This window comes from Vidua macroura, chromosome 5, assembly GCF_024509145.1.
Source record: "Vidua macroura isolate BioBank_ID:100142 chromosome 5, ASM2450914v1, whole genome shotgun sequence".
In the NCBI taxonomy this organism is placed as follows: Eukaryota; Metazoa; Chordata; class Aves; order Passeriformes; family Viduidae; genus Vidua; species Vidua macroura.
This window is the reverse complement of record NC_071575.1, coordinates 5,064,485-5,178,911: the sequence shown is the minus strand read 5'-3', so window position 1 is coordinate 5,178,911 and position 114,427 is coordinate 5,064,485. Positions and strand designations below refer to the sequence as shown.

The following is a 114,427-nucleotide window of genomic DNA, read 5'->3' as shown; positions in this document are numbered from 1 at the left end:
GGCAGCATGAACCCCTCCCAGCCCTGGGAGCCCCTGTTGTGAGCAGCTCACACACCAGAAGCACTCAGATCTCCACAGCTCTCCCACAGCGCATCCTGAAGAAGCCCCACCACTGCACCCAAGGGTGCACAGGAGAACTGGGAAAGCACTGCTGTCCAACCACACAGAGGTGCTCACTCCCTCTGCAGTTGCCAGCTCAGAGCCAGCTGCATGGGTTTTCATCCCCTCTTATGAGTAGAGGAGGAAAACTCTCTTTGAAAGGACCAGATTCCCTCAACCTGCCAGGCTCAGGGCAGCTGGAAACCAGGACTCAGCCTTTGCCCTGAAGGATGGCTGACCCCAACCTCAGATCTGTCCTGCACCTCCTCAAAGGTGTCCTCCTCCCCACCCTGCTGACCACCTGCCAGCTGGCAGTGCCCTCTTGCCTCTCCTTCTACCATTTCTTTTCTCAGAACAGCTGGCTTTTCCCATCATCTGGGTGTCCCCACCCTTTCCTCCGGCTCTGACATGCCTGCTGAAGAGCCAAGCCAGAGGAGCAGGCTGCCAACCTCAGCCCACGCCAGGGCCATGTTTCCTGGCAGCAGTGAGTCCTGGGCCCCTGAGCCCGTAAGATACAAGGCTTCAAGCCAAAATGAGTCAAACCTACCCCTAGCCCAGATTTTGGGAGGGGTCTGTCAGCATGACACCCTATGGGTGAATCCAAACTGTGCTTTACAAACATTAGAGGCTGCAGAGGCAGTTGCTGGGATAGTTGTTGGACACAGTGGAGCCTGCAGCCCTGGCTGTCCCGTCACTGAGTCACCTGCAGGAGAAACCACTGCTGCCCTCATTTGTCCAGACTAATTCCATCTTTTAACACTTTTGCTAACAAAATAGGAGAAATGCTGCTTGCCCCATGGGCACAATGCTGCTGCTTCTTTGGCTGAGAACATGCCTTGCTGACTGAACATGATGTTTCCAGGGGATTTTCCCCTAGGCATTGGCATAATTTATTTTTCATGTTTATGGCTAATTTCTGCTTGAGTAAACCTGTGACTTCTGACAACAGTTTCACTGTAACTAATCACAAGTGAACATAACCAAAGCAACAAGAGCTAATGAGGCTCCACAGAACCCTGACGGGCTCCAGCAGCCACAGCACCACTCCTATGCCAGGCTCCTGTGGAGGAGGAGGCTGCCAGGAGCCTTTATCTGTGAAAGTACAGGCAGGGTGAGACATCCCCTGTTTCACAGCATCCCTGGTATGGGAGAGGATGAGGCAAGGACAAATGGCTTAGGAGCACAGAGTCAGCCATAAAGGTGGTCAGGAGAGAGGACTGGCAGTGCTGGGGATCCGTAGTCTAACAGCCTCTCTGAGCTGCCCAGCAATGCTCGCTCTTGATCAGAGACCAAGGGGTTCACAGAACAGAGGCAAGCAGAGGACACATGGGTAGGTGCCTGTTTGCTCCTGCTTTCCCTCCCTGCTCCCTCAGGGCAGCCGAGCCTGGTGCTGTGGGACATGTGACAGCAAACACCTCCAATGCACAGGGCACAAGGACACAAAGGACAAGGCCAGATGGAGACACAGAGAGGCGCCTGTTGCTGCTGCCCAAGGTGTTGCAACTCTGGGCAGGTCAGATGGAGACAGGGGTAACAAAACCACTGGCAATTTCTTGAAAGTAACAGCTTCTCCAGCGTGCCTTTGTGCTCCCCCATGCATGCTTCCCCCCCCTCCTGCAGGCAGCTAACCACATTAGCACACAAGGGCTCAGCCAAACGCCCCGCTCTGTGGGGTATGCTCATTTGCACCCGCCTGTAGGACCCACTTAACATATTATTTGGGAATCTCTGCTTCACAGGATTATGTACCCCAGGAGTTAACATGTTCATTCTCTCCATTTATGCACCATGGCATCCAAGACATCCACTTTTCTTGTCACCAAAATGTGCAATACAACTCACAATACATCACTCTGCAATAGCCATGGAAAACTGCCTTGTAGTTACCACTAAAGGCAAAAGGGAAAGACCTCTCAAGCATGTGTTCAAACATCCCAGGATTTGGGATGCTCTCCATGACAGTAGATGCATCTTCATCCATGGGTCTGTCCCTGAGATCTGAAGTCTCTCCTCTGCCCCATGTGAGCATCTCCATCCATGGACAAAGAAAGCTGAGTTTTCTCCCCAGGCACCACTGACACAAAAAAGGAAAAGCAGAGCCTGGTTTTCATGGATGGATGGGTGGACATCCTTTCTAAGCACCAATGACCTGGGGCAGAACCTCAGGGACGTCTTTACTTTTAAGTTAATTTCTCATTTGAAAAAAAAAATATAAATAAACACCAAAAACCAAAACCAAAACCAAATCAAACAAAATAAAATAAAACCAAAACTCAAAACACACACACACACACACAAAAAAAAAAAAGGCAACAAAACCAATAAAACAAAAAAACCCAAATCAAAACCAACCAAACAAAACTGAAAAACCATGATCACAAAACAATCCGTGAAAAAAAGGCTCTTTTATGTCATGCCCATTATCTAGTAAGCAATGGGTTGAATTCTCAGGCTAATTGGTAGGTTTTGCATTCTGAAGGTGGGAAATACCCAATGACCACACATCTCTTATCTAAAGGGAGATCAGCATCTCCCCAGCTGGCAAAAGTATGGTGCAAATTCCACAGACTACAAAGCTGATCTTGGAGGCAATGAAAATCCCTTTCCCCATATTCTAAATCATAAACAAACAAAACAATCATAAACAATGCTGAAATCGCCATATTCCAAATTTCACAAAAAATTCCTTTTAAGCACGGGGTCTTAAAAGTGCTGTGAAAAAAATGCCATGTCTGGAAATTTCAAATAAATTAATTACAAATTTAGTCCATCAACATTTTCAATGAGCAAGATAGAATATACTTGATTCATATTTCAATCCAGGTGTCATCAAGTCTATCACTTTGCTTAAAGTCATGTCAGAAATAAGACACTAATTTAAGATCATTTAGCAAAACCTTTGGTTCTCTTGCTTATCTGACCTACCTAGCTCATCCACAGCTTTACAGCAATTAGGTCATGTGAGAACACAGGCTTGGGAGATTTCCTGGGTCATATATAACCAGATCAATAAACCACATGCCCAATTCACTGGACATCAGTCTATTTTGAAACAAAGCAAGTCACAAGCCTTTCAGCAAACTCACACTTTGCCTACATGCAACCAAGCAGACTTTTACATCAGCCAGATTTTAGAGATAGCTGCAAACAATTACTGCTTTCTATTATGGTTAAAATATCTTCCCAGTGGGACAAATCTCTTATAGATATTACTGGAAAATGAAGGTATAATTCTGTTTAAGGTTAACATCACATGAATAAAAATATCTGTTGCTAGAACTTCTGTATTGAACTCAGTCCTCTCATTTCTAGAAGTAATTTTTACCAGCCAGTTCTGTTTCCAAGTGGCAGGGCAGCTGGTTGGCTCCATCTTCCCTCACATTGTGGGTCTCTTCCAAAAGGGGCTTTCCCTGGATTTCTCAGTTCTTTACTACCCTTAGCACACGCATGAGCACCATGAAGTACAGTGGTAGCAGGGGAATCTGGAGCTCTGAGGCTTTGAGGTTGCCCATGAAAATAGTGGCAACCAGTTGAGCTCCCAACTTCCCGCTGACCTCCAGAGGCAGGGAGGAAGGCATGCAGAAACTTGAGATTTTGATGTGGGAGGTGCAGATCTACTAAAGGGGGCAACCCATGGTTGCGCATGCAGCCTAGTAAGAGGAACCCATCCACCTCACAGTCCACGTGGGAAATAGTCTGGGAAAGGGGAAGACAGGCTGGCAATGAGATGAAGTTTCCACAGCCACGCTGGAAGAGAGCCAGTGCAGCCCCGGGGGGCCTCAGCTCAGTGGGTGCTCCCTCCTGCAGGTTAAATCTGCACCACCACAGAGCCTCCCAGCAGCGAATCCCCTCAGCACCTGCTGCTCATCGCGGTTCCACAGCCTCCATCAGCAGAAGTCCGTGACTCCTTTCCACATAGACCTGTGTCCCATGTCAGGTTTCCAAGCTCCAAGAACACTAAACTAGGGGGAAACTAAGTCCAGGAAAACCAAACTCGGGAACTTGCCATTGCCTAAAGGACTAAACCCGTTCGTGCCACAGCTGGGAGCACCGTTCTGAGACCAGCGTTCCCTGTGGGAGGCAGATGTCCTCAGAGAAAGCCTCCACAGGGAACCTGGAAGGAAGGGTGAGGAGGATGGCGGGGTCACCGTGACCCCGGGGCCCAGCGTCCCTCAGCCGGGCGCCGCCGCCTCCGCCCGCCCGCGGGGCCCCATCCCGCACGAAGGCTGAGGGCCTGAGGCCACCTTGTGGTTAATGGCGCGGATTGCGCTAATTCGCTTTAATTCGCTTTAATTCGCGTCTTCCTCTGCCCGCGGCAGCAGAAGCCTTTGGCCGTAGCGTGGGGCCCACGGGTGTCCTTGCGTGCTTCAGGAAGCTGAGCGCCTCCGGCTGCTGGCTCAGCTCTGTCCACGCTCCAGCTTCCTCAGGGTTTCCTGGGAGCCATCCAGCTTCCCAGGGTTACATGTCCTCTGGCTGCCGTCCTCAGATGCTGGCGCTACAGTACTTAAAACACAAGCTCTTTGCGTTTTATTTCTTTTACCCAAACAGCCTGGAAACTAGGGGCCCTGTTTGTTGACATAACATGCAGATTCTGTTTCCACCACTCAGCCCTTCTTCCATTCACAGGAAAACCAAAATTACTGGCTCCAGAGCACCTGGAAAGTAGTCAGCACTGAAAAAGACACAGATCTGCAGAGGCAAGGGAGAGCTTCCCATGATCCCTCACTTGCAAGAAGAAAACACAGATCCACATGCTGCTCTCAGACCCCAGGAACAGCCTGGTGACTCAATCAGACAGATGACACTTCTGAGATCTGGCAGTGGCTCCGGCAGAAGGTGGCATTGCACTCTTCACTAGGGTACCCCCAGGCCTACCACTTAGAGGAGCCTCTGAACCCCTGCTCCCTGTTTTCCTTCCTACCCTAACCGAGCTTCCTCTCCTCTGGCCACCTTCCCATATCACTGTGCCAATGCAACAGAGATGCAGATCTGGATGCCCAGCACAGCTCAGCTGACACACATCACACCTAACATGCTATTGGCAAGGAATGCCAGTGGGACAAAATAGAGACAGAGCAGATCTAGTCAGGAAAAACATAGATTTAATGGAATGAATGGAGAAGCTCCTGAAGTCCACACTGGAGCCACAGCTCTGACTCTGACACTTTACTCCAGGTTCAGTCCTTCCTTTCTGCCCACCAGAAGCCTGGGGATTCTCAGGAACACTGGTGCTTGATGTGCCCCTTCAGAGCTCTCTCCAGGGAGAGAATTAAGGTGCATTGCTAACTTCACACAGACCATCTCCATGGCAGCCTCTTCATCAGCCCTTCAAATCTTCCAGAGAAGGGAGCTCGGTCCAGAAATCCCTCTCTTCTTGGTGAGTGAAGAATCCTTGCGTTATCCAACAGGTGGCAAAGGCTGTATAGAAACCATCCTGGGGGGAGGGAGGAAGAGCCACACTAGTCCTAGCAATGAGATTCAAGCTCTGTCAGCATCAGGAGGCCAGCTCTGGTAGAGGGAATGGGCTGTTCTGTGCCTGGCCTGGAAGGCAAGTCCTCAAGTGGGCAGGTGAGTTGGCGAAACCTCTGGAAGGCAAAGACAGGCACTAAGCACAGCTGCAAGGACAAAAAGTGACCTGGGCCCTCCCCTAGCAGGCATGGGTTTCATTCAGCCAGCCAGACTCAGCTGCAGATCTGCTCACTAAATGCCAGAGATGTCCAAAACAAGGACAGTCAGTACTTCAGAAACCAAGAGGATAAACTCATCTTCAACCACTTGTCCCAAGGCAAGCACTGAGCACATGAGGTATCTAACACAGGGATAATGGAGGAAAACTCTGTTCTCCATTTGCTCCAGGCCAGGGCTAGAAAACAGTCTGAAGGAAGGCTGGCGACCAAGTACCTCCAGGTCATGCGCTCCATCAGCACAGAGCCTGTGCACACAGGATTTGCTTTAACTGGGACAAGTTCATAAGGGGTTGTTCTCATACCACATCATGCTGTGCAGCCTTGCCTTGCCTCTGCAGCTGTTCCCACTCCTCCCTGTGTGCGCTGGACACAGGGGTCAGGGGCCCATTGCTGTCACAACCCATTCTGGAACACTTGCAGGAGGCAGGGAATGAGAGGGATCCTGGGGGTTCAGGACTGTTTGTGAAACCTCACCCTGAAATCATGAGCTGTGGCAGGGATAGGATGCTCATCTGGAGCAAGGCCTGGTTTTGTAGCTCCCTGCCTCTCCAGTGTATTACAGGGCAACCAGCAATGCATCACTCTGGAAGCAGGACAGACCCAAAGCACTAAGACTGATGGGAACTCCAAATTCCCAGTGATTCCCTCCATTCCAACTCTATGGCCTCAGCACAGACTGGTGAACTCAGCTGACTATAATTCTCAGGGGATCTGGAGCTTTCTCAGAGCAAGTCCTCAAGCCTCAATTAAGGGCAGCATGGAGATCATCTTTATCCTCTCCATCTAATGACCTTTTTCCTGGTGGTATTTGCAAAGAGACAGAAGAAATTAAAAAAGGGTACCAAGAGGCAGCAGCCAGCTTGGAGCAGCCCTCCAGCACTTCAGAACTTAAAAAAACAGGTCTGTTATAGCAATTAACTCATTTAATTGATTTATTCTGGGCTCCTTCCTAATCAACTTGCAACACACAAATGATTCCGCCACAGGGCTGGAGTTCAACAAAGAAGCACAGCCCATGCCCTGATCCCAGAGCACCAACCTCACCTCTCTGAGTGAGCCTTTGATGGTGGAGAGTTTGTAGACGATCCAGAGAGGGATGCACACCATGGAGGAGAGGGCCAGCAGCCATCCCAGAGTGTCTCCCCACCACGGGTACACATACTTCTTGTTGTAAGTCAACGGGGTGTATTTGATCAAAGAAAACAGGAAGGTTGCCTGGCAAAGTGAAAGAGACCAAGAAAAAAAAAAAGAGAAAGAAAATCAACACCATGAGCAAAGAGAGGTCTTTCTGGTAAGTACACATCTGCAGGGAGACTCATGGTAAAAAGGAGCACCTGAGGGCAGCAACAGAGGAGACATCTGTTAAACAGGGTTTGCTGGGACAGCCCTCACAGGCAACATTGGTCATGACATCAAGGAGCTTATCCCACCAGCAAACACCTCTGTCACAGCTGAGCTTCTCCCCATTGCTGAGCCCCACACCTGTCCCCCAAAGCTACAAGCACAAATAACAAAATAACAAAAGGCCCCCATAGTCCAGGCCACATAACCCCCTATATATATGCACATCCCTCTGTATATATGTAGGTGTCTGTATCTCAGAGGCACCCAGCTCTGCCCATCTTCCTCCCCACAGCTCTTCCTCCTGTGTGTCCTCACCATGCAAACCGCAGGGGTGATGAAAAGCCAGCAGTATTTGATGACAGGCCACGGCCGGTAGCCGATCATATCTTCAATGTTATCGTAGAAACGCTCGGCACCTGCAGAAGACGGCAAGGATGGCATCCCTCACTGCCACCAGGGAAGAAGGGCAGCAGGGTCTGCGTGTCCAGGGTCCTGCTTCACCACTCTTCAGGTGCAATAGCCTCAGCTTCTTCTTCACTGCTCCAGGAACCTCAGCATAGCCAACAGCTCAGGGAGCTCCTCAGGAGTGTGGCCAGCTTTGATCTTTGCCCTGGACTAACTTCCTATCCTCCCAGCACAGTTGAGTAGGTCAGCAGGACCAGCCCCTCAGCATCTCCAAGGCTAGCACCTCAGCCCAGGTTTTACCCATATCTGGTGACGGTCAAGACTGTGAGAGAGGGTTCTCAAAATGTTTGAGTCTCAAGCCCTCTGAACACAGGTTGAGAAAAGATTTTTCAGATAGCTCCAATTCCCCAAGGAGGGAACGTCTCAAAAGCAGGAGCGCATAGGAACATGCAGGGGATATCTGCCAAGCAGATCTCCCAGGGTGTTCCTGTGAGGAAGTCCCTGCCAGTTGAATCCAGGGGCACCAAAGCAAAGGTTTAGATTCTGCCTTGCACTACAAAGCAATTATCAAGTTAAGCTACTGACCAAAATTTTGAGAATGAACCAGACAAGACTATGAGAGGCCAGAGCTGTGGACCCCCCACTAGTTCATACTCACCATAGACCCAGGCAATGCAGAGAGTCTCAAAGATGGCCACAAAGAGCAGGCACATGCCACTGGCAGCATAGTAATCAAAGAGCTGGAAGACATACATCCCACCCTGGGAAGGCCCAAGTGGGCAAAACAAGGTGAGAGAGAGGGGAGGAGAATCAGGCAAAGAGCTAGAACAAGAGCAGAAAACAAACTCAGTATCTTCCCTAGAGCTGGAGGCATCTCCCTCTTTGGGAAAGAGTTTTAGCCTACAGAAAAGGCACATCCTTTGTGCCCAAGGCCTGACAGAGACATGCAGCCGCCCTGCTGCTCTCAGGAGTCCCTGCAACCTTTCATTTCAATGCAGGGCAGCACAGCAGATGGCAACTGACTTCCAGAGATTGCAGGGATGTTTTAGGAGAAGAGAAAACCTAGGCAACTCTTGTAGCTGGAAGTGAGGATGGAAACCCCCCCTTTAAGATATGCAATCCATCTGATTGACTTTAAAGTCACAATTTGGAGAAGGAAATAACTGCATGCAGCCTGGCTGTTTCACTGTCCAGGTCTGCAGGGCTGCCTACAAAACAAGCCTATGGGTAAGTCCAGGCACAATGTTGCATGTACAACATCAGAGACAGCTTTTCCAAAAGTTACGCCCAAATGAAAACAGAAAGTGCCAAGAGCATTCTGGCAGCATCAATCCACACATTCATATTGCTAGGCAGAGTTCAAAGTTTTAAACAAGAACAGTTTAGCTCCCAGGCAATTAATCACAAGGGTAATACAGAGGATACCAGTATAATAGATAAGGGGTGCCTTGAGGCCTGACAAGTTTCCTTATAGCAAGTGTTCCTGTAGCTCCATTCAGGAAGAAAGAGAAGGACAAGGGCACTCCCCTTCCCATGCAACAGGCTACAGCTGTAAAGGTTTGGTCTGTGTCAAGATAAATTTATAACCAAAACACAGGCTGTCCAGGGCTCCAGCTATCAGTCTTGGCAGAAGAAGTATCAGGACTGTGACTGGCACAAAGGGTAAGGGCTGGAAGGGAAAACACAAACGGTGTGCGAAGGGCAGGACAGCCTCCTGCAGGCACAGAGCAGCAGGATGGGACTCAGCAGCAAGCTCTCAGCCCCAGAACAAACCTCACCACCCACCAGGTCCCACTCTGTCCTGTCAAGTACCATGCAGGTGGCCTGAGCCCAAAATACCTCTGTGAGCATCACCAAGCCAACCAGATATGAGAGGATGGAGACCAGCAGGATGAGGGTCTCACGGCGGTTCTTCTTGCGGAAGATGGTGGGGTACATGTCCACAAGAGCTGTCACAAGACTCTCCACGCAGACGAACTGCAAAAAGCAGAGATCCCACCTCTGTCAGCCCATCCTGACCAGCTTCCCAGTCCCACTGGCTCCCCCTCAGCCAAGTTGAAGCCTGTCCTGAGGAGACAGTGGCTTTTGTCTGGTAGGGAATCACTCTGCTCCTGCAGCTTTACCTGGCTGTCCAGTCCCAGCAAGACAACCATCAGGAAGAAGAAGCACGCCCAGAGTGGGGAGAAGGGCAGCATGACCACAGCCCGAGGGTAGGCGATGAATGCTAGGCCAGGCCCTGCAGGGAGAAGGGCTTTCAGAGCAATGGCACTGCAGCGGCAGCAGCACAGCTGGTTCAGACCTGCCCGAGGCAGCCACCCAGCCAAGGCACAGCTTGTGACCATGCAGCCCCTCTCACTCCAGTAATATCCATACTGTGCACATAACTCCTGGAGCAGTGAAGAAGAAGCAGGAAGGGAGGTAAGGGGACACAGCAACCTCTGGCTGCTTCACTGTTGCAAGGGCTGGGAGCCAGGGGAAGCCTCTGAGCCCAGGGAGCACAGCACAAGCCTGGGGATATGCCATGCAGTCACCTCAGCACCCTCCCCACAAGAGATAGCAGCTGCCTAACCCCAGCTCTCACCCTTAGAGGCAGCTTTTATTAGGCTCAAACTGACTGCATCTCAGTACTTCATGAGTGTGCACTCATTTGCACTCATTTCTCCCTGCTTTTTGGAGGCAGAGAGCAAGGGATGGGAATCTGCAGCTGCAGGCATCCCCCAGTGGCTGGGGGCTCAAGTGGCAGCACCTCCACAGCCCCATCCCACCAGGGTCTTCACTCACCTGACTCAGCCACCTTGGCGATGGGCACACCCTGCTCCTCTGCCATGAAGCCCAGGATGGAGAAGATGGCAAAGCCAGCCACAAAGCTGGTGCCACTGTTGAGGAAGCACAGGGCCACACAGTCCCTGGGAGAAGGGGCAAAGCATCAGCCAGCTATGACCCACAATTCATGGCAGCCCCCCAGGAGAGCACCCGCTTTTCTCTCCCAGCCACTGTGTCTCTCCCAACACACCTGCAGCTTGACTCAGCACCAGGAGCTGCAGAAAGATGCCCCAGGCTGGACAACACAGCAGGACTCCCCCAAGGGAAGCCTTGTCCAAGGACAGCATAAAGATGCATTGCTCACCTAACCTCCTTGTTTGTGAGATAATCTTACCACACATCTACGTGCCAGGGTTTTTTTTCTGTTTTTTTCCCTCTCTCTCCCCTGGTCTCTCCTGTACCAGCATGTAACAGTTTATTTTTGTCTGAGAAGGGAACACTTTTTTTTCCTTAATAGATTTCTCAGACCAGTTACAATCTTCTGGCTTCTCAGCACAACTAGTTATCTCCTGGTCTTTGCATTATGAGAAAAAGATAATCACAGCCATCCAATTTATTTTCTCTGATCTATTCCCTTATGTCTCTGTTTCATCTCATTCTCATCCAGCAACACTTTAAACTGAACATCTCTTATCTATCCAATTCCTTTTTTACGCTTGAGTCTCCCTAGTCGTCTTGTGACTGCAACCCTGGGGACAACAATAACATTTGCAGCATCATTCTGGGATATTCTGAACCAAACTGAATGCACCCCTTCTGGCATTTCATGGCCTGCTCTGACTTTATTAATTGTTACTCTGCAAATCCAGTGTGATTTTTCTGTATCAGTCTTCAGTTGTATAGCATTTTTGGGTCTTTGTGCTCCTGCTTGCATGTTAACTAGGTCAGAGCCCCTGCATCATACAAATTCAAATCACTCCTTCCAAAGCACAGCTCTTTGCACTGTCAAGGACTGCACAGCACCCAGCACCACTGCTCTGCCTTTGCATTTGGTTTCTAAGGCTCAATGAATCTCCCAGCTGGAAAGGCCACACTCCACCAATCCCAGCACAATGGGAAGCCCAAGCCCCAACCTCATTTCCCCAGCTGCTATAAAGTGCCTGCTCTCCACTCAAATTATATTCTCAGTAATTTGATACAAATTCTCACATGTTTCAAATAGTTCCTCGTCCTTCCTGGTGTTTCTCCCTCTTTCCCCTGGATGTATCCATGACAGGTCAAACCCTCCTTGGAAAGGCATGGGCTGAAAGGTGTTCTTCCATTATCTGGAAGGTGGGAAGGGGTGTCATGGTAGAGAGTAAAATGAGGGGATGGCCAGATCAAAGAGATCTCTGCAGATTTACACCTGAAATGGAACCAGGAAGACCTGAAGAATTCCCTTGCTGTGACAAGAAACAATAAATGGTCAATACTGTTTGATGCCATCTTGGACCACTGCCATACAAACAATGGTTTCTACTGCCTACATCCTTTTCCAGGTCACCTGGAATAGGTGACATGGAAATAACAAAGTACCTGGCCTGGTATAACAAAATGGGGCACCATGCTGATGTCCCTCTCCCCTGCTAAATCCTGGTTCTGTCTTCTTATCCAAACTAAGCCTGTAGAGCACAGGACTGACTCATTAAAACTGGGTCCATTCTGGGAAAGGCTTTGTCAAAGTTTTGACACCAAAACTAAGACCAGTGCTCCTAGAAGAGCCAAACAGCATATAGGGTAAAAGCACAGCACCAAGTGCAGACAGAAATCTCTCCCCTTTCTACAGCAACTCTCAGCTGCAGTTACAGAAGGTCTTTACAACCCTTTTGCTAAGCAGCCCCTGTCATCATCTCCATGTTACATATTAGACTGGGGATGCAAAGGGCTAATGTCCAAGGACATGCTGAATGCCAGAAACATATCCATTATCTCTTCTTTTCCTACAGCTTTTTCTGTCAAAACTCAATGTGGGAGAAGGGACATGAAAAGAAACAAGCATCCTAGCCCTGTTGTTGGAGAGGCAGCCCTGCAGAAGAAATGAACTCTTAAAGTGAAGAAAGATGCCAAGCAAGCATCATGTAGCCAGTGGTGTCCCTGGACCTTTGATGGCAACAACCACAAGTTTGAATTTAAAAGCTGGGGGGAGAAGCCAGTGCCAGGAGCAACCCAATCAGCAGAGGAAGTGTGGGAAGAGAGGTGGCCTCTTCTCACACAAGCCTTTTAACCCTGGGGATGGATACACCTACACTCAATAAAATGAGTTTATTTTCACTGGACCACTTCAACTCAGCAGCCTGATTCTATCTGGCAACCTAGTCCATTTCTGCTCCTGCAGTCCAGCAAGCAATAAACAGAAGTCACATCTGCAGGCTCATATGTAACCATATGAGAGAGCACACAGGAACCCAGAGCACTGACAGCTGTGCCAGTCACTGGGTCCAAATGAACCACAGAAAGATAAATCACAAGGGGAAAGGACTTCAGTTGAGAGCCATTAGATTTCACAGTTCTGCTTTCCCTGTAGCTGCTTGTGCACCCATGTAATAATGGAGGCTGTAGTGTGGGCTGGGGTCACAAAGCTAGTGAAGAGGATACAACTTTTCAGAATGTGGAAGAGGGACAGACAGACAATTCCCTTGGGTATAAAGCACGGAGAACTGGATGTGGGGAGAAAACACCTGGAAAGAGTTTTCCTATGCCTTGAGTAGAAACAAAAATCATGACACTTCCAAAGGCCAGCAGCCTCCAGCAGATCTCTCGTGTTCAGGAAGGGGAAGGCTCGAGGCAGCAGTTACCTGTAGCAGTTGTTATGGTATTTGTTATAGCTGCCCAGAGCCGTCAGGCATCCCAGACAAATTGCATACGAAAAGAAGATTTGAGTGCCTGCATCCATCCAGACCTGCAAGGGAGATGCAAACACAGGTGAGAAGACAAGGCCAGCACAGACACTGCACAGATGGGAAGAGGCAGAGCCCGAAGGCTGCTGTAAGCACCACAAAGGCCAGGGATCAGAAGGCCAGCAGGACTCTGCATTGAAACAAACCTTTTCTAGAGGCAGGTTGTACAGTGCCAGGAATTACAGTGCTCAGTGAGGCACCCAGGGCGGCTAGGCGTGCCAAAGGGAAGGGATACATCAGGAGCCTCATCCACCCAAATCACATATAGCTCTTTATCACCACCACTTTCTTTCTTTGACAAATCTGCAGAACCCTGTGACACTCAAGAGCCTTCTAGCAAGAGGAGATCAGATGAACACTTTCCATGAGAGCTGAAGGAGCCCTCTGCCACCAGAGGAAGGGTACTTGATTTGGGTAAGCCTAGTCTCCAACTGGCCAGCGCAGGTACATACAGCTTGTAGTGGTGGCCCTTCCCTCCAAGACCTAATGTAAATACTCCAAAATTTAAATGAAATCGAACTGGGGAGGAATACTAGAAATAAACAGAGTTGATTGCATAAGACAGCTCCTAAAAGAACATACAAAAACACTGTTATTCCCATGAGGCCCTTTGCTCTCACTGTCAATAACACATCCCAGGGCTCTAAGGCTGACATTTGTCAATGCCAAATTTCATCTGAAAGGCTAGCTGTGTGCAGTCACCAATTCAGGCACTGTCACTGCCTTCTGCAGACAAGAGCAAAAGCAGGAACCAATGGTGGGGAATGAAGCAATGACAAAGATTATTAAATAAACCTCTGTTCTCTAAGATCTTTTTTTCCTAGGGGGTTTATAAAACAGATATAAGACAATCATTCAACAATGCTGAAGTGTAGCCACATTTTCAAGACTAAAGAAAAGCAGAAATAAAATATTGCTGGGACAACTTTATGAGAAAAGTCTCCATTTGACAACACTCTCCCCTCCCAGAGTGGCAGTGCCAGTAAGGACTCAAACGGCAGCCTTGCCCCAGAGCCCCTCTGAGAAGAAGAGGAGCCAGTGGAAAGCACCACCGTGCTTTCCACAGGTCTTGATGACTTCAACTCACACCTGTATCTGTCAGCCAAGACCTCATGTCCTGAGACAATGGGCAAGCTGGGCAGCACCTGCTCAACCACGCCCATTGCTGAGGCCACCCTTACCAATGCATGGTTCTGCCTTTCCTCTTTCGTACTGGCCAAAGTACAATCATGTGGGGACAGGTTTTGTTTTATATTTACTTCTTCTCCTTCCTGGACTGATGAGCCTTATGAAGGCATGTTACAATCCCATTAACTGACATTTTCCCAGAAGAAATTATGGATTTAGCTGAAGGCACAGATGCACAGAATAAATCCTCTCCCCACCCACTGCTGCAAACCCCAGCAGGGAACGGCAAAGTGCTGCTAGGGCTAGGTTTGGTGAAACTGCTCTCCCTGACTGTTCTGCGAGCCACTTGCCTAACATTCAACCCCACAACCTTGACTTAAGTCCATGGAAACCCTGGACTCTAGGTTTCAGATCAAACAGGGAGTGAGATCAAATCTCTGATTTGTAGAATGGGAAGGGACAGGTGATGAGATGGGCCTGGAACAACTAATTCGAGGCGCTGGGAAGTAAAAAAAGTAATTGATCTCAGTGTATTTTACTATTTTTGGAGATGAATGGGAAGATGAGTTTTGAGAGCAAGTTCAAAGACATTAGAAAAATATCAAAGTCCTTTTTAAAACCGATTCCTAAAGCATCAGTGTGCTTTAGGACACTAGAAAAGACATTAGAAAAATATCAAAGTCCTTTTTAAAACCGATTCCTAAAGCATCAGTGTGCTCTTGGGCAGTATGGGCACATCTTTCATTCTGCAGCTACATTTTAGGCACAGCAAGGCACTAAGGTGAGCTGGACCAGCAGACATCTTTGCATGAATAATTTAAACATCTTTGCACAGACTGGAATAAAATGCTTTGTTAGGTTTGCTTTTTATTTTGCTGTTCATTGATAGAGCTCTTGTTTTCCATCAAATTTGAGCTCAAAACACACACTCTCATGGGGTTTGTAGCTCTTGTAGCTCAATTTGTCAAGATAACAAGACTTTTGCCATTAAACTGCCTACCCCGTGCCTGTCATAACATTAGACTCAGTTGATGCTTTTCAACCAAATTTAACAGTTGTCAGAAACCTCAAGGATCTCAATTACCTATGAATTGCACAATAGTTATGGAATGGGAAAAAGACAGGAACTCAGAGTCCCCACTGAGCAGAAAGCTACAGGGAAGAAGAGTCAACCAGTGTTAAATATCACATACATCACACAAGCAAAGGAGAAATACCCCTCAGGCAGGAAAAGAACTGGTGCTTTACCAGCCATGGTGGAAGCCAAATATGAAGAGGCCAAGCTTCGTTAGCTCTGTGGTTTATGACATGGCTCATTTCTAAAATCCAGTGATAACCCTGACTTGCATAGCAGAGACCAGCATGGGGTCTGTGGGCTCCTCTCTTCACTGCCTGCTCTGCCCAGTCTCACACCTGTGGGGTGCACACCTGGCTGGGTGGGAGTCCAGCCCCAGAGGGATATCCTTAGGGAATTCAGGACCTGCCTTAGCATATGTTCCTGTTTGAAGCAAGGCAGCCTGTCATTGAAACCGTAAATAAAGCTAAGCTTGACTTGCAGAGCTTATGATCCTACTTAGCATGACTGTGAACACCAGCTCAGGCTGCCTACACATTATTTCACACATTAAAAGGTTACTGCAGCTCTTGGGCCAAAGACAAGAGACTTCTACGACTTCCCCAGTTTCCTTGCAATTCCCAAATTGCTTGGGGTCAAAGGACTGCCACAGGACTGATGCCATGTGTGCTCCTGACCCACTGGTGATGGGATCAAGCAGCAGCAGCAAGTCCCAGGACTGTGGGGTCACTGGGAGTGGAAAGGGTCCAGCCTCCTCCAGCAGCACCACTGCCCATCCAGCCCCACAGGGCTCATGGGGGCTACACAGACTTCAGCAAACAGCAACTCAAACCTTTTCTCCCGAACCTGCTGCCTGTGCTCATTTCTCTCCCTGTAGTGAGTCAGAGAAATGTTTTTTTCAGCTGTTCCCAGACCAGTCTGACTAAAAGGCCTCGCAGGGTCAGGCAGGGCTCTTTCCACTGCAGATAAAAGCATCCTGCTGTTCTCTAGCCACTGCTCCCAAAGAGACTGGTAAAGTTATCCTGTTCAGATTTTGGTGGCACATTGGCAGCATGGGTATTTTGATTTAATTATTGTCTGCATTTTTCTAAGCCATCCAGATTATTTAATTCATAGTTCAAATTCTTTGAACATGTTGCTTGGTCCAGTTTGCAATCGCCTCCTACTCTGTTTTTAGCCAAAACCTTTACACCTGAGCTGCAGTTATTCAAGATGGTTATGGCTATTCCTCTGTCCCTTAATTTTCTCAGCAATATTCACTTTATTACATGTACTTCAATTTAATAGCTCCCAGTACTGAAACACGTCCTTCCTTAGGAAGTTCTCAAAGCACTTACAAATAACAGCAAGACCACTTTCAAGCAAAACGTTATTGAACCCTAGTGGATGCCATACATCAAATATAGGTGGCATGCTGAGAAGCACTGAACTGTCCCCATCAGCAAGCAGAGAGAGCGCAGCACGGAGTGGGTACATGCTATGTGGAGGGCTACACTTGGTGTAATGCATAGCAGAGAGCAAAAACCAGCCAAGTCCTGAGCTACAGTTCAAGCAGCATTGCTTTTGCTCACAACATCACGGCTCACGAGTCAGCCTGTGGCGCTGGCACTACCCACCAGCACCCACTGCACCACACAAACACAACCCTGCCTTAGAAAGGGAGATGGTGACTCCTAAGGTTTTACTGCAAGACTCCCAGGGCACGATTTCCAGCACACTGACGTTCCCCTTCACTCAGGGCTGGCCCACAGGCCCCAGCCCAAAGATGCAGCCCATGTCCCACAGTGCTGCACCAGCACAGAGCTGAGGCCCTGCCACACAGCTCAGAGCAATGCTTCCCCCATCCCCATTCATCTCAGCAGAGAGGAGACAGGAACTGGGTCACTGGCATTTGTAAAGTGTTCTTGTTCCATTTGCCCAGCATCATGTTCCCAATCCCAGAGCCCCATCTGCTTCGAAATACTCCTCGGGAGTGAGGAACAGGGGCTTTGTTCCCTAATTAATCTCCCTCTGCCAGCACTCAATGCCCCCACAATAACCTGCCTGAGAACACTGATCTCACGTTACCCCTGCACTTCAGGACACCTGGGGGCCTGGAGGGACATTTTTTCACCCAGGAGGGCCCTCCCACCCAGTGGGGTTACTTTAAACACCACAAGAAAACAAACAGATTTGTGGTTCGTCCCAAGGAACGCAGCTGCCTGCCCCGGGGACGTGCAAAGGGGCGAGCAGTGCACGCCTGGGAAGCCGGGCTTTATGGTCCTCCCCGCCTGTCTGCGGGCAGACAGACAGACAGCTTCATTCCTTCCTGTTATGTCAGCGCTGAGATCAGCCTCAGCAGGGCTGCACGGCCGGGTTCCGTGGCAGCAGGGCTGGGAACAGGCATAGGACAAGGAGGCGGAGGAAACCATACAGCTGTGCTTCGCTCCACGGGGATGCGCTGCTCCGGCAGAGGAGCAGAGGAGATGATTCCAGGGCAGAGGAGATGATTCCAGCCCCGAGCCCCTCTGGCATGCTGTGGGAGCACCAAGCTCTCCCTGCCTGCTGCCCGGTGCCTGCCCTCTGTCCCCAGGGCGGAGTGGGAGCAGTGCCCGGGCTCGCAGCCCCTGTGCCAGGGCCTGGGGAGCGTGGTGGGGACAAGCAGAGCCCTGCAGTGCACGTGTCCGCACACGGGCACAGCGGGAGCCCCTCCGCACGGAAACAAACACCTGCCCGCGGAAGGGGAAAGCTGTGCAAACCCAGCACGCTGGGTCAAGACAAGGGCCTGCTGGGAAAGCAATAAATACGGAGAACAAATAATATTTAGGAGGCCTGCGGTCGCCCTCCTCTCTCACAGGGAAGCGGGAGCGTGTGCTGGCCATAGAGCAGCAGCAGGAAGGGCCTGAATTTGGGGCTCTGACCCCTTCCCAGCACGGCTTCAGGGGCCCATGGTTAACCCAGCAGGTCCTAGCCCTGCAAGATGCACATATCTCTCATCCTCCCTGTGGTGGCTGGAGGGGCTTATCCTCAGCTCAGCATTGACTGTGAGAGCTGCTCTGGTCCAAACCATGACCTCAGCATTCTCCCTCTGCAGCCACAGGCAGAGTGGGAAGACCCCCCCCCCCCAAAAAAAAAAAAAATCTGCGGGCATCTTCTCTTGCCTTCCCTTTCTGTCCTGTCTGTTGGGAAACAAGAGCCATGAGGGAAATCTGCAGGGCAAACACTCCGAAAACCAATCATGAGGGAAACAGGTGAAAGAAAATGAGAGGGATGTAGGGAAGGGTATTCAGAAGTAAAAGCTCAACTCTGCTGACTATTGGCACCTCCAGTGCTTCCCTGCCCCAAGAAATTGGGATACAGCCCCCAAATTCAGGGGCCTTCAGCACATCTGGGATGGGTGGAAAGCAACTTACCACAGAAGCTTCTTTCTTTATATAAAAACTGGATAAAGTACAAGCAAATACAGCATGGTGGGTGTTTTCTGGAAATTTCAAGAGGAAAAAGAGTGGGTGGCTTTGAGAAGCATTTGCAGCTTTTCCAGAGAGACACAAACTCTGAGCACAACAGCAGCCTCTGAGCACAACTTCTCCATTCACACTCAGCACTAAACCTAAGGAAATTTAGCTAAGACTTGATACCAGAGTGAAAGGAGACTGTTACATTTCTTCTCTTTAATGCAAACCCAAACACACAAGACAGTCCTTTCTGCATCAACCCCACCCGTCCTCTCTTTATATCTGTCTGTCTAAACAGTGGCTGGCAGTGATATGAAAGCTTCAATCAACAGAAAGCCTGACAGCACCTGAAAAAATCTTTTAATGACAAGTTTTACACACGTAAATCTTAGTTCTACTCTGAATTCCTCTCATTTCATCTTCTCACTGGTGGATCCCACTATGCATCCCTCTCCTTAATCATATTCATAAATTTTCAGCATTTCCTGCTGAATAAAAGACTTGATAAAACCAATAAACGCAAAGGGTAATGTGATCAAAAATACAAATGGAGGATGACCCCAAGACCCTCTGTTGGTTCATGCTGTGAAACACACAGGATGCATCTGGAGCTCAGCAATGCAGTCGAGTGAGAATAGACTTTGGGCCTAGTTATGACTGACATGCTAACATCATAATATTGAATAATCTACATATTAAAAAAATGAGCTATGAGCTCGGTTTTTAGATTTTTTTGGGTTTTTTTTTTGGGGGGGGGTTGTTTTTTTTTTGGGGGGGGGACATGCAGTTCAAAACAGATTATCTCTTTGGTGGTTTTGCTGTTATCTGCTTATATTTGAGCATAACTGGCCTTCCTTATTCAACGTCTTGGTTTGGCAGTTCTCTGTATGGTCTGATCTACCTATCAACTGCAATTCATTTACCATTTTAATTATAGGCATTTCACAGATTAAGGAGATGAAGATGCAGGAAGATTTAGGGCGCTGTAGACTTCACAGCCAGAGGAGACCATTACCAATCAGCTCGACTGAGCTCTCATGGACAGGATTTCCCAGTTCTGTCCAAGGTCACTTGGCAGGTGAAAAGCAATGATTTCCACACACCAGCCTGATATTCTGACATTTAATCACATCTCAGCTGTTGCTGCTCCCCGGTAGAATCAAATAAATAATTCATCCCCTCTTTTCACATAGATTTTCATATATTTTAGAGGAGCTTTGATTTTGTCCCCTTGTATATTGTTTGCCCTTTTTTAAGCCTCCCCTTGAGATTCCTTCTCATAAGGCTCAGATTGGAGAGGTCATTTTTTCATTTTTAATTTTTTTTTTAACTTCCAAAATCCCTTCCCAAGCACTAAAGGATGTTCCATTTTTCAAAGCAGTACAGAATTGCTGGTAAACAATTACAGCCCACTGTCCTTTGAGCACAAATTAATTATAATCAACTTGGTCCCCATGGACTGGCAGGACTCACACCATAGTCCCTGCACAGAGACAGGGGGGCACATATATGGGGCTTGGGGCACTAACCCTTACCTCTCTAGTAGGAAGACAAGAGAAGGCTCAAGCCCTGCTACACAGTTCAGTAGGATGGTTAAAACATTCTAGAGGAAGGCAACCATCACTGCCAAATCCTGCTTTTCTCTCTCAGAAGTAAAGCATTCATCAGGGAATGTGGAGTGGGGAGGGAGAAGCAAGTTTTCCTCCCCTTGTTCAGAGCCATCCTCTTACTTTGAAGGGTTACTCTGCCTTTCCACCAGCATTTTCTAGGCTGGAAGGAAGATCTGCTTCTAAAGCACAGGCTGCAATTGAAAAAGTTTGCCAGGACAGACCTAATGAGGACACAGCTAGAACCAACCATGTCATGCCTGAGGTGGCTTAGTTCAGTCCCCCGAGCAACACAGCCATGGTAACAACAGGACTTTTCGTAAGAGAAGGAACACCACTGAAAAATATTATTTCATTTCAGAAGCCTCTTGCACCTCATCAGTGCAAACAGAGACACAGTCACAGCAATCACAGACCTGTTCTCACACCCTTCCATGCTCTTCTGGACCTCCATGCCAATGGAGCAGTGTCCTACTCACCTCCTGCCATACAGCCATCAGTGCTTATGCTCCCATTCGCAAAAGTAATAACCGAGGCAGCACTGGTGCTAGACCAGAAAGAGTTAAAAGGGTTACCAAGGGTTTTGCTGGCCTAATTTCCAGGCAGGCACCCTTTAATCTCCTTTGGAAACACCTTCACACAAAGGCTGGTACAGTAGCTCAGCTGGAGCCGGGATTTAACATGGAAGAACTTGTCCCAGAGAGATTAAAAGCAGCAGTTGGGCACTGACCCTCCTGTCAAACAGGCAGGAATTTCTCACCAGGGATGGGAAGAAGAGAAAGGCAGCCAGGTCCCAGGGATTGCTGCTGCAGCATGCCATGGCTCCCACCATCCATGCACCTGGCACGCTTCCCAAGGTGGAGCAAATGTGCCAGGAGCAGGGCTCATCCCCACAAGCTGCCAGAACAGTGCAAAGTGGCACCCCATGCACCATCTGGCTCCACAGCAGAGGAGCCTCCCCAGAAAACAGGAGGGATAGCTTGCACCACTCATGAGAAAGGATTAAATCCCACTGCCCGTACCCCTGAGCAATTCAGACTCAACTCAGACAGGAAAATATGGGAACAGCACTGGAAGGCAAGAGAGCAGGGACTATCAGAAAAGACACCAATATGACAGCTCTGCCTTACGGCCACAGAGGGGTCAGAAAGTAGAAATTGGAAGAAAGAGAGTAGGAAAACAAAATGGAGAGAGTGAGGGCTGCCAGAGGAATCCATGCAAGCACAGCTTAGCTGTTCATTCCCCCCCCCCACCTTACCTGAGGGTCTCCAAGGCGACTGATGTCTGGATAAAGGTAAAAGAGGATTCCCTGGGATGCCCCAGGTAAGGACACTCCCCTGATCAGCAGAACAATCAGCATGACATATGGGAACGTGGCAGTGAAATATACCACCTGGAAGGAGCAAGAAGGGACAAGTGTGAGAGAGCAGCATGGGCCAGAGCACACAGTGCCAGCCAGTGTCAAGGCACTGACCCCTGGGCTGGGAGAGGTGGGCAGGGAACAGGTCAGGCTGCTTTGATGAGCACCTTGCTGTCTCCTGCAGTAGAAAGAAACGTGTTTTAAAATGCACTCAGGAAACTTATGACATATCATTGGACGTCTGGAGCCAGAGAAAATCTTTCTAGTCCTAGAACAATCCAGACCCTGAACCAGGCTGTCAGCAGGTTGGAGTCAGAGTGGGTCTTCTCAAGGCAGTGGTTTAATATCTACATGCATCAGGGAAGGAGCTGCCCCCAGTATCCATCTTCACATCCCTACTCCACATAGAGTCTGAGTGACACACAGTCTCTTCTCTATAGCGTTTAGTGGCGAGGGTGAAGGGGTGTGCAGGTAACACCTTGAAACATGACTGCCACTGAAGGACCACCAAGGACAATGCTGGGGACCCCCAGCTCAGAGCTGGAACTGGTAAAGGTGTTGTGCCCAGCCCTTCCCACTGCAGTGACTCGCAGCCGCTGCCTCTGAGTGACCTTGTCATGGGCATTTCGGGCAGAGCAGGGCTGCAAGTCTCAGAATTGCCACTAAGGATGCAGACCCAAACAGGACCTGGAACACGTGTCCTCTTGCTTTTTGTGTCACTAGCCCCGTGAGCATTGCAGACACTCTCAGGTGGGGTTAAAACCACTTTCCTCTAGCGAAGGAGCTACATCCCTTGGGGGAAAGCTGGAAACCAGTATCAGATAATCCTTTCAGGGACTTCACCTCTGGTAAATGTGACACTCAGTTTGGGGACTACCAGGGTACTTTCAGGACTGTTCAGGCTAACTGCTGTAGGGTGCCACAATGACACCACGTTGCAGTCTGTGTCCCACACAAACTGGTATTGAGAGCTCATGCAACCTCCTCAACAATTCAAGTAATGTGATTAATCCTTTTGCATTGGTTCCACACCTGAAAGAATTACTGGCCACCTTGAGAAGAGATTGTTCATTATCATGCTAGGCTAAAAAAATAAATGTTGCTTCTTCAGGTTTTCTCCTGTGTGGACGTGCTGAGCAAGGACTTGCATCAGCATGCTTCAACTGAACGCTACCCTATGGCTCTTTACTCAGCTCTGGCAGTTGTGCACTAGAGAGCTCATCTCTGGAGAAAGAACAAAATGTAATGATGTGAAGTAATCCATTTCTCACACCTGCCCATCCATCCAGAATAAGTTGCTTTAAAATCCTAAAGCCCACCATGTCTTAGTGGGAGTCAGGCTGTGACTCCTCTTTGGTGATTTCTGCGTTAGGGGACATCCTACTTAGAACAGGCATATGATTTCCCTGGACAGTATGACCACTTCTGCTCTGCCCCTGAGTAATATTTATGATCTGAGCAGTGATTCAAAACAAGATTTTGTTTCCTGGACCCACTCTGATAGACTCCATCTGAATAAAGCAATGTCCAAAGCACCTGATTCTGTGAGTCCTCCCCTAAGTCGGGACACACACCCTCCAGTCATTCAGTTTTGTATTGTAGGAAAGGATTTGAAAGATATCCCATCCCTGAAAAAACCCAATACTAGACTATCATCTCTGTCTATGCATTTCATGTGCCCTGCTCTATGTATCTCAGCAGTCTTGGATAACACTGACACAGAGATCAGTGAAAAATACCTCCTTGCTGAGGCTCTGGATTGCCTGAGATATCTGGAGCAGGTTCACCCGTGTCCCTCTGAATCTGCATCCTGAACACTGTAGAAACCAAGGACAGGATCCTTCAGCAAGTAAATTCCCCATAGTCTCAAATTTTCAAGGAGCCTGTGATTTAGAGCTGTACAGTGACAGTAAATCAAATCTGCAGCTCCTGCAAGTTTAACCACCATCATTGTATTTACCACACAAACAGCGTCTTCCTTCAGGAAATAATGGGATGCAAGTCTAAGCTTCCTCAGCCCATGAAAGCAAGATTTAAAACAAAAATCATAAAAACAACTCACTGTCTTTGAACCTTAGTGCACGTTCTTCCAGGATGCCAGGTTGCACATTGGCTTAATCTCTAAATAATATCAGTTTTAGGAGCTCAGGGTACAAACTGGTAGTTGTCTGGCATATGATTTGGATTCATATTTTGGTAACATCCTGTGTGCCTTACAGCCTGTGTGAATTAGTGTGTTAAGCTTCTCACTCCACAGTCACTCACACCTCCACTGAAACCAGAGGCCTGAATTTGGAGAATGTTTTGCTGGATTAATATTGCCAAACTTCTAACAATAGGAACATCTGGATCCAATGAGATATTACTTTGGCTCAGACCCAATATTTTTTATTTTTTGGGCACTGTTAGCACTTACATCACTAGAAACCTTGCCGGGATCAGTGTGATCGTTCTGTCACATGCTGGTCAACAACATGCAGGGTTTTATTTGAATCTGATCCACATGCCTCAGCAAAGTGGTTCCATCTGTGACAACCTCCTGCCTGTGGGATTGCTCCTGGGGTCAGGCAGTCCCTGTGCTGGAGGATGAGAACCACTGCTGATCTGAGTAGGGTGATTTCAGCTCAGGGTGTTGACCCTCCACAGGCAAATCCTCAGAATTAAGGAATATTTCTTTCCCAGTGGGGTTATATTCCTACAGCCATCATTTTAGTCAGATTATGAAATATGTGGATGATTGATAAACCTATGGACACTGTTGCTTCACTGAAAGGAGGTTTCTGTTTTCAAGATCTCACCATCACTAGTACTTTTTGCTAAAAATCACTTGCATTTGACCGAGAACTTGTATCTAAAATAGATGGAATTTGTTCTCAGGACTTCCCACACTACATTTGCTGTATCTTCATATCATATTTGCTGTTATTAGACTGCCTCTGTTTTCTTTTACCAGGCCACCACAGCAAGCAGATGCTCTTTTCTTCTCATTTTACTCCATGGAAACCAGAAGATATCATCCCTGCAAGCTGTTTGATTTCCCTGTCATGTTTCACAATCCCAGACCATTCTGGAAGCAAGAGAAACTGCTAACATCCATCCCATCAACTTGATAGAAATGGGTGCAGCTAAAGTTTACACCCCATCACACATGATGGCTTGTTCAAGACATGCAGAGAAGACACCATTTAGGAAATAACTAAACTTTTTTTCATTTCCATCTGTTCTTGCTGGCTCCAGACAAAGCTAGCTGGGAATGGGGTCAGGAGGCAGTAGCAGAAACTAAGTAATGGGGTCAGTGCAAATGAGAGTGGCACACTCTGTAACAGCATAGAATGGAGCTGGACAGCGACACCAGTTTTTTCCCAAAAACATTAAAAGAAATAACTCTGTGGTGACTGGTGTGGGGATAGAAAAAGGAGACCTTTACTGCTGGGGAACATAAGCAACTGTAGAAAGAGTTGGGACAAGCAAAAAGCATAAAAAACAACTTCTATGGTGCTGAGGCAGAGAGGGCTTTGGGGCCATCACAGTTACCTTTTTTAATATCTAATGATTTTGGAGATTTTCCAGCTGCATTTGCCAGCAGAGGCAAAAACTTGCTGCTTGCTCATGCTGTGCTGGGAAGGAAGGGAACATGCAACCATCCCAGACAGAGGAAGACTGTAGGGTCTCCTCAGCCTGGGGATGGAGAGGGACTAGATGGGGATATACACCTTGGAAGTTGATGCTCTGAGATGTCTCAGTGCTCCCACCCTTTCCTACCCAAAACCACAGAGCCTGGCTCACACTCCTGCTGCACACTGAGCCCTACAGGCTCCCACCAGCTTATGCAGACAGTGGTTCCCAGGGACCTCAAGGACCTCTCTGAATCTCTAAAAGGTGAGTAGAACCAGTGCTGTGACCAAGGGAAGAGGCTTGACCTGAACCAAGGACTCACCTTGCCCGTGGACTTGACCCCTTTCCAAATGCAGAAGTAACAGATGATCCAAGCCAGCAAGAGACACAGAGCCAGCTCCCAGCGGAGACCGCCCAGGTGCTGGATGCCATCAGAAATCTTTAGCACTCGCCTCCTGCATTGGGGGGAAGAAAAGAAACATGCAAGGGTCACTGATGCTGGCCACTAATATTCCCAACACCATGCTGGTTCTCACCTCCTCGGTGCCTGATGGCTTTGGGGAGAAAAGCTGTCTTACTAACAAGGTTCAGGTCTGTGCTGAAAGCCTCAGAGAAATTAAGCAGTGCTCTTCTCTGAAAAACAATGCCAGCCTGGCAGGTCACCCATGGACACACAAAGTTCACCTATTTTTCTGACATGCTGCAATCCTCAAAGTCAGGGGTACACTGCACTTACAATGCAGAATGCATCAGGACCATCCAAGAAGCAATGCTGTCCAACCCCTTCTCCATAGCACACTTCTCTCTTTTGAGGCAGCCACATAATTGACCTCAGAACACAGAGCACACAGCATCCCATTCCGTGACTAAGACCCAAGCACGACCACCATAATCCCCACTGCACAGTCAGAAGAGGCCACCTAGAGCATCCTCTTGCACCCAGTGTGGAGATAAAATCCTGGGCTATGTGGACCTTGGTACAAATGAGGTGACATTATAACAGCCTTTCCATGTCATGTGTATGTCAAGTCCTCCTCATCACTTACAAAAGTAAGGATTCATCCTCCTCTATCTCCTACACCACACAGTTGAACCTGAGTGAAACCCCAGGGTGCAGTCCCAGAAACCCAAGCCTGAGACAGGCAGAGAGGGACTTGCACAACAGTAGAGCCCAGCAACCAGCAGTGTCCACCCTGCTGCAAAAGACAGCAATTATCCCAAAATAAAGGTGCTGCAGAACCCTTGTCTAAGGCACATTGCCCCACAGCCCTCATTGCCCCACAGCCTTGCAGCAGATTGAGGGGGTGAGAGAAGAGTTGGAAAACTCACAGTGCTCTCTCAGATACGCATTGTCATGTTGCTCTTTGCCTGCTTCTAAGGATGTGGACTCTAACCAGTGCAAAGGGTGCCACTGGACTGGAACTAACTGGGTGCTATACTGCAGCCAGGAGAGATCTGTGGAGTGTGTGATCAGCCCACTGGCAGGTCAGAGCTCCTCAAAGAAATGCTGGCCTCCTACCTCCCTGCCCAGGGACAGCAGGAACAGATGCTGCAGACAGTGAAAACAGAAGGAACAAAAACAATGGACAGCGGAAATTTCCAATCCCATGCTGCTTATTCCCCAGTAACACAGGGATGGTCACAGCAGTGGTAGAAACAACAACTTTTCCAGCGTTCAGCCACAGGAAAAGCAGCCTAAGGCAGGCCACCTTCTAATCACCTGTGAGCAACAGGCAGAGGGAGAGCACAGGCTCAGGGAGCGCATAGGAGACAAAAAAAATTTAAAACTTTGGAGTTTAAAAGCAGTGTCCCGTGCTGAGCTGAGGAAGCCCTGGGGGTGCTGTGTGTGTGCTCCATCCACCCCCGAGGGTAGGCAGGGACAGAGCCCTCCATCCATCCAAACGCACAAGGGAAATGCACGGTGACAGCAGAGGGGTTACCTGCACAGTCATTCAGCCAGGGCTCAGTGCTTAACTGGGCCTGCTGAGGATCATCAGAGATCCTGAGCCAACAGACCTATGCCTCTGTGACAGACATAAAGCTACTCTGTACCCCGGGGTAACTAACACAAGGGGAGAAAGCAATGAACACAAGGGACCAGATTTCCGTGTGAACTTATCTGACTCTAGCGTTTCGTTTCGATTTTGGTGAGTTTCTCTCCTCAGCATAACTTGCCTATTAGTCGCCCTATACTGAAAACATCACGCCTTTTTCTAGTTTTGAGGTAAGACCAGTGCACATACAAAAGTCACTGCCCACCATGCCAGAGCCTCCTGGGAACACGCTGGTATCACACAGCAGCATGGATTCAAAGGAAGGAGGTCAGTGAGACCAAAAAGGCCAAAAGGTCCAGAGGGACAGGAACACAGCATCAGAGAAGGACAAAATCAGGTGGCTCTGAGGCATGCCAGCACAGCTCCAGAGCAACACCATGGGCACAGTGAAGTTAACCTTGACTGACAAGGCTGCCCCTGAGAGCCTTCACTCTCAGCTGCTCAGCTTTCCCCGTTGTGTCCTCTTCTGGCAAGGATGGGTTTATAGGATGTGCTACTGCAGTTTGTCCCTTGCCCAGGGAACTTATATCTGAGAGGGAAGGGGTGTACAGGCCGGTCCTTTACTTACTCCCAGAACTCGATGACTGGGGACGTGGCGTTTTCACTGGTCACGTTGAAGGTTGAGTTCGCCTTCTGAAGCTCCATGCAGTTCCCTGCGGGAAAGGCCCAGGGAAATGAGAACTGTAAGCAGCAGTGCCTGGAGTACCAGAGGATCTGAAAAATCCCTCCCTGTCCATCTACAGTGTTGAGACTCCCTGACATTCATTCTGGAACAAGTTATAGTCTCAAGGATGCACAAGAAGAAATGCCTTCCATGGAAAGGGTGGCAAGAAATCTAGGACACTTAAGATGACAGCATTTATTTTTCCCTTGCAGTGGGTACAGTCCTGATCAGCACTAGGTCTGTGGCTAACACACAGAACAAGATGACTGAAAGATGCCAAGAAGGAGAGCATCCATGTTTTCTGGAGCCCAGAGCAGGAGTCACCAGATAGGTCACCACTGCACAGCACTGGTGCTTCTCTAGCAAAGACTGAGATCAACTAAGCCTCTCCCACAAAAGTGCCAACAGCACTGCAGTGACCCAGCACCCCAAACCTGCATCCCACCCACACAGGAACAAGACACTCTCCTGAGCCTTAGCCCTGGGCAGTAGCAGGTTTCCCTCAGCTGGGATCTGCTGCAGAACAGGGAGAGGGCTCCACACCCACCTGTGTTCCACTCGTGGTCACAGCTGCCCCAGGGGAGGTCAATGGTGAATGAACTGAAGAGATAAAACAAGGCCCAGGCCAGGACAATGATGTAGTAGAAGTTCAGCAGTATGACGATGACCTGTGAGGCGTAGCCAATTCCTGCAGAAAGCGAGCCCCAAAGGCAGGTGACCCACATGCCAGGGGACAGAAACAGGATTTCCTTTGGGAGCTGCTCACCCAGTGTTTGCGCCTGCTGCTCTGCATTTTGAGTGCACTGGGGTAGCCAACAGAGCCACCATCCCCTCCCCAAATTCCACTGTGCCACATCAGTGGGCATCCAGTCAGGGGCCCCCAGGCAACTCTCTTCCTGCTGCCCTGCCACAGCCTTCCCTGGTGAAAGGGTGGCAATGGGAGGGATGCTGGGCAGGGGGTGGGCAGGTTATGGTTGGAACACCACCCAAAGGGGCAGAAACAATGGTGTGGCACCTGCTGAGTCACATCTCTTCTAACAAAATTCATTTTTAAATAATTTTCACTTTGCCCTTTTCGTTTTTATTTGGGAAGCTCTTTTATTAACACTGCACACCTTCTCTGGGAGGCGTTGGAGAAGCATCTAAAGGTTTTGGCACATAAGGAGGAGGCAACAGTGACTTTCAGAGAAATCAAAGAAAGTGGCTTGAGGCTGGATAACTGTGATGAAACTGTGCTAGAAACAGAGGATCTGACTACTGACAATTCATTAAGAGAGCTGATACCTTCACCAGTAAGGTTTTACACGATTTGCAAACTCACAGAGATGACAGAGCGTCAACTTAAAAAAAAAAGCAGCAGCATGCTTTAGGTTCCTCATAATCACCAGGAGCATTTTCCCCATTTACCTCTTAGAGGATAACCTTGATTGGGCACAAAGCTCCTTGCCAAAGCTGTGGCCATGAAGAAGGAAACTGGGATGCAATGTAACAGTGAGAACTGTTTGGTGAAGGTGATCCATTTTTCCAGCAGGATTTTGGAAAGGGGGCAGCCAGTGGCCCTCTCAGGCAGGTGGGCAGGGAATGGGTGGAGGTGCATAACAATCCAGGCTCTGCTCATCCCCTCAGGGTCCCAGGGTCTCCCCTCCTCACCATGCCCTCCCAGCTCCCTCCACTCACCTTCAAAGAGGGGGCAGATCCTGCGCCAGGCCGTCACCCCTCCCTGGCTCGTGTACTGCCCCAGCGCCGTCTCCAGGAAGAACACTGGGATCCCACAGGTGAAGAGGAAGATGAGGTAGGGGATGAAGAAGGCACCTGGCAGATTCAAGTGGCAGACAGAAAAATAAGCCCCATGAGGGGACTGAGGTCAGGCTGTCCCTAGCCAGTCACCAGGCAGGTTCCTCCTGAGTGGGACAGCCTTGGAGGGATGGTGGCTGTGGAGATTGGAAGATCACAGACAGGATGCAAGGGAAAAAAAAAAAAATCCTCACATTTCATCTTCTGGATTGATGTGATTATATGAATAATTCAATACGTACAAAGAATGGAGATGAAAGTTGTGAATAGCTGTATGGAAATACAGAAGAACACTCTGCTGTGAAGACATTCCAACTTTTAATCAGGTTTGTGGCTCCTTTCACATTGAATGTTGTGACTGAATAAGCTGACAAACCCATGCATGCCAATACCAAGGCTCTGAGGAGCACATGGAGACTGACGCTTTTGCCCAGTTTGTGGGGTTGCTCAATCATTTGCTTGGCAAAAAGCAGCAGACATGCAAAGGAAGAGCAAGTAATGCAGGAAAGTGTGCACCTCACAGCAGCAGCCAGGGCTGCCCTCCTGTTCCAGCCCTGTCACTGAACAGGCAGGAAGAGGTTAAATGCTTCAGGCTTTTGATTACCCCAGGCTAATGTTAATTGCAGTAATGGCCTTTACCCCACAGAGCACAGGAGACAGCCCCACAAGATGGTGCATGCACATCATGTGCCACTCACACATCATGTGCCACTGGAGCTGCTCAAGCTGTGCTGAAAGGCAGGGACACAGGTCAGGAAAGAGCTGGACACAAGCAGAGAACAGCATCTTGGCTGTGGTGGGCTCAGAGGGCATGCAGGGTCAGAGGTGGCAACCCAGCCAGGCACTAATTGTGGTTTCCCTGCACAGGCCTTTTCCTTGCCTGTGTGATGCTAACTGGTTTTGGGCTCAGCTCGGTGGGGGTGTATGGGAAACAACAATCCTGGTGCACGAGAGACCTCAAAACCCAGGAGATTTCATTAAGAAGCTTAGCTAGCATGCAGGGGCTGGGAAAGGGAAGGGGCACTTTGGGGACTGGCTGGGATTCCCACCCTGTGCTCATCTCAGCTGGGTACAGAGCCACAGCCCCCGCTTCTTGCAAAAAAAAAAAAAAAAAAAAAAAGCTTGAGCAAAATAGACAGGGAAGGCACCCTGGCAGCTCCCTGTGGACAAAGAGGAGCTGAAAGAGGTGCTGGCTTAATGGTTTGACTCCATGATCTTAGAGGCCTTTTCTAATCTCAGTGATTCTGTGATACCTGGCAGCCCTGCAGGAACAATGCACATCTGCCCATATACTGTAAACAAAAACTGGTGAAGGCAAATGGCAGGGGACATGGTTGTCCTAACACAGTCCCCTCAACTCCCAGCTTGCACAAAATCATATCATCATGAAAGTCAACCCTGTTTCCAAGAGAGATGGTTGTCCTATAAAAGTCTGTATTTAACTAAACTCCAGGAGAGGTCTCTGAGGCAGCAAGACAAGCTTTCCAGCCCAGCTTTCCCTTATTTGCAGCCTGCAGTCTGGCCTGTCCCCTAACCTGTGATTATTGCAAGTTTCAGGAAGGTTTCAGGAGGGTCCTGACATGTAGGCTGTGAAATAGCACAGAATTATGGTGGAGAGAAAGAAAAATTTGTAGAGACGTGTCTCTGCAATCTGCCCTAATCCCCTCACATCCCAGGTGGGGAGATTGGTGTGCTGAGGATTGAGCAGCTGGCCTCAGTGAGAGCTGACTTAGAGGATGAATCCTGGGCACTGTGTCATTAACACCATCAGTATTATTTAGCTAAAAATATATGACAAAGACACTTATGCTAGCTCTGTATAAACTTGTGTAGTTATCTGCAAGAAATGTATAATTTTAAGCAACTTTCCCAACTGCCGTGAACAGAGGCTTGTTTGTAGGGTGTTTTAGGGGAAAACTTCCCCAGCTGAAGCCTGAGCTCTGGCCAAACCCTCACCCCTGCTGGTCAGGCCATGTGCCATCAGATCCAGGTGTTTCTGTGCTAAAAATATTATCAAGTCACTTTGACTTACTGATTTGGGCCCATAAACGCTGAAACCACTTTCAGGATTAATTTGGAGACCTCAGCTACAGGTGGACACACTGCATAGGATTTTCCCAGTTGCTGGGAAGGGTTCTCCAGGTCCTTGCTATGGAACAGGGCTCCCCAGCGACTGTGGACTGTGGATGATGGTACAAATATTTAGGCAATTGCTGATGGATCTTTCTCAATCCCTATCCTTTCTCTCATCTAGTAATGATTAGGTGCATTACCTTGCTTCCTTTTGCTTGTTGCTAAAGCCGAGTGTGTAGTTTTATTGAATGCACCATTTTACTTCTGTGTTGCCTTTATATTCACAGGCAAATAAGGCCATTATTTCTATAGGTGTCTGTGTTCTTTAAATTGCCCCCACCAATTGGCAGAGCAGGGGACACGGGCAGAAATTACTCTATAACCATCCCCAGTGCCCTCCCCATGTCATTTTCAGCAGTGGGGGGCTTGGGACTGGCAGGTGTGGGGAGCTGGGGAGGGGTGCAGTGCCAGCAGCCACACCACCAGACAGGCTTCCCTGGTATTTCCCAATCAGCGGGGCCAGCCTGCCCAGGGAGGGCCTGGCCCTGCCACTGCAGGCGAAAGCAAGAGCAAACTAGCACACAAAGAACAATTTTTTACTTTTCTTTGTTGTTTTTCTCTACTGTGTAGGGCTTTGGTATCATGCATTGAGCATTAAATGTGTAAGGGACTCCTCTTCCTTTGTTATGTGAAAATATCCCTAAAGAAAGGAAGAGTGACTGGCTCTTCAAATAACTCAGATTTTGCAGATACTGTTTCTTGAAGAGGCTCATATTTAGGCAAAGCAAGAGCTGTGAGCATTTATCAGCACTGTCTGCATGCGGTTCAGAAGGGAAAGAGAATTATCCGGCAGGGCAGAACTACCTCACACTGATGGGAGTGCTGGCACAAGAGTTAATGGTTGTAGGCTGGCTGTGATTGATCTGGGGCTGGAAATTAAATAAAGGCCCTGCACCTTTATAGAAGAATGGGAGAAGCAAGTGCCTGGACCAGCATTTCTAAAGAAGTACAAGGCAAAACCTCTGGGAGCTTTTAAAATTCAACTTGAGGTGTTACAAGGGTTTTGATACAGCACTGTCTGCGGTAGGCTGGGTTCCATGAGGCAGGAGGGAGCCTTGTGTCCTGCACCACTTCATCACACTGCTCAGGAGAAATCTTACAGAAACTGTTTCCTCACCATGAAAGCGTCTCATGCACCATCCTTGCTCTAACTTCATGGAAAGGGGGCCGGAGATGAAAAATCTGCCTGGGACTCCAAATTCCTCACAGTCTCTAGTGCTTCACAGGACTTTGCTTCAGGCCCATTTCTCCAGGGAAAAAAAGGCTGAGAAATCCCTTTGAGTCTTGCCTCTGCTGCTCACACAGGAGCTCCCCTCTCCCCAGAGCACTCCCTGAGCTCTTCCCTGGCACTCAGGGCAAGGGGTGCCTGGACAGGATTCCAGGTTCTGCTCCCATCGATGGAATAGTACCCAAAGAAAGTTGCAGCAGTGGGACTAGACACAGCTCAATAAGCAGCCAAGAAGCATTTCCTACAGAAAAAGAACATGTGGAAAAATTCTCCTTTTTTCAACAGGGAAAGAGACTGCCTGATCACCTGGTGAAAAGAAACGAGCACTGAAGAAAGCACGGCGTGAAAGTAGCTAAACCGTGTTTAATCCTCTTTTATGCCACTGGGATGAAAGCAGTTTACTGAGGCCCATGAGACTACTGCAAACTCCAGCCAGGGGATTTCAGCCCCGGGTCCTCAGTGCTCGCTCCCTGCCAGCTCCCAGCCAAGCGCCGCTTCCCCTCTCCCCTGACCTTCCAATTGGAGGGCCCAATTAGCAACTAATCACCAGACAGGGAGAGCAGCTCCCTCTCTCTACACGTCTCTGAGCCAAAGTTGAGAAAAAACTTTGTGTTTTCATTTTTTAAAGTTTTGTCCTTTAAAAGGCAGCCACGAACTGTGGAAGCCCGCAGCAACCCTCCACCTGCACAGCGAGCCTTGTCTGCAGCCAAGGCGCAGAACAGCCTGGCCTAGGGGTGGATGGCTGAGCACAGCCTGAGCAGCACTGGAGTGCTCGCACCTCGGCGCCAGCAGCAGCACCCTCCTTCCCTGTCTCTGCATCAGCCACGTCCACCTGCACTCCCACAGCCCTTCTGTGGGGATCAGAGGCAGGGGTCCCCTCTCCCACACCTTACAGCTCCGGCAGATGCCAAGGGAGTACCATGTGCGGCAGGAGTGCTGTTGTACTTCTACCCCGAGGCAGGAGAAATCCCTTCACTCTGCCCTGTCCCTGCCACCTGCCTCCAGCACCCAGCCCTCCATGGACACACAGGAGCAAGACCTGTGTTCAAGAACTCCTGGGAGTCCCCTGAGCTCCTACTCACACAGCCTGCAAAGACACTGGGGGGGCCCTGTGGCCTTTCACACCACTCCCTGCTCTCCCCACCAGGACCCACCACCCGATTTGCACAGGATGCCTGGCGCTCCTCAAGGAAGCCATGCCTGAAGTGAGACACACTTCTCAGAAAGCTGAGTTCTCTCCCTGCTCTTCCAGCCTTCCCTCTGCATATAGCTACCCACCTCACCAGCAGGAACAGAGGGGAATTCCATTCATCTCAGAGAAACACAGCTACAGCTGTCAGAAACCCTGGGATATTGCCACTGTTATCCATGTCCCACTGGGTTCAAAACAAGCCCCTGGTCGGGGCCCAGATTGGCAGTACCATGTTGGCAGGTTGGTACCTTCTCTTCAGACGTATGACTTGGGCACAGCTGAGGAGCTGGGAGGGATGGTGGAGTGGTGCTGGTAACCAGGTGGCCCTGGCTGCACTTACCTCCACCGTTCTTGTAGCAGAGGTAGGGGAAGCGCCAGACATTTCCCAGGCCAATGATCTCCCCAGCCACAGACAAGACATACTCCAGCTTGTTGTTCCATTGACCACGCTCCAGTGTCTGGTCCTCCTCCTCTTCTTCCTCCTTCTCCTTTTCCATGCCAGGGTGTGTGGGCACCATTTCACCATTGCTGACAGCACCAGGGACTCTGTAATCCATCCCACCTTCAAAAAGAGTTTCCTTTATTACATTCAGCACAAGCCATGCAAAGATGCAGAAATTTGGAGCATGAGAGGCAAGAGAGGGGCAAGGACATGCACGCACACATCTCAAACTGTTCTTCCCTTTCTCCTCATGCAGGTTCCTGCTGGTGCTAAGAGTACACATGCATTTTCACTAATGAGTCCAAAACTAGTCCTTGAAAGCCACTATTAGTTTCATTATTTCAAATTGCCACATCTCAAAACAGTCCTGTCTCTGGCAGCCCATCCTCTAAGCCCAGTGGTACACAGAAGACCCAGCAGCTCAGGCTGGAGCTCCCACTGTGTCAGGTGTGGGAAACAGACTTAGGGCTGGAGAGGGATGACAGCAGGATCAAATACTTGACAAGATATTTTATAAGGGTTTCTCTTCTCTTCTGTTGCCTTGGCCTGGTTTTACAGACCATGTGATGGATACCACAAAGCACACAGAAGTCCTAGACACAGAAGAGAACAAACTGAAATGATAGGAAAGCAAGTTTATCCTTTTGATGGCAGCAACTGTTGCTGACAATCTTCATGGCTACATGAAAAGGTGATTTTTAGAATGGTGCTATCCTTCTAACAGCAGGATAAAGCGTGCAAAAGTCATTGGCATCTAGGATCTTGCCTTTCTCAAGGTCTGCCCTTCCAAACATCTGCCCATTTCCTGCAAAGCTTCCCACAGTACTGCTCTCAGATCCTTTGGCACCATCTCTAAATACATCTGTGCTAAGAGAAGATCAGCAGAGAGCAGGTGGGCACCACTTCACTGTCCCACCTTCCCCCAGGTACCTCCGAGAGGACACCACTTGGAAGGACCACGGAGGGTTGGAGCCTGTTCCTTCCAGGCAAGATGTCCCGCTGGCTGCCAAGTTCTACAGCAAAAAGGGTGAGGATTGTTGGTCTTACCAAACCCCGGTGTCAAAGCTGGGATTGCTGAGGACCTCGTGCCAAGGAGGGCACCTTCCCCCCACGCAGTGCCAGCCCCCAAGCCTACGCCGTGCCCTGCAGAGCGTGCTGCCCCAGCCCCAGCCTTACGCTGACAGTCATCCCTGCCCGCAACTCCCTCGCCAGGAGGGCAAGAAGAAGCACCGGCAGCAAATTACACTCTCCCCCGTCCGGGGAGAACTAAAAAAGGGCAAATCAGCGCTTTAAACCTCTCCCCTCCCCCTGCTTAGTCCCTCTATAAAACACCTGGGGACATGAAGAGGGCTAAGAAATACTGGCAAGCGCTTGACAGCGGCCGAAAGGAAGGGCTGGGAGGACCCCGCCACACTAGAAAATTATTAAACAGGCAGAAAATGCTCCATGACCTCCCACCCCCGGCAGCGTGAGGGGCACAGGGGGAGCAGGGCAGAAGCAAACGGGGGCAGAGGTGTTACCTTGCGGACGGCGCTGTCGGGGCGCGGGCGACGGGAGAGGCGAAGGCAGGACCGAAAGGTGCTGCCTATTTAAAGTGTGGAAAGAAAAAATTCAGCGGTGGTGTAATCCTAGACTTCGCCCAACCCACATTCCTTCCCCCACCCCCCAGGGCTGGACAAAAACCTACACATGACTGGTTTCATGGCCAGTGCGAGGGGGCTCGTTCCCCCCGCCTGTGAGGAGGGCTCACGCCGGGCTCTGTCCCGGGCCGGCACCGCTTGGCTCCCGCTCTGCACCGACTCTGTCCCTTCAGAAAGGAGAGAGCACCGCTCCCAGGTGCCTCCGCAGCGCTGCCTGAGGGAGTCGAAGCCCCGAGACCTGCTGGGAAAGAGGTAAGAGTCAAAATATGAATTCCCTCCCGCTGCTGCTTCTTAGCGGGGTCATGGGCATAGGGCAAGGTCCTGCATCGCGGCCTGACCCGAAATTTCCAGGACTGTGCTGCGGCCAGGAGCAGTGGCAGGCAGCAAAGCTGGAAATAAACTCAGCTAAACGCTCTGCTGCTTCTTACTAAGGGCCCAAACCAGCCCCATTCAGAAATCTGGCAGGTTGCAAACACTCTTCCCTCACACACAGGGGCTCTTTGCCACTGGTCTTTTCCAGAAGCAGCACTGCCCCATCCCAGGACACCACTCCGGAAGCTGCAATGGGAACAGACAATCAAGCGGTAGCTTAAAAGTTTCACAGCAAGGAGACAAGCAGCCCCAGTTATGCACACCCAGCACTGGGCTGTGAAATGAGCTGTTCTTGCTCCAGAAGGAGGTCTTGGGATTACAACAGGTAATGGTGACATTAAGCTCCATGTTTAGAGGCCATAAAAGAGGCAAACAGAACAGGATATTATTATTCATGGTGGATACGTTACACCTGTGATGGTCCAAGGATGTATGTGAGGCAAGGTTTTAAAATATTTTTATTACATCTGTTGATAAATATCTGAGGCAAGAGAGAACAGGGAAGAAAATAACACTTTTGGGGTCAGTGTCCTTGTACGAGGTGTGTGGAGAGGCAGCAAAATGTGTACAGGCAGTCTGAGAAGGTAGAAGGAGAACGACGAGAAAGAGTCAGCAAGCACTGTGGTTTCACCACATGAATCTGTGGTAAATCCACACAGCACCAGACCTCCTGCAGGAGAAACAGACATGGAAGAAATGGAAGAGAGGCGGGGAGAGGAAAGGAATTAATTCAACCACGGAGTGATCAAATATGCAACAACTCATTTCAGGAGCAGATGCCTTGATTGAAAAGAGGGTGATAACAAAGGTCCAGGAAAAAGGAAGACAGAGAAGATGAATATGTTATGCACTACATCTCATAATGTGACAACTAATGTCATTTGATGAAAAATTCGGATTTAAAATAAATGTAAATACTTTTTCCTCCCATTGAGCATAATTAATTAAACATGGTACCTGTGGCCATTACCACAGAATATTGTTTGGAAAGGAAACAGGCAAATCCACACAGAGCTGCTCCTCTTCTGCAGCAATTAAACACAGTGGTCCAAATAAAACATCTCCATTCCTCAGATCAGTGATTCTTGAAAACCAGGAAAGATGGTTTTCCCATAATTCCTCTTCCAGAAGAGAAATTATGCAACATGGTGAGAAACAGAAAACATCCCATTTTGTGCAGAAACCATCTCACAGTGAATAGTGCAGCTGTTAAATAGGATAAGAATGCAGGGATTAAAAACAACAGTAAAGATAAATAATATCTTGCCTTGTGCAACAGATTGGTGTATGGAGAGAAGAGATTGATTAAGGAACTATTTCTATAGATTTTCAAACTATATTTTCAATTTCCAGCTATTGCATTCATCATCACCACTGCATGAATATCCCTCAGTAAGCACAATTACTGCAGCACACAGATAGCAATAATCCTATCAACAAGATGACAAGTTAATTGGCAGGAGCTAATTATGATAGGAAAATGTGCAATCAATTACAGACTATTTGACTTGCGCTCCATGTGATAAGACTGCGCTGAACACAACAATAACCCGAAAATGAAAACAAATGTTCAGTGTAAACATAAGCAGTGAGGGGAGATATTAAATCAACAAGTGCAAAAGCAAGCTGGAAAATCCTGAGCAAAACATGTTTAAAGTAAAGCATTACTTTACACATATTCTGGAGTGAACTAAGAAAAAGTCCATATGGTTCTGGGAGATGTTATTTGAAAGACTGATTTTTTTAAATTTTTTTTATATAAAATAGAGAAAAATACAACAATGCCACGAATGATCAAAAAAAAAAATAAGATATACTTTCAATATATATTTTTTGAAATGGTAGAAGGGAAAGAAATTGAGAGGGACTTTAATCAACACATTAAAGGCAATGAAAAATTTAAAGGGAAAAATGCTAAGGATGAAATCTCAATGTCTAAGATTTTGAGCATAATTGTATCTAAGGCAAGGGGAAGAATAGGGACAGTCAGAAACAAAGCTTTACCAAACAGGTTTGCAAGAAACAAATAAGAGAAATGGAAAAATGGAAAAATGTGAATCTTTAAAAAAATATTAAAAAGGAACAAACCTAGGTAATATGCATGCTGTAGTAACAGGAAAACAATTTCATCCAGAGATCTACCAAGATAACACCATTTAAAATTATTTGGGTAGATACACACATATATGGATAAGGAGAACACTAGGTAAGAGCTTTTGAAGCAGTGTGTGCCACCTGGAGTCATGCAAGCTGAACCTCCCTGGGCAGCTGCAGAGCACCTTCCAGTGCCACAAGTGTTGGCCAGTGGCAGCACCTGTCCCACAAGCATCACTCTCATGCCAACCCCCAGGATGGCACAAGGTGGTTCTTTGTGGGTGGCCTCCCCTGAAAAGGGTGTGAAACGAGAGGCTGCCTATTCAGTAATCTCCCTCCGAGGGCTGATGATGGCACCAGCCAGAGCAGCTGCACTCCTCCCAGCCCCCGTCTCAGGCAAGCCTGGCTGTCACCCACCATTTATTGGGACAGAGCAATGCCTCCAGAGCAGGTCCTGCAGCAGCCTCCAGATCCAGGCAAGCTGCCAAGCACTGAGCAGCTGTACCAGCTGTGCAGTACAGCTTAGACACTTCTCCCCAACATCCATTTTGGAGAAGAGCAAGAGCTCTGGACCAGGGAGGTCACTGTCAGAGTGCCTTACACCTCAGCCAGGAAAAGAGCTGGAAAATCCTAAAGGCTATTGATTCATGCTGCATTTTGCTCCTCTCTTTCTCTTTACCTTAGAACATTTGCCAAGATTTCTGCCTTCAGCTTGATCCCAGTCTTCCACCAGCAGCTGTGGCTGTGCTAGCAGGGAAGTGCTTACAGCCCAAAGAAAGCAAATGTGGAACAAAAGCTTCTAGAGATAATATGGTCCTTTGACTTTGTCTGGAAGAGATGTGCATAAGAACTGGCCCCAGCCCACCCCAGGACTGCTGACACTTCGTGCTCTGGTAACAACTGAACCCACTCCCAGGACTGGTCTTGCTTCACATTTGTGTCCAGCTCTGCAGGGAATAAGTGTTGGATTTCTCTCCTCCAAAGCACCAAGCCACCTCCAGGCACCTGGAAAGGTAGTTCAAACCTAAAAAGAGGAGGGTTTCAAAAGGCACCTACTTAGAGGAGAAAATAGGAAAGGGAAATGTTTACAGGGAGACAAGCACAACCTCTTAGTGCTGTGCAAGTAGCAGCTACTTTGAAATGAATTATGGCCCAAACCACCAAAGTCTTTTTAGGAGAGTGGCCTGGGCACAACTGCTGCTGCTTCGCATTCCAAACATGAAAAACCATCAGCCATATCTGGCCTTTGCTGAGCACTGAGAGCAGCTGTGCCTCACACTTCCACCTCCCCCTCTGCTCCTCTGTCCTCAGGAGAAAATGCCTCCACGTGTGTTAAGGCAGTGCAATCTTGTGAGCCACCTTCCAGCTTCCAGGAACACAATTTGCCATTATATCATCTGGGAACCAAAGGCCAGAGCAAGTTTGATGCATTTCCTCCATCTGATAACCACCCTGCTTCTGGCCTGTTCAACCTGAAAATGTTGTTTAGCTTAAAGCAACCATGGCCGTGGTGAGCAAAATTGTCACAAATATGCACAGAAAGGGGATAATTAGAGGTTGACACTGGCTGGCACGTCACAGGAACCTGGAGACTGCTTAGCAAAGAAGCCAAAGTAAGCACAAAGGATTGACTCCTGCTCAAGCCACTAAACTCCGTCCCAGAAAGGCACACATATTTTGAAACTACAGTAGCAGAAGCAAAAGACCAGGGCCTGCAGTTCCTGCATGACAGAGGATCCTGCAGCAGGCTTTCAAACAACCTCATTCAGAGACAGCCTCCCTAGTGAATTACTGCTCCCAAATAGTAGCTTGAGGAAGCGGAATCCTGAGGCTGGAAGAGCCCTGTCCTCACTGGAAAGCTGCAGAGCGGCGGAGGCCTCGCTGCTGTGCCCGGGTTTGTGTGCGACATACTCTGTGTGGACACTGAGCTCTGGAGATAGACAGGTGACATTTCTGCATGAGCCAGGGCTCAGGGACTGCTCAGAGTGCTGGAGAACCTGCTCCTGAGGATATCACTGCCACAGCCCTGCTCCCCTGCAGGCAGGAGCCACGGGCAGGGCTTACACAGGGCTTGGTGTGTAGGTGACAGTGTGCTGAATTGTCCCTCTCTATGACCAGGGCAGAGCAGACAAGGAGATCAGCTGAGACGGAAAGAGCAGTGCCCCTAGACCTGCTTTGGTTGCCACAGGAATTCCCAGCAGCAGTAGAGCTGCAGATTCCTGTCACCACTCCCTGGGCTATGCCCAGTGCCTGCAGTTCCCCCCACAGACCAGGATGAAAGCAGCAGGTGCTCCTTGGGTGTGCACTTGGCTGTCAGGAGCACCAAACCCAGGTCTAAAGCAAGAAGACACAGTATTGCATGCACACTACAGGCAGATCTGCATCTTACCTCTGCTTTGACTTCTTAGTACTCTGTCCCTGTTAAACACTGGCCCTTTGCACACATGAGCAAGGAAAAGAGGCTTTTCTGCTCAGAATTAAAAAGTATCCTAATTTCTTTATATGCAAAATAAAAGCACTGCAAGGTTATGCCCTTATAAGCACATAAGTATAGATATCTATATATATATATTTATAAAATAATAAAACATAATGTAATATAAGCAAGAGCTGAGTAGCAAGCAAAGACTCCTGAGCCTGAAGACTTCAATTTTTTTAGCATCTCCTGCTACTTTCCCCTCAACTCCATCAGGTACCACCAGTTCTCAGACCTCTTTTCTATTCCCACTTTACCAGCAACCTGAACAACCCCTTGCAGAGTAACTGTGGGAATAGAGCCTGAACACATTTTAGGGAGAGGGTAGAAGTCACTGCTCTTCCAAAATCTAGTCATGGGCCTTCTTATGTGAAAATTGATAGTTGCACCAAGAAATTAAAACTTACCAGTTTGAAGTTGCAGCCAAGGAAACGAGTGGAGGACATTTTGATATAAAGAACCATATACCAAAGGAAATCATAATTCCAGCAGTGGTGTTTAAGTGGCCCAGAAGTGAGAGGCATAGGATGAGCAGATTGATTAGGTACAGGGGAAAATGAGGGATAGAAAGGGAGCTGTAGATGGGGACCACTTATGGTCTTTCCTTATGCTCTGCACATCCTGCTCCTTTGAGGTGAAGATACAAGTCTGAAAGCGCCTGCCTGCAGAAAGAATGACATCAAAGCCATTGACAGGGCAGGGATTTGCATGTCCCTGCATCCTTTCTGTCTGCAAGAGGCATGTTCTGGCAGGAAAAAGGAAAAGCTTTTCTCAGGGGTTAGACAGGGCTGTACTTAACTGATTCCTACAAGAAAGCCCATAATCTGTTTTTAAACAAGCAAGATTTGGGCAGTGATCTCAGAGCATCTATTCATATTTACTTGAATACCCTAAAAAGTAAAGAAAAAAAAAAAAAAGATACTTCATAATTCACAACTACTGTGTTGGTAACAACTCAGAACACAATGCTTCCAATCTGGGACTGTTTAATTTATTACTACTGGGCTGGTAACTACTCAGAACACAAAGTTTCCACTCAGGGAGGATTCTAATACTCATCTAGTCATTGGTTGACAGAGTGAAAGGCCTTCAGAAATTTCTCAAAAAACAAGTTTTCTATGCAAAAGCTGACAAAGTGAAAACTTGGGCATTCAAAAAATGATTAAAAAGAAATAAAATTTGGGTTCAGTTTTTCCAGCTTCCAAAAATCAGAATTACAGAAGATTTTTAGAAAATCCTTGCACTGCCAGGAGATGTTCTCTCTTAAAAACGTCATAGGCAGCCCTCATCTGAGCACAAGGAGTGAGTGAGAGCCACCAGCTCCTGGGCACCATTCAGCAGCAGCAGTTTGTCTCTTGTTTTGCTCCCCTGGTCACCAGCAGCCCAAGGCAGTGGAGGAGAAAGCAGAGGGACCTGTGCTGCCAGGCTTCTCTAAGCTGCCCTTGGCTGCCCTGCTAACAGAGAAAAGGGGCTGCACTCCCCAGCACTCATCCTCTGCACTGGCTCTGCACCTGGTGGGGCTCTGAGATGTAACATCAGCAAGACCTAGAGCCTTCACTCAGCTTCCCAGGTGGATGGAATTCTGCCTGAAGCAAGAATCACAGGCCTTCACACCATGGCTGATCCCCTGTCTGCAAGTCATTCCTGTTCTGGTAGTCAGTTGCAACATATGGCACCAAGTCTCTTTCTGGCTTACTCATTTTTCCTCAAAGAAAGGAAAAAAAAAAAAAAAAAAGTAATTTGTCAGTTTTGATAGCTTAAGGCAATCTTACTTTTCTATTGGTGAGTGCCAGAGATTAAAAAGTTCAGCTTCAAAATAGATGCAGCTGATGGCTGCAGAAAGCTAACCCTCCAGCCAAGAGGAGGAGTGGCAATGGAGCAGGGAAGCAGGGAACAGGTGCCCAGGCACGAGGGACAGAGGGTTTAGCAGAGGCACACGGATTTGGTCTGGCTGGGCTGACTCACTACACCCTCCACTAAAGGAGAAGGTGGCTTGAGAGCCCTTTGGAGGGAACAAAAGGGCAGCTGCTGCTGCTCATGAGCTTCACTCTTTGCCATTTTTGACTATCAAATCCCAAGCCACATCACCCTTCTGCCACGATGAATTCAAACAGTGATGCTCAGGGGGCTGACCAGATCAAGAGGTCACATGGAGAAATACACCCAAACACAAGGTATTTCCACCATGAACATAATTACTTCCCTTCAGCCAGAGAGGCTCCTCATAGCATCACAGCTCTTTTTGACAAGGACACTGCATTCCTGATCCCTGCAAGCTAATGCAGAGGGTCAGGCACTGCTTGCCAATCATCTGACAAGTACTGAGAATGTGGGTTCATTAAGTCTGTCACAGCCCAAATACAAAGCTTTCATGGTGATCTGGGAAGGAAAAAAAAAAATACATGGTGATGTGTTGAAATGGGAGAATTAATTGAAAACACGTGGAGTCAGTGGAACTTTTAGTTTTGGTGTTCACCATAACTGGGATCTAGAGGAAAAAGGAGACTGGTCTTTGATATTCTGATTTACCTTGAAAGGTTCCTACTACAAGGTTTGAACTGCATACCCCCCTAGGGCTAGAACAGAACTGTGGCTTCACACAAGCAAACCAGGAAATAGCTGTTTTATTGCTGCCCAAATCTGGTCCTGGTGATGCCAATGGACAGTCAGCAGTCACACAGCTTCTGTGGAGGGAGCCAGGCAGCCCTAAGAGGGTGGGAGATGAGACCTCCCCTGTTGCAAAGGAAAAGCACTTTGGGAGGAACAAAACAGAAGTCTGCAAAGGGAGTTTGTGCCAATTTCCTTTGGCCTGACTTCCCTGAGAACAGGGACTGCCCAAGGTGTAATGGAAAGACCCTGGGGGACAAAAGCAAAAAGCACAAGAAACAGTCATGTTTCTCTGAGATCACCAGAGCTGAGAAACAGGCATGGAACAGCTGCTGCTTAGGGCAAAGCAAAGTGAACTCCTTTTTGCAGAAATCTCAGGTGTTGCTTGTCCAGCAGCACTCTCTTCACATTCTGTAAACAGGAGTTACACAAAGCTCATGCCAACTTTCTGCTCCAAACAGGAATCTGACCCATCAGCTTCCTAGAATCACATTACTCAGCAAGAAAAAAAAAAAAAATCCTGTAAGTTATAAACACTTTTCCTGTGGCTGTGCACTCTTCCATTATTACTTTGTTCAGCTTTGTGTATTCTCTAACTGCCCTAAATCCCAGAGTCTGACGATTCCAAGACTATTTGTAGCAGAAGCCAGAGGAAACCAGTGCCATGGGAGGTGGTAAGGCCCAGAAAGTGAGAAACTGGGCTGTGTTCAAACCTTACCAGTAAGATACAAACCTGGTAATGGGTTAGACCTCCCCTTCTGGCAGCAGGTGAGAGCAGCACCATCACACTCTCATCTGGAGCTGGTCCTTCAGCATCAGGCAGGGTGCTGCCAATGATTCCACTTCTCCACCAGCTGTTCTCAGCAGCCCTTGTCTCTCCCAGAAATGTTTCTAGGCAAAGCTAAAGCATCTACCTCCTGCCTAAGAGACTATTGGGAAAGGAAATGATGGGATGTAGTGCCATCAATACACTGGCAACATCTAGATGAACTAGATTTCCAGCTGTATGAAGTGAAAGTTAAATCATTAGCTGACAGAAGTGAACAATGTGGTACTCATTCCACTTATCACTAAAACCTGAGCTGTTTCTCAAATTCATAGAATGGAGTTGTGTGGGCTGCACTGCTGTCACAGCACAGCAGCAACAGACACCTCCTTTCTGCTCGGGGGGTGAGCTGAGCACGGCTGCACCAACCTGCGAAAGGATGCAGCTCTTCCCTCTGCTGGCCTACCACCCACCCATTAAATGCAGATGCCAGGCTGGCCAGAGACACCAACCATCATCCCAGGACTTGTGTGCAGAGGTGGCTGCTCTCCTCAGATATAAACACCCACAGAACTCCCTCTGGCACTTGGCTTTAAATGTCTTTTTGGGGGGAGCGTGGGGGGTGGTACACAGACTACCAAAAACTGACCCCTGAAAAGCCACCAAATAAGACACAACACCCCACCTCAGATTAAAACTATTCACTGCAGCAGAGGTTTTGTTTCAAAGCCATTCAGAGCACAGCTCCTTACAAATATTTTTCAATAAATCCTTGCTATTTCATTTCCTTTACCTACAACTTAACACTCACTTGTGCCGAGCCATGCCATTACCCAAGGCTCAATGCTTTCCATGTCTTGGCTGTGCAGTTTCCAGCTGCCCCACACATTTATCACCCTCCCAAAGCCAGCTGGAATGCTGATAAGGGCTGGATTTGTTGCACCTCCCCACTGCCTTGGTGCTCCAAGCAGAGTTCCTGTTTGGTTCAGGCAGGCTGACCAAACACATTCTCACTGACCACAGCTGGAGAGGACGTGAAGGAGTTCCCTGCTTTTCCTTTTTATCTAACTGGAGTAAGCCTCAAATGTCACTTCTAGCAGACCACAGCACTCAACTTCTTACAGCAATTTTAACAGTTATTTCAGGAATGATATTAAGAAACTTCTTCCAGCCCTAGGAAAACATCTGAACCCTAGGAAAAATAGTGAGATCACTTTCTTGACAGACTGTGATGAACCCTCTGTGCATCATGCCCATTCAGCCTGTCACCTTTATGCTGTGTGGCTGTGTTCCAATCCCTTCAGATAACTCCCATAGTATCAACAATTAGGCTGCTGAAGACTCTTAAGTCTTCATTACCAATGGTCCAGGCTGCACAAGCATTCAGCTACAGATCTGTCAAAAGCATAAATCCTAAAGGCAATGGTACTGAAGGTCAGCAGTGACATTTATCTCTCTGGTAGCAAAGCTGCCAAATTCCAGGCCCTGTTTTTTACAAGAAAAACCTGAAAACACATCGTTTGTACAAGCTATACTACTCAAGCTCTGGCCATTTTCAGCTCCTCACAACAGCTCAGGTAATTTCTTTGACCTTTTGTGTCAGACACATGAAAAGAAGTAACAGCAGCAGTGGCAAGTAGCCTTTGTAGACTACAGCATTAAGACATGCACCTTTCTAGATACACGAGCTAGTATTTTTTGTGTACTGAGATTTTGTCCCCAAAGCATGAGAGAGTTTTTTCATTTTCCCACAGCTGTAGCAGACCTGTAAGAACATTTTTATCTTGGCTTTCTCTGCATATGCTTTTATAAAAATTCAAACCCCTAGGATCTGAAGACAACACCACAGCTGTAGCTTTGGGTTTTTCAACCACTAAACTACAGGTTTTTCCAAAAGTTAACATTTATTCATAAGTTCATACTATCAGCAATCCTTTGATAGGAATTACGCTCTTAAAAAACAAGCTTAAAACAATTAGATGTAAAGCTAATAATGGTCTTCAGTTTATGAACACCTTATCCAAAAGCAGACAAGACATCTGTGACCAAAAAAAAGTGTGGCAACCTCCTTCCAATAGTGGAATAGAGGCTCTCCATGTGGCTACATGAAAAACAGCTACTAAAAACGTGACTTTTGCATATGATTTGCACATTTCTTTCTGTTGTTTGCTCTTTCCTCTGCTTGTTACAAGCAGAATGACCACAGTTGCATTGTAGAGCTGTTTTGTTTCCATCTTGCTGTAACTAGTGCTTGTCAACACTCTGCACCACACCTTCTACACAGAGAAACAGGAACATGCAATGCAGGTTTACTCAGAGACCTCTTTTCCAGTTGATGGTAATTACATACAACGACTTCATCGCAACAGAGAATGCAGGAATGGTTACGAGGATATGCTCGGTGGCTAACAGGAGATGCTAACCATATTTCCCCTGTTGTGTCACAAATTCTAGGAGTCAAGAAAGAATACAAAACACTGGGATTCTTTAAGAAATCTTGTACTAGTCTACTTCTGGACCGATTAAACATCTGTGACAGATAGTTTATCCACTCCATATCGGGAAACATTTACGTAGTACCATCAGTTAAAGCTTGAAGGAAAAGTAACAACTGTTTAAATCAGTTTACCAAAACTAAGTGTACATTGAGAAGAAAAAAAAAAAAAAGTAATTGGAGGCAAAAAGAGGGTATGTCTATCTAAAGCATAGACTCCTTCATAAATAAGTAAACAAATAATACTCTTAAATTTGCTAGGGTGCCCATTCAGCCACATGCTTAACCACAGCTTGCTTTTGCTTTTAACATCACATTAAGTCTTTAAGGAGCAGGAATTAGAAGTCTGTGTCCAATTTGCACTCAAAGCTCCCAAGACTCTGGATCTTCTGTGCTCCATCTTATTTCTTTTCCTTTTGCACACTTCCCTCTTCCCAGGTAGCAGGCACACATAGGAGAAAACAATAAAGTTCTGTCTACCTGAGCTGAGTTGGGTTTTTTTTTGGATGGATAATTCTGCCAAATAAATAAACTTCCAAATATCAGAGAACAAGAGAAGGGACACAGAACAGTCAATACAGCACACCTTTGTTTTTGTCAATATTTCTTTAAATCCCAATCCAGCTCCTAGTAAGACTGGACACTACTTACAACACTCCTAGAACTGCAGAAGAATGGAAACAATAGGGAGCGAGTGGAAAGGGGGACAAGACAGCCCAGAGGCTGACTTCAGACATTCACATACACAAGGCCAGCATCCACTGGAGTCATTAAGGCCCAGATGCCCCACTAACAGGAACAAACCCAAATACAAAGGTAGCACATGAAATGTATTTACCTATTTAAACACAGGCAGCTGGTCAATCTAGAATGGGGAAGGTAACTGCTAATTCCTTGTACTACAAGGAAGGAATGGAGTAAAAAAACCCAAGCCCACGGGCAGGTTTTTGCTTTGTGAACCTCTGTCTGTGCTGCTGGTTAACAGTGGTAAGTATAAAAAAATCAAAGAAAAATAATCTATTTATAGAACAAGTCAGTAGTCTGAGACATTTAGAAAAAAGTAAAAACAAGTCCTTCTTTAAAAATGGATTTACTAAAACAACTGTCACCCAGGATGACCCCAAGCCCTCTGGTCCTCCGGCAAAGCCAGGGGCAGCTTCAAACAAGAACTGTTGCTGATTGTACACTGGTACACATCCAGCAAAGCCAGCAGGGAGGGGTTTGCACTGTGATCAGTATCTGCAGACTGCTTGCTGGTATCACAGGAGGCCACGCCTGTAGCCTGGTGATACTGGAAAGTTGTGAGTGAAACTTTTCACAGAAGCACGTGTCAGTGTAACCTCTGAGGTAAGTGGGCTGTCTTCTTTCCTTCCCATCCCTGGGTACAGATCTCAGAAGCTGTGCCCTGGGTGCTGTACCTCCTTGCCAGCTCCATCCTGCGCCACACAACTTTAACGTGCAGGAGTGCAGAACTCTAAGCAAAGCCTGGAACAGGAGAGAGCATCCCTGTGGAAAGGGAAGCACTCTGCTCTTCCCAAGCTCTGGTCTAGCTAGACATTATCAATGATGTCTGGCCCTCCTCAGGACGGGAAGATCAGTTGTTTCCCACTGAGGAAAAAAATTTGCCTAGTGGAGTAGAGTTGGGTTTTTTTTTTTTGGTAAACAGAACTTTTGCCGATTTTTGCGATTGTGAGCTCCTCTGCCCTTTAGCTACAAAAGAGAAATTAAAAGAAATTCATCCACTTGCTCCCACCCTTATAGTGTAGTGTTAGCTGCCTGGTTATGGAGGCAATTTCATTCTCCCAAGACATTGCTCTACACACTGGGTTGGCATGGAGAGGCAAAAGATAACTTCCAAAGCCACCTCCTTAGGGTAACCAGGTAGGTCTAAGAGCTCCAGCCTATGCCCACCAGCTCCAGGCCAGCTCCACTGCCAACATGTAACACCCTGAAGTGTCTAACGGCCTCGAGGTTGCTCAGTCCTTGAGAGCAACAGCCACACCCAAAGATGGAAACACTCAAGTCAGAAAACACTGGCTGGAGCTCCTCATCAGGCAGTGTCTGCATAGGTGAGTCGGTGCCTCTGTGCCTTGACGTTCCCGCTGCAGGAAGGAAGCCAGCTAGAATGAACGGACCAACTCTGCTGCACGGCTGTACATCCTTGGAAGAGAAGCTCAGGAGCTACATCAGCTTCAAAACCCTCTCGTTCTGAAGGGTTCCAGTGGTCCATTTCCCAACAAGTTCTGGGCATTGAGCAGTTGCTAACTCGTCTCCTTGAGATCTTCCATTGGTAGTTTGTAGCTCAGCAAGAAGGGAGGAGGTGAGGCGTGGGCAGGGCTGCTGGGTCCCTGCAGGGGTTTCTTTGCACAGTTTATACAGATGTAATCCTCATTCTCAGCCATCTCTGGGGAGACCCCAACACACACCTGATGGAACCACTCATCACAGCCCCCGTCACACTGTACCCAGTCCACCTGCAAGAGAACACATCAGCAACACACAGCCTGTTACAAGGAAGGACAGACAGGCACAGTTTCTATGAAGAAAATACCTCCTGTTAAACCTAACGGAGCTACCAGGAATATAAAAGCTCTGGGGCAAAAATTCATGCCCCTACAGAGCTTGTTTGAACAAGCTACTTCCAACAAACCTTGCCCCTCTTGCATCCTTACACTGCAACAATACAAGAACACACTACTACTCCTGAGGAAGATGATTCAGCTCTGCTAAGATGAAAGGAGATGTGCTAAAACACATTTTAAATGTTCAGGGATAGTTACTTCAGCACAGGTGAGAGTCTCCAAACACACCCTCTTAGACTGCATTATCAGACAGCAGCTTTTGTAAACATAAGTCCTAAGTGTCAGAACATTTAAGCTACAATACAAGCTTTGAGTTGAACCTGCTGTAGAACAATTCGGAAAAGACAAAAAATGAGTTAGAAAGTAGGAAGGAAAAAAAGATGAATTACTTGATTTCTGTAATTCTTTGAATAAAAGTACATGTTAATTGGAGTGAGTGGGCAGAAAATCAGATTTGCAGGGTAAGAAACATAGATTCTCCATTTTAATGGCATCCACTGGTACACCTATAAAAATTGTTACTTGTGTAGTTGTTTTCCACTTACAGGGGAATGTAAAACTGTACCAGAAAAACAACAGTAGTGGCAACCTATTTAAAATGAAGAAGCATTATCATCATACAGATTTTACTTTTGTTTGTAGCCAATTACTCCTGAACAAATTTTCCAAAGTGATTAGTAATGGACATCAACAGCTGCAGCTTCAGTCATTACATTCCTGTACCTGCCATTTTTTGACAAGTGTGGCATTCACCTGTTGAAAGTACAGAAAAAACATTTTGATAACATTTTTGATCATCAGTCTGTGTTAAAAGCTGACAATCATGACAGGCAGTACCACAGAGAGAGGCAGATCAAGTTTCTTTTGTAAAAATCCAATCAGGTCTAAAATAATTGATTATTTATCTCCAACAAGCAAAATGAACCACTGAAGTTTGTGGATCACTCAGCCTGCAACATCACTGTTCACAGAGTGTATGCAAGAAATACAGAAAATCTATTTCATTTAGGAACATAACACATCCCACTCCTGCTCAGGAAAAAAGTAAAGCTTAGGAACATTTCTTTCTGAATCAAAGAATTAATCCTTTGAATCAGCCAATGCATGTTGCACACAGTGAACAGAAAATTACACAGCTCAAAGAAGTTAAACTTCCCAACCAAACCAGAGTACCTTTTCCCAGATTCTACTTTTCCATCTTCTCTTTTGAAGTACCTAAGAGAATAAGGAAGTCCTACAGTTTAATCTGCTAAATCCACGTACCTACCCAAGTCCTACTCAGTCGTCTCTCATTTCTAACTACACCACTTTGGTTCCTCATGCTGCTCAACTTAAATATTACCTGGCACAGGGATTCTGACTTAGCACAGAATTGCCTGTGACAGAAATAAGGGGCAACTCACTTTGTCCTTGCAGGGCCTTTGGCAGTTCTGAGCAGCACACACAGCATTCTCATCATCCGACTCTTCTGCTCCTGACCAGTCGTACTTGGAAGGAATATCCAGAACCTTCTTCTCTCTTTTTTTCTCTGTGCTATCCTTTGCCAGTTCTACCTTTGCCACAACTGCCTTCTCTCGCTTCTTCTTCCGCTCCTCTTCCTTAGCCAGTTTCTTTGCCAGCTTGTTCAGCTCCTTTGTCTTATCCATAGTGAGTTTTAGCTTCTTCTTCTTGGGTTTTTCCAGTTTTTTCAGCTCTTTAGATTTTTGCTTCATATCTCCAAAGAACTGCTCTGCTCTCTCCAGTTTTCGTTTCCGCTTCCTCTCAGAAGAGTCCCTCCCTCTCATTTTCAGTGGTTTTTCATCCATGCTGTCATCCTTCATAGAAAAAGATACATATATTACTCAAATTTCCTGCAAACCCAAGGTCTGACAAACGTACTTACCTCTACCTTTACCCTGATATGGCATGAAGAAATCTAGTCAACAACATACTGTTACATATTCTAAACAAATAAAGCACTTAACTTCATTCTCATCATACTATAAAAAATTCGTTAAGTGTTATCAACTGTGTCAAAGTACAATCAGCCAAAAATACTCAGTGGAAAACATAAACTATCAGCAAGGGTAAGAAGGCAAAGTAAGCAATAATTACAACTCCCTTCTCACATTGTTTTTTAATAGAAGTTGAGAAGATTAATCATTTGTCAGGTGCTCTTGCTTATTTTTCATCCCAGGTCAGTCTTGCCTGTAATTATTTTCGAGAGAAAGCAACTGCTGTTTTGGAGATTAGGAAAGAGTAACTGGTGAATTCTTAAAATATATCATCAACTCAAGCAAGAAGAGAAAGCAACATCCATTATTTGAATGGCTTCCAAACTGGCAGACGTTGTAAATATCCTGGTGTCATCAAGAGCTCTTAAATAACAGATTCAGATCACAAGTGGGGCTTAAAACTGGCCAGCTCTGTCCCTGCAGGTAGCATTCATGGTGACAAGTCCCATTTATACCTGAAAGATTCACTTGTGTAGTCCTTTGCACAAACAGGACTGACTTGATTTCAGTCAATGCAGCTATATACTTTAACCTTAATTATTAATAGATTAAGAACATACTATAAACCAGTAAAGAGACTGTTTACTGTACATTACTTATTATAGCCACTCCACCCAAAACCAAATCCTCTCCAGATTATTTCACAGAAGTCTACTTATTTTGTATGTAAACAGACAGAATACATTCAATTCAAAATGAGCAGCTCTGGTCAAGCAAGTATTCATAAAGGTTAACCAGAAAATGTTGTAACTCACACACACTCTACACTCCTCACCCCACTCCCCTGGAAAAAAGCTGTGCTTAACTATTAATATAGCAGTCTGGCATATTATTTATAAATTGCTATTTGCTGGCATTCAAAATGCTCTTCAATCAACTCCCTGCCAAAACCATTACATTGAAAGAACATTAAGTCCATGTAGTACTCAGGCTGAATGAAAGGTGGTAAAGCAGCAGTACTTGGGAGGCAGGGGCAGTTTTATACTCTACACTTCGGAATGATGCAGTTTGGCAACACTTTAACTCACGGGATGCAGGAAATGAGACACCAATTAATATGTTCACCTAAGCCTCACTGTTAACAGCATGCAACCTTCCATCTTGTATTACTGTACACCACCAAAAAGCCAAGAAAGAACCATCATCTTATGTTCTTCCTGTACAGCTCAGTAACCCAACAAGCCATCATATAATCCATATGGTCAAAGTGACCCCTAACTGCAGCTGACAGATGGTAAAAAATTGGTTCCACTCTGGCTCTTCAACCCAGCAGCCTGAGTTGAAGCTTCAAAAGTGGCTTCTCTTCTAGCACATATTCCTTGACCTCTGCATCAATGTAGCAAAGTGATTTTGACTAGACCTCAGAATCGGCAGATAAACCTGCCTGATCCACTGGCAGCTGAACAAAGTAATCAGGACATCTTCACAGTACATCAATTAAAAAATGGCTATGTCTATGTTATTCTGAGGATGAATATGAATCTTATTGTCTGCATTATCAAAACATGTCTTCCCCAGTAACAAAGTTCAGTAACATACAAGTATCATGTTATATAAGCTAAATGTTTCATCTTCCTAGATGTTTCTTGTAATTCTTTTGAAATTAGTTCCATTTCCAGGCATAATCAAGAGGAGTGTTTCCTTCCTTAATCTGTTATCTTCTAAAATAACGTTTGCATATGGAACTACTTGAGAAAACTGTTCTAAATATGGTTAACTATGGAGGACAGTGCTATGGCATGAGTGATCAAGAACTGAATTTCTGGATCACTTATTCTGTTGCTTTCTGTAATCTACTACTCCGTCCAGGTGAAATATAAACATGACAAACAACTGAGCACTCAACTATTCAAGATCATATTTATATAAATGAACCAACAGAATGTGGTGGGATTTCTGTTCTACACCAGAGTATTTCTTCGAGTTCCCTACCTCCATGACATGAAGAAACCTGTCCTCAGAGGGCGGATGAGTGGCCTGTAAAATCCGCCAGATGTGCTGAGTTTCATCCAGAGATACCTCCAGTAGATCTCCTACCATCATCAGATCTTCCAGCTGAGCTTTTGCTCCAGGTGACAGCTCCAACACAGGGGGCTCCAAACTGCGAGGTACCAGCGGGCTCTTCCGAGGCTGCTTCCTTGGAGTGCTAGAACCTTTCAGACAGGAGCCAAGACACAGAATCCTTAAAGCTGGAAAAGACCTCTAAGATTATTGAGTCTGTGCCAAGCTCACCACTAAACCATGTCCCCAAGTGCCACATCCACATGTCTTTTGAACACTTCCAGGGACATGATTCCACCACTTCCCCAGGCAGCCCGAGCATCCTTTCAGTGAAGACATTTTTCCTAATATCCAATCTAAACCTCTGCAGGCAAAGCCACATAAAGATAAAAGGAAGAGCTCAAAACCAAAAGAAATTACATATTTTTTACAACATTTTAAGGTGAGAAACAGTAGCAACCAGAAGATATTGGCACAGGTATATATATCAAATATCAGGAAACTAATTACAATGTAACTCTGCTGTACGTTCCTCCAGACAACATATCCTTTTACACCTAGTATGGATAACAGAGCAGTTCCACTCCTCACCGACTGCTCATCCCAGTTATCTACTTAATTTTATCTCAATGGATACAAAAGCAAATACCTTGAGAGCAGCTTTTGGAAGCAGAGGAATAGGCATGTTCAGCACAGAACGAGGGAGCAGTCCACATGTGTGTCACCACCTCCTCTGATTTAATGGGGATTTCCTCATCACAAAACAAATTAGGCTCCAAGCTACTGGAAGATTTCACACTGGCATTGTCCTGAAAAAGACCCACAGAAAACATGCAACATCTGAATCCAGAAAATACCTACTTCAAAGTAAACTTTACTAAGACTGAGCAGTCCGCTGCTCCTAAAGCCCTTCTCTGAAGCACTCCATCAGAGATACCAAGATCAAAGGTAAAAATTATATCCCTATTTAAATGGTAGATGAATATAGGAACTCCAGAGATAGGTCAGTTTATTTACAGCTAGTGCATGAAAAACACTTGACAAGTTTCCTCACTCAGCACTGTAAGTATGGTCTTCAGAAGCCAACATGATGAGAAGAGGCTTTCTCCTAGCCTACTTAATTTATTATTTTGCTTGAAAAGTCTGACTGCAAGCTCATGAAGACTTTATCTTCCATAAAGTGGGGGCATGATGACTAAATTGCAGTGACTACAGAAAGATGATTTAAGATTTTAGAGGTATGGGAAAAAAAGGGCATTCCAGCACAGTGAGAAATATCAACATAATGGCAATCAAATGCTGCCCTGGTACTTTTGTGGCAGTGTTAAATCAGTTTAAATTAGGACCAAACACTGAAAGAGGGATGTTTTATTTCCATGAACAGAGTAATGATGGCACTGGCCTCTGCTTAGCTCAGTGTGTTGAATAAGACACTGAACAGCTCAAGGTATTGGGCAAGACACTGTCATTTCATGACATAAAAGAGGAGTTTAAGAATGGTAATCTCTCTCTCTGTGGCCTTCAGTTGTACATTTAAAAGAAAGTGATATACAAAGTAATGATTTCTGTACAGAACTACAAGCGGGAAGTTCAAATTTAAATTGCCCAGATGAAAAGGTAAAATAAATACACTCAGAAAGAGGAAGGTATTTCATTTCTCCCTACACAGTAAAGAGTTTATGTCTTGAACAATATCTTGTTATGGGTATCTTATTGTACTACATTAAAGGAAGTTCAGGGCTAACATGTAAATTGATTTTTAAAAAATCATCATTAGCGGCCACAGGCGATACCAGTGCAAAGAAATGAGAAAAAATACAAGACAAAAAATGAAAACAAATTACAGGTGATTTGACCAGTGAATGTGTCTGTTTGGAACAAACCTTACAAAAAATCTAGCTACTGCACTCCTAATGAAGATTTACTGGCAAGAACCATGTTTTAATTAAGAGGCATATAATATAATCAAACAGATCATATTTTCATATCTACTTATGTAACAACTGTTCATTTGAGAAGCCAGAGACTGTGGTTTTCAAAATACAGTCTTCCAGACCCTCAGGAATTCAGGATTATTTCTACAGGGTCCACAACAAGAGCAAATTCATACACAATGCATAATGATCTGTATCTTTCTTTAAACACACTGTAACATGTCTATGTATCAAAAACTGAAAAAAAAAAGACCCTTAAAAATCAACACTATAGAAATAATTAAGTTCTGAGGAACTTTGGGTTGGGGTTTTTTTAAAATCTTGTGTTTCCTAGTTTATACGTGAAGAATTAGATTGGTTGCCTGAAAATTTGTCTTCTATTCCAATCATATTAGTTGACCTATCAGAACACATTTCTGGTCTCTATCAGCTTTGTTAAACAGATGTTTTATGATGAACATCCAAATCAAAAGGGTTAAGGATGAGATTTTAAAATTATGACAGTAGAATCATTAAACAAATTAAATTATGCTCCTGCAAAACTCTGAGATCCTGGCAAGCATATGCCATCTTTCTTGACACATGTTTTATCACAGCCTCAGAAAATGCCACATCCTTCAGAAATGCCTTATTAAGACCCCTGATGCAAAGAACAGTTTTGGGAATTACTTTTATATATAAAACTAAATTAATTAAAAGCTGTAGCACCCAACAGCAATGTATTCTTGTGAGCATTTCACAGGGGACTGTAAGACAAATCTGTGTATTTGCATCAGGCTGCTGAGAAACAAAACATTTAAAAATAGGATATTACAGCACATCATACCTGGAGAATGTGCTGCCCCTCTATAAACCAGAATATCTGCATTAGAAGAATTTACATGTCTCTTAAGATAGCATCTTTAAAGGCAGAGATGACACTATCACTAAAAGGAAAACACTGCTCAAGAAGAAACTGGGGCATTGGCTTTGTCTCTACATATTTCAAAAGGACATTTCAATACCTTGAAAACACATGGTTTTCTCCACAACTGCCTTTTCTCATGGAAGTTCTTCTCTAGATAAAATACTTCAGAAATTTAACTGCAGTTACAATTTATGTACTGAATCCAGACACTAATTTTACAAGATGATCCAGACATCCTGTCTCAAAAAATTCCACACTCCAAAATGGAACACATGTACTTCCTTTATACAAGGGCTGAATGAAGAGAAAGGTACAAAAACATGAACAAAGCCCTGCATCTTACACAGCATGCAGTTTTTGAAGGCTAATCTTTTTGCTGTAGCAAAAACTTTCCAAGAGCTCTTCATATAGATACTTGTATTTATGACTCATGGTATCTCTGAATGGGGCATAAAGACAATGTTCATCCTCCAGGGTGTTATAAATACAAATCCCTTTGTAAGTGCATCTTTTTCCTCAGCATTAAAAGGCACCTTTTGAAATTAAAAAAAGTGGAAAAGACTTTGGAAATTTTCCATAAAAACATTACAAAACTTCAGAACAGTTCATAGAATGGGGACATTCAGATAAAAATCACGAAGTACCTCTTCTGCCACAGGCACTAGGGCAGAACATACATAGCTTAAGATACAAGAAATATTCTGAAAAAAATGGATTAATGAAAGACAGATGTTCTGTATTTATTCCATGCAAACAAACCACTCTGGATTACTTACCTTTATGTCATAGCCATATGTCTCCCTGATGTCTTCATCAGAGTCTGTCTCTTCATCGTCATAATCCAAAGTCTGCCGTGGGGATGAGGACACACTCCCTATCGCTCTGTTAAAGGCTGACTGCTGAAAACTTGTCAAGTGTCCCTAAAAAATGGAATACGGAAATAAAACAATATAATTTCCAGGAAAAATCTGGAAAACCTAAAGAGTTATTAACCATGAAAACAGTGTCTCTTTTGGCCTGAGGATAACTGCCTGGACATCACAAAAGAGACCAGTTACAGCAAGATGTGAAAAAAGACAGGGAAACATCCAAGTAAAAGGTTTTGTTAGATTCTGATAACCTGTTTTTTAATAATAGTGACTGGAAAGATCTAGATACTCTTCTTCAGTGCTACAAAGCACATCTTGCTACTCACAAGATGAAGAGGTCAGCTATGGAATTATCAGCGTTTGTCTACATTCCTTGCTGAAATTTACTAACAAAACACCAAACGCCTTTGAATGACAAGCCATGAGAAGTTATAAATACTGAGAGGCTGGATTCTGTAAAGAGGAAAATGGAATTTGGACACCGAAGTGGCAACTGTTTTACACATCTTGAGGCCTGTACCCAGCTGTTACAGCTGACCTGATGTTCCTGACAAGCACCTTGTTGCTGGTGACAGTGAGTACAGAGCAACAGACCTGTTCCTGGAGCAGCAATGTACAAAACAGAAGCCTGCCAAAACCTGCGGAGCACTGAACTAAGTAAGAAGTTTTACCATCTGTAGTCCTCAACTTTTCACTGCCCTTCCCTCTCCCCCACACTTCTCCAAGAAAAACAAGGCATTTTGACACACTAAATTAAGGCAAGCAGAGGAAACAGCAAGATCTTCCCATCCCTACCTGCAGGTCAGGGTTAGCTGCTGCCTTCTGTAGCTCTGCACTGATGATTTTCTCTGTCTTCTCCCGAGCTGCCTGCTCCACCATTCGCTGGCTGAGCACTGAGAGCTTGGCCAAAGCAGAGGAGAGCTCGTCAGTGGCCAGGGCCTGCCGTGCTCGGTCCTGCCAGCTCATGGCTCGCTCTGTCAAGCACTGCAGGGCCTCTCCCTCGGGCAGCCGCACGGGCAGCTTCTGCAGGGACACCAGCAGGGACAGGATGGTCTCCAGCCGCGGCCGGCGGGAGCGCATGCACAGGGGACACAGGAACTTCACTTCTTTGGCCTGCCAGCTGGAGCCCTTCTTCTGAGAGCTTGTTTTGGGCAGGGGCACGCAGCCGCTGTGAAACCAGTCCTTGCACAGCTCGCACTGCAGCATGAAGCCACTGGCTGTCTTGCGGCAGATACAGAACTTGACTTCTTCGATTCGGTCCACCATGGTCATCTTGGCCAAGTTGGCTGCCCTGAGAGCATGCATGGCTTCAATTTCCTTCTGTTCCCGCTCCTTGAATACAGCCACCTGCCCAGCACGGACAAAAACATGTCATGACCTTCACAGCTAAGAGAGATTTAATTTTATTAACAACACAGGAAAAAGAAAAAAAAAAAACAGCCAACCCAAACAGATTAGGAGATCTAAACCTAGCCCAAACTTTAGGAACTACATGATCTAATTAAAACTTTATCTAAGATACCTCCTCCACAGTTGCTCATTACTCCCTAGAGTCCTTCTGGTAGAGATGCTATGTAAACTTTAGATAACAGTCTCAATATCTACAAAGTTTCTGAAGTTCATAATTAAATCTGTCATAAGGCCACCAGAATAACAGGTTTTGACTCCAGAGAAGAAGTCAGAATCTGTTCCATTCAACTGTTTACTGAGACAATGGAGCTGAGCATTGATTCAGAAGCATCTGAGTGACCACTTATCTCCTGAATCAACTTGCACTTCCTTAATGTTTCCATTCAGGTAACTATAACCAAGCATACTACAGTAAAACAGATTGTGTATAAGCCATGTTCATGACCCTGCATATATTTTCTTTGTTACCAGGGAAAGGGCAGCCAGATGTCAGCAAATTATTCTGATAGCAGCATGAGTATCCTCCAAAAAAGAGGAACCAAATAAAACATTCCCTCCAGCCCAGTGTCCATGACCAAGCATTTGCAGGCTGATCACAAAATTGAACTAACCAAATATGTGTTGGTCCTGGTTAAGGCAGAGCCGCACCTCATTATTTCCACACGATTTCAATAAATGTTCATATTAGATGAGAAGCCATAGATACTAACCCAAGAGCATTTAAGTCGTACACATACCCAATGGTATTAAATACCAGCAGTTACACTCTGAACTGTGCTTCCCTCTACTTTCACTGCAATTAAAGTTGAACTACATTCCTGTGTCAAACACATATTATGAGGTATCTCTTTCAGTGGAATTCATTTATCAGTTCTTCCCTAGAATTTCTACAGATTAGAGATGACTTAAGCCCACACAAGTAGGAGACACCACCTTTCACTGCTCCTTACCACAGCTGCAGCATCCCTGGCCTCCTCCAGCCCATCCTCCAGTTCACTCAGGGATTCCAAGTCAAGATCTTTCTCCTTTTCCTTCTCCATCAACTCCTTCGCCCTCTTCCGCCTATTCTTACTGCTCCCATAAACTCCGATATCAGTCCGGGGGCTCAGAACCTGGAAGCACCAAGGAAACTCATCCCATCAGAGCCAAGGACATCTCATCAAGGAATGACAACAGTGTCACCAGGGAACAAGAACTACTCAGCCATCTAACCCCTCTGATACCTGTCAACTAATGATAGGAAAAAGAGAATAAACAGATAAGGATAGAAGTATCTTATAGTTATGGAACTGGAATGTAATCAGCAACCAGTGACACAGCAGGTCAAACTGAAAGCCACCAGGGTTTCTGATTAAATTACAGAATTTATTCAGATTACACTATCATACATATAAGCTAACCAAAACACTACATGCAGTTAAGACAACCCTACTACAACATTCCCTTCAGGGCCTCTATAAATCAAGTCTTAGAAATTATTTCATATTTATATCAGCAATTTGGTGCCTGAAAAACCCCTAAAAGTATGCTATAAGCCTTTCAATATCAATATGAGAGGCTGAAAAGCACTTTTAAGGACAAGAATAAAGCTTTAAGTCATCATGACTAGTTGGAATGCATACTTAAATATAAAACCTAGCAAATTAAATTCAATGTAGGAAAGCTCAAATTGCTACCATTAGGAAAATGCTAAACCAGAACATATTAAGTAACTAGTTAAGCAGAAGAATATAGAGAAAAAGCTGTATCTAGAATGTATCACAAAGTGAACAAAAATTAGCGTGATGCAGTTGCAACAGGGAAAATCCCACTGGAAAACATTAAACATCAGTCAGTACCTCCTTTGAGACACAAGATGTAACTACTGCGCTTCACACGGCACTAGGGAAAGTCAGAGAGTGGGGATTCTGTCTGGATTTGGACATCTCACTAAAAGTGAAGACAAACCTCAGAGAATTAACAACAACATAAGAGAATGAAAAATACAGCCTCCGAGAATGCAGCTGAACTGGAACTGTTTTCCTTACAAAAGGGAAGTCTGTCAAACAGATATGATAGATCTTCAAACACGATTGATTTTTATTAAAACAAGGACAGTCACTACATTCACTGAAGTGAAATAAGCAGTAGCTGACTAATTTTTTTCTTATAGTTAAACAGTTTATTAAATACTTAATCTATTTTCTTAGCATTTAAACAGTGAGGCAAGTGAAAACATTTATCAATCTGAGACAGGTCTGTGTCTATTTCAGGCCTACATTTCTTCAACGACAAAAAAAATGCTTTACTTTCCCCCTTCTTTCACAAGCAAGAGATGAGGTTGTCTATACATAAAACAGGAGTAACCAAACAGACTTTCTGCCTTTTCCATTCTTTTCACCCAAGAACAGCTGAAATGATATTCTATTCTGAAAAGGAACTGTAACCCAGTGTAACTGAACCAGCTCTTCCCTCCAGACAACTGAGGGCCATCATGACCAATTTCTGACAGAGAAGTGTGTTCTTCCAACAGGGAAGTACGTGCTGCTCACCTGTAGCAGATTGTAGCTGGAATTCTTCTTGAGGAAGGTCCTTCCCGTGCGCTCCCTCCAGGCACGAGCTGCAGCCACCTGGGACTCCAGCTGGGGCAGGGCATCAAGGCGCACCGGGATGGGGCGGCCTTTGGCAGACAAGCTCTCCAGCTGCTCCAGGTATGCGTAGTTGCTCCCATTCTGGAGTGAAACAAATTTTTCTAAGCCAACAATTCTACCATTATATCAGCTGCCAGCCTAATTTCAAGCCATACACTACTTTGTCACTGTCTAAAACAGAGTTCCGTAGGAAAGGAAAGGAGGGAAGCGTTTCAATCTACTGTTATTTTAAACAATTCTCTCATACAGCTTTTATTTTAACAGTCATTTTGATATGGCCAGCTGGCTTAGGGAGTAAGACAACATTCCATTTTCAGACAGTTATCTAAATTCTGTCTGTTTAACAGCAAGAGTTGTATAGGGGCTGATATGAAATCTATTGGGATTCTCACTTCAACTCCCAACAATACCTGGTATAAGATAAGCAGTTCTAGTTCAGCGATCAGCACCCACAAATATCACAGAACTCAGGACCAAGTTATGTGGAAGGGGAGGTTACTGAACTAATTCATCTCTTTCAGAAAATTCTGGCCACCATTGCCATTAAATCTTGCAACATTATAGGGAGAAAATAAAAATACAAATTTCCATTAAAAAAGAAATTCCACAGGCAGATCCAAAACTGAAAACCTGAGAGCACCCTCTGCTGCAGCTAAATATTTTCAGTGACAGCATGCTAACAGTTCCAAAACCAAATACCGTATCATAATGAATTTGCTAGCTTTTCTATCTGCTCTGAAATAGATAAAAGGAAAGGAAACAGAAATTGGATAGCCAGTGGGGAAACAAACGCACAAAAAGAAAATCAAGTACACGAGCTCCGGTAAGCACATTTAAGAGCAATAGCAAGGCTTCTCTTCAGGCCACTTTTCTGAGGAGAGATGCTAGGAATAAAGGACACATCCAAATAAAAGAGTGCAAGCAGAAGATTCTGCTGTAAGCCCTACCTGAATGGCCTCCACTTTGGCTGTCCAGTCTCTAGCTCGCTGCAGGGCTTCTTTCAGTGCCAGCACATTGGGCAGGTAAGCAGGGATGTTCTTTGCCTCATTCACGATGCCCTCCAGAGCCATCATACTTTGGCGTGGTCTAGAGTAAGAAAAACCCAATTCCAGCCTTCTCTCAAAATACCAGTCATCTAAACCATAAATTTGACAGGCTGGTGATGCAACTTCACCACTACACTGCAGTGTAGGATACCATGGCTCTATGTTTGGAGGATGCTACTGGCTACCAAGTAACAGGAGGTGAGAAGGCTGATGGGCTTGGCACAATCAAGCTCAGAAGGGCACAGCATCATAACCCCTTAACACCAAGAAAGCTGTCTCTTGCTGGTAACACAGTCAGAGTTCTTTGTGGAGAGGGATGAATAGCAAAGACAGCAGCAACACACACAGCCTCAGCCTCCTGCTATTGTGCAAGATGACAGGGAATCAACACTTCTGCAATTCACCAATCTCAAATCCAGCTCCAGAGCAATCTAACTGCTGGGAGGTTAAAAAAAAAAAAAACCAACAAAATAAGAAAGGCAACTACAGCTTCAAAGGCCCAACTTTTCACCTCACATCTCAAAAGAGCAAGAGAAACACATAAGTGTGTGACCTCTAAGAACAGTTTGTAAAGGAACACTCACCTGGCCTGCAGGCAGACCTTGGCCTTCTCCTCCCACCTCTCTGAGACTGTGAGCAGCTCCTGCAGCTCAGCCATGGCTTTTTCTACAGCATGATGTGGTGCCAAGCCCACACCAGAGTCAATCAGCTTCTTCATCACATCCAAGGTGACTCTCTGGGGATCCAAGAGGGTGGACCTCACCTCATCCAGCCACCGTGCCTGCTGCAGCTCTTGCTTCAACCTTGGCAGTTCAGGAAGTTCAACATAAAGGCCAGAGCCCATGTCTATCAACTCCTGCAGCTTGGAAGAGTCTGGGATCTCATCAATCATAGCTTCTTGAGCACGCTCATGAAACTCTTCCACATCATCAAGCAGATTCTGAAATAACATACAGTACAAATCAATTAGGAAAAAACACCCACAGAATCCAAAAGAAAATCCAACTGAGGGATCAGTCAGCTGTGAATCTGTATTTGATCATCACATCATCAGTCCAAGCTTCTACACACAATGCCAGCTAACTGCCACAAGCCATCAAGTCTGACAGAAATTAAGTAACAGACCATCTAAACTTATTTGATGGCCTAATGTTTCATACCTTAGGCATATTAGTTGCATCAAACTCTGCACCTAAAATAGTACAACTGCAAATGACAACAGCTCCCAACAAAACAGAATATTCAGCACTGTCCAGTCAATGGGAGTTTTAAAATAGTGGGAAGAAGAGGGACTTTTGCAAAGAGGTCATCATTTCACTAGTGTCAGGGGCATTACAGTAATGACAGCAACACAAAGCAGAAAAAAAACCATGCTGAGGAGAAGTAACAAGCCAGAGATTTACGAGAACATGAATACCACAGGTCCTGAAAATAACAATGGTGAAGTTTGAAAGTAATATTCCCTAAAGCAGCACCACCACTTATAAGCATCAGGGCTTTATTGCACTAAAGAAAGAAATGAAAATGCAAAACTCTCTTATTAAAAGAGACAATTTCACAGAAATCCAACTGCACTGCCGCAGTTGTCCTCATCCTCAAGTTTTGGCACTGCAAAGACAGCAAACAGACAGGAAAGAATCTCTGCAGGAGACTCATTCAAAGACATTCAACCAGCACACTCAATGGATTCACGCCCAAGTCTCTTGCAAGAAGACAGGCATTTCTGACAGCAAGCCGATGGCACAGCGAGGAGCAAACCCTGCATTTCCTAACCCTTAGCTTTACTGCCTTTTTTGGCTGATGCTGCTTTTCATGACTGTCTGAAAATTGGAAGGCATTCATAAGAAAGAGCAAGATCTACATTATAAAGATTTTGATTCAGGGAACATACTCTGAATGCTTCATAGTGGCAACAGTAAATTATTACAGTTTAATAATTACAATGCCTTTTGTGTTAGAAAATATTCATCATCCAACATGACAATTATTTTGCTATTCATTATGATGGATAATTGCATTCAAATGCCATGCTAAAAGCTAGCGAGTGCTTAGGCATAAATGATCATTATCTGACTTCAGTCAGAAATGAAAAGACTACAGTTTGTAATCAGTAAAATGATAATATTTATTTATTGACTAATGATTATGCTGAGGCTTCAAGAGCATGCACATGCATAGGCAGAGTACTTGAACTAGAACCAGATTCCTTCCTAATGCTGAGGGGTGGGGAAGATGGACTAGCTGGGAGAAGGTATTAGACAAAAATACAAGCTAAAACTGTTAAGAGTTAATTGTATGCCTGCAGCCCTGTCATCTATTAATTATGTTTTAATTAAAGCAAGTTTTAAATACATTAAAAACAAAAAAGCCCTTCTGAGAACAATCTTATATGTCTACCTAATAGATGATGATAAAATTTCATTAATAAATATTAGTAAGTATTTTTACTAATAGTGTGTGTAATTACATACTAATGTGTGTGTAAAGAAGTGAAGTAAAACCATCCTATCATATGAGGATGAGAAAGCACTTTCCTCTTTATTAGATGCCAGCAAACTGGTTAAAGAACACCTTTGAAGGACAAAGACAGCATCAACAAGCCTGGCAAACCTGAACACTAGAGCCCTATGGTTTTCTGAAGGAAATTGTTTTCAGAAAAAAAAAAAGCCAATATTATGTAAACAATAAGAAGTTCCAATATAAAGTCTCGTCTATCAACACTGAACTATCATGGAAAGGTTTATATAAAATTCATGAATGAAGCACATAAACACTAACAAACACTTATGGAAAAGAGGCCTTCTAAAAAAAAAACTTAACTTATTTTTAAACTGTATGTTTGGCTATGTAGCAGCAGCTGCACCTATGGTAATGTACAGGATTTTAGGCCCTCTATCTAGTACTACACAACACATGTAAAACTACAAGCAGAGCATGCAGGTTAATAAGAGATTTACATACATCTCGGGAAGCATTTCTCTAGGCAAAAAAAAAAAACCTTTATTAAGGATGTTTCTTAAAGAGTTTTCTACATGTTGGTTCGTAGGTAAAATGCTGTTAAGTATTTCATCACCAGTGACAGAGAAACAAATTAAGAGCACTGCTGAAAACACTTGCTTATGATGCAGAGTGCCAGAATGATAAATGGTAATAGCAGCCAGGGGAATCAGTATGATCTGGATTACTTATTAGTCTAGATTCATTCAGAGAGAGGTGCAAAGATATATATGAAGGGCAAGAAATGCAGGCCATGCATACAGACTAAGAAGGCTGTAGACTGGAAAGCAAGGCTGAGATGTATTTATGGAATAACTGACAATGTGGCACTGCTTTCCTGCTGCCCTGAAAAAGCACACCAGTGTAACCTTCAGAGGTTTCTACAAAAGCATATAAAAGAGAGGATTTAGCCAGAAACTTAACCTCTGCAAAGAGCATTAATGATGATGGAATAAGAGTAGCTGGTTGAGAGATTTAGAACTGGGCTGTCTGGACAATGACAGGGAAAGGGGATCTTCTATCTTAGTTTAGCTGCACCACCACATCTGACAACGCCTGTTGTACCAGGCACCAAGAAAAAGTGCACATATATGTTTTACATCAGAAGCTTTTCATCCTTTACACCAGGCAAAATTGTCTGTTTAAAAAAACATACTACCACAAAACCAGAACAAAGTAAAAGGCACAACATTATCAGAGGAGCAGATGCAGTCTTACCTTTACTTGTCGGGCCTGGCTGATAACACATGGCAAGCTGAACAGCTGGTGCACAAATGCTTTAAGCTCCTCCATAGTCAGCTTGGTCCGTGTCCTTCCACTGTCTTGGCTCACTCTGCTGTACAAATGAGTGTAATTCAATATTAGGTGAGAGATAAGATGATGATCCTTGGATTTATTCACAGTGACAGAAATTATCAGGATTACTGAGAAGTTACCAAAAGCATTTAATCACCTAAGAACTCAAAAAGAAAAATATAACTCGAACGGAGCAAGAACTCCAAAATCCTGAAAACAAAATTTAATACAATTCCCCTAAGCCCGTTCAAGATCATTTACCCTGCCCTTCAGAGGCACAATTGTCTAGGTGAGTTTCAAACTGAGTTTGTTACAAATAGAAGAATATAGCCCCATAAAGTCTGCTTTAGGCAGCTCAGGAAGTTGTCCACCATGCCAGGCACTGATGAGAAGCCTGAGATATGTAACAGCAACAAGCCCTGAACACAAGTCATATTATCAAGTGCTTTCTCTCCTGTAGCTGGAGAACTGCTGAAACTGACCTTGCAACAGAGGACTGATATTCAGTGGGACAGGTTCTGCAACGACATTTCCATTAAATATCACTCAAAGCAAGTGTAACAAGCCCACGGAATGGAGTAAAAGACTTAAAAGTGACACACTGCATAAACTAAATACATGGTGTACAGATCACTGGCAGGCACAACTTCCCAAGCACAACAGATTTCAAATACTGAAGAGCTGTTCCCTGCTAATGAATCTGCATTTTAATATTACAGAAATAGTAAAGAAAAAAAATTCTATCTTATGCTATGGACTTACATAAAGTTGTAAACATAAAATTTAGATTAATAATCAAATATAATTACACACCAGCTTAACCTCAGAGGGAAATAAAGAATCCTGCAGGCTTTGATTTGCTCCAACAGATGGTGATGAGGAGCAGTGGCTGCAGCAGACCTGCTATGCCCCCAAAATCCCTGAGTGAGGGCAAAGGGGTAGAGGGCTCCAAGGGACAAAACTGAGGGAGGGGACACTCAGCAGTGTCACAGTGGCATTCTGGCTTTAGTCCAACCACAGACTGCCACAGCACAAAAAGGTACAATTATCCCTGCCTGTGGAAACTCACAACTTCCAGGAGAAGGTAAAGATCTAGGATTAGAATATTGGACAGAACTTCACAGCTACACATTATCCGTTTTTGGGGTTTATTCAAAAAGAGATGGATAAGGCACAGATTTTCTTCTGCTACATTTGATCATGAGTTTATTGCTGCATTGATTGCTCTGTTTGAGCACTTGTTTTTAATTTGATTTTTTAATAACCTTATCCTTTCTGTAAATGTGATCCTTCTCCAGGTGTTAAATATGAACATAAATGTTACAGAAGCAGCTGAACGTGACCTTTATAATTACACTGCCTAGCACTGTTCAAAGAAGTTTCAAGATCTTCCTCTAACATTAATTTTGTAAAATATTTTCAGTTAGCATACAACAGCCCTCAAATGTATATACAAGTCCTTTTTTGCCTCATAAAATTCTTTTTATCTTTAGATCAGACATGACACTGAAAGTTGCCAAATCCTTCTACCCCTTGTCTTTCTTGGGGTAGCTCTGGAAACCCACTAAATAACTAACTGAACAGTTATTTCTTCTTACATATATATAATGAGAGATATATGTATCTCAGCAACTGAAGGACTGCTGAGAGAGGGCTGTCATACTCCAACAGCAGGAGGAAGAGGAGGAAGCAGCACCAGACCAGGAACACCTGGGAGCTATCAAAATAATTATACTTCACTAGAACAAGGCAATGCAACCCCTGTCACACTGTTTCCCTCACCTGGATCAGAGTTCTAAGTGAATAATACTTCTGTAGCAGTAGGGTTCTACAAGCAATAAAAAACAATCAGGAGAGCCTTCTTTAGCCTCCAAATACAGAAAAAAATGCTCCTCTATTGTGTAACAGTTTTCCAGTTAGAACAGATTGTTACACTTGGATCAGTGGTGCAACGAACATTTTAGTGTTCAAATTCAAGCAATTATGATACACGTGTTATGTTCTGTGTAGCAAAGTTGGGCATTATAATTAACAAGGTATTTACTTTTTACTCTCCCAAAATGTCTTAAGTAATACACAGAAACCACACAGGCAAGAAATACAACCAACTACAAAACCAAATCTTATCTTCAACAGAGGAACTACAAGCTACATAAATTTACTGTACAATTGCTGCCACAAGAATTACAGTCACCTCATTGAGCTATTTTCTATGGGACTTGTTATTCAGTGCACAAAACATACAGGACAGAAGGAAGAACATGCTCCTGAAAGTTCATGAGAGCAGAACATCCATCAGACTGCTGAAGCAGGGCCAGGAGACAGAGTAATGCTGAGGCAGCCACAGGCAAGGCAGGCAACACAGAGAACCAAGGGAGTTACACTGCCCCAAGTCACTGAGGCAAGCCACTACCTTGCAGCCACACATCACTGCCTGCCATGGTCCTTCCCAAAAAGTACCAGACTGGCTCAAACTATGGACTGTTTTTGCTCTCTGTACTGCTGTGCTCCCCCAGATCCTTTTGTCACAAACACCCACAGTCAAAACTTACCTTCATTACATTTTTACCTCCAGCTGTCTCTCCCTACAATTATCCCACATGTTTAGCAAAATACTTCATCAGCAACCAAACACAACTTCTCTAAAGGATTTCACATTTCAGTACATAAGTCAGATGAAAGCAGGATGCTTATAATATTCCAACTAAGTCAACCTTCGGGCCCTTTGTGCTACTGTATCTGCCTCCACCCCTCCCTGTCTCTCAATGAGCCACAGCACTAAGGAAACACTGAAAGAAGCTTTTACACAGCACACAGTAAGACCTCACAGTTTTTAACTCTTCCAAGTCCAATGAAGTAACAAAGAGGCAGATGGATAGTACTGAAAAACTGCCTGTCCTACCTGTGTTTTTGCTTTTTGCTCAGAAGCAGCTGTGCTACTGAAGCACAGGTCTCTGCTTCTTTCACAGCATCTCGGAGCCTGCGGAAAAGATCATTCTCCGGGTATTTCCTGTCTTCAGCATCCTCCAACATTACTCTCAGCTCAATCACATCTGTAATAAGAGCACATAAATAATTTGTATGCAAAAAGAGAGAGAGATTTTACATTGCTTCAATGGCCTTCAATCAAGGTTCCAACAGCCTAGTTCAATTTGAAATGCACAATACTAAGAAGAACACAGAACACATGTAGGAGTTTCAGGACATCCTATTAAGAATGACAGAAGTCTGACCTTTCTTGTGGTTGAGATTGGCAGACAGAGCCTCTGTAACTCTACTGACCCAAGTGTCGTAAGACTGAGCTCTAACTTTCACTCCATACAACAAAGAAGGAAGGTCTTCTAGTGGATACCGGTACCTGAAGGTATGGGGAAAAAAGACAGAAGAAGTGTTAATGCCCACATAAAAGTCAGGATATTGATAGCATTGAGTTTTTCCAGCTACAGCAAGGCCAGAAAAACAGAACATGTGCAACACCTGTTTGCCTAGGAACCCAGAAACAAAGAGGATAGAAATACTCCCTATATGAAGGAGAAAAAAATGAAGGAGAAAACTGGGCCACAGCAAACTATTAGACATGGAAGAAAAGTAGGGACAAAAAAAAAATCCTGTGTACCTTAGACACTTCTTCTGCATGGGACAGGGACATAAATCAGAAGGATGGTATAAGCACACCAGGCGCTCGGGATTACAGGAACACGTAAGAGCTGACAAGAAGCACGTGGTTCTGCAAGCTGTGCACTGACGTTCATCATCTGGAACCAGCTCAAACACCTCTTCTTCAGACATCAACACTCCCTGACAAGAAGAAATAGCCACTTGCTCAAAAATTCTAATGCAAGCAGGGGGAGAGGGAAGCAGAAAGCTCTTTTGCAAGCATTTATTACTCACCATCTGTACAACAGACTCCCTCAGCCGTGTCTCTTCCTCTATCAAGAGAGTCATCTCCTTGCAGACCATGGCAGCCAGCCCGACATCCAGGCACTCAGGATCTGCAGCCATCTTGAAGATCAGCTCTTCGTGGGAGAAAACACAGTGACGCCCCAGCCTTCGGTAGTGACTCACACACTGACGTCCAATGGGGAGCTACAGAAACCACATCATCATCATTCAGGGGGAAAAAAATCATTTCTCAGCTCCCATTTTCCTTCCTTCGACAAAAACTGGGAAAAGACAGACTAAGAGTTGTATTTGATGGGACAGAAAATTGTAACAACCTTAAATCATGTCACAGATGAGGATAAAGAGGGTATCAATGCTGAGGAGGGGCATCTTCCATAACCTTATGCACCTAACATAGAGACAAAAGTTTAAGAGTTGTCCTAAGCTCTTTTTACTTCCAGTGGCAAGAAACTGGCACCAAAGAGAAGTCATCTGGTCTATGCTAAGGTGAATACATTCCCCTCTGGATATTATTATGACTGGACATAGACATTCAACCTTAAGATTTCTACAGTTAAACAAAACTGTTATCACTCATTTTGTGCCTTTTAAAGCAAAAGGATGCTAAATGAATTTGCTGCACATATTTCTGGTTACATTTTACGTAAGCAAAGGAAATTTCACGTGGCTGGTGCAAGTTAAGCAGTTTTTCAAGGAGGCTACACTCCTATTACATCATGAGTGCTGGAGGAAAAAAAAAAAGGGCCCTGACACACTGCCAGTCCTGCAGACATTTTTTCTGATAAAAGAATAAAAGTCTCTGAAAAATGACTACAATTTCCATTTGCAGTTTAAAAAACAAAGCTAGAGATAGACAAACTAGAGACGAGATCGTAACTTCCAATTGTAAACCCTGGATAGTAACAGAACACTCCTTTGACAATTTCCCAAACAATCCACATGAGCTATGCACTGATGTGGCACAGCCATTAGAACAGCACTAATGTGATAAAAGGCACAAAGGAGGAACAAACACTGTTATAAGCCTATCTCAAACATTCAAATGAAAACAGTACTTCAAGACAGGACACAGACCTGTATCAAATTCAGAAAGTGACATCACAGAAATACTAGCTAAAGGTACTGTGAGATGCCACTTTTTGGTTAAAGGAAGAAGAAGCACCCAAAGTTTCCATTTGAAGTTGCCTAAAATTAAAATTACTTTGTATAATGAAACTTCCCTCAGTTTCTAACTGCTGTCCCAAGAACTATAAACATAAAATACACTATTTAACTGAAAAGAGTGTTCAGGTAGTTAAGTTACTAACACACCACCTGCAGAAGTCACATAGCAAATATATACAGAAGAACAGACCCAGTCAGCAGTGCAGAAGTTCACAGCTTCAGCAAAGTTATATCCCTGGTTAAATCCAGAGTGATAGGCACGAGGAAAGGTCACAACAAACTCGCCAGCACACTGATTTGTCCTGAAAACCTAAAAAGGGAGGATAAAGGAATTAAATAATATGTAACATGCAACAGCTTAAGACACAAAAGTACAAGATGTCTGAACAACGTTTTCCGTACCCATAGATCACCACAGGCAACACAGCTATCCCAACAGTGGTAAAGATTGTTTTTGCCTTCTTAACATCAATACTCAAATTACAGCCTTTTTCAAAAAGAGCTGAATATATAAGCCAACAGTTGAAAACTGTCTTTATGAATCCCAAAAGGGATGTTTCTCTATCGTCATTTAATCCATTGTACCACAAAGTGCAAAAGCTTCTGGAAAAAAGTTTATGGTTTGCTTTGCTGGGGTATTCGCCAAGGAAACAATTTATCCTAAGACAAAAGCAAATGATAGTGACTGCTGCTTGGAGGTCTGCAGTCAATTATGTTTGGAAAGAAAAGCGTTTTGTAATGCTGAGATTTCTACTGAATGTAAGACAAGTATACTACTGTCAAAAGCTTTTAAAGGCATTTCAGACAAACTTGCTGTTACACAAGGGAGGGGATTTTTTAATTAAAAATTAACTGTAATACACTGCGTATGCTTATTCTGGAAGGTATTTTATGTAGGAAGCTTGGCACACTCACTTCTGTTATGAGATAATTTAAATTTCCTGGTAAGTCTAGGAAAGAGTCTAGAAAACATCTTTAAAAAACACCCTCTAAGTAATGAATATGCAAATGCCTACCATAAAAATTCTTCAGTTATGCCAAACCATTGTTATACAAATTTGGCAGAGAATAAAAAAAAAAAAAAAAGAGAGCACATAGAAATACTTATGTAAAAAATGCTCTTGTGGTACTCACTGGTACACCATGTTCCATCAGCACATTGGGGTTCATAATAGTGACCAGCTGATGCAGGAGATCAGGCTGGGATTCAAACAGCTCAGGAGCCAATTCCTTCATCACATCTTCCAGCTGCTCTGCTGCATGAGAGGGCACACCATACCATGTCTTCGGCTCTCCCCTACCAAAACACAAGCACAGGGTTGAAGACAAGTGAGAGGGAACTGATGGTGCCACCCAGCTGTAAAGCACACCTCACAGCCAGCAGCACTCTCCTCATGAGTCATTTTACACCTAGATTAAAAAAATGTCTTTAAGCATCTTCTTCAGGATGTATTACTCTAATCTGAAAAATCAGTTACACTCCAACACAATTGTCAACATACTTGGCAGTAGATTTGCCTTGACAAGCATAACATGGAAGATAATTGTCACTTACCATGCTCCCCAAAGGGTTAAAACGGGCAATTATTTTCCCTCAGGAAGAAGGAATTAGGTTTAATAAACAAAACCTTGGCTGTCACACCTACAGTCTAAGATCATGGTACTCTTCCATTCAATTATGCTTGGAGTAGTCATATTCCTAAAACCAACAGAACAGTATACCAGCCAGTGGAGTAAAATACATGCAATCTCTCTAATATTCCTAACTAACTACTGAAAATCTGGAATCCACTGGACCATTAAGATGAAAAATGCCAAACAACATGGTTTAGTTAAGTATGAGAGAACAAAAAGATTAACAGGACCAAAACTAAACAAATAAATAATCAAGCCCTATTCCAGTCCTTTTTTCACCAAAACGAACTGCCACAACCTAGCATCTACAGTGCTGAGATTTATTTTTAAAATCTATTTTACTAAGTACAAGCAGGAATCTGCTGAAACCCCTGACAGGGCTATGTGGACACGTATTTAGGAAGGACACTGAGATGCTTGAGCGTGTCCAGAGGAGGGCAACAAGGCTGGTGAGGGGCTTGGAACACAAGCCCTGTGAGGAATGTTTGAAGGAGCTGGGGTTGTTTAGCCTGGAGAAGAGGAGGCTCAGAGGTGACCTCATTGCTCTCTACAACTTCCTGAAGGGAGGTGCAGACAGGTGGGGGTCAGTCTCTTCCACCCAGCAGCAACTGACAGAACAAGAGGACACAGCCTCAAGCTCCATCAGGGAAGGTACAGGTTGGATATTAGGAAGAAATTTTTCACCAAAAGAATAATAAAGTATTGGAATTGTCTTCCCAGGGAGGTGGCAGAATCACCATCTCTGGATGTGTTTAAAAAAAGACTGGACATGGCACTTGGTGCTGTAGTCTAGTTGAGGTGTTAGGGCATAGGTTGGACTGGATGATCTTGGAGGTCTCTTCCAACCTCATTATTCTGTGATTCTCCCAGAGGCCGGAGCCGGGAGCAGCATTCCTGGCGGTTCCGGCGGGCTGCGGTGCCCCCTGCTGGCAGCACCCGGCAATGCCCGCTCCTGCAGCGGGCGCGGAGCCGCCGGACAGACGCGCGGAGCCGCCGGACAGACGCGCGGAGCCGCCGGACAGACGCGCGGAGCCGCCGGACAGACGCGCGGAGCCGCCGGACAGACGCGCGGAGCCGCCGGACAGACGCTGAGACAGGAGCTCGGCCGGGAACAACAGTAATGCCCTTCCCGAGCGTACCCATCAGACCTTGCTAGCAAACGTGCTTCTTCAAAGATGTGCAGTTGTGCTTTGAAGGACACCAAGTCACCCCTCCCAGATGTCCAGCGACCTCTCTAAAGTTTCCCACAGCTCCCTCCCTGTCTCTGTCTTCCTCCCTGCTCCGCTCACTGCAACCATGTCTGACAAACTGGGAAGACTGCAATTCCCAAGGTTAATCTGTCACAAGACTTCAGACAAAAAAGCTGAACACCTCAACACTTTCAGGACTATTCCAAAAGGCAAAATTACTTCCAAATTTCTCTTTATAAGGAGTATTTCCGTGTATACATGGATCTGCTGCTGAACAGTCAACTCTGATGCCTCTAGAAGCCATGAGACAGCAGACTCCACTTCTAGCATAGAGACATCCCAACTTTAAATCATAAAGGAGGAAACCAGTGAACTCTTAACTCAGTTTTGAACAAAAAAACTTTCTTAAAAAAGATAGGATCCTGTAAAGCACAATTTTATGGTGACACTGGAATGCTGGCCACACAAGAATGTTTCATCAGTTCATGAATGGCACTAGTATGCTTGTCTTGGGTTTGCCTTAATTGAATGCTTTGCCTTGAACCACTACAATGCTTTAAAAAGCATTCACTTTCAATCAGCCACAGCTAAGAACACGGACCACTCTGCACATTCAGCCCTTCATTTACAAATGTCCTCAGCGTGCAGAGGCACTTTGAAGTAGAACTACAAAATTCCTAAAGCCAATAGGGCAGTGTAAGGTAGATGCACAAAGGACAGCCCATACCAATGCAGGTAGTTGATCGAATAGCTCCAGTGGTCTTCAATATGCCAGCAAAAGGAGGAGAAGCACATCCCTACATACAGCCAGGGCACCTTCATGCCAGAGATGTCTGCATTGATATGAGCGAGGACTGACTGCTCGAGAATGGGCATGTTGTTCAAGTTCCAACCAGAGAGAGCATAATCCTGCCAAAAGAATAAAATTTGAACAAATCAGAAGAACAAAAGGACACCAAGTCCAGAAAAGCAAAGTACAAATGAAAATATCAGACTATCCATTTCTATAGTAGATAACAGGATATTTCCTGCAACAATGAAACATCAAACCCAGAAATAATTCCTTAAATACCCTAGTCACCAAATAATCACACTAAGATTTTAGTAACGGTCCTAGTATTTCAACATAGCCCATCTTCTTCAGATCAAGGCTTATACACTTAGGTTTTAATTTCTTCCCCATCACAGGACTGCAGGTTTCATGCTTTTCTGGTGGAATAAAATACCAGCAACACCTACCAGCAACACCAGCAGAAGAACTTAAGATAGAAATCTTCAGTAATAAAGGACAATTTAAAATTGTAAACAACACAATGAATCTCATGTTACTATTTCAGTTTTTTTTACACACTTATTTTACCATGCTGCACTTTATGTTGATCTACTGTATAGATTACTTTAGAAAGTTCTCTCAAGGGAAGAAATTCCTCCACACTCATTTCTGAGAGGACAGCATCACCTGTTTCGCACTCTCACCTTTACTTTCAAATACACACAATTTGTTCAAAAAAACCATAATCCAGACAGCCCACTACTGTGCTTTAGCATTAATCTACTTTCCACTTTCACAAAAGCTCTAAGCATGGATTGATTGGAATTTTAGATGTATCCTACAGCTGCTGAAAGGACTGGTCAGACCCTCAGCTCAGCCAAACATTGCTGCTGTTTCCTCTGACACTACAACGACATTGCAGTGAGTCAGAAGACTTAAATGATCTGGTTGAGAAATTTTTAAAGTGACTACCTTCATACAAAAAGAAGTATCAGTGCTGACCCACTAAGCAGCTACACAACCACAGCACAGCCAACAAAAGTACACACAGGAAGGTGCAGGAAGAGGTGGAAGATGACAGTGAACAGGATTACCTCTTCCAGTGAGCAGTACAAATTGATGTGGGGCTGTGTAATCAGAAAACCACACCTTTACTACATCTGAATTTAAGCATACAAGCAGCAAGAAAATAGGTAATACACTTACCAGATCATCTCCATAGAATTTTTTATAATTGAACACTATCTACATCTACATTATTACAGTACGCACAGAGAAGCAAGCTAAACCCAATTAGTTTGTTTCACCCATTAAGAACATCCTAAGGAGGACAGAATTATGTTTCTGTACCTAACTCTATAATGAAAAGGTTTGGAAGAAGAAAGAAAAAATATTATTAAAGAGTCTCCTCATACTCAGAACAAACTGCAACAACTTGCACATCTCTGCCTGCTAAGTGACAGAAAACAGGTGTGACTTAAATAATGAAACAGACCTTGGTTATCAGCAAGCAGATCTGTAAAACAATCTCAAATATCAGATTAATGCCCTGCTCAAAAGGAATGCTAAGTACATGCAAAAGCCTGAAACAATTTCTTCATGAAAAAATCCACACTGATTTCTGACCTAAAGTCTTAATGTGAAATTTTACGCAGAGCAAAGAATGGGGTCAGTTTGCATATCCTGTTCCTCACCTCCTCCTCTGGCATCAGCTTTCGTCGGCCATCCTTCACTGGGAAGCCACTCCCAAAGTCCTTGGATGAGATATCGGCCCCATATTCCACAATAACATCTTCTTCTATGCTGCTCACTAATCGCCAGAATTCTTTTTCTACCAGCTCAGTGGGAACCATCTGAAAGCAGAAGAGAGGTTATGGTATATGCAGATAACAAAAATTATCATTCAAGCAATAAATCGTTATTAACTCCCCATGAATTTTCAGACACCAAGGTCACTCCCCCTCTCCCCTCCATCTCTTCAAAGTCATAGTTTTGGTCTGTATTCCTCGATAGTGGCTGGAATGTTTCAGAGAGAAGGAATAAACAAAAGAAGATGGAATCACCAGACACACAGTAAAACACAGGGGGAAGAGGAGACAGCCAATAGAAATCAAGCAGCAAAGAGAACAAACCAGCATGCAAATTCCAAACTATTTCAGAGGATAATGACCAGGATTTCTGGACAACAGTAAGGAAATTCAGATATAAAACTGTGTTCAGGAGTTTTATCTTCATATAACTCATCATTACTCTTACATGTATTCATTTATGAAGCTTATTCTTAAAATAACCTTTGTTCCACATCCCAAATTTGCCTCATAAATTGGAGTCCTTAAAAGGAAGAGACTTTAGCAAGAATGTCCATAAATTACCAAAGAACCATCAGAGGAGGAAGACCTTGGTGCTGCATGCAGTCCACAGGACAGTGGAACTGCGCCAAAGCAGAAATTCTAGTTTGAAAAATGCTGCTGTGATGCATAACAAAAAAACAAACAAACAAACAAACAAAAAAACCCACCAAAACAAAACAAAAAAACAAAAACAACACCACTGTGATTATCAGACAGATTTAGTATATTGACTTGTCTACAAGAAAATACTATAAAAGGAAGGAAAACAAAGATTTATCCTCTGGACAAACTAAACCAAGACAAAGGCATAGGAAGGGCAGGAAAAGGCCCCTATGCTAAATGAGCAAGATACTTATCCAATTTATCAAAAAGGGCAAGAACTAGAGTGTGCCCAGTACAGTAAACCCTAATAAGCAATAAAGCTGTCTGCCCACTGTGGGGAAAGGGTGAAATGAAGTTGAAATGAGACCAGATGCCAGCAAGCTAAATAATTTGTTTACATGTTTGAAGCTTATGGTGCCTCTTTAAACAAGGCTAAGATGTCTTAGCAAAAATCCAAGACCAGCTGAAACCTCCTCTTTTTTTTTCCCTTACAAGGAATCCCACCACAAGCTGAAACTCACATGGACCGGCATGTTGAAATAATCAGACTTGAAGTTATCAGCCATTTCACCAAAACTCTGGAGAGTATATTCCCTGACAGCTTGTTCAAATCCAAAGGCTTCTCGGGGTTTGTTGCATTCCTAGGAGACAGAACACAGAAATATCGTTCCCTGCAGCAGACTCTGACACAGTTACATTTTTAGCAAGAAGCCCTAGTGTCCATCTGAGTCCTTACCCAGCACAATAAGCTACCAGTTTTGAGACTTTTCCAGCCGAGGCAGTCACACCACAACGGAAACAGACCAGAATTAACAGCACAGAAGCTAATCTAACGCTGTAACCCCAGGGCTCCACACTTCTGCTTTCCTGTCCATAGCTACAGTTCTTCAGCTACTGCTGCCAGCCACAAAGCAAGACTGTGCACAAGATGCTTAGACAGCCACAGGACATTTCTGTAGACACACTGGATTCAAGCACCTGCAGAATAACTGCACAGGAACAACCCCCCAAGTGTTTCAGCCTTATCAAGTCAGCAAATCATCAACAGACCTGACACTGTGAAAATATATAATAGGGAAGAGGAAAAATGAAATTAGAACAGAGCAACACAGCCAACAACAGACATGGCCCATCTGACAGAAAATATCCAAGTCTTTGTTCTAACCCCATCCATCCTGAAAATGAAAAAAATATCGGTGCACATTTCAGCTCCTCTCCCCACTCATTTTTAATGTGTCCTTCTCAGCTCCTTTGGAACTGACACCATGTTTATATATACAAGACATACTGGAACATAAAGATGATGCAAAAATATCTAATAGTCAGCTTTTCAATCAAAGAAACAGGACTGGAAAGGAATTCATCAGTAGTTTTTTTGGTTTTTTGTGTTTTTTTTTTTTCAATAGGAACTATCCTTAGACTATTCACAGTATGTATCAAAGTGGTTCTTTGTTCTGGTTTGAAAACAAAACCAGTGAGAGCCTCCAAGTCAAAAATATAATTTATTAGGAAAAAGTGAAAAATAAAACAAAATACATGCAATAATACAAAAGAAAAACCACTGACAGAGTCAGAATACAACCTGACACCCTTTTTGGTCAGGGTGTTGGTAGCCGTCCAAATTGGAATGGCTGCAGTCCTCCTGAAATCCAGCAAAAAAGCCTGAGTCTGGTGTCCCAAAAACTCAGATTATATCCAGGTAGGAATGTTTGGCTCCACCCTCTGGGCGGAGCATCTCACAATGGGATGTTAAAGTTCTTGTCAGTCATGCAGTGACATTCAGTAGCCCATTATCAGCAGATGTCTCCTCAGAGGGAGAATTGGTTGTGAAAGAGATAAGGAAAACTGCCCACTTAACACAAGACAACTGCCATACAGATGGCAAATGGATTACATCTTGTCTTGCAATCGGGACATTCTTAAATGGAGCCTGCGACAGAGAATCTACAACATCTGCAAACACTGTCAAACAATGTTGAACTAAATACATATAAAGAGCCCTTACCCTATTCTCCCCAGCTTCTGTTCCAGTACCCTACTGTAAAATTACATTAAGGATCTGTGCACAATTAACATCTAAAGTAAAAACTAAGGCAAAAAGTACTAGTGAATACTCCAAACATCTTATTGCTCTTACTTGTTTACTCTCCAGAACAAATTATAGTAATGTGTTTCCTCCTACCTCTTACTTCCAGTGCCTTTCCAAAACGTTTTAAATATTTTCTGTATCATTTGCTAGTAAAAAATTACTTGACACCTTATCTTTCCTGGGTTTGTCCCCGGTAACAATCTATTCCTGTTTTTACTATCAATAATGAAATTTCTTGCGTTTTCACATTCTTGAACTGTTGCAGCCACTCTATTTACTACCATAGTCTCTAAATTAACTCCATATTAGATTGCTGCAGTTTGCTAATATTCTTTATTGCTCTATCTTAAGAGAAAATAAAGAAGTAGGTTAATCCACTCTCTGAGCAGCAACCCAAAGGGAATGGTTCATCTCTTCCCTTGCCTGTAGCTGTAGAAAGGTGGAATTTCCACCTTTCCTTAAGCAGCATTTGCCTGGGTTCATCTGACAACCTCATCTCTCAGTGAAGGGTTAGAGCAGTGAGCTGATCCAGCCTATGTGGCTGCACAACTCTCCAAACACCACCATAAAGGAACCAGCAGCAGCCAACACTGCGGAAGGGCACGGGGGGGAAGTGGGCCTATAAACGTGTGTGCACAACTGCTCCTTTTGGAAACAACACAGCCTCAAGAGTGAAAGCCAGTCTTGTAATCACAGAGTTATAAACGGTAAGCTTCTTCCTCTGAATCCTACATCTACCAACTTTCTGAGCTTGCAAAATTTGTTTCCTTAAGACAAATACCAAACCAATCAAGTGATGTTTGCTATCTGTTGGTCAATCATCTCTCAGAACTGGGTAGCTCTTCTTTTTTGAGTAATGAAATTCAACTAGCTTCCACTTTCAGAGCCTGAGCAGATCCATTTTTAGACTAAACCAAATCTAAAATAGCTACAACAAAACTTTAATTTAGTTTTTTCACTTTCTGCTACAGGCCATTCTGAACAATGCCACAATGTCTTTCCAATAATCAAAGCTCCCTGTTATGCCTAAATGTCATACTTTATTTACTTCATAGTTTACAAATTATGTCATCATTATGTGGAAACATCCATTATAACCCTAGTTCTCACCCCTAATTTCACACTACCAGATTATAAAATTGAGTTTCAGCTCTTAATACACCAAGGTCAAATTTTCACCTGTCACATAGCCACATCAAAAATAAAGGTTATGTCCAAGCTCTAGAAGGAATGTTTCTCTCGCCTTATGGCTCATCAACCAAAATTCAAGGCTCATCTTGGCAATATTCCAAAACAAACCATTCATTCTACATGGATGGATTGCTGAACTGCTCTTCTTCTGATCTTTCCAGGTACACAAGTACACATACAAAGCTTCAGTAGTTCTTGAACTATACCTCAGCAACGCACTTTGGACACCTCCAGTCACCCTTGGGTACATCAGGAAGAGGAGGAATCAAGCAGAAAGTGTGATAGCTGTCGTCACATCCATCACACAGTAGCAGTTTATCCTCATTATTTCCTCTACCACAAAATAAGCAAACATAGAGATCAACCTGTGGGGAAAAAAAAAAAAAAAAAAATGTTACATGAAGTTTCTCATCCAGAGCCTGCCTTACTTAAACTAAGGAACAAAGGATGATAATGATATCCTGAAGTCCAATATATGAGCATCAACCCTAGTTTTTGAGAAGTATTGATAATGATGGTTTCTGTTTCATTCCCAAAGCAGCACCATGTGGGGGCAGGAGGACTTTGGGTGCTGCAAAATAACTACCCGGTTCAGCTGGGCTGTCTTTTGCTATCTAACTCAAGCAGCATCTCACTCAGGTTATTCTAAGGCAAAAGACTAAGTTACAGTTTTTAGAACTCCCTCTCTTCAGCCCTCTTATCATGGAAAACAATTTAAACTGTATCTCTACAAAGACTGCATGGCTAAGGAAAATCTCAAAAAGGTATTTCAGAAATTCACACATCATCACTTGCAACAGTACAGCGGTATCTTTGCAATGAAAATGAGATAATAAAATCACAAACCTACAGATTTCAATCTAAAAATTCACAAGGAAGCAAAGGAAACCACATGTAAAAGTACCAACTTCTTTCTCATTTTTTCCAAAGCAAAGAATAAAAACTCTGAATGATAAGAGAGAAGTATTAATCCAAATAAATTCACAAGGAAGCAAAGGAAACCACATGTAAAAGTACCAACTTCTTTCTCATTTTTTCCAAAGCAAAGAATAAAAACTCTGAATGATAAGAGAGAAGTATTAATCCAAATAAATTCACAAGGAAGCAAAGGAAACCACATGTAAAAGTACCAACTTCTTTCTCATTTTTTCCAAAGCAAAGAAGAAAAACTCTGAATGATAAGAGCGAAGTATCAATCCAAATAAAACAGAAAACAGTTTTTGGAAGTTGTTCAATGTAGTCTCTCAACAAGAACAACACTGACTGGGAGACATTCTCTGGGGCCAGAGAGAAAACCATATGAAGTTTTCAAATTTTCTTTGCTCTAGCTTCCTGTAGAGTGCAAAGAACTTTAATTAATAGAAACATTTAATATAATACTGAAGAACTGTAACAATCTAAATGAAAATAACCCTGGTTATTACATAATCTTTGCTAAAAAAATTACCTTTTGTATATATTTTTACTAACAGCATGAACTTCATGAATGACACCTACTCCAAATTCTGCTACTACTCCCACCAGCCCCTGACTATTCAGGCTGTGTGTGTTTCCCTCACACAGCTCAAAATAACACCAGAAGAGGTGGGGCTGCGTTTGGTGGGGTCTGTTAATTTAATCAAGATGTCACAAAAACATGTGCATTTTAGCTGATTAGGCTCAGGTGGATTAAATAGTTAATGACAAACCCAGCTCGAGTTACAGTGGCCTAGTTAAGTATGCAACCTCCTAGCTATGCAGTAATATACTTCTTAAGGAGACTGCTCAGGTTTCTTAAGAAACTATTTTAAAAAATAATGCAGCTCTACTCAGAGGCGTATCATTTTCCCCTTTAAAAAAAAAAAAATCCATGCACTCACCCTCATGGAACATTGTCTAAAGCAAGAAAACCAGCTGCTTTTGTTTCAAAAAGAAGAGAGGGAGGGTACCTCAGCAAGCACTTTCATATTCTCTTCCATATTCTCTTTCATATTCTCTTCCCAAAACTTAGCAAAGCATGAAAATGGCAATCCTAAGTTTTCTGTGGTCCTCACTAGCTACCTCTCACTGGTAATATCTTCTTCTCTCTAAATTCCAATTAACATATGCAACCTCCATATTAGCGTATGTGATGATGTGGCAAATACAAAAGCTGCACTGAAATAGATATTCACAACAAGCAGACCTGTGATTATGCAATAACCACAAAAAATCCTGCTAGCCATGCAACAAAACAATGTAAGACTATGATGATATAAAATTATATGCATCAGGGAGAGAGGTGGAGATAAAAAGGTGTATTTTATCTCCCAGTTAGTATTCACTATGGGAGTAAATCACATGGGACTCCATTTTCTTCCTGGTGGAAAAAGGCCATTCTTTATTCACGTAACTCATTTTTATACAGTTTTATAGACCTCATGTGAGACTCCAATGGGTTAGTAGCTTTCTTGCCAATTACTTTTATTGGTTAGTAGCAAGTTGTTATTCTGTATTGATTGGTCACTCAAACTCTCGGTGTCTACGTGCAGGAACAGTTGTTTGTGAAAGATAATTTTCATTTTTCTATCTAACGGTGCAAAAACAGTTTTGTAGGAGCAGGTTATTTTTTTTACCCAGGAACAGACTATCATGTTAACAAATTGCTCACAACAGGATTGCTTTCACATAGGAACTTGCAAAATGCTAGCTCTGACAAGGCCAGGAACTGATTCCAGGAGAGCAGGCTTGATTTTATGAAGCCCTTCTTTATGATTTTTCTACCTTACTGCAACAATTCATCAAATGAAATCAATTTCATAGTTAGCACTTTAAAAAAAGATAAATAAATTATGGAGAAATACACACAAAACTGCACCACAGTATTTTTCAGCCCAGTGTTATAAGAGGTAAATGCATCACCACTGCATTTAGGACTGCTTTCCTTATCCAAGTATTAAAAAAAAGTGTGGAACCAAATAGTACTAAGTCACAGAATTTGAAAATATTAGTTACAGCAATACAGTTTCAAAACAACAGTTCTGTTGTAACAGCATTTTCATTTTCTCTTATAAATACAGGTTAAATGAAAAGAGTAAGTAAATAATAGTGCTCCATAAAAAAACCCCAAGAGACTAGACAAAATATTTTAAAATTAAAGCATAGTTAAAATTACCAAATTTACATGGCCTAGGAAAACCATATACTCAGATGTAGTAGCACAACTGAAAAAATTCAAATCACACAAATCCTAACTGATCTGCAGTGGCACAGTGATCTGGTTTTTAAATATCCAAATTCTCCCACTTTTTCCACCCCATATAAAAATGTGATTACTAGAGTCTTTAGGTTGCCTTGGTCTTCCACGGTTGAAATTTAAGATAAGCTTCTGTAAGTGTTCTCAGGCTAAGAGAATTCACTAGAGAAAGAAAAGAATTCACTAAGAGGAAAAAAAAAAGGAACAGCTGAATTCTAAGTGAAGAGTCTAATTCTTCAGACAATAAAAGCACAGATCTTCATTCATGGCTGCATGCACACGTTAAGTTACGACACTTTAAAAGTGGGAAGTCACATTCTATGAAAGGCATTAAGAACAACTGTACATTGCTTTTCCACAGACAAACATCAGAGAACTAAATGCTTTATTTTTCCTATTCAAATTCGAAACAGAGAAGACACAAGATGTGGAATTGCTAAAAACAAACTCCTGAAGTAGTGGAGCACCTCAGAAGCTCTTCTAAGGAAAAGGAGTATTACAGTTCTACTAAGGGGACTCTAACACAAACTGAACTATTGAATGCATTCAAGCATGTAGAGAGTATGATCAGCAAAAAGCTTCACACTGCAACAGCTTTCCTGTCCAAAAGATGAAAACAAAAGCCTTGAGCACAGATTGTTTTTCAAAACACTGTTCTTTCTTCCCATAACATTATCATCTGCTGCAGCATGCATTCATTCATCTGTTTGGAGGGGTGGGGGTTCTTTTAGAGGAAAAAGAAAAATCTTAGTAAATCAACCAAGTCCTTTCTATCAGAAGTCACAGCAAAGGCATCAAACTTACGAAGTTGACAGAAAGAGTTCCTTTGCGCTGCCTCATCTGCATTCCAAATGCTTCTGATCTGCTTCCCTTGCGCCTTCGCGTCACCTCATCTTGAAGTAAAATGAAGTTAAAGGCTATTAATGTGACATCAAGATAGACTTAACTTGTAAAAACACCACACACACACACAGCCTGGCACCCTGCCTTTCAGATCAGAAACTACTTAACAGTCCAAAGAAAGCAAAAATGGCATGTTAGATCTGGCCAATCTAAAACCAACAGGGATTAGGAAAAACATCTTTTGTTTATCCTCACAGGTGATCCCAGTGGCCTCATGAAAAACAGTGAATTAGACACCTAAGTTGTGCGCTTTGCTGGCAGGATCAGTTTCAGTACTTTTAAATCCTGCTCCCCCTTTCAGTCACTCAGTTCATGGAATGGCTTCTTAATTGCTATTGTTACTATCTAATACATAAAGAGCTGAAACTCTGCCAAGTTGTATGAAGCACTCTGTAAATCTCTCATGAATGAAACCCTAGAATACTTAGCTTCCTTTTTCCAGTTTTGATTTGCCTTCTTCTTAATACTGTCTCTAGAGACATTCAGGAAGATTTATCAGTCTCACTGAAAGCAAAGAACTCACAGAAAGCTAAGAGCCCAAGATTTAATTACCCTCTTTATCCTTTGCTCCCAATGCCAGTCCCATCATCTTGGGTCCAGCTCCAAAGATCTGCAGCTTCTTTAGTTCAGTGTTTCTACTCATTTCTCCTGCCTCTGCCTAAAAATAAAAACAAGACCACATCAGCACAAACCACCAATATTTCCCCTCCAGGTTTCTTCACAATTTGTTTCTATTCCACTCTCCCAGAATATGTGCTCATCAAAAGAAGCAGGCCTGAAAAGATACCATTTTCTGTTCCTAAAGGCAATGAACATATGCAAATGGGGTAAGAGAAAGAATTTTTGTCCCAAATTTCCAAATTATTTCCCATGTAATATTCCAAATCAACTACAAGAAGTGACCGCTACACCAAATGAAAGAACTAGGTTTGACATTTTGCAAAAAATAGTAAGGCTGCCAGAGCAATTTTTTCCAAAATCACTATGATTCAGTCAAGTGCCTGGGTTTTAATGCAGTTTCGAACAGGATTTCCTTATCTGCTTCCTTGAGTAGATACATCCACACGACACTAATGAGTTCCAACCAACTTCCTTAAGCTTGGCTGCTTCTGGGCTTATTTGTGATGAAATGTTGTGAGTACAATTCAGATCACAGCTACTCATGTTGCAAGCTCAAAATCAGAAGTAAAAAGACCCATTTGGTGACAGCTCCCAGCCCCTGGCAGCGATGTTTCCTGAAGTGTTCTGCTCTAATGAACTTCTTCCTGTTTCCCATTACTGACCTACCTCATTTTCTCACATCACTGCCACTAATCTAACAAGAAGAAGAAGAAGAAAAAGAAGAAAAAAATTCTGCTTTTATCTGCAACACAATTACCTTAGCATTTTTCTTTATGCTGCCTGCTTATACTTTGAAAAATCTCTCTGATGCGGTATAGAAGGCCACTAAATTCTCACAGTTCAAAAACTTCCTCCTGAAATTCACTGATCTTAAAAGAGATCTCAGCAAGACTATCAATTTTGAAGGGCATGTAATTTTAAAGAAGTTATTCTTCAGCTAGCTTCCTGATGATACTTCATCTGTTATTTTTCAAAGTTATGGCCTGACATCTCATGCCTGTCCCTTGGGGTGACATGCCTTCAAAGTCTTTAATCAATTATTAAAAAAAAAGAAAAAATATCTTCTAAAATGGTGTTTAACATAAGTTCTAATACACTGGCAATAAACATAGAAAAATTTTCTTCTGCCTTAATCAGTTGTTTTTCTTGCTTCCAGAAAACATTTGAAGATATAGTTTCCTATGCATTATTACTCTAAGGAATTTTTAGTGATATTTACAGTCCCTGTTCCCACGGAACTGGGTATGTATTATGCTAACAGGCATCTTTCCAACCTAATTACTGCTGATATTCTAATTTTGAACATTTATATGTTGCTATTAAATTATCTGCACTTTATATGTGACCAACTTTGTAAGCCCACCATGCAACCGTGCAGGTTTTTCCTCACCAATTCCTCACTTTTTGGCTAACAAGCCATAAGGAAATACACCAGAGACCTCCTAGTCCCTCATTTTCCATTTGAAATTCATTAACAGCTCAACCATTCTCTCAACTAATAGAACCTGACAGAATCAACCCATATATTTCAGCACAGACACCATTTCAACAACAATCTCCTCAACTTCTCCTACTATTGTGACCAAAGATAGTTTTCTCAATGAGATATGAAAAATAATTTTATTATCGTATTTAATAAAAGCAAATCATTAACACACAGCAAGAAAGTTTTACAGCTTAGTTTAAAAATACATTACCTAAATGTATTTTCAAAACTCCTTGGCTCAGATTTACTTGAATACCACTAAACCTTAGTGGATGAAATCCATTCATGCTCAGGTGGAAAGAGCTACAGAGTTTTGAAAAAGAACAGTTTGCATATTGGAAGATGAATGGTTTTTAAAAATCAGATTCCTATGTAACCTCACAAACACTGACTGGATATTGATACTTAAAGGTGTAAATACCAAAAGCATTCAGAAGCCCCACTAAGCATTTTTCTGCCGTGTCCTTTAAGATTGTAAAAAAAGCCAAACTCACAACTGTGAGTGCATGGAAGCAGCAGCAATCGTGCATTCCTTGCCACTCTCTCACTGCTAACAACACAAAACTCCAGCTCACTTTTGCATTATGTTTTCTCTATGCAAGTGAAATGAACTTGATTAAACTGTGATCCTGCTCTTATCTCCACTTTGTCCTGAAGGATACAGACTGTGTCTTACCTTCTCAACTTAAACTACAACCCAAGGGCTTTTCTTGTCTATGGGCCAAGCCCAATAACACAATCCAGTTACACTGGATTCACTCACTATTCTCTTGTCTCATCCCTCATCAATTCTGAAACATTTGCAACCCCACTCCTCCACCCCCAATGCACAAGACTACAATGATAACAACCTGTACCCAAAATATTTACATGTTTGGGGCATTTGTCAGCATCTCCCAGAGTTCTTTTGTTTCACAGTTACTGACATGGAAAGTAATCTTTCAAGCAAAAAAATCTGAAGCTTATTTTAATGTGTCATTCTGTAATCATAAAGAAACCTAAAAGCAGATATATTACTTAGAATTGTTTTTAAGAAAATTCTCTGGACATTAATTTAATATCCTTTGAGAAGACAGCACTTTTTGTTCCAGTACTACAATTCTTTACCAGAAATCACCATGACATAGCCTCATTAGACAAATCCCTTGTCAGCTAAAATACACCCTAACAGATCATCCATGAAGATACCACTACCCTTTTCTAAGAAAGTATTCTCCTAAATTTGAGCTTTCCTTAAGGATATTCTCTTTTCCTAATCTCAATTAATTTACTTTTTATTGTAATTTTCTTTACAAGCTTTTAGGAAATCAGCTGCCTTTCTCCAGCTTTTATTTGTGAAAGCTTTCTTCACAGAAAAGAGAGAATAAAGCATTAAGTTTATTTTCTGTATATTATCACTCACCATCTAATTATTCCCTTCCTATTTGGAGACAATGTTTTCAACTGACATTTGATTACAGTATCCAAAGATTCTTAAGCTATGCTTCACAAAGGAAGACACCCATTCCCTAATTTCAGTAATTTTTCACATTCTCAAAAAATCCTGAAATTTGCTTTTTCAAAGTCTCTAACCCCCTTCTACTGCTGAGGATGTTTCTCTATTTCAGTAATTTCTGAATATTATATTTATACTTTCTTATTAATTGCCCATTTTAAGGTAGGTTATCTGCAAGAAGATGCAGAGGATCTTGGGAAACTACTTCTAGCACTTGGAAAAGATCTAAGGATCTGCATAGGTCTGTGGAATTATCCACACTCACTAACCAGGCACTGGACTACTTGGCACACTACACACAAATCACTCAGATGTTTCAGCTAGAGCAGAATGACATTTATTTAGTAGGTTTTTACACTACTTGCATATTACTGGCTCTCTAAAAATTGTTTAGACAACCTCTGGTCCAATTCCAGGTATTCATTTCAGACAATAAACAGAGTCCTGTCTACAATAAAAAGGTGCACTGAAATCTGGAACAATGTCTCCATGTTCCCAGATATTTATTTACACTGCTACCATTTCTGACTACTGAGGAAAAAATCTGTCTCTAAATGCTGCTCCAGGGATGACTTAAGATAGTTATACACAGCTTCCACAACACAGCCAAAACCTACTTCTCCTGTCTGTGCAAGCAGGATGCATTTTTCCTGTATTCAAGAACTCATTTCAGCCATTTTAATAACTGTAATGCTTAAAAGATAACTTGGCTACAAGCCCAATAAAAGGCATTTAAAGATATATATTTTTTGCACATTATCTACATAAAATTATCTCTTATTTCTGAATTGCAGACACTTCAAACAAAGTGAGACAGCTTTACAGTGTCAGGCTCACCGAAGAATTATCTTTCCAATATGGAGAAATGACAAGTACCATTAGTCTACTGAAATCAGCAGGAAAAAAGATCCCACAGGACCTTAATAAAACAGTCACACTTTTACTCCATGTGTAAGAAAAAGGACATACTGGCATTTTGCCATAAGATTCATTCAAATCCAAAGAAGAATTCCACATAGCAAACGACTGATGAAGTTCCTGCAGCACTCTCAGATTTTCTGGATAGCTCACTACCACTACTTTGTTTGAGAGATCTGGGAAGATCAACAAGCCAGGGACTGCTTGTGTGATGCACTGCTATATGGCTATGATAAATAACTTCAAGTCAGCTTTAGCAAGCTGAGAAAACACACTAAAAAAGACAATTCAGTCTAAGTCATCAGAGAAGAAGGCAAAAAAATTATAAAGGATACTCAAATACCTCAATGACAAGAAAGGTGCATTGTAGAAAAAAAAGCAGTTAAAGAGCATTTGAAAAAAAACTTATGGTGCCGGAGCTAAGTCTAGAATAGAATGAAGCAAGTAGGAAGTTGGTTGCATATAAATCCAGCTTTCGCCCACACTCTGCTGATGAGCCAGCAGGGAGCCACCAGACTTCATGTGAAAAGCTTCAGGATGCTGCCTGCAGGAGTATCTGTCAGAAGAGGAAGGCCTGATTTAAATAGTGCAACAGAGCCAACAGGCCACAATTATTTTCAGTAAGACAGCAATTTTAAATGGTGGGGATTCAGTCTGAACTCAGATTTGCTCAGGGGTACCTCCCAGGAGTCAATATCACCTACTAGAATACCAAAAATTCCTCTAACACCAGTAATTCAGAAGGAAGGAAACTGCTTTTCAGTAGAAGAACTGTAGAACTCCTATATAGTTCCAGCTGTCACTGATCATCTCCTCACACATCTGTTTCAGTTCTTCAGAAGAACTGCCTGCCCAGCTTGAGGTAGTTAGTCCCACATGCAATTCCACAATTAACCATTACTTACATGTATTTGCATTTATGTCATTAAGAGGCATATTTTAAAAAGGTTTTAAAAAGTTCTAGAACTTTGTACAAGCAGAAGCTTTAACATCAACTCACTAACAGCCTTCTGTCTTGTTTTCACAGATACATTCATTACCGAGGTACTTAGGCCACTTGTCAGTAAACCAAAAGCAACTTTTAGAAGTTTTGACACAAATAGTGCATATGCTGTATCAAACCAGATCTCAGAGTTACAAACTGAGTTACTTCTCTGGATTTTAGTTAAATGAAGACTGCTTCCTAGTGGTGCTTCTGAGCAGGTGCCCACAGCCAAAGGCTGCTGCACTGGTGGGAGAAATAAGCGTTCTCTGTCTGTAAGAGCTGATCAGCAGGAATACCTGGGATTTGACACGCCTGGTTCTCTTCAACATAACATTCATCCTTGAAGCCTGCTTTGGGGAAGCTTGGGCATCTGAACTGAGGTCCTCAGCCTCCACTTTTTCCTTGAGATCCAAGTTAGGCTTTTGGATGCCCTAGAGGAGCAGAGAACAGGACACTGTTGGTCAGGCAGTGCTAATCATTCCAGAGCCTCTGAATCATCCTGTCTGCTAAGAAACAGGACGAGTGAAGTCACACAGCATTGCACACACCATTTGGAAAAGAGGCCAATTAATTCATTCACCCTTCAAAGAAGAAAACTGAATCCCAGCTACCAGGTTATCAAGAGAAAAATAAACATTTCCAATTAAGCATATCATCTTTTGCCTTGTTTTCCTTCCCAACACGGTTGACCTCAGTCCTATAAAGAAATACCAGAAAATAACTACACAAGGTCATGTTACAACTTCTAGCACTATTCTGTCACAGATAACTACAAGGGTGGTTCTAGCTTTGTTGGCACAGCTGGAGCTTCTAACAGCACTGACCCCATGTCCCAGTTTCACAGAGAGTAACACAGCACTCTGTGTGCCTTTTGGGTACCCTCTTCATAGCATGAAAGATGAGCATCTCACCATGAGGCTGACTCCAGACTGGAAGAGCTCATAGGGATACAGGATCCGCTCATAATGAGACTTGAGCAATGACCCCGTGCCTTTCCCTGGCAGGTAGCCAAGCCGACTTGCCACTTTAGACCATTTCTTCTCTTTGGTCACTACTTCAAAGCCTCCTTTGTTGGCAACAATCTGAAATAAATAAAAAGTTAAGGGTTTTGAGCTGCTCTCACCAGCTTGTGTAAAGCAAGAATCAATTAAACCAACCAAATGTTAAAAGGTTCATGGAAAGTGACAGAATCCTGAAATTAGCTTTCGTTTCCTGAAAGACTAATCCTTTCATAACAAAGCACTTATTTGTTCTTATTGTTTAATATATTTAATGTGATTTTTAATTTACTAGCAAACGTAAATTGCATACTATCTGTGACAGGAGGAGTCCAACAGTTAAGGTTTATCATGTGCTGGAAAAGATACAAAACCTACCATAAGAGCAAACTGAAAAGTTAACCCTCACCAGACTTGTACTCTGTTGTAAAACACAAGTCTGGCCAGCAATAAAGCCCATTTTAACAGACCCCAGGCAGAAAGGAGTGTTGGAGCTCAGAACTCTCACAAAACCCTGAAGAGAGACTACTATAAAAAGAGGGAAAAGTAAATTTACCTTCCAACTCAGTCCAGTTACTACTGAAATGACTTCAATTGGTTTCAGACCAGTAATTCACATACAGAACTATCACTGCTTACATCTATATGTATACACAATTAAAAAAAAGACCATTTTCCTGCAAGCAATATAAAAGCATATGAGTTGCTTCCTCTAACACACAGGCCATGTTTCCACTGCCTCCATTCCTTTTACAGTTTCACTGCCAAGCAACTTAAAACACAAATGGATTATAATTCCATTTATATTATTTGCAAGATTAGTATCATTTTTACAGGAGTGTCATTTTGCATTGCATTTCTTTACACATGAAAGCTAAATTTCAAGCTCAATGTTTCACATACTGTTAGAAACCTCAAGGCAAAACCATTTTGTTACTGGAGTGAAACTTATGGTTTGCTTGTGAGGCTGAAGTAAACTGAGAAGTCTAACTGTGACAGTGACAAGTAAATTCGTTAATTCTGGTTTCTCCCATAATCACACGGAGTTACACTTAAATAAAACAATAATAATATTGATAATTATCTTTCCTCATATTTACAGAAAAGCTCTAGAAAAACATTTTAAAATAAACCTGTCCTAAATTTCAACTTATCTTTAAAGTTTCCAGGAAAACCTGTTTTCTAAAATTATCTATGTATGAACAACAGCTAAAGAAGCCAGTAACGAACCAAATCAACTGAGAGCTGCCAATCTACGGCCAATTGTAGATGTTGTTCCAGCTCACTACAGTGACCCAGATATTTTCCAGTACCTCTCTGATATTCTGCGTATCCCAGTAAGCCACCATAGACAAAAAAAGAAAAAAAAATACTGGAAGACATTTTATCAGCATTTCTCAGCATTTTATCAGCCCTTCCAGACTTTCCAAAACACTTGACTTTCTTTAAAACAAAAAGATACTCATTTACATTTTTACTTACCTAAGAGAAATAAATCTTGATGGGGAATGGAAACTGATGCTCTAACCTAGAAGCACTAGAACTACCAGAACTTCGGTCTTTTCCCTGCAAGAAGAAATCTACCTATTTATATTTATTAGCAGCTAAGTCTATAATGGTACATATATTTTGCCAGTGCAAAACCAAATTCCAACAGAGACTTGTGTGTAAACTTTGAAAGAAGTTTGGCGTGTTCACCAAAATAACTATGGAAATACTCATTTCTAGCCAGCCTTAAGCCAAGTCTGTTTTGGAAATTAAATAAGTATCCCTGGAGCTGACATTATATATATTTTTGAAGATATGTGTTTATAAAAACCTCTGCTGGAAGAGAGGAAGGAGAAATTGCAACAATTCATTACAGAATTGTTGATCAGACCTGAAATGAACACAGGCATACTGCTGCCTTCCCAAACAACACCTCAAACTCCTGCAGCTCCACCACATGTAAGAATGGAGAACTAAAAATCAAGAGGCCAGTCGACATCAGGACATTCAGGCTATACAAGGTAATAAACACTTACTGTATGGAATCCAACCAAAGGTAACTAATTAAATTACACTGTGACAGGTTTGCTATAAACATTCACATTAGAAATGTCTTTTCACTGCATTTTTCCCACTTATTAAATCTCCGGATTAATGAGATTAGTGCTGTAACACAAGCCCTTCCTCTTGCTTGGCTTCTTGAGCTTGAATGAAAACTGAAATCCCTGTCTGCCTAAGGCCTACAAATACTTACCTTGCTCAGACCATACAGATCCAGTATTTTTCTCTCAACCACAGGGATTTTTAAATTGGATCCTTGGAGTTCCCAAAATTTTGCTAACTGATCCAAGAAGTCCAGTTTCACTCTTGTCATTGCCTGGAATCAGTAAAGGTAGACAATCACGTATGCTCAAAACCAAATGTGGCAAAATCTTACAGTCCTGAGAGAAAACAAGGTATGTTTTTATAGTGTTTCCATTTTCAACATGCAACTTGCCAGGGGAGGTATTTGTCAGGTAAAAAAAACCCTAAAAATAGAAATATTGTTAAAAAGAAAGACTTTACAAAAAGAAAATTACATATGCTTTTGTCTCTGCATTTAAGACACTATAAATTAAATTCCTACCAAATAATTTCTTGGTCTGAAAGCAAAATGCATGCTTATGAAATAATCAGCATTCCAAGGAGAAACACAAAAACAATTATTAATTGTGACCCCCAAGAGAACACTGCATTTGACCTGAGGCTGTGGAGAAGGCTTCCAAAATAGAAGAAAAAAAAGAAAATAGAATGATAAAACTAAGATTATGGGTGTGTAGTTTGAATAGAAGTGTGTAATATCACATGGTAGAAAACTTAGAGCTTAAGATTTTAGAATATAGTAATTTATATAAAGCAAGACAGAGGTTTTAGGGCAGAGGCTAGTCCTTCTTTACCTTCTTCTCCATGGGTTTGGGTGGTACTGTGTAATTAGATAAAAATGTCCACATTACAGGCCACAGGTGGTTGGTTATTAGGTTAAAAGTAAAAATAATTTAAGCGTCATTTCTTAGTTAGAGATTAAAAGGCCTTGTAGAGAGAGAGATACAGCTCCATTTTTTTCGTTTGTTAGAGTGAAGTGCTGTAGAACTCACAGTTTGTGAGACTGTAACATAGATAAGAACTAATAAACACCTCAGTCCAAACAAGAAATACCATCTCGAGCATTTAATCCCGACCCTGGCAAAAAGAACACAGTGGTGTCTTGTGTGAACAGGACAATTATCTGTGGGGAGGAGGGGAATTATCAAGTTTTTCTATATGTCAGTTTTTATATATGACCAGTTTTTATATATGCCTTATCTACACAAAGGGCCTCTATTCTGGAGTACCCAAATCACTTTCCATAAGGAGACCCATTTACAAGCCAAATGACATTCTGGTATGTGAACAAAGCAAGGCTTTGAGAAATGTTGCAGAGAAAAGGAAAAACCAGGACAGAATGGAGGTCATACTGCTTTCAAGACAGCTCACATAAGTTTTTAAATCATAAAATTAACCAGCTATAATAAGCCTATAAAAAATAGTTTTAAGGCTTAAAAGGCATTATCACGACAGTATGAGGTAACCAGAGGCATCAGAGCAGCATGAAATATTTTAAGAGAAAAAAATCATTGCCTGTGGAGCTCTGAAGGGCTAGATACTGGCTGCTCTTACTACACACATGATATTTGGAATTCATTCTAGACACTACCAGGTGAATGTGAAAAACTCCTGTGGTTATTTTGGGTAATAAAATAAAAATCAGATTTTTCCCAAAGCAAGGGAGAGTCATTTTATACAAACTCTGCCACTAGCAAGTATAAACACTGATGTGGTCTATGGGCTTCTGAAGTGTTCTCCATCCAGAAACCTGCAAGATGCAAATCTCAAGCAGGGAGACCTCTTTCTTTCAGTGCAAACACAAAATTATATCAACAGTGGAAAAGCTCACCTCCAGTTCATTCAGGCGCTGAATTCGTGGAGTGAAACGAAAACTTTGTACTTCACATGCAAATGGAGGCTGCCAGTCCTAAACAGAGACAGAAAGACATTTTATTGCTTCCAGAAACTTCTCTGAAAAATGCACAAAACCAAACACCCTAATAATGCCTGAGTAAACAAGCTTCCAATTGTAAGTTAGTTTCTCAGAACAACTGGTGATATCATTTTCCAATTTTAAGATATTTTTCTGCTTATACAACAGTGTTCCTCCCACCACATTTTAGTTTGAAGAAAGATCCTCACAGATTCAAAAATGTCAAAGAAAATAAGGTTCAAAGCATCTCAGTATGCATTACCTCATGCTAAGCTTAAACACGAGATACACTCTGTAGCTGGTCGGTTATTTATTTACTTTAAACAAAAAATCCATATATCCTACACACTCAAAAATCCTCAGTGTCAACAGCAACAAAGACTAAATCAGGCACATCATAACACATCTAAAGGTTTTCTGCTTGTCTACAGTCATTTCAATAAAGACAAGACCACCAGTCGGGAGCCCAATTCTTTTAACAGAAATGGAGCCACAAATAATGACTTTCTCAGCACTGGCAGGGGTCCGTGCAACCACAAGTGCCTCCCAGTCCCATCTCTCAAAACCGTGTGACAACATCAAAACAAGTAATTCAGCTTTTTAGCACTTTCTGCCACAGCTTCAGTTACAGCAGATCGTCTACCTGGCAGTGACTACACCAGAAGGAGGACACGCCATTACAGGTGGACAAGCCACACAATCTGCTGCAGCATGTAAGGGCCTTGAGCACAACCTCAAATATTTACAACTTCTAATAATAGAAAACAGCAATTAATCAGTCAGGGTAGTACGAAATGTCTGATTTAGCAATTACTGCAGGTTGCAAATCAACCCAACACGTGCGCCCTGTGAAACCGTGCAGGGCAAGCAGCTCAGCAGTCTCAGAGAAACACAAACGCATCCAACAGCCAGGAAAGTTCCAGTTATCCCCAATGAACAGGATCTGGATCTGCTCCTTGTGGCCTCTCAACCTGAGCTATGCAGCTTATTTTAGAAAGGGCAGCCCCTTGGAGGTCAAGTTTTCACCATATGTCATTAAACTAACTGAACACATTCCGGGAACCAAAACGGGTCAGGAGAGAACCATGAAATCCAACCAGCAACCCCCATACCCACACTCTTCTCAGCTACACACTTTCTTTTCAAGTTTTTACCTCTCTCAGTATTTTCAAGTCTCTTATTAACAGCTGCATTTGAAGTTTATTTGTACTTTAGTAACTCCCTGATAGAAGTGCCTTTTGCCACGCTGCCTGATGTTCTCCCTGCGATGACCAGCCCAGCCAGGTCGCTGGGCAGGTGACCGTAAGTAACGCCCAGGCCACCAGAGAGATTAAGCTGCTGCCTCCCGAAGAGCTGTGCACAAACGTAATGCCCGTACACGAACGGGTTGCCCATCCTCCTCTTAACGGTCTAAAAATTGTGTTTATGAACAATGATACGTAACCAACAAATACCCTTCCTTCTCTCTCTTCCCCGCCCGGAGCAAACGCCCGATTTCACCTACAAAGCCTTCCCAGCTTTCACAAGTCGACTGCTGGCGTTTTGGAAGTAAAAATAGCATGAAGTGCCGGGCACCGCCATGCACGATTCGCTTCTCAGCTGCTCCCAAGCAGCCTCTACAGAGCCCCGCTCGGAGGTCAAAGATTCTACAGGTTCCTCGGCGTCCCTGGCACGGACACCGCGGCCTAGGGAAAGCGACACACGAAACCCCGAGCGAGTGCGGAGCGGGGGGAACGGCCTGCCCAGCTCCTCACGTCCTCCGCCCGGCCACCGAGGGCCCGGCCGCTCTCAGGCCGCCCGGCGCAGCCCGGGGATGCCCCGGGGCGCAGCCGCCAAGGCGGGCGGTACCTTGGGGGGCCGGATCTTGCAGATGCCGGTTTTCTCGGCCAGGCCGCGGATGCGGCCGATGAAGCCGAGCGGGTCGCTGAACTCCTCCCAGCTGGGCTCGAATACGGGGCACTCGGGCGGCGGCACGAACTCGGCCGCATAGCGCGACCCGCCGCCCCCCGCCATAGCCGCAGGGGGAGGGGGGCGCCGCCGCCGCCGGGAGCACAGGGCGGAGAGGGATGGCCGGGGGGCTCAGGGGCTGGGCCGGGGACCGAGGCGCATCCCCTGGCGGCGCTGCCGGGCGGGGCGGCGGGATCTGCTGCCAAGTGCTGCTGTCGCTGTCCCGGCCGGGACCGCTGCCCCCGCCCGAGCCCCGCTCCTCGCGTCCCGGCCCGCCGGAAGTGATGTCTCTTTCTGAGCCCTCCCCGGAAGTGTTCGCACGTTGCCTTCCGATCCAAAAAGTAGTTCCCCCGCAGCGCTTCTCCTGGCGAGGTGGCTTCCGCGCCTTCCGCTCCCGGAAAAGCCCCCGCGACAGATCCCAGCGCAAATCCGCTCCCCCTGCCGCCCCTCAGGGCACTGCGCCGGGGCAGGAGGGACCGGGGACCGGGGAGGGCGGGGCCACCGCCACTTCCGCCGCGGAGGAATGTGCGACGAAATCCAAGCCATTCACTTCCGGTTCCGCGGGGCCGCGTCGCCCATTGTCTGTGCCGGACGTCAGGAGCGCCGCGAGAGGCCACGCCCCCACGGCCACGCCCCATCCGCAGGCCCCGCCCCCCGATTGCCCTCAGGAGCGCCGGGAGCGAAGGGAGGCGTCGGAATGGGGGAGAGAGCCACGAGTATCGCAGAGTGACCGCCTGCCCTGCACCGCACCATCCCCAAGAGTCGCAGCCTGTGCCCCAGAGCCTTGTCCAAACGCTCCTTGAGCTCTGGCAGGCCGGTGCTGTGCCCACTGCCCTGGGGAGCTGCTCCAGTGCCCAACCACCCTCTGGGGGAAAAACCTTTTCCCGACACCCAACCTAAACCTGCCCTGGCACAGCTCCAGGCCATTCCCTCAGATCCTGTCAATGGTCACAGAGAGATCTGTATCTTTTACCTATCCGTTGCAACACAGTCTTCCAAAGTAAATTGTATGTCTTTTTTGTGTTTAACCAGAACTGTGCCTTCGGTGTCTACCAAATGCCACATTTCACTTTATTCTTACTGATTATTCAAACCTCCGTGCTGGTGTTCTATTTCAGCCTCAGAATAAGTTAATTCCCTCCTCCCGTTACCAGGAGGCTTTACAAGACCTGCTGCATGCAGAGCAAAACATTTATCTGCATCACTTCCCTGCCAGGTTAAAGAGGTGTCACCCACATTTTACGTGTGGGAAACACACGTCCAATGCAGATGGCTAATTTTAACAGAAGTTACAGGTAAGATCAATCTGATCTTCTAAAACATTGAGCAAATTGAGGTTATTGTGTTGTTGCCAAGTATTCTTGCATTTCACAGGGGGATTCCGACATGGATGCTCGAAAATTTTATGTAGGACTATATAAGCATGTAGGATGCAGATGTTTCCCTACTAGTATCTAGAAATTATATATTTCTACAAGCTCCTTCCACTTTTTTTTTTCTTTTATTATTTGGTTGTGTCTCTCTTCTGATGAGCTGTTCTAGATTCTTTTGAGGAAGTACACGTGTCTTGTATTCCCAACAACAGAGTCACCACGTACCTGATTTCTAAGATAAGCCATGATTTAGCCAGGAATACCAGAAGGAAAAATCTCTGTGCTGAAAAGCTTTGTTTTGAGATCCAGTCTTTTGCTGGTTTCCCTGTAGATCCTTCAAGGTTGTTTTGGTTTTGTGTTAATGTGTTTAGGCTGGTGAAGGTCTCTGGGAGGCAATGGTGGGAATGTTGCAGGTTTTCTTAACAGCAAAACTTAAATATCCTATATAACCAGAATTGACATTTTTCTCATCTTATCAAGATAAGAGAGAGATCCTTTTAAGGATCCTTTAAAGGAGAGATCCTCTCCTCTGCAGGAAATCCTTTTAAAAGAAAATTTTAAGCTTTTCTCCATTACCTGCTCTGGTTTTGGGGCTGTTGGCCTTTAAAACACCTGTCCACATCTCAGTTTTTATTCTTCTTGGTTATCTGGGGTTATCTATCACTTCCCTGAGAGAACGCTTCAGCCCCTCGTACAACGTGTGCAGCTGCTCTATGGGAGTGGGGAGAGCCCCCTGCCTAACCCCAGGGAATCCTAAATATCCTGAGCTGGAAGGGACCAGCCAACGAGCGTCATCAGGGCCAGTCCCTAACAGCAGCCTTTCTTCTGGACTTTGCCAAGAGAAACGATCTGCCCTGCTTATTTTCTCTATTGGATGAGAAAATTGATTTGAAGAAGGATCGCAGAGTCACAGAATGTTCTGAGTTGGAAGGGACCCACAAGTAGCATCAAGTCCGACCGCTGGCCCTGCACAGGACACCCCAAGAGTCGCAGCCTGTGCCCCAGAGCCTTGTCCAAGCTCCTTGAGCTCTGGCAGGCCGGTGCTGTGCCCACTGCCCTGGGGAGCTGCTCCAGTGCCCAACCACCCTCTGGGGGAAAAGCCTTTTTGTAATATCCAACCTAAACTTACAGCAGCTTCAGGCCATTCCCTCAGGTCCTGTCGCTGGTCACCAAAAAGAGATAAATGCCTGCCCCCTCTCTTCCCCTCACCAGGAAGCTGCAAATTGCGGTGAGGAAGAACCTCGTGGTTTCGTAAATAAGCTTTTTTTTTTTTTTTTTTTCTTGTCATACAGAAAGTCCATGTCTTTTAAACGAAGTCTTAAGGAAAAAAAGAACCCTGGCTTATTGCTGAGAAAATTGTTTTTTCGCCAGCACACTTAGGAAATCATTTGGTGCATAAACGGCAACACTGCTACTAGGTACTACCGGGAATACATGAGGAGGATGAGGAGGCTAAAAGGCACTGGGATGACCTAAAAAACACATTCAATTCAACCAGAATTTGTGCCAGTAACTTCTTGTGGCTGCTTCCAAATGCCAGGTCACTTTCAGAGGTAAAGGGGCGTTTTGCATGGCGCGTTTTACCGGTGCGGATAAAGGTTGCTTTTATTTTGCCCGTAGCCCGAATCGCTGCCCTCACAAACACGGGTCCATAAGCACAGGCCCCACGCTCCTCCCTGCGCTCCGCCACAGGCCCTGCGGCCACCCCAGAACTACAACTCCCAGACGCGCCGGCGCGGAGCCGCTGACGCCCGTGTCGCGAGCGCTGATTGGTGCAGGCTACCGGCCGCGCATGAAAGCCTGTCTGTGATTGGAGGAGGCCGCGGGGGCGGGCGGTCGCGCCGTTTAAGCCGCGGCGGGGCCGGTGCGGCGGTTGCTCGGCCGTTGGCGCCGTGCGGAGGCGGAGGCGGGACCCCCATCCCCGGACCTCTATCCCGGGGCTCTTCCAGCGGGGCTCCCGCCGGGCACCCCCCCTTCGCCCGCCTACCGGGGTGCCCGAAGCCGCTCTCCCTCACCCGCGAAGGGCCCGGCTCTCCGCAGGGGCACGATGAGCGCAGCGGACCGCACTGCGCGGAGCCCGCGCTGCGCAAGGTAGTGAGTGTGGGGGCTGCTGCTGCCGCCGGGACATCGCGGCTCCCGGAGCCCTTCCCTTACTGCCCGCTGGACTGGTTTGCCGTAGGGCACCTTTTGGTCTGCTCCTGTGCCTGCTGTCCTTGTTCTTCCATCTCTCAGTTTCTGCTGCTCTTCAGCAGTAAAACGCTCACCTTGTGCCGGTTACCTCTTTCTTTCTAGTGTTATTTCTCTTAAGGGTATTGTTTAAGGAGTTTCTGGTCCTAAAGCAAGTTCTTGCACGCAGTACTTAACACTTTTGCGTATTTAATGCTTTCCGACAGTCCCCAGAGTTTTCATGGATGTGCACTGGGGTTCTGATTCAAGCAGCTTTGGTGAGTGGTTCCATAGAGGTCACCATTGCCTCAGCGTCACCTACCAAATCACTTTTTCATAAAAATTCCTGATTCTCTACGACCAGATTCTGAATTCTGTTTTCACTAAGTAGCTCTTTACTCAAGAGGCTTCTTAGCTTCTGTTATTCATACTATTGCTTACAAAAAAAAGTTTGTCATATCAATATAAATAATGGAAAGAATCCTTTTTAAGCTGTTTGGTTTGGGTTTTTTTTTTTTTACTCTGCAGCTCTATTTGCAAATTTGCTGCTTATTTGAACAGATTAAATGTTTGAATGCACTAAATATTGTTTTGAGGAAAAATACAATATGTAATCATACATATCCTTGATTTGATTTATATAACATTGACTTGCCTTCCATGTAGCACTTCAACATAAGATTCAAGCACTTGGCAGCTTCTATTTCAGTGTTAAGGGTGGACAAGCTATGTGGATAAGAACATCAAGTACACCAGAAAGGAAAGCACATAGATTCCTAGACCTAGACCTTAAATTATAATGGCTGGTGCATTAGCTAGCCTGATTTATCATCTTCATTCATTCGTTGGTCTTTAGAAAGTGTTTTTCTGTTTGGGTGTCCAATAGGGACTGTCACAGATTGTTTTCCTGTTTATTTCTGCTTCTAATTTAACAGCAATGGACTTTTTGTCCTCTGAGTTATGTCCTTCTATTCTTTTTCTCCTCTTTTCAAAGTCATCCTCCCCAAATAATGTATGAGGCTTTGCTTCCATGACATATTTTTTTATCTTTTCCATCATTTGGGCCCTCCTCCACAGTACAATACACCTGCAAGCTGCTCTTTATCAAAGGTCTTGGTTCTCCTAAATGCCATGATCACTTGTTAATACCCAGAGAACAGTCAAGCTAATCTGTGTTTTAAACTGAATCTGTGTAAAAGTTTAAAATCTTTTTAGCTACTTCAGAAAGCGTTTTAATTTTCCTGTCTGAGGCTTACATGTCATCAGAGATTCTTTCTGTCCAGGCTGCCAACCACACGTGCCTCTTCCAGATCTGCTGAATCCCGGTCTCCGAGTCAGGAGGACTTTACTCCTCTCCCATCAATCCGTGAGCGCTTGGCCCATCTGTACCCCTCCCATGAGCTCCTGGAATATTACCGCAAGAAGATTGCTGACTTTGATGAGGAACATGAGGAATTGGTAAAAAGGCTGGAGAAATACAAGCAAACCTATGATGAGCAGGTTAGGAAACGAGTTTTTGAGCAATGATGGACTACATTCACAAGCTTAGTATTTTTATTCAGTTGAAAACTCAGCACAGAAGTCTTGGGATTTACCAGCAACATGGTAGAGCTAGGAAGACATAAGTAGATTTTGGTGGTTGATTTTAAAATCTAGCTGTCTGTCCTCTGTCACATCAAATAGAAACATGCCTGTGGGATGTTCTTCAAAAGTCATTATAGCTTGGTTATAGCTTCACAGTGGGAATTTTGCAATTTTTTTTTATATTAAGGTCTGAATTTAGGTGCTAATTTCCCATGTTGTCCAGCTTCTTTCCCTTGCTTCTTGTATTGAAGGAACGATCTTCTGTCCAAATTTAATAGGCTTTGACTTATGGATATATTTAATATTTACTGCAGTGCAATCCATAAGCTGTTAAGCAGAAATCTAAAAATTTGCCTTTTAAGAGGAAGCAATCTTAAAGAATATCTGCAAAATATTCTTTAAGTGCAGTGCCCTGGTATGGACTATAGCATGTATCTCCCTAGCAGTCATCTTTGTAGTTGTGGATGGTTCTTTGGGAATAAAACAGTCACTTCTGAGGTGATTGAGGTGCCTCGTCAAGCGCTGCCCATGCTTGAAGCAGCCTGAAAGTCCTTGGGGAAGTATGTACTGTACATCTTACTGTCATGTGGGAAAAAGAGGGGCAGGTTGCAAAATAGTGCTTTTTTCATACAGGAGTGGTTGGTAGCTTCCTATACCAGGTGGGAAAAATGAAACATAGTAACTAGCTGGATTTCTTGCTGCTAAACCATACAGATATTTTAATGTGTGTTCTTTGGTGATTTGTTTCAAAAGTAAATGCTGTTAGAGGCTTTGCTAGGTTTTTGTTGACAGACTCCCCATACCTGCTCTGACCACCAGTGTGGAAATGCAACCACTGGAAACTGGAGACCCAAGCTGAGGCCTTATTTCACTGTTGTGTAGTGACAGTGATTCTCAGGGCTCTGAACTCCCAGCTGAAACATTTTAAAATAATTTTTGCAATACTGCCCTCATTTGGTCAAATATGATAGGAGACTAAAATAATTCTTGAGCTGGCTCTTCTATCCCAGTTCCAGACTCAGAGCACAAGCAGTTTGAAGTTTGTAAGTGTTGTGTTTAATTTCAAGTACTTTATTCTCTCCACTCAGCACCACTTGCAGTGGGAAATCTGCCACTTGGAAGAGGAGATTGCAGAGCTGCAGAAGGCTTTGAGTGATATGCAGGTGTACCTGTTCCAGGAGAAGGAGCAAGTCCTTCGCCTGTACTCGGAGAATGACCGTCTGAAACTCAGGTGGGCTGTCTTGCGTGGGGGGCTGAGGCACTGCCAGCAGCAATTCATGCACTACGTTCTCAGCCAGACCTGGAGCGCTCAGAGTAGCAATTATTCCACACTTCCTATGAAACCATACCAGTGGAGGTGCAGTGCAATATGTTGGGCTGCTAAATGTTTCCACTTATCATTCCTCCTATTCTGGTAGTAGAAGGAAGAGCAGAAATTGAACGCTGGTTCAGATTTGAATTGTGTTACCAGTTTGAATGTGAAGTTTTGATTGAAGCTGTCTCTGATGGGTTGACCTTGGCTGGATGCCAGGTGCCCACCAAGATGAAAGCATATGGAGGCATTCCAAGGCATCTTTTGTCACTCACCTCCTCTGCTGGACAGGGGAGAGAACATACAAGAAAAGATTAATGGGTCAAGATAAGGACAGAGAGATCATTCGCCAATTACCATCACAGGCAAAACAGTCTTGACTGGGGGAAATTAACAATTAAATGATCAGAGGGCTGGAGCCTCTGTCTTACAAAGAGAGGCTGCCAGGCTGAGAGAGTAGAAGCTGTTCAGCCTCAAGAAGAGAAGGCTCCAGGGAGCCCTTATTGCAGCCTTCTAGCACTTGGAGGGCCTACAAGAGAGCTGGAGAGGGACTACTACAGGAGCATGTAGTGACAGGATGAGGGGCATGGCTTTAACTGAAAGAGGGCGGGTTTAGATTTGTTGTTGGTAGGAAATTCTTCACTGTGAGGATGGTGGGCCACTGGAACAGGTTGCTGAGAGAAGCTGTGGATGCCCCATCCCTGGGAGTGTTCAAGGCCAGGTTGGATGGGTCTCTGAGAAACCTGGTGTAGTGGAAGGTTCCCTGCCTGTGGCAAGGGGCTTGAAACTAGATGATCTCTAAGGTCCCTTCCAACCCAAACCATTCCATAAAATCAGAGTAGGATAATGAGAAATAAACCTAGATCTTAAAATACCTTTCCCCCGCACCTCTCTTGTCCCAGCTCAACTTCACTCATGAATTTTCTACCTCCTCCTCCTCCTGAGGAGCACAGAGTGGGAGGGAATGGGGGTTATGGTCAATTCATTACATATTGTCTCTGTTACTTCTTCCTCACTCTTTCTGTGCTCCAGCGTGAATTTTTCCGTTCAAGATTTAAGAACATAAGTCAAAACATGTGTTGGTGTGCTTTGACACTTCTCAGGAGTGTGATAAAAAGTCTGATACAGCCCTTAATATAGTTTGCCTTAAAAACAATGGACACTTAAAATCTGAGAGAATTTTAGGTAGTTCATAACTCTTAATGCAAATTCTTTTCACCATGTGCTATTGTATCAGCCTACATAGTATTGTCATACTTGAAAAGAGAAATGCTCTCCAGTTTCAACAAAATTGGTGGTGTTCTTGTATTGGCAACATCAGGAATGTCTTTGGGAGCTTGTTTTTAAAGCAGTATTCTCAGGAACTGCAACAGGTTGGAAAACTTGCAAGCATCAACAGGTAAAGTAAAAGGATGTCACAATGTCATGATGTATTTTAAAGAAAAATGTGCTGACCACTTCCTTTGTATTCCAGGGAATTGGAGGACAGAAAAAAAATCCAACAACTCCTGGCTATACTGGGAGCAGATGAAGGAGAAGTTACATATTTTCATAAGGAGCCTCCACATAAGGCAAGTTCCATTTTTCTGTAGATCTCCTCTTTGGATTTTAACCTGAGCATCTGTATCCCAGAGTCTGACCACAGACCAGATCTGTAACACGAGTCAAAGTTGCTAAATGAGCCCAAAGCAAGAGGGGTCTGTAGCAACACCAGATTTTAGTATAAATGCTGTAGTATAAAGGTAAGTAAGAACAAGCACACTGAAAGTAGGTGTGCATCAGCCTTAGCATCAGCCTCCTTCTGCCTTCAAAACATACCTCCAGCTCAGCCTCTGAAATGGCAGATAGGAGTCTGAAGTCATCTGGCAAATGGTTGTCAAGAAGATGGCAGGAACACCACAAAAAGGAAAAAAAAAGTGCAGAAAATGGCCAGTCACAGTGTTTGAAGCTCAGCTATCTCAGAATGCCTATCTCTTAGAGCTTCAGTAAAGAAGAATGTGTCAAGGTTGCTGCAGCAGTTTCCTGGGTTGAAGATTGCTGAAAAACCACCCACTCTAGACAACATTGTGTTGCATATTTCAGAAGTGATGTTGAATTGTTTAAATGGCAGTACATATAATGTGCAGTGCAGTTGAACCTAGTCAGGAAAGTCATGAGGGATTTGGATATACAGACTATGACAAGAATATAGGATTTATTTTGGAATAAGGTGCAGAAAAAGGCTGAAATATGCTGCACTGTTCATGGTTGCTCTGCACTGCTCAAGCTCTTCAAAGATCTTGCAAAAGCTTTAAAATTCCTGGTTTAGGGTAGCTCTAAAATTAAGCCTATTATGTAATATCAACCTAAAGATAAGCATTGGGGTTATAACCTGCTCTTTCATGGCCTCCTTTTTTTTAGGTGGGTTTCATTTCAGCAGTTGGGTTTCAGTATTTTTGTCACTTAGCTTTATCTCAGGCTTGTTCAGTATCTTGAATGAATGTGCTGATAAATGAAGCTTCATGTTTCTCTGCCTTGCTGAGACAAGGAGGAGTATAAAAGAAGGAAATAATATCATCTTCACCTTCTTCTTCTCTCTGTCTCCAAAATGCTCTTTTTCCTGCTGAGGGTGCAGATTTTCATCCTAATGAAGCCATCAAAGGCAGAATTACTTCCCACTTTTTCTGGTGAAAAATACAGAGGCAGTAATGGCAAAACTCGTCCATGGTAAAGGAAACTTTTCAACATGGGCATTACACTTGTGAATGTCTTCCTTGTCTTGTGGTAGAAGTAAGGTAATGCTATTCTTTTGGATATCTTGTTTTAACTTCTTAAGGTTTGTTCTTGACCATTGCACCTTTGGGGAAGTAGATGCTCAGTGCAGATGTCTTGTTTCTGTAGGTTACTGTTCTGCAAAGGCCAGCAGAGACTCAGGAACAAGATGGTGCTTCCAGCACAGGTACCCACACCAAGCTGAGTAACAGCAGCTCAGCTCTTGCTCTTTTTGTGTGTCTATCTCCTGTATGCCAGAATAATTCCTGTCTGTGAATGATTTGGTAAATCTCCATTAAGTTCCCTAAATGTGTCTGTACATATCCATTCAGTACTCTTGGCTTCCCTTCAACATCCTTTAAAATAGCCTTAGCTGGCTCTCATGTCCCTGATGTGCTCAGCTAAGGGGGAGGCTGTATGACCCTCATGTGGCTGTTCTGGAAGTGTGCAAGTACCAACTGGCCAGGCACCTTTGCCACAGGTGTCAGGTTCTGCTTGCCTTTCATGCAGACAGTAGTGTGGGTCCATATACCTACATACCAATTTTCTCTTTTGAAATAATTGTTTCATCAAACTGACTGAAATTAGCCAACAAGCTCAAAACTCGTTCAAGCCTTGATGTTTGTGCAGCTTTGGCATCTGCCTATTCATCATTTATTTTAAGAAAACATGTCAAGTTTTCTTTCTATATATGCCAACAAAATTAGGAGGATGCCTAAATACTGCAGTATGATAGAGAGGATGAATGTGATCACCTGAAGTTCTAGAATTCTTTTCTTTCAGGTAACCCTCCTAGAAGTCCTTGTGACTGTAGTAGTGGAAGTCTTTCTGTTGTTCCTGTAGGCCCACCAGAACACAAATATGTCATGCTTGGAAAGGTATTGCAAGTACATTGGAAAACCCTTTCCTACTTCAGTTAAATTTCTTCAATAGGTACAGAGAAGAGCACTTCAAAACTAAGAGCAAAAGGAGAGAAATTAAGAAGTTCTGAAAGATATCAAAAAGATGATGGCACTCTTCTACTACAGGTAAAAACATTTGCTAACTGATGGACATAATTGCTGGCTTGCAGAAAATTATGATAAAAAATATTCTGTCTGCTTAAGATAAGATGTAGATGTACTGGTTGTATAAATCCCTGCATTTTACTATGGATTCACACTTTGTCACTTTACTTAGCTGTTTCTTTCCTGTGAATGTAAATTTAAGAACTGATTCTGGAAGCTTTATGTAAGCAGATGTTCCAGTAATGTCAACTGAAATTTGTTGTCCTTAAGTACAGAATGTGTAATTGATATTATCTCCCATAATTTGATAGCATATATGAATTTACATTAAACCCACTGAAGATGTGCAGGGTTGGGTGTTTTGTGGAAGTTTGACAAAAGCAATGTGTTTGAGACAGTATTAGGCAGCCCCATAAGGTGCAGTGATACAATGAAATGTTCCCTTTTCTAGACTTACATAGAAGTTTAGGTACAGGTAGCATGACAGAATGAAAGATAAAATGTGCAGAATCATGAACTGGAGAAGATGCCAGAAGCTGTATGCAAAGTATGAGGAAGGATGAATCAAGCAAACCTGTACAGCAGATATTGATGGTGGCTGTTGTTTTTATTATTAATATTATTTGTTCAAGCAAAGGTTCAAGAAGTGTCTCTGCATATTCCACAGGATTTGTTAGATGTGTGCAATTTAAATCTTAACAATATAAAAATCTTAACAATCTAATGTTGGTCCTTATAGCATGCCTCTCTTGCCCACAGCATGATTTTTTCTTTAAATGCTTTAGTTGTTTAAAATACTTAGCATTTAAACAAAAACAAAAGATTGAGAAATTAGAACTGCCAAAGGTGTTATCAGGTACAGTTTTTGATCTAAATCTTGGCATTTAACAGGAGCAGAGCTGGTGTGAGGTCTTGTTCTGTAATGTCTTTGTTTGCTTATGCAGGTGAAGGCCCTGCAAGCTCAGATAGAAGAACAGGCACGATTAACCAAGGAGCAGGTTGAGGCACTACTCGAGGACAGGCGGATTCAGATGGAGGAAGCTGAGGTCCGGCATCGGAAGGACCAGGACAAGATAAAAGCTATAACAGAAAAGTGAGTGTGAGAGCATGACCATGATGTAGTCATGAGGTGAGAAGAGAGGGAGCAATAGAAATGTTATGACTTTCAGTGTGTTGCTTTCTGCAGCAGGCAGAAAAGCAAATTATGCAGCCACCTGGTAGTGTGTGGAAGATGAGTGGAATAATCTGCTTATTAAAAATCCTTCACATTGGAAGAAGAGCACTTCTTTCATTAGATGAGAAGAGTTAAACTCACATTTAGACCACGTGTCTTCTCCTGTGCTTCTTCCAGCTTGCAGTGATGACTGATGAAATTAAGGTAGGCACTAGGAAAGAAGTTAACTCCACTGAGATCCCTTTTTGCAGGCTCCATAAGACCCAAGATCTCTTGTATGAGAGTACCCGGGACTTTCTCCAGCTCAAGTTTGATGCCAGAGCCAATGAGAAAGCATGGATGGCAGAGAAGGATAGTCTGTTGAGGAAACTTGGCAAAGATCTGGATCATCTTGCTTTCAGCACAGCGTCAGGACAAAAGAAGCAGAGCGAGCTGAAGAATATGATTCAGGCAAATGATGGAACTTCAAAACGCCACAGCAGAGAAATAAAGGTAATTTTTTTTTTGTCTTTGGTAGAGGCTCTTTAACAGTTTTTGACTAGAAAATTACAAGCACCTTGGTGTTGGCGCAATACACAGGCACTAGCAGCAGTTTCGAAGTTACATTATTTTTGGCATTAATCTAAATAAATTAATGCTCCTCCTGCTTCAAAATCAGCATTACCTTCAAATTTCAGATAAAATGTATAGTTAGGATTTATGGTAGCATGTCACTGTCTGCTTCTTTCATGCCCAGAAAAAAAATCCCGAATTCTGTAAGCCACGTGATAAGAGGGGCCAGCAGTTTTTAACCTGGTGACTGCATGTGGCTCTCTGTTCCTGTAAGTGCTCTGAGCTAATGGTCTTAGAATGCAGTGGCTGGATCTTCCTTGATGCTGTCAGGGGAGAATGAGTCCTCTCAATTGATGTCTTCCAGCTCTTCTCTTGCAGTCTGATTTTTTTCTTCCTCTTCTACTACACTTCCAGTGAGAAGATGGGAGATCAGAATAAGGAATTGGAAAGTAAACAGGAAATAGGGAATTGTTCCCATCTACCCCTGAATGCAGATGCCTCTGAAATGCAGTACTGAGAAAGCAGCTGTGAAAGGGGAGTTACAGCATTAGTTGAATGGTTGAATGTTATTTTTAATGATGAGCAACCATACAAAACTGGTAACTTATTTCAAAGGTTTTGGTAATGGGGCTGATGTTACAGTATTGTCCTCACATGCAACTGGAACTAGAGCTCCTAAGTTAATTTTCATTTTCCTGTCATATTGGCAATGTTATCACACTTGCTTGTCCAGGGCAGGGGAAGTTTTGTAAGCACAGTCTTGAGTTAATTTTTTCTGTTCTTCCTATGTCCTAGTTACTGCAAGACAAGCTAGTGCAGGAAAAACACCTGTCACACATGTACAGAGAGCAGTGTGTCTCCCTGGAAGGGGAGGTGGCTAGGATCCGTGAGGAGAGAGATGCTGGCAAAGAACTCTTTAAGGTAATTAGGCTGTCATCATCTGCTGGCTGTGTGATGATCTTCCAGCATTTATTTGGTATAGCCTATTGAGTTTTTATCTCCATAGGAACGCTCAGAAAAGATGGGGCAGCGCCTGAGACTGATGACTCAGCGATGTGAAGCCTTGGAAAAACGTCGTAGTATGGAAGTAGAGGGCTTCAAGAATGACATTAAACAGCTTCAGCAGAAACTGAAAGATGTAGAGAAGAAGACTTATAAGGTAACAGCTAAGCCTTTCTGAGGCAGACTGTTGTGGGCTTATCCTATAGAGATGTATTCTCAGTATTTAATGTAGTATTCCCCTAGAGTTAAGGAAATAATTCATTTTCCAAGTGTGCCTTTAAATATGAGTATCTGACAACATTTAGCCTCCTCTGTATTTTACAAAGCAAAAAAAGATTTGTCTTTGTTTATCAGTTAGGCATCAAGCTTACCAAGAACTGTCCTTGCTATACATTAGCTGTGTATTTTTGTTTCCATTCTCAAAAGTTTTTATGTGATACCTGTAGCTTACTTAGCTGTCTCAAAATTGCAAGGCGGTGGTTTGATTCAGGAAATTTATCCTGCAAAGAAAATGATTGTTTATTTTATTTGTGAGAGCCATAGTGTTTGGTTCTGTTCCAGTAAGAGCTTGATCATTGTCTTAAGTATTGTGAATACTCTGTTTATTACTTTAGTATGTCATTTGTGACTTTGCAAAAATCACTGCAGAAGCAGTGGCTGGAAGTTGAAGCTGTGTTCTCTGTAGTAGCTTCCAGATGTGTAGATGAACATCAGAACAGCTTAGAGGGAAATGCACAGCCTTGATGTTGCTTGGAGTTACAGATGAGACATTTATCTATAATATGCTTGAGAGAATGATCTTGGTATAGCTTAGACTCTCCTGCAGGAGTCTGGCAGTGCTACTGATTCATTCTTTTCCTGTACTTTTTGATGCACAGTTCAGTTTATGCACACTAATGCATTTTTTTTATTAAAGGCTTCAATTTGTTTGGGTTTTTTTATTAATGTCCTATGGGTTTTTAAACTTTTATTCTTTAAGGACTAACAGCAGTACATGAAAGGGGAAAAAAAATATGTATGATGGCTTTACTGGCGACTTGTATGTTTTGTATCTGTGGGTGTACTCTTCATTGTTTTCTCAATTTCTTAACACTGTTAACCACAAGAGGGCAGGGGAGTCATGACTTGCAAGAAGTCATCTCCAGAGTGATCATTCAATCCTTGTCATCACTTGAGGTTGAGATCACTAAATTTCCTGATTTGCTATTAAAATTTTTGACTGAGAACTACATGATGACACAATAAGAAACCATAGTGGGTCAGGAGAATAGAGGGATTTTAGAGCAGCTTCCAATGCTGTGCCCTTGAAAGTGGCTGGGATGGCATGCTCTATCCAGTTGCAGGGTGACAGGAAATGTCAGCCCTGGCCAGCTTGCCATCAGGAGTTCTGATTATCCAGCAGCCTTTGTTCAGCTCAGTACAGGCACTGCCTGAGTCAAGGCTTTGGACTTGAGCTGCTCTTGAATCCTGTGCAGTTCAGAGGGCAGCAGGTCAGCCACAGCAGTTGGAACACCTCTAGTTGAAATAGCAAAAGATAAATCATCTTATCTCCTGAGGTACTTAGAGCTAGATACGAGTTACTTGATAAATACTTTAACTTGCCCCTTTTTGTGTGTCTCTAAATAACACAGGAACTAGAAAGAAGTCAAAAGGCTATGAGTCAACATGGTTGTGTTCTATTAAGATTTTTTCCTTGCTAGTACTATAGTACAACAACATAATGTTATGAAAGCTTTGTTCTTTATTTTTGGTTCTGGAGCACCTTTCTGTTGCTGATGTGCATTATCCTAGTGCTATTAACTTACATATCCTCTTTGCTGTCTACAAAGGGTCTCCTTTAGAGTTCTTTCCCTCATATACTTACCATAATACTCCCTAAATTGTATGCTGTACAGCTTTTTCTTAATCTGTTTTTCTTTTTGTTTTTAGGTGGCTTTGAATTTGGGACCAGACCAGGATCTTGCAATTCTACGTGAGGTCCGCCAAGGAAATAAACTAACATGTAAAATTCAAGGAGAACTAAAAGACTTAAAAGCAAAAATCTACACCTTAGAGGATGAGCTACGGCACTGCTGAAGCTGAATTATTAGCTGGCATCCTAATTTTAGGGAATAGGACATTGCTAGACTTGAATAGTCATATGCAAGAACAGCTCCTGCTTGTTTCCTGGCATCCATCAACAGAAGGTTGAAGAAATCTGCTGTTAATGTCATAAGTGTACATGAGCCATTCCTAATGTACCATATTATATTGCTGTTTGAGCTGAGAGATGGCACCAGATAAAACTGACTTTAAAAGTACATGATGACTGATGCATCAGGAGTGTGTGTATGACTATATCTTCATATCTGTGGTAGGGAACTGTCCTTTGCCTTTATTTGGAGCATATTATAGATCACATACATGGTTATAATGAAATTATTAATCATAGAAGGATCTAGTTGAAGATCTGAATTTTGGCTGACATTTTCCTATGTGAGAAGCAGCTTTTAAAATCATTTATATGATTACTGTTTTGGTGCTTAGCACCTCAGGTTGTAACTGGAAATTCTCATATAGAAAGTCTGTACTAAAATGTCTTACATTTGACTCCTGGACAGGGTAACTATTTTAAAATACCTCCCATTTGCTTGGTTTTAACCTAATTGAAATAAACCTAACTCATTTAATGTGGTGGGAAAAGATAACCCATTATAGAACTCTTCTGGAAGGATGAGCAACATTTACACGAGTTCTGAATGCTTGGTGGGGAGGGAGGTACTACACAACTGAAATTCACCTTCTCTTCCCCTTCCTTACAGTTTTTTTAACACACACAGGAAGCCCATAATAAAGGGGACCTAGTATCTTCCTTAACCACCATATCACCTGTCTCTGTGGCTCTAAACAAGATCATGGTTATGTGCAGAGGAAAAATCATGGTCAGCTTTTGCTACAAGAGTTGTTGCTACTGGGCTGTAACTGGAGTGGAAGAGCAGCTGCACAGTTGCTAGATGAGATCTGTAACTACATATGGTGGTTGTCTTCATACCAGACATCACATTTCTAGAAAAAAGATGAAATAATGACAAGGGTTACATCATGACTTCAGCCCAGTTTATAATTGCAGGTATTCATGCTTGTACTGTAGCATCTGCAAATCTTGTCCACCTTGCAGCCTGAGAGCAGATCTGTAGTGGAGAAGGGATTTCAATGCCTCTGTTTCCTACTTTACCTTGTTTCTGAAGGATACACCATATAGGCTACTAGCACTTCCTTCCCCTTTGAGAAGAACTTAATGTGTGAAAGCAAGCAATTTCTTTTGGGTGTGGAAGTGGCTGTGCAGATCCTTATTTAGTGTTTCATAGGCACATGTGGAAAAGATGGATGTGAAGGTTTGGAGAAGGAAGAATTGCTTTTATAGCATCAGCTAAAGCAATGCAGGAGGGGAAATGCCCTTAAGACATCCATAGCCACATCAGTTGTCTTAACCTTTTTGTGACAAGCTTGCTGTCCCTTGTGGTCCTGTACTGTGGCTTTTATTCTGTGTTCTTGAGGGCAATTGATCACAGACTTCAGTGTCCTGTCTGTCCCTGGGTGCTCAACTACACTGCAGCTTGCTTGCAAGGGGCTGTTTTAAAGGATGTTGCACTGATCAGTTGAGCTGAAAATGCTGAGCTGTTCACAAACTGGTTCATGAACAACTTGGGTGTCAATGTGATGTGGACAGTTAAGGAAAGGTGTTTAATGCTATCCATCATTTGGTCTCACTCTCTCCTAGCTGGCTGGTATTTTCATAGAGAAATCAAGTTAATTAAAGTGTGTGGAATAATATACTACTGGTTTGAAGATATCAATCCTATCACAGGGCCTAAAAGGCTGCTTCTGAAAATTGTTACATAATGAAGCCTTAGCCACTTATTCAGCAAGATCCATCTACTTAA

The 114,427-nt window shown here is 43.9% G+C and overlaps 3 protein-coding genes across 6 annotated transcripts; 1 reads left to right on the top strand and 2 right to left on the bottom strand.

Moving 5' to 3' along the window:
* Positions 1-5,184: 5,184 nt before the first annotated feature.
* On the bottom strand, positions 5,185-36,545 carry SLC6A13 (solute carrier family 6 member 13). The gene is made up of 15 exons (XM_053977726.1): positions 36,481-36,545; positions 34,859-35,080; positions 29,849-29,983; positions 28,719-28,859; positions 28,076-28,160; positions 25,776-25,908; positions 21,737-21,871; positions 13,133-13,236; positions 10,317-10,441; positions 9,659-9,771; positions 9,375-9,512; positions 8,194-8,296; positions 7,446-7,546; positions 6,831-7,001; positions 5,185-5,684 (listed from the first exon to the last, which is right to left on the bottom strand). Exons 2-15 carry the CDS (start codon positions 35,073-35,075, stop codon positions 5,565-5,567), a joined length of 1,821 nt encoding a protein of 606 aa, XP_053833701.1. The 5' UTR covers positions 35,076-35,080; positions 36,481-36,545; the 3' UTR covers positions 5,185-5,564.
* A 10,255-nt stretch (positions 36,546-46,800) lies between these two features.
* KDM5A (lysine demethylase 5A) lies at positions 46,801-97,866 on the bottom strand. Of its 4 annotated transcripts, none has more exons than XM_053977205.1 (28): positions 97,485-97,866; positions 95,553-95,630; positions 93,834-93,956; positions 91,505-91,675; positions 90,890-91,024; positions 85,641-85,746; positions 84,990-85,078; positions 81,178-81,336; positions 78,213-78,332; positions 76,933-77,091; positions 75,194-75,375; positions 72,776-72,938; positions 71,832-71,951; positions 70,466-70,660; positions 70,191-70,372; positions 69,808-69,932; positions 69,477-69,627; positions 66,497-66,614; positions 63,367-63,722; positions 62,684-62,822; positions 61,638-61,817; positions 60,057-60,218; positions 58,492-59,043; positions 57,604-57,747; positions 54,636-54,795; positions 53,918-54,138; positions 51,395-51,805; positions 46,801-49,883 (listed from the first exon to the last, which is right to left on the bottom strand). In XM_053977205.1, the coding sequence occupies exons 1-28, from the start codon at positions 97,647-97,649 to the stop codon at positions 49,671-49,673; spliced, it is 5,079 nt and encodes a 1,692-aa protein (XP_053833180.1). In that variant the 5' UTR covers positions 97,650-97,866; the 3' UTR covers positions 46,801-49,670. The 4 variants fall into 4 exon arrangements, with proteins under 4 accessions (XP_053833180.1, XP_053833181.1, XP_053833182.1 ...); XM_053977206.1 differs by having other exon boundaries at positions 66,497-66,611; XM_053977207.1 differs by lacking the exon at positions 97,485-97,866 and adding an exon at positions 97,141-97,374.
* A 2,949-nt stretch (positions 97,867-100,815) lies between these two features.
* Positions 100,816-112,817, top strand: CCDC77 (coiled-coil domain containing 77). Its single transcript, XM_053978234.1, has 11 exons — positions 100,816-101,047; positions 102,406-102,622; positions 103,795-103,937; positions 105,493-105,589; positions 106,899-106,956; positions 107,703-107,797; positions 108,721-108,869; positions 109,202-109,442; positions 110,298-110,423; positions 110,509-110,661; positions 112,434-112,817. The coding sequence occupies exons 1-11, from the start codon at positions 101,004-101,006 to the stop codon at positions 112,578-112,580; spliced, it is 1,470 nt and encodes a 489-aa protein (XP_053834209.1). The 5' UTR covers positions 100,816-101,003; the 3' UTR covers positions 112,581-112,817.
* The last annotated feature ends 1,610 nt before the right edge of the window (positions 112,818-114,427 follow it).

What these genes read in the sequence shown, in the direction of transcription:
- SLC6A13 (XM_053977726.1), bottom strand. Translation starts at nt 35,075, where the DNA reads ATGGATTACAGAGTCCCTGGTGCTGTCAGCAATGGTGAAATGGTGCCC. An exon ending in GATCTGCCCCCTCTTTGAAG is followed by an intron (nt 28,860 to 29,848) that starts GTGAGTGGAGGG and finishes CGCTTTCTGCAG; the next exon opens with GAATTGGCTACGCCTCACAG. An exon ending in TCAAAGGCTCACTCAGAGAG is followed by an intron (nt 5,685 to 6,830) that starts GTGAGGTTGGTG and finishes TTTGCCTTCCAG; the next exon opens with AGGTTTCGCCAACTCACCTG.
- CCDC77 (XM_053978234.1), top strand. Translation starts at nt 101,004, where the DNA reads ATGAGCGCAGCGGACCGCACTGCGCGGAGCCCGCGCTGCGCAAG. An exon ending in ATGGCACTCTTCTACTACAG is followed by an intron (nt 107,798 to 108,720) that starts GTAAAAACATTT and finishes TTGCTTATGCAG; the next exon opens with GTGAAGGCCCTGCAAGCTCA. An exon ending in TAGAGAAGAAGACTTATAAG is followed by an intron (nt 110,662 to 112,433) that starts GTAACAGCTAAG and finishes TTTTGTTTTTAG; the next exon opens with GTGGCTTTGAATTTGGGACC.
- KDM5A (XM_053977205.1), bottom strand. Translation starts at nt 97,649, where the DNA reads ATGGCGGGGGGCGGCGGGTCGCGCTATGCGGCCGAGTTCGTGCCGCCG. An exon ending in CCAGGCGTGTCAAATCCCAG is followed by an intron (nt 85,747 to 90,889) that starts GTATTCCTGCTG and finishes TTTTATTTTTAG; the next exon opens with GCAGAGGCAGGAGAAATGAG. An exon ending in GGGAGTCTGTTGTACAGATG is followed by an intron (nt 70,373 to 70,465) that starts GTGAGTAATAAA and finishes TCTTCTTGTCAG; the next exon opens with GGAGTGTTGATGTCTGAAGA.